Source organism: Oncorhynchus kisutch, linkage group LG12, assembly GCF_002021735.2.
Source record: "Oncorhynchus kisutch isolate 150728-3 linkage group LG12, Okis_V2, whole genome shotgun sequence".
Classification (NCBI taxonomy): domain Eukaryota; kingdom Metazoa; phylum Chordata; class Actinopteri; order Salmoniformes; family Salmonidae; genus Oncorhynchus; species Oncorhynchus kisutch.
In genome coordinates this window covers 50,331,515-50,445,023 of record NC_034185.2, presented here as the reverse complement: position 1 = coordinate 50,445,023, position 113,509 = coordinate 50,331,515, and the positions used below count along the sequence as shown (strand labels likewise).

Sequence of the window (113,509 nt, the reverse complement as noted above, 5' to 3'; positions counted from 1 at the left end):
GAGAGGCAGCGATTTCGGGCAAGGGAGCAGAATCTGGACTATACAACTTGGGAAGAGATTGACAGGTGGGCGGTCGACCCAGGGAGAGTGCTGGAGCCCGCCTGGGATTCGATGAAGCAGTGCGAGGAAGGTTACAGGAGAATGGAGTTGGAGAAACGAGCACGGCGGCGCGGTAGGAAGCCCGAGAGTCGGCCCCTAAAATTTCTTGGGGGGAGGCACACAGGAAGTATGGTGAAGCCAGGTAGGAGACCTGCGCCAACTTCCTGTGCTTACCAGAGAGCGAGAGAGACCAGGCAGGCACCGTGTTATGCTGTGGAGCGCACGGTGCCTCCAGTGCGGGTGCATAGCCCGGTGCGGTACATTCCAGTTCCTCGGATCTGCCGGGCTATCGAGCCAGGTAAGGTTGGGCAGGCTCGGTGCTCAAGAGCTCCAGTGCGCCTGCACGGTCCGGTCTATCCAGTGCCACCTACACGCACCAGCCCTCCGGTGGCAGCCCCCCGCACCAGGCTTCCTATGCGTGTCCAGAGCCCAGTACTCCCTGTTCCTCCTCCCCGCACTCGCCCTGAGGTGCGTGTCCTCGGCCCAGTACCACCAGCGCCGGCACCACGCACCAGGCCTACAGTGCGCCTCGTCTGTCCAGAGCCGCTAGAGTCTCCCGTCTGTCCAGAGCCGCTAGAGTCTCCCGTCTGTCCAGAGCCGCTAGAGTCTCCCGTCTGTCCAGAGCCGCTAGAGTCTCCCGTCTGTCCAGAGCCGCTAGAGTCTCCCGTCTGTCCAGAGCCGCTAGAGTCTCCCGTCTGTCCAGAGCCGCTAGAGTCTCCCGTCTGTCCAGAGCCGCTAGAGTCTCCCGTCTGTCCAGAGCCGCTAGAGTCTCCCGTCTGTCCAGAGCCGCTAGAGTCTCCCGTCTCCAGTCAGCCAGGATCCGCCAGAGCCGCCAGTCAGCCAGGATCCGCCAGAGCCGCCAGTCAGCCAGGATCCGCCAGTCAGCCAGGATCCGCCAGAGCCGCCATTCAGCCAGGATCTGTCAGAGCCGTCAACCTGCCTGAGCTACCTCTTAGTCCTGAGCTACCCCTCAGTCCTGAGCTACCCCTCGGTCCTGAGCTACCCCTCGGTCCTGAGCTTCCTCAGTAATGAGGCACCCCTAAGTCCAGGTGGGCCCTTTGTTAGGGTTACTAGGCCAAGGTCGGCGGCGAGGGTCGCCACTCAAAGGACACTAAAAAAAGCGGACTAAGACTATGGTGGAGTGGGGTCCACATCCCGCGCCAGAGCCGCCACCGTGGACAGACGCCCACCCAAACCCTCCCCTTTGGGTTTAGGTGTGCGGCCGGGAGTCTGCACCTTGGGGTTGTGTTCAGTTTAGTTGTCTAGGTAAGTCTATGGTTGCCTAGATTGGTTCTCGATTAGAGAACAGAGTTCAGTGCGTCAAATCGGAGGGCATGCTGTCTGGTCCTCTGGCAGTCTCTATGGGGGTGCCACAGGGTTCAATTCTCGGGCCGACTCTTTTCTCTGTGTATATCAATGATGTTGCTCTTGCTGCGGGCGATTCCCTGATCCCCCTCTACACAGACGACACCATTCTATATACCTTCGGCCCGTCTTTGGACACTGTGCTATCTAACCTCCAAACAAGCTTCAATGCCATACAACACTCCTTCCGTGGCCTCCAACTGCTCTTAAACGCTAGTAAAACCAAATGCATGCTTTTCAACCGGTCGCTGCCTGCACCCGCATGCCCGACTAGCATCACCACCCTGGATGGTTCCGACCTAGAATATGTGGACGTCTATAAGTACCTAGGTGTCTGGCTAGACTGCAAACTCTCCTTCCAGACTCATATCAAACATCTCCAATCGAAAATCAAATCAAGAGTCGGCTTTCTATTCCGCAACAAAGCCTCCTTCACTCACGCCGCCAAGCTTACCCTAGTAAAACTGACTATCCTACCGATCCTCGACTTCGGCGATGTCATCTACAAAATGGCTTCCAACACTCTACTCAGCAAACTGGATGCAGTCTATCACAGTGCCATCCGTTTCGTCACTAAAGCACCTTATACCACCCACCACTGCGACTTGTATGCTCTAGTCGGCTGGCCCTCGCTACATATTCGTCGCCAGACCCACTGGCTCCAGGTCATCTACAAGTCCATGCTAGGTAAAGCTCCGCCTTATCTCAGCTCACTGGTCACGATGGCAACACCCATCCGTAGCACGCGCTCCAGCAGGTGTATCTCACTGATCATCCCTAAAGCCAACACCTCATTTGGCCGCCTTTCGTTCCAGTACTCTGCTGCCTGTGACTGGAACGAATTGCAAAAATCGCTGAAGTTGGAGACTTTTATCTCCCTCACCAACTTCAAACATCAGCTATCTGAGCGGCTAACCAATCGCTGCAGCTGTACATAGTCTATTGGTAAATAGCCCACCCTTTCTCACCTACCTCATCCCCATACTGTTTTTATTTATTTACTTTTCTGCTCTTTTGCACACCAATATCTCTACCTGTACATGACCATCTGATCATTCATCACTCCAGTGTTAATCTGCAAAATTGTAATTATTTGCCTACCTCCTCATGCCTTTTGCACACATTGTATATAGACTCCCCCTTTGGTTTCTACTGTGTTATTGACTTGTTAATTGTTTACTCCATGTGTAACTCTTTGTTGTCTGCTCACACTGCTATGCTTTATCTTGGCCAGGTCGCAGTTGCAAATGAGAACTTGTTCTCAACTAGCCTACCTGGTTAAATAAAGGTGAAATAAAAATAAATAAATAAAAAGAAGCAGGTGTTTATTGTTGTCTCTGATTGGGAACCATATTTAGGCAGCCATATTCTTTGGGTATTTTGTTTTATTTATTTATTTATTTTTATTTTACCTTTATTTAACCAGGTAGGCAAGTTGAGAACAAGTTCTCATTTACAATTGCGACCTGGCCAAGATAAAGCAAAGCAGTTCGACAGATAAAACGACACAGAGTTACACATGGAGTAAAAACAAACATACAGTCAATAATGCAGTATAAACAAGTCTATATACAATGTGAGCAAATGAGGTGAGAAGGGAGGTAAAGGCAAAAAAAGGCCATGATGGCAAAGTAAATACAATATAGCAAGTAAAATACTGGAATGGTAGTTTTGCAATGGAAGAATGTGCAAAGTAGAAATAAAAAAATAATGGGGTGCAAAGGAGCAAAATAAATAAATAAATAAAAATTAAATACAGTTGGGAAAGAGGTAGTTGTTTGGGCTAAATTATAGGTGGGCTATGTACAGGTGCAGTAATCTGTGAGCTGCTCTGACAGTTGGTGCTTAAAGCTAGTGAGGGAGATAAGTGTTTCCAGTTTCAGAGATTTTTGTAGTTCGTTCCAGTCATTGGCAGCAGAGAACTGGAAGGAGAGGCGGCCAAAGAAAGAATTGGTCTTGGGGGTGACTAGAGAGATATACCTGCTGGAGCGTGTGCTACAGGTGGGAGATGCTATGGTGACCAGCGAGCTGAGATAAGGGGGGACTTTACCTAGCAGGGTCTTGTAGATGACATGGAGCCAGTGGGTTTGGCGACGAGTATGAAGCGAGGGCCAGCCAACGAGAGCGTACAGGTCGCAATGGTGGGTAGTATATGGGGCTTTGGTGATAAAACGGATTGCACTGTGATAGACTGCATCCAATTTGTTGAGTAGGGTATTGGAGGCTATTTTGTAAATGACATCGCCAAAGTCGAGGATTGGTAGGATGGTCAGTTTTACAAGGGTATGTTTGGCAGCATGAGTGAAGGATGCTTTGTTGCGAAATAGGAAGCCAATTCTAGATTTAACTTTGGATTGGAGATGTTTGATATGGGTCTGGAAGGAGAGTTTACAGTCTAACCAGACACCTAAGTATTTGTAGTTGTCCACGTATTCTAAGTCAGAGCCGTCCAGAGTAGTGATGTTGGACAGGCGGGTAGGTGCAGGTAGCGATCGGTTGAAGAGCATGCATTTAGTTTTACTTGTATTTAAGAGCAATTGGAGGCCACGGAAGGAGAGTTGTATGGCATTGAAGCTTGCCTGGAGGGTTGTTAACACAGTGTCCAAAGAAGGGCCGGAAGTATACAGAATGGTGTCGTCTGCGTAGAGGTGGATCAGGGACTCACCAGCAGCAAGAGCGACCTCATTGATGTATACAGAGAAGAGAGTCGGTCCAAGAATTGAACCCTGTGGCACCCCCATAGAGACTGCCAGAGGTCCGGACAGCAGACCCTCCGACTTGACACACTGAACTCTATCAGAGAAGTAGTTGGTGAACCAGGCGAGGCAATCATTTGAGAAACCAAGGCTGTCGAGTCTGCCGATGAGGATATGGTGATTGACAGAGTCGAAAGCCTTGGCCAGATCAATGAATACGGCTGCACAGTAATGTTTCTTATCGATGGCGGTTAAGATATCGTTTAGGACCTTGAGCGTGGCTGAGGTGCACCCATGACCAGCTCTGAAACCAGATTGCATAGCAGAGAAGGTATGGTGAGATTCGAAATGGTCGGTAATCTGTTTGTTGACTTGGCTTTCGAAGACCTTAGAAAGGCACGGTAGGATAGATATAGGTCTGTAGCAGTTTGGGTCAAGAGTGTCCCCCCCTTTGAAGAGGGGGATGACCGCAGCTGCTTTCCAATCTTTGGGAATCTCAGACGACACGAAAGAGAGGTTGAACAGGCTAGTAATAGGGGTGGCAACAATTTCGGCAGATAATTTTAGAAAGAAAGGGTCCAGATTGTCTAGCCCGGCTGATTTGTAGGGGTCCAGATTTTGCAGCTCTTTCAGAACATCAGCTGAATGGATTTGGGAGAAGGAGAAATGGGGAAGGCTTGGGCGAGTTGCTGTTGGGGGTGCAGTGCTGTTGTCCGGGGTAGGAGTAGCCAGGTGGAAAGCATGGCCAGCCGTAGAAAAATGCTTATTGAAATTCTCAATTATGGTGGATTTATCAGTGGTGACAGTGTTTCCTATCTTCAGTGCAGTGGGCAGCTGGGAGGAGGTGTTCTTATTCTCCATGGACTTTACAGTGTCCCAGAACTTTTTTGAGTTAGTGTTGCAGGAAGCAAATTTCTGCTTGAAAAAGCTAGCCTTGGCTTTTCTAACTGCCTGTGTATAATGATTTCTAGCTTCCCTGAACAGCTGCATATCACGGGGGCTGTTCGATGCTAATGCAGAACGCCATAGGATGTTTTTGTGTTGGTTAAGGGCAGTCAGGTCTGGGGAGAACCAAGGGCTATATCTGTTCCTGGTTCTAAATTTCTTGAATGGGGCATGTTTATTTAAGATGGTTAGGAAGGCATTTTAAAAAAATATCCAGGCATCCTCTACTGACGGGATGAGATCAATATCCTTCCAGGATACCCCGGCCAGGTCGATTAGAAAGGCCTGCTCGCAGAAGTGTTTCAGGGAGCGTTTTACAGTGATGAGTGGAGGTCGTTTGACCGCTGACCCATTACGGATGCAGGCAATGAGGCAGTGATCGCTGAGATCTTGGTTGAAGACAGCAGAGGTGTATTTAGAGGGGAAGTTGGTTAGGATGATATCTATGAGGGTGCCCGTGTTTAAGGTTTTGGGGAGGTACCTGGTAGGTTCATTGATTATTTGTGTGAGATTGAGGGCATCAAGTTTAGATTGTAGGATGGCTGGGGTGTTAAGCATGTTCCAGTTTAGGTCGCCTAGCAGCACGAACTCTGAAGATAGATGGGGGGCAATCAGTTCACATATGGTGTCCAGAGCACAGCTGGGGGCAGAGGGTGGTCTATAGCAGGCGGCAACGGTGAGAGACTTGTTTTTAGAGAGGTGGATTTTTAAAAGTAGAAGTTCAAATTGTTTGGGTACAGACCTGGATAGTAGGACAGAACTCTGCAGGCTATCTTTGCAGTAGATTGCAACACCGCCCCCTTTGGCAGTTCTATCTTGTCTGAAAATGTTGTAGTTTGGAATTAAAATGTCTGAGTTTTTGGTGGTCTTCCTAAGCCAGGATTCAGACACAGCTAGAACATCCGGGTTGGCAGAGTGTGCTAAAGCAGTGAATAGAACAAACTTAGGGAGGAGGCTTCTAATGTTAACATGCATGAAACCAAGGCTATTACGGTTACAGAAGTCGTCAAAAGAGAGCGCCTGGGGAATAGGAGTGGAGCTAGGCACTGCAGGGCCTGGATTCACCTCTACATCGCCAGAGGAACATAGGAGGAGTAGAATAAGGGTACGGCTAAAAGCTATGAGAATTGGTCGTCTAGAACGTCTGGAACATAGAGTAAAAGGAGGTTTCTGGGGGCGATAAAATAGCATCAAGGTATAATGTACAGACAAATGTATGGTAGGATGTGAATACAGTGGGGGTAAACCTAGGTATTGAGTGATGAAGAGAGAGATATTGTCTCTAGAAACATCGTTGAAACCAGGAGATGTCATTGCATGTGTGGGTGGTGGAACTAATAGGTTGGATAAGGTATAGTGAGCAGGACTAGAGGCTCTACAGTGAAATAAGCCAATAAACACTAACCAGAACAGAAATGGACAAGACATATTGACATTAAGGATAGGCATGCTTAGTCGAGTGATCAAAAGGGTCCGGTGAGTGGAGAGGTTGGTTGGTGATTTAGACAGCTAGCCAGGGCATCGGTAGCAAGCTAGCATAGGATGGAGGTCTGTTAGCCACCCCTTACGTTCCGTCAGTAGATTAGTGGGGTTCCGTGTGGTAGAGGGGATTAATCCAAATCACACAACAACAACAAAAATAAAAACAATAGATATAGTTATAGAGGCCCAAGAAGAAAAGATAATAATAATAATTTAAAAAATAATTAAAAAAAAAAAAAAAAAAAAAAAAATAATAATAATAAAAAAATTGTCCGATTGTCTATTCAGATAGCAGCCGGTAAGACAGCTAACGGTTAGCAGGCCGCAGATGGGCGTTCAGGTAACGTCGCGACGGAGGAGCCGGCCGAATAACTCCTTCGGGTAGATAACGTCGGCAGTCCAGTTGTGAAGGCCCGGTGGGGCTCCGCGAAGGCAGTAAAACGGGTCCGGATAGGTGACTGCAGCCCAGGTGTGATTGATGGAACTCAGGAGTGATTGACGGAGCTTGCTAGCTCCGGAATAATTGATGTTTGCTCCGGAATCGACGAAGGCCGATGGTCACACGGATAGCAGCTAGCTAGCTGTGAGATCCGGGTATGAATGTCCAGGGACATGGAGAGAAAAATTGGTCCGGTATGTTCCGTTCCGAGCCGCGCTGCGCCGTACAGAACTGGCGATAGATTTTCGAGCTAAAGGATAGCTGATGACCACAAACCGTGGCTAGCTGAATACTAACGATTTGCCAGTAAAGGAGCTAACTAGCTTCTGAACTAGCTTCTGGATTAGCTTCTGGCTAGTTTCAGGCTAGCTTCTTGGAGTTTCTGGCTAGCTTCTTGGAGGATTACAGATCTGAGGTAAATAATACTTTTTTATAAATATACATTGGTGAGGCGGGTTGCAGGAGAGTGTTTTGAAGATGAGTTGATGGAAAATAAAAATAAAATGTATGTGAAAAAGTTGTAAATATATATATATACAGGACACGACAAGACGAGGACAAAAGACGTCTGAACTGCTATGCCACCTTGGAGAGGATGATTGTGGGTGATTGTTATCTGTCTTTGTGTTTTATGCACCAGTTAGGACTGTTATGGTTTTCACGTTTATTGTTTTGTAGTTTGTTCATGTTTTCTTATTAAAGAACCATGAACTACAACCACACTGCGTTTTGGTGCACCTCTCCTTCCCAGGAAGAAAGCCATGACACAATGTCAGGTATAGGCATGTTCCAGAAAAACTTTCCTCTCGGTGTAAGTTGGTTTTGTGAATGAAGAATTTGTCTTATATATTTATTACAACAAGATTTCTCAAGTAAGCCCACACCTTCCAATCTGAGTTCTGGATAAACTTTGTGATCATTCCCAAAATTAAGATGACTTTTCATACGTGTAGTTAGACCACTGGGAAAGGCTTTTATCACAGAAATAAACTCTCTGAAAGGTATTGGAAACTCTTTTTAATGTTATAAATTGTTTATATGTGAAAATATTACCCTTGTTGTCGAAAATATCAAGGACAAAGTCAACATTCCTCTCATGCCAGCTGGGGTAGAACAATGACTTACTCCTTACAGTTATGTCTCAATTATTCCACAAAAGAGCTTTATGAGGGGAAAAATTGTGCAGGAAACATATTTTCCAGGCCAGTAAAGCTTGTTGGTGAAACCTAGCCAATTTAGCAGGTAATCTTTCAGGAATATAATTACATTTCAGTAAAAATTGAAGACCTCCCAATTTATTAAACACATTATTTGGAATGAAATACCATATTGAATCAGTATCGAGCAAACATTTTTTCAACCAGTTTATCTTGAAAGTGTTATTTATGTCAACAAAGTCCAACACTTCTAGACCGCCTTCAGCTCTTTGGTTAGAAAGGACATTCTTTTAGTTTGAGGCTTATTTTTCCAGCTGAAGTCAAGAAAGGTCTTATTGATCTCTTTACAAGTAGCTGGATTTACACATAACAATAATGAGGGATACACAAAACGAGACAGTCCCTCTGCCTTGGACAGAAGTACTCTCCCAAGTATAGAAAGATCTCTTTGTAGCCAATTATTAAATATATTTTTAGTTCTCTTAATTTTAGGAGAGAAATTCAAATGTTGTCTGACTAAGTGTTTAAAAAAATATTTTTTTTAACACAGTCCTTTACACAAATATTTTCAATTTCTTTATCATCAGAGTCAAATAAACATAAAATGTCACATTCAGAAACATTCAGTTTTAATCCTGATGCAATAGAAAATGCAGTTATAGCATTTAAGGGCATGTGCGACCTGGAAGTATCATCAGCCAGTTGGGAAATGTTGATTTCTTTGTTAAAAATGGTTAAGCCATACAAATTTGCATCATTCAGAATATCTAGAGATAGAAGTTCCACAACCAAAATGAATAAAAATTGCGAAATTGGCATCCCAATGAATAAAAATGGCATCCCTGTCGTACACCTCTGTTGATACTAAATCTTTTGGAAGTATTAAGGTTTAGTAGCATAGAACTATTTATATATTTGTAAAACATGCAAATTACTTTAATAAAATGTTCACCAAATCCAAAAAGTTTAAGAGACCTAAAGAGAAATTCATGTTCAATTGTGTCAAAGGCTTTACAGAAGTCCAGAAATAGGACTACCACATCTGAGTCAATTGCATCTGAATAATCTATAAGGTTCCAGACTAAACGAATGTTAGAGCTTATGTGACGGCCCTTCATAAATTCTGTTTGAGTCTCATTTATAATGGTATCTATTCCTTTCTTTAATATTTTGGCATAAAGCAGAGCAATCAATTTGTAATCAGTATTTAATAAAGTAATTGGTCTCCAATTGTCAATGAGAGAAGGGTCTTTATCAGGCTTCGGAATCAGTGAAATAAGACCCTGTTTCATAGTGGAGACCATTTCCCCTTTTTTAATGCAATCTTGAAACATATTGAAAATCGGGTCTTCTAGTAATTCCCAAAACTGTCTATAGAATTCAACTGACAGGCCATCAGGGCCAGGTGATTTCCCTTTTTTCATTGAATTCAGAGCCTCTCTAATTTTGCCAATTGACACAGGTGAATCGCAAACTGAGTGGAAATCATCCTCAATTACAGGGACACAATTCTGAATGTGGCAAATGTAACTTTCACAACCATCTTCCTGAAATTGAGAGTTGTAAAGGTTTTCATAAAAGGAATTGACAAATGATGATATTGTAATGGGATCTTTGCATAAAACATTGTTAATTTTGAGTGCAGTTATAGATTTTCTTTTGTAGTTTCTCTTTTCAAGTGCAATAAAGTAACTAGTGTTTTTTTTCCCCCTCTTCAATCCATTTGGCTCTTGACCTTACAAAGGCGCCCTTTGCCAGATCCGTGTAAGTCTGTTCTAATTCTAGATGTAAAGACCTGAACACAGACTCCTCTTCTTCAGATTGACAGTTTTCTAAAGAAAGATAATCTTTCTCTATTGTTCTTTAATTGCATCAGCTCTTTGGCGCGTTTAATGGCTACCACTGACTTTATGTTTGAAAAATTCCCATCGACTTCCATGACCCAAGTCTTTTCTAGCAAAAATCTTTATCTAATGATTTGATGTTTTCAATGAGATCAGTATCTTTAAGAAGTGTATTGTTTAATTTCCAATATCCTCGAGTACCTTTTGATTTTTCAGTATCTTGTAAATTCAGGGAAATCAAGTGATGATCAGAAAAGGGAGCCAACTGATGATCTACATCTATAATAAATTGTAAAAAACAAGGGGAAATTAGGAATAAATCTATTCTAGATTTACGTGACATAGTTTTGTTGGTCCAGGTATAACCCTTAGCATCCGGATTGAAATAATGCCAGGCATCCTCAACACAGAGATCCTTGCATAATGTAATGATAATGTTACTATTTTGAAGGTTTTGACTCGTTCTAGGAGGAAAACAATCAGCAGATGCATCAGGTGGTTCATTAAAATCCCCTGAAATAATTAGAAAAGCCTCAGAGTATTTGTTGTTTAAATCCTGTACTTTCCTGGTAAATTGGGTAAAAAAGGTCTTATTAGGAGCATGTGAGTTATGTCCGTATACATTACAGATGATGAAAATAGCATTGTCAAGTTTAACAGTTACTATGACCCATCTGCCGTCTTGTGAAGATGTGGATTCTAGAATGTCACCTTTAAACTTGTGAATAAGTGTCAACACACCAGCAGAATGATTTGATCCATTACTGAAATAGGCCATATCTCCCAATTGTGCTTTCCAAAAATGTCAAATCACTTTCACCCGAATGAGTTTCCTGAAGAAGGACAAAATCTGCATTAATGCGTTTACAGTATAAAAATAAAGCTTTCCTTTTTGTAGGATTTCTCAAACACCTAGCATTCAGACTAATGATATTGAGTGAATTGAAAACGAACTCCTGCATTAAAAAAGAAAGAACACAAATTAGATAACAAGTATTAATGTGAACAATAAAACAAACAGTGAACCTTGACAGGATTACTCGATGGAAAACTATGCTCAGATGAGGTAGCGGTGGTTAACAGAATAACAAATCTATTTGCTTCCTTTTCTATGGCAAGTGTTCATCAGTTGTAGTTCGAACGGTACATGCATAATTGGCAGTACATTAACTGTACTCGTGGTAGTACTCACAGTTCCAATTTGCTTAATGTCAACAGAGTTAACCAGTAATCATTCTTCCTTCGATAAACACGCGTGGGCCCTTGAACCACGCCTTCTTTCCTTCTTTTCGCGCCTTCTGTATAAGCGGCCACAGTTTCTGCGGAGTTTCTTCTCGTCCAGACACTTGTTCCCCTTGGCCATTTTCCATATGATGTCCCTGTAATGGCGCATAGTTAAGCGGTTAAGCGCAAGATGATATTGCGAGGGGGTCCATCAGATCTTCGTTTCCCAAGTCGATGTACCACATCAATCACGTCTCTTAGTCTTTGATGCATGGTGCCACTTTTCCCAGGATATTAATGACTACTTCTCTAATATCCTCTCCCTCTACCTCTTTTACATCTTGGATTTTCAGATTCCACCTACGAGAGTACCTTTGAAGTTCAGCGACATTCTCACACAGCTCATTATTTTTGGATTGCATTGCTCGTTATCTTTTCCTTGTTCTCGCTCACAATTTTGTGTAGTTGATTGACAGTTTCTGACAGATTATCTATCTTCTTTGATGTTTCTTCTGTAGCCCGCTCTATGATGGACACTTTGGAGAGCGTGGCGTCTTGTTTATTAAACAGGGACTGGATTGCAGAGAAAAGTTCCGACATGGAAATGTCTTCTTTTACTTTTTTCACCGGTGGATTTTTACTTGGGGTCTGAGGTAAAGAGTTTGCAAGGATTTCATCCTGGTCAGTTTTGTTCTTTCTCTTGCTTGAGATCGCGGCTTCTTGTGTATCCATGCTGCTCTGGTCCTCGTTGTGGCTAGCTAGCATGTCAGCCGTCTTCTGTGAGACTTGGATATTTCGTCTACTTTTGTCTTTCTGTCGTGTTCTTCCCATTCAACTTGACAAAAACTAACTCTAAACTTATCCCATGTCCATAAAAAAGTTACAGTTAGTTTCTTTCAATATTAATAGCCAATATTTGACAGGTAACCACCTAACCCTCAATATTGCTTTGAAGAGCGGAAAACACTCCCTCTCACAGCGACGCCATCTTGGAGTCCCCTTCTGGAAAGTACCTATTGGCTGTCCTAAAAGTCGCTAAATGACGGCATCGCCTAATTTACATAATGTGCGTGTAATTGTGATGGACGCTGTAGGAGAGAGAAATAATGTTGTGGGAGAGACAAAAAAGTGAGTAAAAAACACCCTAAATATGTTTAGAACTACAAATGAACTTTCTTCTGTCGTTCTTGTTTTTTTAATGTCACAATTCCAACCCTCCACCTTTATCCGGGCTTGGGACTGGCAAAAGCGACCCAAAAGAGACACTCTGACGGAGTTACTTAGTTCTGAATTTATTTATTTATTTTTGTTTTTGTTTTTTGTTTATTAGTTTAGTTTTCTTCATTTGGTTTGGGTTTTAAACGTATAGTCCACCAAGTTACAATAAAACATGAACATTTTTAACCATAACATTTTTTACATTGTTAATGTAGATTGTATACAAAAAAATCTAAATGGATCAAAAAGAGAGAATAGAAAAAACTGTCAATGGCAATGTGAGAAAATGATGGTAACTAGTCTGGCCCTAATTCAGGTTAATAGTTTAAACAAAAATGTAAGCCAGGGTGGGATCAGCCAGCGGCGGCTTCCCGCATGCGCGATTCATTTGCAGTCTGGACGCAGAGGGGTGAACATCTCCCTACTGCAGCTGGGAGGGACTACTGCGCAAGGACTGTGAGTGCTTTGGGAAGGGTGGGACAGGGGTGGCATCCGCTGCTCATTGAGAAGAGTAAGAAAGATACTTTCACGTCAGAGTCTTCAAAAGTCTCCAATAACACCAGAAAGAGTAGCTAGATTTGTCGCTAGTAGCGTTTTTGAAAATGTGTCGCCAGAGGGGAATGAATACTCACTAAATTAAGCGACAAAGACGCTTAGTTGGCAACACTAGTTGCCAAGGGTCGAAACTTTCCGGATATTTTCCATGGAAATTTAAGCCCGGCTTAAATTCCTCAAAAAAGTAGGATACACAATTTAATTTTATTTATTTAACCTTTATTTAACCAGGTAGGCAAGTTGAGAACAAGTTCTCATTTACAAATGCGACCTGGCCAAGATAAAGCAAAGCAGTTCGACACATACAACGACACAGAGTTACACATGGAGTAAAACAAACATACAGTCAATAATACAGTATAAACAAGTATATATACGATGTGAGCAAATGAGGTGAGATAAGGGAGGTAAAGGCAAAAAAAGGCCATGGTGGCAAAGTAAATACAATATCGTAATTAAAACACTGGACCAGAGATATATACCTGCTGGAGCGCGTGTTACAGGTGGGTGATGCTATGGTGACCAGCGAGCTGAGGTAAGGGGGGACTTTACCTAGCAGGGTCTTGTAGATGACTTGGAGCCAGTGGGTTTGGCGACGAGTATGAAGCGAGGGCCAGCCAACGAGAGCGTACAGGTCGCAATGGTGGGTAGTATATGGGGCTTTGGTGACAAAACGGATTGCACTGTGATAGACTGCATCCAATTAGTTGAGTAGGGTATTGGAGGCTATTTTGTAAATGACATCGCTGAAGTCGAGGATTGGTAGGATGGTCGTGTTTTACAAGGGTATGTTTGGCAGCATGAGTGAAGGATGCTTTGTTGCGAAATAGGAAGCCGATTCTAGATTTAACTTTGGATTGGAGATGTTTGATGTGGGTCTGGAAGGAGAGTTCACAGTCTAACCAGACACCTAGGTATTTGTAGTTGTCCACGTATTCTAAGTCAGAGCCGTCCAGAGTAGTGATGTTGGACAGGCGGGCAGGTGCAGGCAGCGATCGGTTGAAGAACATGCATTTAGTTTTACTTGTATTGAACAGCAATTGGAGGCCACGGAAGGAGAGTTGTATGGCATTGAAGCTTGCCTGGAGGGTTGTTAACACAGTGTCCAAAGAAGGGCCAGAAGTATACAGAATGGAGTCATCTGCGTAGAGGTGGATCAGAGACTCGCCAGCAGCAAGAGCGACATCATTGATGCATACAGAGAAGAGAGTCGGTCCAAGAATTGAACCCTGTGGCACCCCCATAGAGACTGCCAGAGGTCCGGACAGTAGACCCTCCGATTTGACACACTGAACTCTATCAGAGAAGTAATTGGTGAACCAGGCGAGGCAATCCTTTGAGAAACCAAAGCTGTCGAGTCTGCCGATGAGGATGTGGTGATTGACAGAGTCGAAAGCCTTGGCCAGATCAATGAAATCGGCTGCACAGTAATGTTTCTTATCGATGGCGGTTAAGATATCGTTTAGGACCTTGAGCGTGGCTGAGGTGCACCCATGACCAGCTCTGAAACCAGATTGCATAGCAGAGAAGGTATGGTGAGATTCAAAATGGTCGGTAATCTGTTTGTTGACTTGGCTTTCGAAGACCTTAGAAATAAGGCAATTCTAGGTCTTGTGGCATATTTTGGTTATACCAAATTCAATGGAATTGCAACCCTCTGCATGCATAGTGCACTCTTCCATCACATGTACAGCTGATTCTCAAGATCTTGCACACTAATGAGATGCAATTGAGCCCACTCTACTACACTGCCTGAGCCAAGGACTACATACTTTCTGGTAAATTTAGATTACAATACTGGGTGGGTTGAATATATTTCATATGACATACATTATGTTTTTGTTAACTAACTTGTTAACAATTTATGCTACTTAGTTTTTGCTACCATGTGGGGTTTAGCTTGCTTAAGCGTGCTAACTGAGGAGTGTTAATTCAACTGTTTCCATACATGCTTCATTTTAAAACATGTATCTTACAAAAGAGTAGTTTAATCTAAATGCTTAACTATTTATCTGTACAAGGAATTTTATTTGTTGTTCCGGAGTTCCAAATTGAGCAGAAGCTGCTGAAAAAATGAGCTCCTACAAATATAAAAATGTACATGGTTTTTAGAGTGAAGTACATTGGAATAAAGCAACAAAAAAAACTGCAATACTGAATTGGAGACAAAACAAGCAACAAACAAAGAAGATAGGCTTTTGAAAAAGTAACTTTTTCATAAAATTGTACAGTTATCTTAGCTAGCAGAATTGTTTAGCAGTTGCTAGGGACTCTCCTGGAAGAAGCTAGCTAGCTAACAAAGAATAACAAAAAATATCTAGTTAATAACAGAAGAAAAGAAAGACAAAATAAGGACAGAAGAAAAAGGACATCAAAGTGAAACAGTCCTCTAAAGACACAAGAGACAATAATACAAGAAACAACACTTCTATTGTGTTTATATTCTATTTCTATAGCTTCTTCAAGGTTTCCAAGATGGCGTAGCAGTCAGATGTCCTTTGTCCTCGTCTTGTCCCGTGTGTATGTGTTTTATGTCTTTGTCTTTTTCTTTGCATATATTTTTTTATATTTTTTCTAGAAACTCAACTTCAAAACAAACACTCTCCTGCAACCCGCCTCACAAAATGTGGTGCGTATCTGTTTTTTTCCCCAAAAGTATTATTCACCTCGTATCCGAAATCCACAACAGAACCTAGCCAGAAGTTAGCCAGCTCACTAGCTAACGTTAGTATTCAGCTAACAACGGCTACCGGTCATCAGCTATCCTTTAGCTAGGAAAGCTATCGCCAGTTTTGTACAACGCGACTCCAAAGCATACCGGACCTATTTTCTCTCCATATAAGCTCTGGACATTTACACCTGGATCTTACAGCTAACTAGCTGCTATCCGAGTGACTGTTGGCTAACCTTGATTCCGGAGCAAACACCAATTATCCCGGAGCTAGCCAGCTGAAGAGTTCCATCAGCCACTCCTGGGCTACAATCACCTATCCGGACCCTTCATGACTGGAATACCGACGTTATCTGCCCGAGGGAGTTATTCAATTGGCCCCTCCATCGGGATGTAACCTGAACGCCCATCTGCTAACTGCGGCCCGCTAATTGTTAGCAGCCGATATGCTCAAGACAGCCATCTGAACAGGTTTATTGAACAATCTTCTTGGGCCACTATAACTATAACTATTTTGACAATTGGATTGGTCCCCTCTACCACACGGAACCCACTAATCTACTGACGGAAATGCATGAGGTGGCTAAAAACAGACCTCCATCTTCTGCTAGCTTGCTACCCATGGCTCGGCTAGCTGTCTGAATCACCGTGACCCCAACCAACCTCACTACTCACTGGACCCTTATGATCACTCGGCTAAGCATGCCTCTCCTTAATGTCAATATGCCTTGTCCATTGCTGTTCTGGTTAGTGTTTATTGGCTTATTTCACTGTAGAGCCTCTAGCCCTGCTCATTATACCTTATCCAGCCTTTCAGTTCCACCACCCACATTTGCGATGACATCACCTGGTTTCAATTATGTTTCTAGAGACAATATCTCTTTCATCATCACTCAATGCCTAGGTTTACCTCCACTGTATTCACATCCGATCATACCTTTGTCTGTACACTATACCTTAAATCTATTTTATCACCCCCAGAAACCTGCTCCTTTTACTCTCTGTTCCGGACGTCCTAGACCTCCAATTCTCATGGATTTTAGCCGTACCCTTATCCTACTCCTCTGTTCCTCTGGCGATGTAGAGGTGAATCCAGGCCCTGCAGTGCCTAGCTCCACTCCTATTCCCAGGCGCTCTCTTTTGATGACTTCTGTAACCGTAAAAGCCTTGGTTTCATGCATGTTAACATTAGAAGCCACCTCCCTAAGTTTGTTTTATTCACTGCTTTAGCACACTCTGCCAACCCGGATGTCTTAGCCATGTCTGAATCCTGGCTTAGGAAGACCATCAATAACTCTGAAATCTCCAACCCTAACTACAACATTTTCAGACAAGATAGAACGGCCAAAAGGGGCGGTGTTGCAATCTACTGCAGAGATCTGTCCTACTATCCAGGTCTGTACCCAAACAATTTGAACTTTTATTTTTTTTAATCCACCTCTCTAAAAACAAGTCTCTCACCGTTGCCACCTGCTATAGACCACCCTCTGCCCCCAGCTGTGCTCTGGATACCATATGTGAACTGATTGCTCCCTATCTATCTTCAGAGCGTGTGCTGCTAGGTGACCTAAACTGTGACATGCTTAACACCCCGGCCATTTTACAATCTAAGCTTGATGCCCTCAATCTCACACAAATTATCAATGAACCTACCAGGTACAACCCCAAAGCCGTAAACACGGGCACCCTCATAGATATCATCCTAATCAACTTGCCCTCTAAATACACCTCTGCTGTTTTCAACCAAGATCTCAGCGATCACTGCCTCATTGCCTGCAAACTACCTCCACTCATCACTATGAAACGCTACCTGAAACACTTCAGTGAGCAGGCCTTTCTAATCGACCTGGCCTGGCTATCCCGGAAGGATATCGACCTCATCCCGTCAGTAGAGGATGCCTGGTTATTTTTTTAAATGCCTTCCTCACCATCTTAAATAAGCATGCCCCATTCAAGAAATTTAGAACCAGGAACAGATATAGCCCTTGGTTCTCTCCAGACCTGACTGCCCTTAACCAACACAAAAACTTCCTGTGGCGTTTAGCATCGAGCAGCCCCCGTGAAATGCAACTTTTTAGGGAAGTTAGAAACCAATATACACAGGCAGTTAGAAAAGCCAAGGCTAGCTTTTTCAAGCAGAAATTTGCTTCCTGCAACACAAACTCAAAAAAGTTATGGGACATTGTAAAGTCCATGGAGAATAAGAGCACCTCCTCCCAGCTGCCCACTGCACTGAGGATAGGAAACTCTGTCACCACCGATAAATCCACTATAATTGAGAATTTCAATAAGCATTTTTCTACAGCTGGCCATGCTTTCCACCTGGCCACCCCTACCCCTGGTCAACATCACTGCACCCCCCACAGCAACTCGCCCAAGTCTTCACAATTTCTCCTTCTCCCAAATCCAGTCAGCTGATGTTCTGGAAGAGCTGCAAAATCTGGACCGCCACAAATCAGCCGGACTAGACAATCTGGACCCTTTCTTTCTAACATTTTCTGCCGAAGTTGTTGCAACCCCTATTAGTAGCCTGTTCAACCTCTATTTCGTGTCGTCTGAGATTCCCAAAGATTGGAAAGCAGCTGCGATCATCCCCCTCTTCAAAGGGGGGACACTCTTGACCCAAACTGCTACAGACCTATATCTCTCCTACCCTGCCTTTCTAAGGTCTTTGAAAGCAAAGTTAAGAAACAGATCACCGACCATTTCGAATCCCACCGTACCTTCTCCGCTATGCAATCTGGTTTCAGAGCTGGTAATGGGAGCTCCTCAGCCACACTCAAGGTTCGAAACGATATCTTAACCGCCATCGATAAGAAACAATACTGTGCAGCTGTATTCATTGACCTGGCCAAGGCTTTCGACTCTATCAATCATCACATCCTCATTGGCAGACTCGACAGCCTTGGTTTCTCAAATGATTGCCTCGCCTGGTTCATCAACTACTTCTGAAATAGAGTTCAATGTGTCAAATCTGAGGGCCTGCTGTCCGGACCTCTGGCAGTTTCTATGGGGATGCCACAGGGTTAAATTCTCGGGCCGACTCTTTTCTCTGCATACATCAATGATGTCGCTCTTGCTGCTGGTGATTCTCTGATCCACCTCTATGCAGATGACACCATTCTGTATGTGTCTGGTTAGAGGTTATCGCCTGTTCAGAACTGTTCTCTCAGATACAGCTTCTGTCCCTAACTAAACAACTTATCTCAGGTGTCCCATAGGTTATCACCTGTTTCAGAACTGTTCTCTCAGACACAGATTCTGTTCCTAACTACTCTTGAGTACCCTTCCGGAAGTTACCCCAGCACTCCCAACACTCAGAAGGTGAGCTACTGTCCTTAATACATATAACAATTAACACACATTGACATACAACATGTCACTACTTCCTACGCCGTTTTAAATCAGTTTTTGCTCTCCTGCGCCTGACTTCTCTCCCGCCAGTACGCATGCCCTACATAATTCAGGACCAAACTTATGGAGTCAGCAGGAGCAGGTACCCTGGGTATAGGGGTGGAGGAGCACGTCCGGGTGCACGCAGCAATGCTCCACCATCTTGGCACCACCATGGACCGCGTTGTCCAGACAATGGACCACTGGGAGAGACAGGGAGTTCTCTCAGCTCCTCCACCAGCACAACCGGGGTCTCCACTATGCGCCCCTCCTTCTCCTGGACCCAGTGGGATTCGTGTCTCCCTTCCACAGGAATACGATGGGATGGCTGCGAACTGCCAGGGGTTCCTCTTGCAGCTGGACTTATACCTGGCAACCGTCCACCCGGCTCCTTCGGGCTGTGAGAGGATGTCCGCCCTCGTCTCATGCCTCACCGGAAAAGCCCTGGAGTGGACCAAAGCCGTGTGGAGAGAAGGACATGCGGCGTTGGACCAGTTTGAGGAGTTCACCCGCTGCTTCCGGGCAGTCGTCGACCACCCGCCCGAAGGTAGAGCGGCGGGTGAACGCCTCTTCCATCTGAGCAAGAGTTTGCCCTGGAGTTTCGGACACTGCTGGCGCAGCGGCACGGGATGGAAGAACAGGGCCTTGATTAACCATTATCGCTGCAGTCTGCGCGAGGACGTCTGTCGGGCGATAGCCTGCAGAGGACACCACACTCATGTTCGACCAGCTGGTGGACCTGTCCATCCGGCTGGATAACCTGCTGGCTACCCGCGGACGTTCAGATCGGGGTCTGTTGGTTCCATCCCCCTGCACCCCCTCTCCGATACCCATGGAGCTGGTAGGGGCGGTGCGCAGGGGAGACCAGAGGGGGTTCCAGCTCGTGCACCATCTGTGGCCGCAGAGGTCACACTGCCGGTCGGTGCCGGGTTGGTTCCTCTGGTTATCCAGGCAGCAGCCAGTGCGCTCTGGCATCACCCCAGGTGAGCCGGCACCATTCTCACCCAGAGCCCTCTGTTGCACATGTTTGTGTATGTCACTTTTCCTGAGTTTTCCCCGCATTCCCAGCATAAGGTGCTCGTCGATCCTGGCGAGGCTGGGAATTTTATAGATAGATAGATCGTTCGCCCATTTTTTAGGGATCCCCATTGTTCCTGTGGCTGTGCCCTTCCCCGTTCACTCCTTAGATTGTTGACCATTAGGGTCAGGGTTGATTAGGGAGACCACCGCTCCTCTGGGATGGTGACGCAGGAGAGAATTAGTCTCTTCCTTATTGACTCTCCTGCATTTCCCGTGGTGCTAGGCCTAATCTGGTTAGCTTGTCATGACCCCACTGTTTCTTGGCCACAGAGGGCTCTCACGGGGTGATCGTAAGGCGACTCAATTACCACCACATTGACAGGTGGAGACCGAGGCTATGGAATCATATGTCTCCGAATCCCTGCGTCAGGGGTACATTCCTCAAGGTTATTTTTTGTGAAGAAGAAGGAGGGAGGTCTGCACCGTGTATTGACTATTGGGGTCTGAACCAGATCACGGTGAGGTATAGTTACACGCTACAGCTCATAGCCACAGCGATTGAGTCAATGCATGGGGTGCGCTTCTTCACCAAACCAGATCTCAGGAGCGCATTCATCTTCTGCACGTCTATCTCTCAATTGTAATTATTTCGCCACTATGGCCTATTTATTGCCTTACCTTCCTAATCTTACTTAATTTGCACACACTGTATATAGACTTTTCTATTGTGTTATTGACTGTATGCTTGTTTATTCCATGTGTAATTCTGTGTTGTTGTTTGTGTCACACTGCTTTGCTTTATCATGTCCAGGTCGCAGTTGTAAATGAGAACTTGTTCTCAACTGGCCTATCTGGTTAAATAAAGGTGAAAAAATATATATATATATTGATATATAATAAAATGCTGCTCTGACTTAATAATACTATCAACAAGGCAGGTCCTACAAGCCCAAGTTCTGTCACACCTGGACTACTGTTCAGTCGTGTGGTGTCAGGTGTCACAAAGAGGGACTTTGTAATTTTCCTATCGGCTCAGAACAGGGCAGCACGGCTGGCCCTTAAAAGTACGCAGGGAGCTAACATTAATGATATGCATGTGCATCTCTCATGGCTCAAAGTGGAAGAGAGATTGACTTCATCACCACTTGTTTTTGTAAGAAGTGTTGACAAGCTGACTGTACCAAGCTGTCTGTTTGAACTACTGGCACACAGCTCTGACACCCATGCATCACATGCCACCAGAGGTCTCTTCACAGTCCCCAAGTCCAGAACAGACTATGGGAGGCGCACAGTACTACATAGAGCCATGACTACATGGAACTCTATTCCACATCAGGTAACTGAAGCAAGCAGTGGAATCAGATTTAGGAAAAAATATAAAAATACACTTCATGTGACAGCAATGACTGTGAAGAGACACACACACACATACAAACACACATAACATACACACATGTACACTTGGATTGTGTGTTGTAGTGGCCGGAGGGCAGACAATGTACTGTGAAATCTGTTGTAAAAAGCATGGTGGTGGTAGTGTGATGGTTTGGGGATGCTTTGCTGCCTCAGGACCTGGACGACTTGCCTTTAATAGAAGGAACCATGAATTCTGCTCTGTATCAGAGAATTCTACAGGAGAATGTCAGGCCATCCGTCTGTGAGCTGAAGTTGAAGTGAAGCTGGGTCATGCCGCAAGACAATGATAGAAAGCACACAATCAAGTCAACACCCAATCATGTTTTGGAATGGCCTAGTCGAAGTCTCGACCTAATCCCGACCTAATGTTGTGCCAGAACTTGAAATGAGCGGTTCATGCTTGAAAACCCACACACGTCGCTGAGTTAAAGCAGTTCTGCATGCAAGAGTGGGCCAAAATTCCTCCACATTGAAGTGAGAGACTGATCAACAACTACAGGAAGCATTTGGTTGCAGTCATTGCAGCTAAAATTGGCACAACCAGTTTTTGAACGTAAGGGGGTGATTACTTTTTCACACGGTGGCATTAAATAAAATATGTATACATGTTTTGTTATTTGTTCACTCATGGTCCCGTTACATAATATTAGGTTTTGGTTGAAGATCTAATAATATTCAGTGTAAAAAATATGCAAAAATGCAGAAAATCAAACGTGGGGAAAATACATCTTGTTGTCAACATGACAAGCCTAACATACAGTAGACCTACTGCAAGTGCCTTGGGCTACATGTTCAGAACATGTTATAAACAAACTAATAACATGAATACCATTTTTCTTACCAAAACCACATGAGGGTCAGGGGAACCATTGTAATGGAATGCTAATCATAGGTCATCACCGTTATAAATTACACTGTCAATACCGACATAGGATGATTTAGGTGCACAGCCAGGGTTTTATGCATTAGTGCACACCATAGCAAACTGTTTTGCAAAGGAAACGAAAACAAGTGTTTCTTATCGGACAAATTCAGGTGATCCCTTCAGGTCAGTTTTCTTCCATTTGGTGCCTAATATATACGGCCCAGTTATGGGTTGTTGGCCTATAGTGACCTGACATGCTTGTTTTTTAAGCACTACCTCACTGCTTTAGCACATGGCCACAGTCACGTGTTCTAATGTGAATTCTTTAAGAGATGGCTGGCTTTAGAGGGTGTGAACAATGCTAAATGGGCATAAACAACAATAGGAAATTTAATACTGTTAATGGTTTGCCTAATGGGGCAACTTGGTGAGATAATGTTCAGAGAATCTATTTTGTCAATTTGGTGAACGTATTCCTTTTCTAACTACATGTTTCCCAATGATTAATACAGAGCAAGTGTGACATTCACTCCTTCCCCATGTTTCCTCCAACTACAGTGTATTATATGCCATTTTGAAGCTCTGTCTGTACTTTTATCAAATATAAAAAACACAATTTCAAATGTGTAAAAGAGAATCTGGGTCACAAATGTCAATTTTGGGATTCTCTGAAAGCTATTCTAATTTCAGAGAAGTAGATACGTTCAGTATATTATTTTCGGAGAACATTATTATTTATTTTTTACCTTTTTTTTTAACCTTTTATTTAACTAGGCAAGTTTAGTTAAGAACAAATTCTTATTTTCAATGATGGCCTAGGAACAGTGGGTTAACTGCCTGTTCAGGGGCAGAACGACAGATTTGTACCTTGTCAGCTCGGGGATTTGAACTTGCAACCATTCGGTTACTAGTCCAACGCTCTAACCACTAGTACTGCGTTAATAATGACAGTTAGAAGCTAATTATGTTAATAATGGAGGTAGTTGTCAGGTTCATTTTTTCATGTGATGAAGTGAAAAGTGACATTGTGTATTTCTCACAAGGGGCTGATAGACATCCTCTTTTCCCTCCTGTTATTGTGTGCGTGCGTGTTCATGCGTACTTGCTTGCCTATGTTAGTGGCTGTGTGTGTCTTTCTTTGTCTCTGGTTGTACCGTCAATGCCCCCTCCACTCAAGCTATACTGCCTTTCCAGCCCACTGCCTCAACTCCCTTTCCATCATTAGGAACTGAGGTAGGGGGGGGGGCGGGGGGATATTTTGGGGTGATTCTCTTTTGTCCTTTCTCGTGGGTCCACATCTGTGGAGGCTGGTGGGAGGAGCTATAGGAGGACGGGCTCATTGTAATGGCTGGAATAGAATAAATGGAATGGTATCAAACAGATCAAACATATAGAAACCACGTTTGACTCCATTCCATTTATGCCATTCCAGCAATTACAATGAGCTCGTCCTCCTATAGCTCCTCCCACCAGCCTCCACTGTTCCACATACTCCATTGGGGTGTGTGTGTGTGTGTCTGTGTGGTGTATGTGTGTACGAGCACATGCACGTGTTTACAAGCATACTGTACGTATGAGTTACTTAAAAAAAAAAACAGCAAAGCAAAGGATTTCTGTGGCATCACCTCTCGGACCGAATCGAGCAATCTCATTGTTCAGTGCCTAGACATCCATCTCAAAATATACAGGGACGGACCTATAAATAACCCTCGCTCAAAGCCACATCCACACATCCACACATACAGACCACCTCTGTCTCACAGAATACACCTCTCTCTCTGGCCCTGCCGGGCTCTCCAGTCACTGTGGTAAACCTACCAAAACAAGAACACCAACGAAATACCTCTGCACAGTGAGTGAGTGAGTGAGTGAGTGAGAGAGTGAGAGTGAGAGAGACCCTTTACTCATTACTTTGTTGAAGCACCTTTGGCAGCGATTACAGCATCAAGTCTTCTTGGGTATGATGCTACAAGCCTGGCACATCTGTATTTGGGGTCTTTGCCTCGATCCTGACAAGTCTCCCATTCCCTGCTGCTGAAAAACATTCCCACAGCATGATGCTACATCACCATGCTTCACTGTGGAGATGGTGCCAAGTTTCCTCCAGATGTGACGCTTGGCATTCAGGTCAAAGAGTTCAATTTTGGTTTCAAAAAGTGTCATATTATGTCTATATATGTTGTTGTAATATTGAGCAAATAGTTAAAGTACAAAAGGGAAAATATATTAACAAATACAGGTTTTATTTACAATGGTGTTTGTTCTTCACTGGTTGCCCTTTTCTTGTGGCAACAGGTCACAAATCTTGCTGCTGTGATTGCACACTGTGGTATTTCACCCAATAGATATTAGAGTTTTGTGGGTCTGTGTAATCTTTGGGAAATATGTGTCTCTAATATGTTTATACATTTTGCAGTGGGTTAGGAAGTGCAGCTAAGTTTCCACCTAATTTTGTGGGCAGTGTGCACATAGCCTGTCTCCTCTTGAGAGCCAAGTCTGCCTTCGGTGGCTTTTCTCAATAGCAAGGCTATGCTCACTGAGACGGTACATATTATTTTAATATATATTTTCTTTATACCCCTCATTCCTCCCCAATTTCGTGGTATCCAATTGATAGGTACAGTCTTGTCTCATCACTTCAACTCCCGTACGGACTCGGGAGAGGCGAAGGTCGAGAGCCGTGCGTCCTCCGAAACACAACCCAACCAAGCCACACTGCTTCTTGACACAATGCCCACTTAACCCGGAAGCCAGCCGCACCAATGTGTCGGAGGAAACACCGGCGACGGTGTCAGTGTGCACTGCATCCGTGCGGGCCGGCGGTCAAATTAAGGTAAGGTTATCTTCCAAGAGAATTCTCTTCGATTATAGTCACAGCCATGTATATCCCCCCCAAGCAGACCCCTTGTCGGCCCTGAAAGAACTTCACTAAACTCTATGTAAACCATACATCCTGATGCTGTATTTATTGTAGCTGGGGATTTTAACAAAGCTAACCTGAGAACAATACTTCCTAAATTCTATCAGTATATCGAATATGCGACACGAGCTGGTAGCATTCTGGATCAGTTCTACTTTCCGCGATGCATACAAAGCCCTCCCCCGCCCTGCCTTCAGCAAGTATGACCATGACTCCATTTTGTTGCTCCCAACCTATAGATAGAAACTAAAACAGGAAACTCCCATGCTCAGGTCAATACAATGCTGGTCTTAGCAATCTGATTCTACCCTACAATATTGCTTCGATCACGTGGACTGGGATATGTTCCGGATAGCCTCAGACAACAACATTGATATATACTCTGACTCGGTGAGCGAGTTTATTAACAAGTGCATCGGAGATGTCATACCCTCTGTGACTATTAAAACCTTCCCTAACCAGAAACTGTAGATTGATGGCAGCATTCGCGCAAAACTGAATGCCCGAACCACCGCTTTTAATCATGGGAATGCGACCGGAAACATGACCGAATACAAACAGTGCAGCTATTTCCTCCGCAAGGCAATCAAACAAGCAAAGTGTCAGTATAGAGACAAAGTAGAGTCGCAATTCAACGGCTCAAACACGAGATGTATGTGGCAGGGTCTACAGTCAATCACAGATTACAAAAAGAAAACCAGCCCCATCGCAGACATCGACGTCTTGCTCCCAGACAAATGAAACAACTTCTTTGCTCGCTTTGAGGACAATACAGTGCCACTGACACCGCCTGCTACTAAAGCCTGTGGGCTCTCCTTCTCCGTGGCCAACGTGAGTAAAACATTTAAATGTCTTAACCCTCGCAAGGCTGCCTGCCCAGATGACATCCCTAGCCGCGTCCTCAGAGCATGTGCAGACCAGCTGGCTGGTATGTTAATGGGCATATTCGACCAATCCCTATCACAGTCTGTTGTCCCTGCATGCTTCAAGATGGCACCCATTGTTCCTGTTCCCAAGAAAGCTAAGGTAATTTAACTAAATGACTATCACCCCATTGAACTCATCATGAAGTGCTTTGAGAGACTAGTCAAGGATCACATCACCTCCACCCTACCTGACACCCTAGACCCACTCCAATTTGCTTACCACCCCAATAGGTCCACTGACGATGCAATCGCCATCACACTGCACACTGCCCTATCCCATCTGGACAAGAGGAATACCTATTTAAGAATGCTGTTCATTGACTACAGCTCAGCATTTAACACCATAGTACCCACCAAACTCATCATTAAGATCAAGACCCTGGGTTTTGACCCCGCCCTGTGCAACTGGGTCCTGGACTTTCTGACGGGCTGCCCCCAGGTGGTGACGGTAGGAAACAACATCTGCACACCGCTGATCCTCAACACTGGGTACTCACAAGGGTGCGTTCTCAGCCCTCTCCTGTACTTCCTGTTCACCCATGACTGCGTGGCCATGCACGCTTCCAACTCAATCATCAAGTTTGCAGACGACACTGCAGTGGTAGGCCTGATTACCAACAACGATGAGACGGCCTACAGGGAGGAGGTGAGGGCCCTCGGGGTGTGGTGTCAGGAAAATAACCTCTCACTCAACAAAAACAAAACCAAGAAGATGATTGTAGACTTCAGGAAACAGCAGAGGGAACCCCCCCAATCCACATCGATGGGACAGTAGTCACAGACAAACTGAAATGGTCAACCCACACAGACATCGTGGTGAAGGAGGTCCAATAGCGCCTCTTAAACCTCAGGAGGCTGAAGAAATTTGGCTTGTCATCTAAAACACTCACAAACTTTTACAGATGCACAATCGAGAGCATCCTGTCAGGCTGTATCAGCGCCTGGTACGGCAATTGCACCGCTCTCAACCGCAAGGCTCTCCAGAGGGTGGTGCGGGTCTGCACAACGCATCACCGGGGGCAAACTACCTGCCCTCCAGGACACCTACAGCACCCGATGTCACAGGAAGGCCAAAAAGATCATCAAGGACAACAACCACCCGAGCCACTGCCTGTTCACCCCGCTATCATCCAGAAGGTGAGGTCAGTACAGGTGCATCAAAGCTGGGACCGAGAGACTGAAAAACAGCTTCTATCTCAAGGCCATCAGACTGTTAAACAGCCATCACTAACATAGAGAGGCTGCTGCCATCATACTGACTCAAATCTCTGGCCACTTAAATAAATGAACTTAATAAAGGTATCACTGGTCACTTTAAATAATGCCACTTCAATAATGTTAACATGTACAGTTGAAGTCGGAAGTTTTCATACACCTTAGCCAAATACATTTAAACTCAGTTTTTCACAATTCCTGACATTTATACCTCGTAAATATTCCCTGTCTTAGGTCAGTTAGGATCACCACTTTATTTTGAGAATGTGAAATGAGAGAATGATTTATTTCAATTTTATTTTTTTTCTTCACATTCATGGTGGGTCAGAAGTTTAAGTATATGGTAGCATTGCCTTTGAATTGTTTGACTTGGGTCAAACATTTCGGGCAGCCTTCCACAAGCTTCCCACAATAAGTTGGGTGAATTATGGCCCATTCCTCCTGACAGAGCTGGTGTAACTGAGTCAGGTGTGTAGGCCTCCATGCTCGCACACGCTTTTTCAGTTCTGCCCACAAATTTTATATAGGATTGAGATCAGGGCTTTGTGATTGCCACGCCAATACCTTTACTTTGTTGTCCTTAAGCCATTTTGCCACAACTTTGGAATATGCTTTGGGTCATTGTCCATTTGGATGACCCATTTGTGACCCAGCTTTAACTTCCTGACCGATGCCTTGAGATGTTGCTTCAATATATCCACATAATTTTCCACCCTCGTGATGCCATCTATTTTGTGAAGTGCACCAGTCCCTCTTGCAGCAAAGCACACCACAACATGATGCTACCACCCCTGTGCTTCACGGTTGTGATAGTGTTCTTCGGCTTGCAAGCCACCCCCTATTTCCTCCGAACATAACGATGGTCATTATGGCCAAAAAGTTATATTTTTGTTTCATCAGACCAGATGACATTTCTCCAAAAAGTACGATCTTTGTCCCCATGTGCAGTTGCAAACCGTAGTCTGGCTTTTTTATGGCGGTTTTGGAGCAGTGGCTTCTTCCTTGCTGAGCTACAAAGGATGAACCAGACTTGTGGATGTCTTCAGTCTTGGTGTTGATTTCTTTTGATTTTCCCATGATGTCAAGCAAAGAGGCACTGAGTTTGAAGGTAGGCCTTGAAATACATCCTCAGGTACACCTCCAATTGAATCAAATGATGTCAGAAGCTTCTAAAGACATGACATAATTTTCTGGAATTTTCCAAGCTGTTTAAAGGCACAGTCAGCTTAGTGTATGTAAACTTCTGACCCACTGGAATTGTGATACAGTGAAATAATCTGTCTGTAAACAATTGTTGGAAAATTACTTTTGTCATGCACAAAGTAGATGTCCTATCCGACTTACCAAACTACAGTTTGTTAATAAGATATTTGTGGAGTTGTTGAAAAACTAGTTTTAATAACTCCAATCCTAAGTGTAGGTATCACTAGTCACTTTAAATAATTCTTCTTTAATAATGTTTACATGTCTCAGCCTCCAGTATTTATACGTCAGTAGTTTATGTGTCGGGGGCCTAGGGTCAGTTTGTTTTATCTGGAGGACTTCTCCTGTCCTATTCGGTGTCCTGTGTGAATCTAAGTGTGCGTTCTCTAATTCTCTCCTTCTCTCTTTCTTTCTCTCTCTCGGAGGACCTGAGCCCTAGGACCATGCCCCAGGACTACCTGACATGATGACTCCTTGCTGTCCCCAGTCCACCTGGCCGTGCTGCTGCTCCAGTTTCAACTGTTCTGCCTTCTTATTATTCGAACATGCTGGTCATTTATGAACATTTGAACATCTTGGCCATGTTCTGTTATGATCTCCACCCGGCACAGCCAGAAGAGGACTGGCCACCCCACATAGCCTGGTTCCTCTCTAGGTTTCTTCCTAGGTTTTGGTCTTTCTAGGGTGTTTTTCCTAGCCACCGTGCTTCTACACCTGCATTGCTTGCTGTTTGGGGTTTTAGGCTGGGTTTCTGTACAGCACTTTGAGATATCAGCTGATGTACGAAGGGCTATATAAATACATTTGATTTGATTTTGACATATCCTACATTACTCATCTCATATGTATATACTGTATTCTACACCATCTACTGCATCTTGCCTATGCTGCGCGCCATCGCTCAACCATATATTTACATTTACATAATCTTATTCATCCCTTTACATTTGTGTGTATAAGGTAGTTGTTGTGAATATGTTATATTACTTGTTAGATATGTAACGGTTCTCTTGTGGTGAAGGAGAGTCAGACCAAAATGCAGCATGATGATGATTCATGTTATTTTAATGAAGGAAAAACTATACATGAAGAAACTACAAAATAATGAAATGTGAAAACCGAAACAGCCCTATCTGGTGCAAACACAAAGACAGGAACAATCACCCACAAAACACTCAAAGAATATGGCTGCCTAAATATGGTTCCCAATCAGAGACAACGATAAACACCTGCCTCTGATTGAGAACCACTCCAGACAGCCATAGACTTTGCTAGATACCCCCACTAAGCCACACACCCAATACCTAACAAAAACCCCAAGACAAAACACACCACAATAAACCCATGTCACACCCCGGCCTGACCAAATAAATAAAGACAAACACAATATACTTCGACCAGGGCGTGACAAGATATTACTGCATAGTTGGAAAACGAGAACCACAAGCATTTCGCTACACTCGCATTAACATCTTCTAACCATGTATATGTGACAAATAAAATTGTATTTTATTTTATTTGAGTCTCAGTGGCCAGGTATTCTGTCACTGCATACTCTCTGTTTAGGACCAAATAGCATTCTAGTTTGCTAGTTTTTTTGTGTAAATTCTCACCAATGTGTCAAGTAATTATCTTTTTGTTTTCTCATGATTTGTTTGGGTCTAATTGTGTTGCTGTCTTTCTACTCACTCTCTGTTTCTTACACACACACACACAATCTGCCCCCCCCCCTCTCTCTTGCTCCCATTCATTCAGAAGTGTGTGCTCTGTTCTGAGGTCAATGCTCTGTTCATTGCCTGCATGCCCTTTCGTCAGTCTTCCCCCTTCACCGTCTCTGCTCATGTCAGTGCCTTTGTATTTTATTCAAACCATTGATTTATTATCGACTGACAATGCAGCAGAACCATGTGTATGATTCTGTTCATTGCAGATGCTTTGTGAGACTCAGTTCCACTGTGACTAGGGTTCTTGTTTGGACTAAAGCATTTGGATGCGTTGGTATTCCCACTCCGACTCTATTGTCTGAAATAGTTTGGGGGTGTTTGGGGGTGTTTGGGTTTGGTTGGCCAATATCAGACCCAAAGTGGATGATAGAAATCTCAACAGATCACAGCACCGTGTCAAAGGGTCTCGGAGCTCAGAATCTCTCTTTTTCTTTCTCTCTCTCTCCCTGTCTCTCTCTCTCCCCTCTCTCATTCTCTCCCCTCCCTACATCTCTCTCGCCTGCTCTCTCTTTCTCCCACCCTCTATCTCTCCTCCCTCTCGCAATTCAATTCAAGGGGCTTCATTGGCATGGGAAACACACTTACATTGCGAAAGCAAGTGAAATGGATAAACAAAAGTGAAATAAACAAACAGTCAACAGTAAATATCCCTCTCTTCCTCTCTCTCTCCCTCTCTTGTTCTCTCTGTCTGTAGTGTATCATGAGATCAAGGAGTGAAAAATAGAGGTAGGGTTGAAGAGAATCAAAGGACCATGAATGTAATAAGAAACCGTAGGTGCTGGCTTAAGGCCCCTAGTAACCACTACAGGATGTCTGGTCAGAACAAGGATGAGGATGACTGGGTTAGGGGGAGTTTAATGGAAGAAGATGTCCACATGCACACACCTGAGAACTGACATGAACTATGTGGTGGTTTGGATGCACGCACAATAAAACATCAGACGTAGAGGGATTCAGTCTCGAGGAGGAAAAGTTCAGCAGGAGGGACAACTTTTTGAAGTGTTCATTATGATGGGGGAAAGTTTCGGACCACACAGCGTGCTGGGGTCATAGACTAACTGAAACTGAAGTCCTGGGAATCAAAGCCACTGATAGGCTGAAGGAGATGTGGTGATAAGTGTTTGGCATGACCTTGACCAATAAGACACTAACAAAAGTTGGAGACTAAGCTGCCCAACTAGAACTAACCAGAAGTAATGGCTAGAATCAGCTGACTGAAGCTGGCCATTTTCACAAGCAGTCAAACCTCTGTCCGCCTTAATGAGTGTGGGACGAAGCCACATCAAAGACATGCAATGAATTACATTGGTCGCATGAGACGTGTGTGTGTGTGTGCGGATGTGTGTTTGTGTGTGTATGTATATGTCTGTACGTGTGCATGCGAACATAAACATGTGTGTGTGCGCGTGTGGCTGGACAGGATGAGAGCCGACCCCAAAGTAATCATGATGTTATGATTGGAGTAACCTTTGTCCTCTCTTCAACTTAACTCAAGTCTATTCCTGGTTCACTAACAATTTAGTTTGGATACTATTTTTTACTACCACTTATGGACACATTCCAACCTTATGACAGATAGTAATGGGTCTAAGAGTACTTCATATTGGCTTTCAGGGCAATATGTTAACATTTTATGACAAGCTAAAAGCATGGTGGACATACAAAGTAGCCTCATATAGTCGCCTTGCTGGGTCAGACACAGTGTTTGCATCGCAAAACAGCACGCTATTCCCTTTTGTGCACTTTAGGGCTCTGGTCAAAATGAGTGCACTATATAGGGAATAGGGTGCCATTTGGAACAGAACTTGTCCTGTCCAACTGAATTACTTGAGTAGTACCCGACCAATCAATCAAATTGCATCTATATAGCCCTTTGAACAAGGTGTCAAGATGAAGCTGCTGCTATCGTGAAGAGGTGGTTTTTGCAAAACAGATGTCATCTTAATGAGACTAGCCTGTAACCTCGTACAACCGCCCAGAAGTCTTACGAGTTTACTTACTGTTTTGCTACATTACATCTGGCCGGGAGTGGAGGATGTGAGCTTGATGCCTTCACTGTTTTGTCGGATGACGAACGCGAATCGCCACTGTTGACAGACACTATATGGCTTCAGTTCAGTTGGCATTTCTTTGCTCGAGCCAAGGTAGTAAGCAGGCGTTAGCTGAAATACTTTTGCAGCCAGGTCACCGCGATACAGGTCAGTATTTAACGTCCATCCACGTCCAAGGACCAAAGTTTGCAAGTTCGAATCCAGTGATGGAAAGTTGTTTTTGAGATTTTTGTTCAAGCCTATATCCCAAACCTTAACCCTTACCTTAACCATTCAGAGCTAATGCCTAACCTTAAGATGTTGGGGTTGATGCCTAAACTTAACCTATAACCTAAAACATTCTAAGTTAACGCCTGAACTTAACCGTAAAACACGTCAACATTTGACTTCAAAAGTTGTTTGTGAAACATGGATGAATGTCTAATTGTCAGACCTAGTTGGTTTATGGCCTGGTACTCAATGTGCCTTCCTCTGCAACGACAGCAAGTGCTTGTTTTACTTCTGCAAAATGCAGCACTGTGGCTTCTGTTTTCTGACTGGTTGAAGATGTTCCAATCGCTTTAAAATGTGTTTTTCTGCAACTCCACTCGGGCAAAAAAAGGCTTCAATGGTAACACACACACACACAGAGAGAGAGAGAGAGAAGGATAATGTGGAGAGGGAGAGCTGAAGAGGGAAAGAGAGTGAATAAAAGAAAGAGAGAAGGGGAGAGAGAATTAAAGAGAGAGAGAACATAGCACACACAGACCTTTTTAATGCACTGCCTTCATCACAGCAGACCTATTAGTGGGATGTCTCCACATTAATGTTGCATTCACATGGCAGATGAGGTTTGGGTGGCAACCCCTTAACAGCGTGTGTGTATGTGTGTGTGTGTGTGTGTGTGTGTGTAAGGGTAGGTGGAGTGTAAAGTACCTGCCACACGCTGATATGTGTGTGTGTCTCTGTGTGTGCGCGCTTGTATGTGCGTGTGTGGGAATTTGTGCAGAAGGAAGCGATTACAATTGTACTTATAGGTCGCAGGGGCGCAGTTTCCTTTGGGAAAATAAATTCAATTTACCATGTGTTGGTTTTTCAAGTCAGGTCCACCACATTTCCCCAGCTCAGCTACAAGCAGTCTCCTCAACCTGTCTCTATAAGTCTGCATATTCCCATATAGTGCACTACTTTTGACCAGATCCCAATGAGCCCTGATCCTGACTAGTGCATAGGGTGCCATTTGAGACACAATTAATGTTTCTATGTTAGAGTTTGTAGTTTATCTTGATATTCTGTAGATACTAATCATGTGGATTACTCTTTACAACGCCTGCTGTTGGGACACAGATATGAGAGAGAGAGAGATTTACATGACATCTGTACATCTGTCTAAATCTTTCTGTCTCTCCATAATATTAGTAAATAATGTTATGTTATTTGAATTAACAGTGTTTTCTCTATCATAGTAATTGGAATAATTCCAATAATTGATATGAAGGATAATCATCATGATGATCTTAATAATAGCAAAAGTCGAGTCAACATCCTTATGTTGATATTTTATTTTTAAAAAAGGTGCATGTTATCAGTTTCTTTATTTGTGAATTAATCAACGTGGGAAAGGATTAAAAAAAAAAAAGAACGGTTCCTCAACAAAAAAAGTATCAGTGAACGCTTGAATAAATGAACGACGAAGTCGCTGGAAGCGAAGCAATAATTGCGAGGAGAGCTCGCAAACATGCTTCGAAGGACACTTGGAAACGAGTGCCGCCGCGTGCCGTCCACTGTTTTTCCCTCTTTCCGCCGCTGAGAGGCATCACTAGGCTACCACTTACCCGTCATCCAACCACGACGGGCCCACTGTAATCACATCATGTTAACATGGGAAGGTCTGAAGTTGCCTCTGAATGTCACATACCAACAATGTGATGGGGACACATATAGCCATATAAATGTAGACGCTGACACACGAGCATTGTGACTAGAAGGTTAAACAGAAGGTTGTCTTCGGGATCTTATAACGCGCAATATGGAGAGGAGGAAAGCCACGGGAGAATACCACGGCATCCCTGTGTCCAAAATGTAGACTGCATATTATGGGACGGGCGGCACGTTTATTTCGCTAATTGGGAAAGTTACAAAATATACAATGATTATAAATGGGTCTTATCTGAACAGGTCGTCGCTGGACCCGTACGAGGAAGTGTTGAACCGCCCTCCGTGGGTTACTACAACTTTGGGGTGCTTCCTGATATTCACTATCGTGGTTGATATTTTGGGCAACCTTTTGGTGATATTCTCTGTCTACCGGAATAAGAAGCTAAGGAATGCAGGTGAGTAATGTATACTATTGTGCACGAGGTCGGAGTAGCCAAAGTATTGTATTGTGTTTATAAACAAGTTTCAAATTGTTGTATTTGACCCGACATTGTTTTGATACATTTGAGTCCGAAATATGACAACAATAAAGGACAGGCGTTTGGGTAAAGCTATATACGCTGTTCGCGCGCACATGTAGAAATTAACAAAACAAGTAGGCTTATTTGTGCAGAATTTGTGATATACCTACTACCTACATCGATGAAAAGCAATAAAATGCACGGGTCTATCCCAATTAATTTAGTTTGAGCTTAAAGCTACGGTGAAAGTAATGATCCGGTGGCATTTGGAGGTAGCTACCCGCGCGTTAAAGAGGATGCCGTGCCAATGTTGGTAGCCTGATCGTATGCCCTATGATATTATACCCCAGGCAATAACAATAGCAAGAGAGGGTCAATGAAAAATAGACTCGCGGAGATGGATTGACACGCGCCGCCCGCAACTACTCAAGAGAAACTATAGGATGGACAGCAGTGTATTTCAGCAGACATGTGCGCCACAGGCTCCACATGCTTAGTTTGAGTTTGCATTTCACATCCTATCAATCATGTAACTAAACTGGGATGTCTGAATGAGAAAATCTTCAACTATCCGTTTTATTTTTCAATGGAAAAATTGGATTAAGTGACAGAAGATGCGTCACGTGCGCACTTGGGTTTTATCAATTGGGATCGGAGTGGAGCTGCTGTGTCCTGCCTATTATCACCAGATGGCAGATTGGATATAGAATGTGTTTGATATTATAATGTAGGATAATGTCGTATGTAGGATAATGTTGTATGTTGTATGTATATTTTAAATGCATTATAGTATTGTACTGTGGCGTGGTTGTTTAACTTATGTTTGGATATTTCATGTCTTAATGATTCTATTCCAAAGTACAGTACTGCTGTAACCTGCTGTGATAAGACTACGACTTTCTTGAGTGAGAACGCAATAATATACACATCATAAAAATATAAACATATCTTCAGTAATAAAATTGTGATTTGATAGGCTACAGATAACATGTGCGCCAGATAGAAGTTAAGCTGTTGAGAAAATACACATTTAGTCCTACATTATTACTGACTGGTGAGTTCTCCAAATACCAAATGGACATGCTTTGGGATCTGGTGCCGCTCTGGACATTCAATGACAGATTGGAATTTTAGACGAATCCACATTGTACACAGATTTGAGGGTTTGTAGTTTACTGGAATGTGAATCTAGATAAATGACTCTTTTTTTTTTACCCCCCAAATTACTTTTTTTTCCTTTGACGTTTCATGATATTAGTTGCGTTTGATTGACACAGCCTAGACCTAATGTCAAACGCAGAGCATCTTTTAAGTGATTTAAGAAAAATATATTTGTGCCAGTCATATTAAGACCCTCCCCCTAATGTGAAGAGTATTATTATTATTAAGACTTCCTGTAATTCCTTGTCCCACCCCCCTCTCCATCCTGATTTATCATTATAATCACTTCCGTTTGATATAAACATACACAGAATTGCACAATCGCTTTGTCCTGGATGTGAGTTTATACAGCAAATAGAATTGATGATCAGGTGCAGAAAAAAATCACATATTTTTAATTTGGTATGACATGTTTGATCACATTTTATGGTGCCCAGTCTGTGGCCAAAAAAACGATACTTATTTAGGGAGCACATCTTTGAGGACGGGAGGGATGATACATTTAAGTGCACAGAGTTCAATTGATTTAGCAAGTGCAGTCTCTCTGGGTGCATCTCAATAGTCTGACGTGGCTCCCTCTCCTCCTTCTGCGTCAATAATGGCTGCATCTCAACAGTCTAAAGTGGCGCCCACTCCTTGTCCCATGTGCTTCATTTGCACTGATCTGAAAGTCCTAATGGTAGTCCCGAATTATTAAACTGCTTCACCTGTCCCGTCCAGTCCTTTCACATCAGTGTAGATGAAGGAAAGGAGACAAGTCGAGGAAGCTACTTTAGACTGTTGAGAGGAAGCCGTTGTTGTCAACTTCACAGTAGCTGGTGTCCTATTTTTTCCTTGTACATACTCACCCTAAAGTTATTCTTTGGTTTGTCAGTTATCTCCTTGCATTGTCATTATAGTTGCAAATCCTTGCTACGCCACTGCTGAAAACGAACTATAAATTAAGTATCTAAGATGTGCCAAATCAATTGTTTCCAGCTCAGGGCTCCAGCTAGGTATTTTGGCTCCCGAGTGGTGCAGCGGTCTAAGGCACTGCTTCTCAGTGCAAGAGACATCACTACAGACCCTGGTTCAAATCCAGGCTGAGTCACATCCGGCTGTGATTGGGACTCCCCTAGGGAGTGGCGCACAATTGTCCCAGGTTTGGCTGCGGTAGGCTGTCATTGTAAATAAGAGTTTGTTCTTAATAGTTCAATAAATAAAAAAATGTGGTTTGTGAGCTAAGAGGCTAACTTGCTAGATCAAGCTTATTGGTTACAGCAGAGACAATGAATCCCCTGCTGGATCAAGATCCCTGCTGCATAAATGCCTTTTCATTTATTTTCTTTTATTTTTATGTTTGGAAAGAAATAGCGGCCCTTGTCTGCGCTGCTGACAATACCGTATACCCCGGTATGGTACAGGAACGGTATGAAATACCGCCCAACCCTAGTTAGAATATCTGCTTTGAATGAAACCATTTAGACTGACATGAATATCCATTCAGTCGTTTGTCAGCTTTCTACACAACAATAATTGGCTCTGTATAATGTCATTAGTAATGGATCTATGTGACCGGCTTCAATTGAGCCACGTGAAAAAATGTGTTATCTCTCTAACTCTGTTTCCACAACAGCGTTTGGCGAATACTAACATCCCTTAAGGAGGCCAGCCACCCAGTTTCCCTGTATCCTTAGTTTTATGCCTTTCAGGAGCGTTTGCAATTTCCCTGCCCTGTTCCCAAAGATGGTGCATGTCCAACTCAAAGCCCTCACAATTTTCTTTCTATTCAAGCCTCCCAAAAAAAGGAAAAAAACGCTACATTGGTAAATCGTATGCCTCATGATTATTTTCAAGGTCTATTGGCATGGAGTTGTCTCACCAGGCTACATAATGTTTGACATGGTTGTTATTTATGGGATGGAATGGAATGCATGTGCCGGTTCGTTTTGTCAATGTAAACACGGATTATGACTTGACTCCTCGAGCAGTCTGCGAGCTATGGATAAACCGCAGACAACCAAAGTCTGTTTGTTGATGCTGACCAAAATGGGGTTTTGTGGTATGGGAAAACTCAGGCATGGGAATAAACTGAAATAACAGAATGGGTTTGAATTCCATGCAAGTTTCCATTAACATGCATCCCAAATGGCACCCTCTCTATGCAGTGCACTACTTTTGACCAGGGCCCATAAGGAGAATAGCGAGCCATTTGGGACACTGATCATGCCTATTTTCTCCTCAGCGGATATTTAAGTATTTTGTAAAGTTCAGACAAAGTGCAAAGTCCCATAGCGTTGCTAAAACAGATTGGTCCAATCGTGGAGTAAGGCTCATTTTGGGCATCCGGGGAACGTGGAAGCCACCACCACCTCTGCCCATGTGGCCTGCCCCTTTGCCAGCGAACGGAATGTCTGTCCCGCAGAAGAGTGTGTGTGTGTGTGATTGACTGCACATTGAACTTTAATCTGAAGCACTCTCTCTCTCAACCCAGCGATGTTGCATTGCTTTCCATCCTTTCAGAAGCAGAATGTTGTTTGTGTGCTAAAGTTTTGAATACACGCTACATGCATGCTTGTGTGTGTGTGTGTGTGTGTGTGTGTGTGTGTGTGTGTGTGTGTGTGTGTGTGTGTGTGTGTGTGTGTGTGTGTGTGTGTGTGTGTGTGTGTGTGTTTGAGGTACACCAGGCACAACAACAGTGTTTACTTGTCGTGTTGTGTATGATTTAGGGCAGGTCATTCCATTTCAATTCATCATTCAACTTGTGCCAGACAATAAATCTTGGCAACAGAGAACTTGAAGACATGACATACCTGTACAGCGCATTGGGAGAGTATTTAGACCCCTTAACTTTATCCACATTTTCTTACATTACAGCCTTATTCTAAAATGGACGAAAAAAAGTTTTCCGCGTCAATCTACACACAATTGATTTTCTTTTTTTCTACTGTGTTATTGACTTGTTTATTGTTTACTCCATGTGTTGTCTGTTCACACTGCTATGCTTTATCTTGGCCAGGTCGCAGTTGTAAATGAGAACGTGTTCTCAACTAGCCTACCTGGTTAAATAAAGGTGAAATAAATAAAAAATATTTTTTTATAATGAATACGGTATGCGGAAATTGTTTTTTTTAGAATTTTTGGCAAATGTATTAATGAATAAATAACAGAAATACCTTATTTGCATAAGTATACTATTTACTATTAAACACAGGTGCATCCTGTTTCAATTGATCATTCTTGAGATTAAAAACAACAACATTATTTAACAAAGCAAGTCAGTTAAGAACAAATTCTTATTTACAATACCTGCCTAGGAACAGTGGGTTAACTGCCTTGTTCAGGGGCAGAACGACAGCTGTTTGTCAGGGATGCGAACTAGCAACCTTTCAGTTACGGGCCCAACACTCTAACCACTAGGATACCTGCCACCCCATGTGTCTACTTATAGCACATAGCCAAGACAATGCAGGAGTGGCTTCAGGACCGGTCTCTGAAAGTCCTTGAGTGGCCCAGCCAGAGCCCGGACTTGAACCAAATCGAACATCCCTGGAGAGACCTGAAAATAGGTGTGGAGCGATGCTCCCCATCCAACCTGACAGAGCGTAAGAGGATCTGCAGAGAAGAATTAGAGAAACTTCCCAAATACAGATGTGCCAAACTTGTAGCGTCATACCCTAGAAGACTTATGGATGTAATCTCTGCCAGAGGTGCTTCAACAAAGTAATGAGTAAAGGGTCTGAATACTTATGTAAATGTGATATTTCTGTTTTTTTTAAAGAATTTCGGTAAAATTTCCCAAAACTGTTTTGCTTTGTCATTGTGGGGTATTAAAGTACCAGTCAAAGGTTTGGACACACCTACTCATTCCTTGGTTTTTCTTAATTTGGACTATTTTCTACATTGTAGAATAATAGTGAGGACATCAGAACTATGAAATAACACATATGGAATCATGTAGTAACCAAAACAAATCAACATATATTTTATATTTGAGATTCTTCAAAGTAACCACCCTTTGCCTTGATGACAGCTTTGCACACTCTTGGCATTCTCTCAACCAGATTCAGGAGGTAGTCACCTGGAATGCATTTAAATTAACAGGTATTCCTTGTTAAAAGTTCATTTGTGGAATTTCATTTATTCTTAATGCATTTGAGCCAATCAGTTGTGTTGTGAAAAGGTAGGGGTGGTGTACAGAAGATAGCCCTATTTGGTAAAAAACCAAGTCCATAATATGGCAGCTCAAAAAAGCAAATAGAAAAGACAGTCCATCGTTACTTTAAGACATGAAGGTCAGTCAACCCGGAAAATTTCAAGAACTTTGGAAATTGCTTCAAGTGCAGTCACAAAAAGCATCAAGCGCTATGATGAAACGGGCTCTCATGAGGACCGCCACAGGAAAGGAAGACCCAGAGTTACTTCTGCTGCAGAAGATAAGTTCATTAGAGTTACCAGCCTCAGAAATTGCAGCCCAAATAAATGCTTCACAGAGTTCAAACATAAGCAATGGACATTAGACCGGTGGAAGTCTGTTGAGTCCAAATTTGAGCTGTTTGGTTCCAACCGCCGTGTCTTTGTGAGATGCAGAGTAGTTGAAAGGATAATCTCCGCATGTGTGGTTCCCACCGTGAAGTATGGAAGAGGAGGTGTGATGGTGTGGGCATGCTTTGCTGGGGACAGTGTCTGTGATTTATTTAGAATTCAAGGCACACTTATCCAGCATGGCTACCACAGCATTCTGCGGAGATACGCCATCCCATCTAATTTGCACTCAGTGGGACTATCATTCGTTTTTCAACAGGACAATGGCCGAACACAACTCCAGGGTGTGTAAGGGCTATTTGACCAAGAAGGAGAGTGATGGAGTTCTGGGTTAGATTACCTGTCCTCCACAATCATCCAACCTCAACCCAATTGAGATGGTTTTGGATGAGTTGTACCGCATAATGAAGGAAAAGCAGCCAACAAGTGCTCAGCATATGTGCGTACTCCTTCAAGACTGTTGGAAAAGTATTCCAGGTGAAGCTGGTTGATAGAATGCAAAGATGTCATCAAGGCAACAAATACAAAATATATGTTGATATGTTTAACACTTTTTTGGTTACTCCAATTCCACATGTGTTATTTCATCGTTTTGATGTCTTCACTATTATTCTACAATGTAGAAAATAGTAAAAATAAAGAAAAACCCTTGAATGAGTAGGTGTGTCCAAACCTTCGACTGGTACTGTATGTGTAGATTGATGAGGAAGAAAAAACGATGTCACCCATTTTATAATAAGGCTGTAACGTAACAAAATGTGGATGAAGCCAAAGGGTCTGAATACTTCCCGAATGCACTGTATGTCTATACTACAGAGTCTGATTATAGAGTCTGGTGTAAAAGCTATATATGGTCTACAAGCCATTCGTATACTGTCAAATTAATGTCTTTTCATGTATACACATTGCAAGATTCAATGATGTTTAGGTAAACTTCAGATTCAAACTTCAAGTTCCAAAGTTTGTTTTCGTTTCATTAAATGTTATTTTGGATCATCATAGAATCCAAACCCCACTGCCACTCCAGAGTCTGTTATTGTAGCTCCAAGCGTAATACATGATTTCTAAGCATATAATACGGCATTAAGTGCTTTGCGTATGTCCCCATTTATGACAAGCGTTTACGGCCCCTAAATATCCCACTGGCTTTGTTGCTAAACCTCTTTAACGGAAATTGGTACACAGCACGGTGACGTCAAATTAGAGAGCTCAGTGAAAAAACAAAAGACAAATCTTATTTTTGGAGGGAAATTGATATTTTTAATTGCAGTGATTTCCCCCAGCGTCCTGTTTGAATTTCATCTAGAGGGGAAGACATTTTAAATCCCAATTGAACTCTGGGTCAAACTAGATTGAGGTTTGTATTTTTGAGACCATTCTGTTGTACTAGACACACCGAACCAACAGCAACTCTAAAGTATAAAACAGTGTTTAAAATATTTAGATTCGATTAGATAGTACTTTATTGTGTGTTTACACAGAAATGTGTATTAGGTACAAAATTTGCACTGCGTTCAAAGAGATTCCACAGCAAAACAGAGACATGATATAGTCATAACATCAGACATACAAATTCATGAATTTATTCATATATGACACAGGTCTAGTATTCACTAAGCTGTCAATGGACAGCCTAGAATGTTTGAGTGACAGGGAAATACATGGGGTGTTGTGAACAGAGCTGTTCGTTCACCTCTCTGACAATCTGCTGCCCAATATCTGTCATTGGAGTGTACCAGTGTCACGCCCTGGCCATAGAGAGGCTTTTATTCTCTATTTTGGTTAGGCCAGGGTGTGACTAGGGTGGGCATTCTAGTTTCTTTATTTCTCTGTTTTCTGTTTCTATGTTTTGGCCGGGTATGGTTCTCAATCAGGGACAGCTGTCTATCGTTGTCTCTGATTGGAAATCATACTTAGAGAGCCTGTTTTTCCACCTTAGTTGTGGGTAGTTGTCTTTGTTAGTGGCCCATATAGCGCTAGGAAGCTGCACGTTAGTTTTTGGTGTTGTTTTGTCTTGTTTTGTTGATGACATTCTTAATAAAGGAAAATGTATGCTCACCACGCTGCACCTTGGTCCGGTCATTTCTCTGACGACGTTCGTGACAACCAGACAGAAGAAGAGTCACATTTTAGACCTGTCTTGTAAAGTTCAAGGTTTTTTTTGCTGGATGCACGTGGCAAACAAAGTATTGCCAGAATGTAGTGTATTGTATTTACATCACAAGGATTGGAATGAGTACATGTTGGCACCAGGTCAATTTGTTCGATCTAGTTGCAGCAGTCAACTTCTGTTGCGTAGTCAAAACAATATCAAAGTGAGGCCTCCCGGGTGGCGCAGTAGTTTAGGGCGCTGTACTGCAGCGCCAGCTGTGCCACCAGAGACCCTGGGTTCGCACCCAGGCTCTGTCATAACCGCCTGTGACCGGGAGGTCTGTGGGACGACGCACAATAGCGTCGTCCGGGTTAGGGAGGGCTTGGCCGGTAGGGATATCCTTGTCTCATTGTGCACCAGGGACTCCTGTGTTGCGGGCCAGGCGCAGTGCACGCTAACCAAGGTTGCCATGTGCACAGTGTTTCCTCTGACACATTGATGCGGCTGGCTTCCGGGTTGGATGTGCGCTGTGTTAAGAAGCAGTTTGTCTCTGATTGGAAATCATACTTAGACAGCCTGTTTTTCCACCTTAGTTGTGGGTAGTTGTCTTTGTTAGTGGCCTGTATAGCCCTAGGAAGCTGCACGTTAGTTGGGTTGTGTATCGGAGGACGCATGACTTTCAACCTTCGTCTCTCCCAAGCCAGTATGGGAGTTGTAGTGATGAGACAAGATAGTAGCTACTAAAATAATTGGATACCACGAAATTGGGGAGAAAAGTGGGTAAAAAAAAAACCCATCAAAGTGAGCTGTCATGCTGTTCCATAAAGACGTCAACACCACCTGTTTTTGAGAGACACGCTCAATAGGCTTGGGCAGTATAGGGTATACCGGGGTATTTTGAAATAACAACTGTATGATTCTCAATACCGTAAAAAAAATAATAATAATGGGATGCGCCAAATAAATTATCTCCAGCTCATGGTTTGGTAACTTGCTAGATCAGTGAGACTTGCAAGCTGATCAAGAAACTTGATCAGCTTTCAAGATCAAGTCTCTTGGTTACAGCAGAGACAATCAATCCCCTCCTGAATCAACATCCCTGCTGTTAAAAATAGCATTGTGCGCCCCCCCCCCCACCCACACAAAAAAAAGTTTACTCCGGTATGGTACAGTAATTGTATGGTATGAACATTTTTATTTTACCTTTATTTAACTAGACAAGTCAGTTAAGAACAAATTCTTATTTTCAATGACGGCCTAGTAACAGTGGGTTAACAGCCTTGTTCAGGGGCAGAACGACAGCTTTTTACCTTGTCAGCTCAGTGATTCGATCTAGCAACATTTCAGTTACTAGACCATCGCTCTAACCACTAGACTACCTGGCGCCCCATTACAGGCCCATGCTACAGGCCCATGCGGTGTAGACTCCTTGCTTGGATAACAAATGGTGCAAAAATGTTTTTGATATTGGCTGTTGCATCTAATGCAAATCCCAAAAGCTCTCAAACAAAGCAGCAACAGTTCCACTCTTTGAAACAGTGTAAAGTTTGCATCCGTGAAGTGGGATGAGATGTCTGTGTCCTTCTTCCCCATCCAGGTTGCAACACATCCGGGCCGTGATTGGGAGTCCCATAGGCTGGCTCACAATTGGCCCAGTGTCGTCCAGGTTTGGCCGGTGTAGGCCGTCATTTTAAATAAGTATTTGTTCTTAACTGTCTTGCCTAGTTATATAAAGGTTCAATTATAAAAATCCAGTGGGCTGGTAGTATCATTAGCCCCCAGAGTTTTCACATCGGAAAGTGCGACTGGCGCTACTTTGAGACCGGCCGGGACCCCATTTTGACTTGGCCCGGTAGGCTCCTTCTGTAAGATCAGTGCAGCTATAGGTGATTTGAATGTGGGTTTAGTGCCACACACCAGGTGTCCACTGCCACCGTGTGTGAAATTGAACAGCGGCTGGCTGATATGTTTATTAAGTATTTGAAATCCGCCACCACTGTGAACGCCGCTGCATTTGACACATTGTTACTCTCTGACACTGTGCCGGCTCGCTTTTTCCTCCGGGTGCAGCGGAGAAGCTAGTCATTACCTACCTCCTTGAAACCCCTGTTCACATTTCTACAGAGACATTGACACGGTGGCCGTATCGACTCTATTGTGTACATGACGCATCACTCAATGAATACCAGTAATCTGCTTTCTCATTCTTCTCTGTAGACATTGTCCCTATCTTCTTTAGTTGCATAGCTTTCTAAGTTGGATATGTGTAACCTTGGTTGATATGCTCAAACCTTTCATGATGTCTTGTCAGTTGGAATTTCTACAAAACCATCCGCCGAGAACCAGTCTGTTACCACAGAGTTTGCCTCGCTACACTACACAAAGCACAGCTTGCCTAACAAGGGAATTGGTACCGTTCCCTCAGCATAAGAACATGTTTAAAACAGCACCGCAATGCTTCAAAACGCTAACCAGAAAGTCACATTGCGATCGACATCTTTGTCAACTCTTACCAGTGAACCTTGGCCAAAAAAGCTGCATGCTCCTGTTGATGTCCGTTGCCGCGGCGACTGACAACACTAGGAGTCAAGCAGTGGTGGGGGGATAGGGCATGTTGTCAGGAGCAAGGAGGATGGTGGGTAAACTCAGGTGAGGGCCGCGGATATGTGGGGGCAGCCTTCGCTGCGTGTATGTGTGCTGGTGGCTTCCCTGTGTGTGTGTGTGTGTGTATGTGTGTGTGTGTGTGTGTGTGTGTGTGTGTTGGCAGCTTCCTATTGTATGCGTGTGTGTCTATGTTGGTGGCTTCGCTAATGTGTGTCTGTGTTGGTGGCTTTGCTGTGTGTGTGTGTGTGTGTGTGTGTGTGTGTGTGTTTGTGTGTCCGAGCTGCATAAATTAATAATTTGTTTGGAAGAAGTGGATTAGAGAGCGAGGCCTGGCTAAGCAACGTTCTCCTTAGTTCTCGTCATAACCCACTTAACATCGTCCGTAAATCAGTCTCAACATCACCTCCAGTCAACTAGGGCAATGAAAAAGGGAAAGTCGTCAACACCTCTTCAAGTAGGCTTGCCTGTGTGTGTGTGTGTGTGTGTGTGTGTGTGTGTGTGTGTGTGTGTTTGTTATTTTATTAGGATCCCCATTAGCTGTTGCGAAAGCAGCAGCTACTCTTCCTGGGGTCCGCACGAAACATGACATAATACCGAACATTAATAGACAAGAACATCTGTCTGTGTGTGTGATGTGTGTCTATCAAGACACCCTGGAGCAGTGAGCAAACTTAATGAAAGGTTTGGATTGTGTTGTGTGGTTCAAATCGAATCAAATTGTATTCGTCACGTGCGCCCAATACAACAGGTGTAGACCTTACAGTGAAATGCTTACTTACAGGCTTTAACCAATAGTGCGGAGAAAAACAAGGGTGTGTGTGTGTGTGTGTGTGTGTGTGTGTGTGTGTGTGTGTAGATAAGTAAAGAAATAAAACAACAGTAAAAATACATTTGAAAATAACAGTAGCGAGGCTATATACAGACACCTGTTAGTCAGGATTATTGAGGTAGCATGTACATGTAGGTATGGTTAAAGTGACTATGCATACATGATGAACAGAGAGTAGCAGTAGCGTAAAAAGAGGGGTTGGCGGGTGGTGGGACACAATGCAGATAGCCCGGTTAGCCAATGTGCTGGAGCACTGGTTGGTCGGCCCAATTGAGGTAGTATGTACATGAATGTATAGTTAAAGTGACTATGCATATAAGATAAACAGAGAGTAGCAGCAGCATAAAAGAGGGGTTGGGGGGGCACACAATGCAAATAGTCTGAGTAACCATTGGTTACCTGTTCAGGAGTCTTATGGCTTGGGGGTAAAATCTGTTGAGAAGCCTTTTCATCCTAGACTTGGCACTCCAGTACCGCTTGCCATGTGGTAGTAGAGAGAACAGTCTATGACTGGGGTGGCTGGGGTCCTTGACAATTTTCAGGGCCTTCCTCTGACACCGCCTGGTGTAGAGGTCCTGGATGGCAGGCAGCTTTGCCCCAGTGATGTACTGGGCCGTACGCACTACCCTCTGAAGTGCCTTGCGGTCGGAGGCCGAGCAATTGCCGTACCAGGCAGTGATGCAACCGGTCAGGATGCTCTCGGCTCAGTTATAATTCTGTTATCATCACTCCTTTGGGGATTGACGGAGGGGGGAGAGAGAGAGGTAGAGCGAGACTAATAGAAAGGGAGGGATACAGAGACATTTCATCTTGTTTGGCTTGTTTTTCTGTTTATGGTGTGTCAATATTTTGTGGATTCCATTTTTCCGAACAGTTTTGTCCTGTTTGTTGGACTGGGTCTTCATGCGCCCTTGTGTGTGTGGTGTGACCGTCTCTCTGTTTTTTGGAAGTAAAAGATCCACATCTTTGAACTACCCTGCTCTCTGCGCCTGACTCCTCCACTCACTACTTCTAGAAGCCGTTACAGGAGTCCCTAGGGCGGCACAATTGGTCCTGTGTCAGGGCTTGGCCTGGGTAGGCCTTCATTAGGGCGGCAGGGTAGCCTAGTGGTTAGAGCATTGGACTAGTAACCGAAAGGTTGCAAGTTCGAATCCCTGAGCTGACAAGGTTCAAATCTGTTGTTTTGCCCCTGACAGTTAACCCAATGTTCCTAGGCCGTCATTGAAAATAAGAATTTGACTGACTTAACTGACTTGCCTAGTAAAAAAAAATTGTAAATAAGAATTTGTTCTTAACTGACTTGCCTAGTTAAATAAATGAAATATATACAGTTGAAGTTTGCATATACCTTAGCCAAATACATTTAAACTCAGTTTTTTACAATCCCTGACTTTTAATCCTAGTAAAAATTCCCTGTCTTAGGTCAGTGAGGATCACCAGTTTATTTTAAGAATATAAAATGTCAGAATAATAGTAGAGAGTGATTTATTTCAGCTTTTATTTATTTCATCACATTCCCATTGGTCAGAAGTTTACACACACTCAATTAGTATTTGGTAGCATTGCCTTTAAATTGTTTAACTTGGGTCAAACATTCTGGGTAGCCTTCCACACGCTTCCCACAAAATAAGTTGGGTGAATTTTGGCCCATTCCTCCTGACAGAGCTGGTGTAACTGAGTCAGGTTTGTAGTCCTCCTTGCTGTCACACGTTTTTTCAGTTCTGCCCACAAATGTTATATTGGATTGAGGTCAGGGCTTTGTGATGGCCACTCCAATACCTTGACTTTGTTGTCCTTAAACCATTTTGCCACAACTTTGGAAGTATGCTTGGCATCATTGTCCATTTGGAAGATCCATTTGCGATCAAGCTTTAACTTCCTGACTGATGTCTTGAGATGTTGCTTCAATATATCCACATAATTTTCCATCCTAATGATGCCATCTATTTTGTGAAGTGCACCAGTCCCTCTTGCAGCAATGCACCCTTGCAACATGATGCTGTCACCCCCTTGCTTCACGGTTGGGATGGTGTTCTTCGGCTTGCAAGCCTCCCCCTTTTTCCCTCCAAATATAACAATGGTCATTATAGCCTAACAGTTCGATTTTTGTTTCTTCAGACGAGGACATTTCTCAAAAAAGTACGATTTTTGTCCCCATGTGCAGTTGCAAACCGTAATCTGGCTTTTTTATGGCGGTTTTGGAGCAGTGGCTTCTTCCTTGCTGAGCACCCTTTCAGGTTATGTCGATATAGGACTCGTTTCATTGTGGATATACAGTGGGGAGAACAAGTATTTGATACACTGCCGATTTTGCAGGTTTTCCTACTTATAAAGCACGTAGAGGTCTGTAATTTTTATCATAGGTACACTTCAACTGTGAGAGACAAAATCTAAAACAAAAATCCAGAAAATCACATTGTATGATTTTTAAGTAATTAATTAGCATTTTATTGCATGACATAAGTATTTGATACATCAGAAAAACAGAACTTAATATTTGGTACAGAAACCTTTGTTTGCAATTACAGAGATCATACGTTTTCTGGATTTTTGTTGTAGATTCCGTCTCTCAAAGTTGAAGTTTACCTATAATAAAAATTACAGACCGCTACATGCTTTGTAAGTAGGAAAACCTGCAAAATCGGCAGTGTATCAAATACTTGTTCTCCCCACTGTAGATACTTTTGTACCTGTTTCCTCCAGCATCTTCACAAGGTCCTTTGCTGTTGTTCTGGGATTGATTAGCGCTTTTTGCACCAAAGTACGTTCATCTCTAGGAGAGAGAACATGTCTCCTTCCTGAGCGGTATGACGGCTGCGTGGTCCCATGGTGCTTATACTTGCGTACTATTATTTGTACAGATGGACGCGGTACCTTCAGGCATTTGGAAATGGCTCCCAAGGATGAACAAGACATTTTGTTTTCTGAGGTCTTGGCTGATTTCTTTTGATTTCCCCACGATTTCAAGCAAAGAGGCACTGAGTGTGAAGGTAGACCTTGAAATACATCCACAGGTACACCTCCAATTGACTCAAATTATGTAAACTAGCCTAACAGAAGCCATGACATAATTTTCTGGAATGTTCCAAACTGTTTAAAGGCACAGTCAACTTAGTGTGTGTTAACTTCTGACCCACTGGAATTGTGATACAGTGAATTATAAGTGAAATAATCTGTCTGTAAACAATTGTTGGAAAAATGACTTGTGTCATGCACAAGTAGATGTCCTGACCAACTTTCGAAAACTATAGTTTGCTAACAAGAATTTTGTGGAGTGGTTGAAAAACAAGTTTTAATTACTCCAAACTAAGTGTATGTAAACTTCCGACTTCAACTGTGTATATACAGTATATCACAAAAGTGAGTACACCCCTCACATTTTTGTAAATATTTGAGTATATCTTTTCATGTGACAACACTGAAGAAATGACACTTTGCTACAATGTAAAGTAGTAAGTGTACAGCTTGTATAACAGTGTAAATTTGCTGTCCCCTCAAAATAACTCAGCCATTAATGTCTAAACCGCTGGCAACAAAAGTGAGTACACCCCTAAGTAAAAATGTCCAAATTGGGCCCAATTAGCATTTTTCCCTCCCCGGTGTCATGTGTCTCGTTAGTGTTACATGGTCTCAGGTGTGAATGGGGAGCAGGTGTGTTAAATTTGGTGTCATCGCTCTCACACTCCCTCATACTGACTGGTCACTGGAAGTTCAACATGGCATCTCATGGCAAAGAACTCTCTGAGGATCTGAAAAAAATTATTGTTGCTCTACATAAAGATGGCCTGGGCTATAAGAAGATTGCCAAGACCCTGAAACTGAGCTGCAGCATGGTGGCCAAGACCATACAGCGGTTTAACTGGACAGGTTCCACTCAGAACAGACCTCGCCATGGTCGACCAAAAATGTTGAGTGCACGTGCTCAGCGTCATATCCAGAGGTTGTCTTTGGGAAATAGACGTATGAGTGCTGCCAGCATTGCTGCAGAGGTTGAAGGGGTGGGGGGGGTCAGCCTGTCAGTGCTCAGACCAGACGCCGTACACTGCATCAAATTGGTCTGCATGGCTGTCGTCCCAGAAGGAAGCCTCTTCTAAAGATGATGCACAAGAAAGCCCGCAAACAGTTTGCTGAAGACGAGCAGACTAAGGACATGGATTACTGGAACCATGTCCTGTGGTCTGATGAGACCAAGATAAACTTATTTGGTTCAGATGGTGTTAAGCGTGTGGCGGCAACCAGGTGAGGAGTACAAAGACAAGTGTGTCTTGCCTACAGTCAAGCATGGTGGTGGGAGTGTCATGGTCTGGGGCTGCATGAGTGCTGCCGGCACTGGGGAGCTACAGTTCATTGAGGGAACCATGAATGCCAACATGTACTGTGACATACTGAAGCCGAGCATGATCCCCTCCCTTCGGAGACTGGGCCGCAGGACAGTATTCCAACATGATAACGACCGCAAAAAACACTTCCAAGATGACCACTGCCTTGCTAAAAAAGCTGAGGGCAAAGGTGATGGACTGGCTAAGCATGTCTCCAGACCTAAACCCTATTGAGCATCTGTGGGGCATCCTCAAACGGAAGGTGGAGGAGTGCAAGGTCTCTACCAGCTCCGTGATGTCGTCATGGAGGAGTGGAAGAGGACTCCAGTGGCAACCTGTGAAGCTCTGGTGAACTCCATGCCCAAGAGTGTTAAGGCAGTGCTGGAAAATGATGGTGGCCACACAAAATATTGACACTTTGGGTCCAATTTGGACATTTTCACTTAGGGGTGTACTCACTTTTGTTGCCAGCGGTTTAGACATTAATGGTTGTGTGTTGAGTTATTTTGAGGGGACATCAAATTTACACTGTTATACAAGCTCACTACTTTACATTGTAGCAAAGTGTCATTTCTTCAGTGTTGTCACATGAAAATATATACTCAAATATTTACAAAAATGTGAGGGGTGTACTCACTTTTGTGATATACTGTGTATATACAGTGCCTTGCGAAAGTATTCGGCCCCCTTGAACTTTGCGACCTTTTGCCACATTTCAGGCTTCAAACATAAAGATATAAAACTGCATTTTTTTTGTGAAGAATCAACAACAAGTGGGACACAATCATGAAGTGGAACGACATTTATTGGATATTTTAAACTTTTTTTAACAAATCAAAAACTGAAAAATTGGGCGTGCAAAATTATTCAGCCCCTTTACTTTCAGTGCAGCAAACTCTCTCCAGAAGTTCAGTGAGGATCTCTGAATGATCCAATGTTGACCTAAATGACTAATGATGATAAATACAATCCACCTGTGTGTAATCAAGTCTCCGTATAAATGCACCTGCACTGTGATAGTCTCAGAGGTCCGTTAAAAGCGCAGAGAGCATCATGAAGAACAAGGAACACACCAGGCAGGTCCGAGATACTGTTGTGAAGAAGTTTAACGCCGGATTTGGATACAAAAAGATTTCCCAAGCTTTAAACATCCCAAGGAGCACTGTGCAAGCAATAATATTGAAATGGAAGGAGTATCAGACCACTGCAAATCTACCAAGACCTGGCCGTCCCTCTAAACTTTCAGCTCATACAAGGAGAAGACTGATCAGAGATGCAGTCAAGAGGCCCATGATCACTCTGGATGAACTGCAGAGATCTACAGCTGAGGTGGACTCTGTCCATAGGACAACAATCAGTCGTATATTGCACAAATCTGTCCTTTATGGAAGAGTGGCAAGAAGAAAGCCATTTTTTTAAGATATCCATAAAAAGTGTCGTTTAAAGTTTGCCACAAGCCACCTGGGAGACACACCAAACATGTGGAAGAAGGTGCTCTGGTCAGATGAAACCAAAATTGAACTTTTTGGCAACAATGCAAAACGTTATGTTTGGCGTAAAAGCAACACAGCTCATCACCCTGAACACACCATCCCCACTGTCAAACATGGTGGTGGAAGCATCATGGTTTGGGCCTGCTATTCTTCAGCAGGGACAGGGAAGATGGTTAAAATTGATGGGAAGATGGATGGAGCCAAATACAGGACCATTCTGGAAGAAAACCTGATGGAGTCTGCAAAAGACCTGAGACTGGGACGGAGATTTGTCTTCCAACAAGACAATGATCCAAAACATAAAGCAAAATCTACAACGGAATGGTTCAAAAATAAACATATCCAGGTGTTAGAATGGCCAAGTCAAAGTCCAGACCTGAATCCAATTGAGAATCTGTGGAAAGAACTGAAAACTGCTGTTCACAAATGCTCTCCATCCAACCTCACTGAGCTCGAGCTGTTTTGCAAGGAGGAATGGGAAAAAATGTCAAATCTCTCGATGTGCAAAACTGATAGAGACATACCCCAAGCGACTTACAGTTGTAATCGCAGCAAAAGGTGGCGCTACAAAGTATTAACTTAAGGGGGCTGAATAATTTTGCACACCCAATTTTTCAGTTTTTGATTTGTTAAAAAAGTTTGAAATATCCAATAAATGTCGTTCCACTTCATGATTGTGTCCCACTTGTTGTTGATTCTTCACAAAAAAATACAGTTTTATATATTTATGTTTGAAGCCTGAAATGTGGCAAAAGGTCGCAAAGTTCAAGGGGGCCGAATACTTTCGCAAGGCACTGTATATATATATATGTCTCTCTGTCTTCAATACTCTCACAAGTACCCTATAGCCCCTGAGCTGTCCTCTTCTTTATCCCTAACCTTTTCATTTTCTTTATCCCCCACCACTTCCTTCCTCTTCATTATCCCTGACCTCTTCCTTCCTCTTCTTTATCCACATCCACTTCCTTCCTCTTCATTATCCCTGACATCTTCCTTCCTCTTCTTTATCCACCACCACTTCCTTCCTCGTCATTATTCCCCACCACTTCCTTCCTCTTCTTTATCCCTGACCTCTTCCTTCCTCTTCTTTATCACCCACCACTTCCTTCCTCTTCATTATCCCTGACCTCTCCTTCCCTCTTCTTTATCCCCCACCACTTCCTTCCTCTTCATTATCCCTGACCTCTTCCTTCCTCTTCTTTATCCACATCCACTTCCTTCCTCTTCATTATCCCTGACATCTTCCTTCCTCTTCTTTATCCACCACCACTTCCTTCCTCGTCATTATTCCCCACCACTTCCTTCCTCTTCTTTATCCCTGACCTCTTCCTTCCTCTTCTTTATCACCCACCACTTCCTTCCTCTTCATTATCCCTGACCTCTCCTTCCCTCTTCTTTATCACCCACCACTTCCTTCCTCTTCATTATCCCTGACCTCTTCCTTCCTCTTCTTTATCCCCCACCACTTCCTTCCTCTCCATTATCCCTGACCTCTTCCTTCCTCTTCTTTATCACCCACCACTTCCTTCCTCTTCATTATCCCTGACCTCTCCTTCCCTCTTCTTTATCACCCACCACTTCCTTCCTCTTCATTATCCCTGACCTCTTCCTTCCTCTTCTTTATCCCCCACCACTTCCTTCCTCTCCATTATCCCTGACCTCTTCCTTCCTCTTCTTTATCACCCACCTCTTCCTTCCTCTTCTTTAACCCCCACCTCTTCCTTCCTCTTCTTTCTCCTGCTTTTCCTCCCTCTTTCAGGGGCTGTATTTAATCATTTACAATATAATACAGTGTAAACCTCCTTTCTGCTTGAAGTGCACTGGGGATGACGCAATTTGGCGGGCTCAGTATAACCTAATGCTCGTCCGAGGGGAACCGTGCACAACTTATGCATATGGTAGTGTATGCCGGGTTAGAGTATAAGAGATGTTTTGAACACACGCACCCACACTTGCGCCATTGCGCAAAATGGTATGCAGCATCAGCTGACAATGTAACGTTCAGGTTCTGCTACCATTTATGTCAAGCCTTCTACACATACGATTTGATACAGACGAATGTTAAATTCAACGTATGCACCACACTGAACGCACTACAACTGCCTCTGACACGCAATGTTGCAAGGCAAACGCAGCGTTCCGTTGGAAATGAATGTACTTCTGGTGTGTCTCCCCTCTGATGCGCCTGTCTGTTTTCCCAGAAGAGCTTGGGCATGATCCACTTATGTTTGATCCCACTCTCTCCCCCTTCCCATCAGACTAAGCCAAATATGAGTGGGCTACCTTACAGGCAAAAGGGGTTGCAATGATGTCATTCTAACATCTTTTGTGACATCATGGGCAGGTTTCATATGCTGATTCTGGAGACCAGAAGACCAGATTACAACCAGGTAAAGATTAATTTATCTGTCAACTCTTACGACCAGGTAACCGATTCACAACCAGAAAATGTCATACATCACGTGACACATTTGGAATTCTGGTTAAACTCAGGAATCTGAAAAAAAGGAGATATTACTACATTAACTTTGGAACTAGTGAACCGATGTATCTTTTCACCAGCGCCCATAGGGACTATATAGGGAATAGGGTGCCATTTTGGGACAAACCCATAGTCGATGATAGACACACAGGCACTTGATGATAGACATATAGGCACTTCTTTAATATCCACTGTGAACACTTTGTCCCCTTCAAGCTTTATGTGAACGCTGACCAGCATTTCCTTGTGATTATTACTGTAGATTAGCAGGGTCACCCTGTATCCTCACTATGGCCAGTTACACTTATTATAATCAGAAGTAAGAGAGAGAGAGGTAGAAAGTTGGAGAGAGTAAGGTAAAGAGAGAGATAAGGAAAGGTAGAGAGAGAGAGGATGAAGAGAGGTTGAAAAAGACAGAGAAAGAAGGAGAGAGAAACAGACAGTGAGAGAGGGATGGAAGGAAGGAAAACAGCCGGAAGCAGAAACCGGCAAAGGATGACAGGACGTGATGAAACATTACTGTTGTCTTTGTGTGCAGGAGGAAAAGAGCAAGAGAGGAATACAAGACAGGCCAAAATATGAAACAAAAAAAACAAAAGAAAAATCGTGTCCAAATGCGCCTCTTTATTTTGGGCAAAAGATTTGTTGAAAATGATAAAGTATCACGATGCTCAAAGTGTAATTACAGAGACAAAACTTTTATCAAATGGGTTTTTGTGCTCAGCAGATTAGAAAGAAAGCCAATTCCACCCCAAGGCAAGATGCGTTCCATGTGATAAAACAATTAAACGTTTGTTTTTTTCTTCTAGGGGTAGGATCAATTACTGTATCTGGGTTTTCAGCAGCGGTTGGAATCCAAATGATTTTCCAATGATTTTGTTCTGAAAATAAACATTATTTTGCTAGAGCCACGCTCCTATAACTTGAGCCATAGAGGACCAGCGAAAACCACGTAGCTGTGAACTGCCAAGATAAGCCAATTAGCTTACCCGTCCTCGTCACACGATATGCCAATATCACCCTATACGTTTTCAATAGCCACTCCATTGAACTGACCAAGCGCTAATGGCTTGTATTGTTGTGGCACACCCTGCATCCCAAATGGCACCCTATTCCCTACGTAGTGCACTACTTTTCCACCAGGGCCCATAGTAGTTGCACTGTGTAGGGCATAGGGTGACATTTGGGATGCAGAGCATTGTGTCAACGACCGCAATTGCACTTCACAGTACTGTATGTGCCACTGTGGTGACAGGGCCATCCATGCGTCAGAGGACATTAGTGACAGCTTCTCCCGTAGGGCAGTATACATTCCCTTGTATGGATGGATCTTGGGGACAAGTAAGCACCCCCCTCTGACTTCTCCTCCATTGTCATTGTCACATAGTGAGGAACTTTAGAACAGCTAGTGGCTCCTAGTAACAGCCTATTTTTACAGTAAATGCATTAATGAAGCCTTAATTAATGCATACATTTATTTGTATTTGTTTTCTTTAACCTTTATTTAACTAGGCAAGTCAGTTAAGAATAAATTATTATTTACAATGACGGCCTACCGGGGAACAGTGGGTTAACTGCCTTGTTCAGGGGCAAAACGACAGATTTTTACCTTGTCAGCTCAGGGATTCGATCCAGCAACCTTTCAGTTACTGGCGCAATGCTCTTTCCACTAGGCTACCTCATTAATGAATTGTGCTACATATAGAAAGTGTGTAATAGGAGCAGATTGCGTTGCCAAACTGACAGATTGTGTTACCTCCAGTATGTGTACTGTATGTCACAAACTGCACATCTCTTGTATAATTTTATATATATATATATATATATATTTTTAGAATTTACAATTGCCGTGCAAGCTCAGTCAGTCCATCAGAGGATGGAATACTAACTTTCCATTTGCTAACGCTAACGTTTAAGGGGGTGCAAATGGTTTTCCTTCCAAGCAGTATGTTTTCTTTTAACAGGCCATAAACAAACTCTTTGAAATGCTTCTCTACATGAATTCATCAATTTCATAGACTTTCTAATCCGTTACAATCTCTCTCCTCATGCCTGGCTGCTCAGCCCTTGTCCAAGCCAGTTAGTCTGAGAGCCTCCACTGTCAGGGCCATTTGGGCACAGTCCAATAGGAAATAGGATAATCTCGCCCATAAACTACCCTCACATCCGAAACTCGGCCGAGCCGTATTTTCTCAGAGGCCTTGAGCCCGTCAGGAGGCACCTTTTGGATGTGTTATGAATCCAAAGGAGTGACTTCCGTGTTAATGCGGTGGTGAAGACAGCCTCAGATTTGTCCATGATTGATATCACCTGTGGTATTTTAGGGCAAAATATAACATTGATAAGCAGGACTGCTGAGAGGTTTTGACGCATTTTGGCAGTTGGAAGGTGGGTGCATGGCTGCTGTGTGTGCGTTTGTCAGAGACTACTCTCTCCCCGGTGGAGCGGACGAGGTTCACAGATATTTTCCCTCCGTCAGAAACCACACTTTTGCTGTGGTTACCTAGTGGGTTACCCCACTTTTCATTCTGCTGCTCGTAGAGTGAAAGAGAGGAAGAGTTGGCTGGACCTCCAATTTGTTTTCAGCACTTTTATTTCCAAACCTCGTTTTCTCATGGCTCTCTCGTCCCACTGCAGCAGACATATGGTGAGTACTATGTTTGATATATCGGATTGCAATAAAATCACAGGATTGAATCGCAAAACATATAGAATCGTGAGAATCGCAATACGTATGCCACATGCTACAAATAGAACAGGTGACCTTACAGTAAAATGCTTACTTGCAAGCCCTTAACCAACAATGCTGTTTTAAGGAAATACCCCCCAAAACGTAAGAGATAAAAATAACAAATAATTAAAGAGCAGCAGTAAAATAACAATAGCGGGGATGGGAGCAGCAACATTATGTACAAGATAACTTACAAACAATGCGAAAAAAGTAACAAAAAAGCACAGTTGGTTAAAAGCCAATAAAACAGCAGCCATCCTCTCTGGCGCCATTGGCACCGAAGTATCGAGATAATATCGTACCGTGAGGGTCCTGGCAATTCCCTGCCTTAGTTTACAATATATTTAAGCATTACATTGTCATATGCTGTCAACAGTTTCTAATTCCCTGTCCAAACTGTCATAACAATATTAATTTATCCAGTATTGTTAGGGCAGAAGGTGTGGGAATAGAGTGAAATCATTTTGACTTGTAATAATGTGCTTTTTTTTTGTATAGAATCCCAGTCATTTTACATTGTTGAGTTCTCAAAGTGAGTTTAGAGTTCTACTCCTGGTTATTAAAAATCAAAATCAATACAAATCATATTTTATTTGTCACAAGCGCTGAATAAAAGAGGTGTAGACCTAACAGTGAAATTTACTTACAAGCCTTTAACCAACAATGCAGTTTTAAAAAAATGCCAAAAAAAATAAGAATAAGAAATAAAAGTAACAAATAATTAACCTGACAAAGATGTTGGTTCCCAATTGGGGATCAGCCCTCCCACCGTCAGCTGGAACGGTGGCGCACGGAATGCAAAAATATTCTTAGAAATATTTAACCTCCACACATTAACAAGTCCAATAGCTCAAATGAAAGATAAACAACTTGTTTATCTAGCCAGCAAGTCAGATTTCTAAAATGTTTTACGGCGAAAACATAGCACATATTTATGTCAAACCACCACCGAAGACACACCGAAGACACAGCTAATTTCCATAGCCAAATTGAACAAAATATGCAATCACCAAACGCAGGATTAAAAGAAAAATAATTTCACTAACGTTTTGAAATCTTCATCAGATGACAGTAATATAACATGTTACACAGTACATTTATGTTTTTTTCAATAATATGCTATAAATATCCATAAATCTCTGTTTACAATGACGCCATGTTAAAAAAATGCTACTCAAATGTCCGGAGAAATGCCGATGGCTTCTGCAGATGCCGTCAGCTAACATGGAATACACAACATAAACTTTGACTAAATATACATGTTCTACATATATATAGAAAGATACACTTCTTCTAAATGCAATCGCTGTGTTACATAAATTTTTAACGTTACAGATTTCATTCACTAGGCTATAATCTGAGTCGGCACTCAGGAATTAGCATTTTGGCTCCTCTATCTCGGAGTCCACAGAAACCGAAATCTAACACAGAAATATTCCCTTAACCTTTGCTGTTCTTCCATCAGAAGACCTGGAAGGGTTTATACTTACCAAAAACAGCTTTAGTTTTGAAGTCTGTGTCTTTCGGTTATTTCGGTTGAAATGCAGCCAAAAAGTAAAGTGGGTGCGCACCAAAACGTCGAAATTACATATTATATGTCGACTAAACTTGTCAAACTATGTTCAGAACACAGCGTTAGCATGTTATATAGCTTCACAGCAATTCTCAGGACGAACAGAAACACACGCATCGTTTAATCAATCTTGGAAGAAAGACACCACCGGAGCAGAACGCGCATGAGAGTAACCTGCTTTCTCGCGTGACCGAAAGGTTTCGCCCGCCAAAAGTCTCGTGAGCGCGCGATTCACACAATGAGAAGCCCCATTGAAAGCGGACATCGCGCTGAAGGCATAGAAACTGTTCCCAGGACTGTAGGTGCTTGGGAAGGGTGGGGGCGATGACGTCAAAGTTGGGCCAACTTTTATGATGACAAGAGAGAGTTTGGGAGAATGAGTGCCCTGAGAGTTCTGCTTTACTTACAGACATAATTTAAACGGTTTTAGAAGCTTTAGAGTGTTTTCTATTCAATAATAATTTTTAATTGCATATATTAGCAATTTTTGACAGATTTTTTTTCTGTTTACTATGGGCACGCAATCACCCCAAAGGGGGCAGCAATCAGCCCTATCCCCAAGAGCAGCAATAAATAACAATAGCGAGGCTATATACAGGGGGTACCGGTGCAGAGTCAATGTGCGGGGGCACAGGTTAGTCGAGGTAATTGAGGTAATATGTACATGTAGGTAGAGTTATTAAAGCGACTATGCATAGATAATAGCAGCAGCATAAATTTGATAAGACGTTCAGGAGACTTATGGCTTGGGGGGTAGAAGCTGTTTAGACTTGGCGCTCCGGTACCTAGACTTGGCTCCCTGGTACCGCTTGCCATGCGGTAGCAGAGAGAACAGTCTATGACTTGGGTGGCTGGAGTCTTTGACAGTTTTTAGGGCCTTCCTCTGCCTGGTATAGAGGACCTGGATGGCAGTGATGTACTGGGCCTTACGCACTACCCTCTGTAGTTGCCATACCAGGTAGTGATGCAACCAGTCAGGATGCTCTCAATGGTGCGGCAGTAGAACCTTTTGAGGATTTCAGGACCCATGCCAAATCTTTTCAGTCTCCTTAGGGGGAATAGGTTTTATTGTGCCTTCTCCACGACTGTCTTGGTGTGCTTGGACCATGTTAGTTTATTGGTGATGTGGACACCAAGGAACTTGAATCCCTCAATCTGCTAGACTGCAACCCCATCGATGAGAATGGGGGTGTGCGCGTTCCTCCTTATTCTGTAGCCCACGATCATCTCCTTTGTCTTGATCACGTTGAGGAAGAGGTTGTTATCCTGGCAATCTACGGCCAGGTCTCTGACCCCTTCCCTATAGGCTGTGTCATCGCTGTCGGTGATCAGGCCTACCACTGTTGTGTCATCGGCAAACTTAATGATGGTTTTGGAGTCGTGACTGGCCGTGCAGTCATTAGTGAACATTGAGTCCACTAGGGGACCCCTGATGGGCCCACATGTTGAGGATCAGTGTGATGGATGTGTTGTTACCTACCCTTACCACCTGGGGGCGGCCCGTCAGGAAGTCCCGGATCCAGTTGCATGGGGGAGGTGTTTAGTCCCAGGGTCCTTAGCTTATTGATGAGCTTTGAGGTGTTGGCGTTGAACGCTATGGTGTTGAACGCTGAGCTGTAGTCAATGAGTAGTATTCTCACATACAGTGCCTTGCAAAAGTATTCACACCCTTGGCATTTTTGCCATTTTGTTGCATTACAACCTGTAATTTAAATTGATCTTTATTTGGATTTTATGTAATGTACATACACATTATAGTCCAAATTGGTGAAATTAAATTTAAAAAATAACTTGTTTAAAAAAATCTAAAGAATTCAACATGGAAAAGTGGTGCATGCATATATATTCACCCCCTTTACTATGAAGCCCCTTCATGGTGCAACCAATTACCTCCAGAAGTCACATAATTAGATAGATTGCAAACAGGTGGACTTTATTTAAGTGTCACATGACATGTCACATGATCTCGGTATATATAAATACACCTGTTCTGAAAGGCCCCAGAGTCTGCAACACCAATAAGCAAGTAGCACCATCAAGCAAAAGGCACCATGAAGACCAAGGAGCTCTCCAAACAGGTCAGGGACAAAGTTGTGGAGAAGTACAGATCAGAGTTGGGTTATTAAAAAAGATCAGAAAATGTGACTATCAATTTTTGACTATCAAGGAAAATGCTATGTCTGGCGCAAACCCAACACCTCTTATCACCCCAAGACAGCATCCCCACAGTGAAGCATGGTGGTGGAATCATCATGCTGTGGGTATGTTTTTCATCGGCAGGGACTAGGAAACTGGTCAGAATTGAAGGAATGATGGCACTAAATACAGGGAAATTCTTGAGGGAAACCTGTTTCAGTCTTCAAGAGATTTGAGGTTCACCTTCCAGCAGGACATTGACCCTAAGCATACTGCTAAAGCAACACTCACGTGGTTTAAGGGAAACATTTAAATGTCTTTGAATGGCCTAGTCAAAGCACAGACCTCAATCCAATTGAGAATCTGTGGTATGACTTAAAGATTGCTGTACACGAGCAGAACCCATCAAATTTGAAGGAGCTGGAGCAGTTTGGCCTTGAAGAATGGGCAAAAATCCCAGTGACTAGATGTGCCAAGCTTATAGAGACATGCCCCAAGAGACTTGCAGCTGTAGTTGCTGCAAAAGGTGGCTCTGCTAAAGTATTGACTTTGGGGGGTGAATAGTTATGCACGCTCAAGTTCTCTTTTTTTGTCTTATTTCTTGCTTATTTCAGAAGAAAAAATATTTTGCATCTTCAAAGTGGTAGGCATGTTGTGTAAATCAAATGATACGAACGATACGGTTGTAGTCAAAATAGGAATAATGCCAAGGGAGGTGAATACTTTTCCAAGCCACTGTAGGTGTTCCTTTTGCCCAGGTGTGAAAGTGCAGTGTGGAGTGCAATAGAGATAGCATCATCTGTGGATATGTTGGTGCGGTATGCAAATTGGAGTGGGTCTAGGGTTTCTGGGTTAATGGTGTTGATGTGAACCATGATCAGCCTTTCAAAGCACTTCATGGCTACAGATGTGAGTGCTACAGATCGTAGTCATTTAGGCAGGTTACCTTAGTGTTCTTGGGCACAGAGACTATGGTGGTCTACTTGAAACATGTTGGTATTACAGACTCAGACAATGAGAGATTGACACTTGCCAGTTGCTCAGCACATGCTCGGAGTACACGTCCTGATAATTTGTCTGCCCCTACGGTCTTGTGAATGACCTGTTGACCTGTTTAAAGGTCTTACTCACATCGGCTGCGGAGAGCATGATCACACAGTCATCCGGAACAGCTGATGCTCTCATGCATGTTTCAGTGTTACTTGCCTCGAAGCGAGCATAGAAGTTATTTAGCTCGTCTGGTAGGCTCATGCCACTACTCTTTTCAGTCTTTTAGGTCATTTGAAGCAACAGGTAGTCAGCAGGTTGTCACCGTCAAAAACACCGTCCATGGAGATCAATTCTGAGGCGAAATAGTACTAGAACTGCACGCTTCCTCCTTCCTTCATGACCTACACGAGGTAAAATAGAGCCAAGCATAGCAACGGACACTTTGGTTCATTACCTAAGTTCTAGCAACAGCCCTAGAACTCACCGAATCCCATTGGGAAGCAGGGGGTGGACACTTTTTGGCAGGGGGACACTATTTGTCATGACAGGCCCTCCCTGTGCAACTGGGTGTTGGACATCCTGGCAGGCCGACCCCAAGTGGTGAAGGCAGGCAACAACGCCTCCGCCATATTGATCCTCAACACGGGGGCCCCACAGGGGTGCATGCTCAGTCCCCTCCTGTAGCCCCTGTTCACCCATGACTGTGTGGCCACGCAAATCGTCTCCAACTCAATCCTCAAGTTTGCTGACGACACAACAGTGGTAGGCCTGATTACCAACAACTATGAGACAGCCTACAGGTGAAAGCCCAACACATCAACGGGGGCACACTGAGTGCCCTCCAAGACATCTATAGCCCCCGATGTCACATGAAGGCCAAGAAGATCATCAAGGACCTCATCACCTTCACAACACTACCATCTAGAAGGCAGAGACAGTACAGGTGCATCAAAACCGAGAGACTGATAAACAGCTTCTATCTCCAGGCCTTCAGACTGTTAAACAGTCACCAATAGCCTGCCTTTGCCCAGTACAGTGCCCTGAACCTTATTCATTGTTAATAGCCGGCTGCCACCCGATACCTCTACCCTGCACTTTAGAGACTGAAGCCCTATGTACTTGAATAATGTTTAATAATGTTTACATACTGTTTTACCCATTTTAGATGTATATATTGTATTCTAGTCATGGCTCATCCTATATAACGGCTGATGTACACAGCTTTTGTATCTATATACTGTCCATAATGTCTATAGACACCAGTTTAATAATATCATATATTGTACATTCTGGACTCTGACATGTCTTAATTTATTTATTTTCACTTTTTGGATTATGTGAATATTAGTGTTGCTATGGTATTATTGCTGCACTGTTGGAGCTAGAAACACAAGCATTTAGTTTCACCTGTGATAACAACTGCAAATCTGTGTACGCGACCAATAAACGTTGATTTGTTTTGATTTGACATATATATTCCGTGTTCTGGGTCTCAGTGTTCTGAGATGTAAATTCCCATCGCACACTTGTGGCATGAGTTGGAGTGTTAATCTCAATGTCCTGTCTAAATTCCAACCCTGGCCCTCAGCTTCCAATGGGCTCTTTCAACGTCTCTACTCTCTTTTCCTGTTGTATTTGTAAATGAGAATGTGCTCTTCATTAACCTAGTAGCTGACTGATTCTACTGATACTCTTTACTTCAGTCCTGGGCACAGATTCATAAAACACTTCTTACACAAAAACGTAATAAGAAGCTTCTTAAGAAAAATAGGAAGCAGTTCATAAGTTAGTTCATAAGTGCAATTCCTCAACAATATCATAAGATTTAATGATTTTCTCAAGAACTTCTCAAATATCTTCTTACAAATCTTAAGATGTTTGTTGCTAGCTATCTAGCTAGCAATAGCAATCGTATTAGCATATTTCCTACTGAGATTACAGTTTTAAAACATGTTATTGGGTTTAAATAATCAATACTGAAACTTTCAGATGAAGTTTGTGAATTAATTAAACATGTTCAATTGCTTTCAATTGCTTTTTCTCTCACTGGCCTGAGTTTAAGACAAGGGTTTAGCTATCTGGGAATTATGAATATTTCCAATAACTTTATTTTCAATAATCACATTTTTTCTTAACTTTTTGCTTACAGGAGAAACATAAGAAAAAGCGCAAGAAAATTTCCAATGACCTTTTTGAGGAATAGCAACTTTGCTTATCTTTCTTCTTAAGTCTATAGTTAAGGAAAAAATTCCAGTTAAGAAGACATTTCTTCTTCACCTCTCTGGCGCAGGTGTTCCGCTAGCGACCCACCTCGACAACATCCGGTGAAATTGCAGAGCGCCAAATTCAAAATACAGAAATACTCATAATAAACATTCATAAAGGACACAAGTGTTATACATCGGCTTAAAGATTAACTTCTTGTTAATCCAGCCGCTGTGTCAGATTTCAAAAAGGCTTTACGGCGAAAACATACCATGCGATTATCTGAGGACAGCGCCCCGCTTACAAAAGCATACAAACATTTTACAACCAAGTAAAGGAATGACATAAATCAGAAATAGCGATAAAATTAATCACTTACCTTTGATGATCTTCATATGGTTGCAGTCACAAGGGTCCCTGTTACACAATAAATGTTTGTTTTGTTCGATAAAGTCCCTCTTTATTTCCCAGTAACTCTGTTTTGTTGCCGTGTTTTGTTCAGTAATCCACTGGCTCAATAGCGGTCACAACATGCAGACGAATACATCCTAATAGTACCGCTAAAGCGGTAACATGTCTAACGATGTTTATAATTAACCCTCAGGTTGTCTATTGTCTAAATAATCAATAATATTTCAACTGGACAATAGCATTTTCAAGAGAAAGGAAAAAGAACGAAGGGAGCACAATCAGTCATGAGCGCAAACTAGCTCTGGTTCATTCTACAGTCCACGTAGAAAATGGTCTCATTCTTCCTAATTTTTCAGAAAACAAGCCTGAAACAATGTCTAAAGACTGTTGACATCTATTGGAATCCATATGAGCTGCAATCTGGGTCCTAACCCAATACATACTGTATAGGCATTCAATTGAAAACTACACACATCAAAAATATCCCACTTCCTGGATGGATTTTCCTCAGGTTTTTGCCTGCCATATCAGTTCTGTTTTATTCACAGACATTATTCTAACAGTTTTGGAAACTTTAGAGTGTTTTTTATCCAAATCCAATTATATGCATATCCTACCTTCTGGGCCTGAGTAACAGGCAGTTGGGCACGCTTCTCATCCAGATGTCGAAATACTGCCCCCAAGCCATAACAAGAAGGTTTTGTGAATCTAGGCCCTGGAACTGTCTAGGGCCTGGACCTCTATACCAGAGTGTGTAGTTGATTACTTGCATCAGGTGTATTAGTACAGTCCTAAAACGCGTACACTGTGGATCCCCCCAAGACCTTGATTGAAAAGCCCTGCTCATTACTCTAGAATCTGGAGGCACCTTTTGACTTCACACCATGCCATGTGAAGATTCAAAGGGGGTGGCGCTCCATTAGTACAGGATGTTTGTGTATTCAGCCCAGGCTCAGTTGAGCTGTATTTATAGACTGATAATGACTAATCATAATTTATCTGGTTTAGCTCTCTCTGCACACTCCCAAACTGCAACACCAGTCTCTCCTGGTGGTCCCTTACGAAAAAGCACTATAGGATTACTATAAAAGAGTATTATACAAATATCACTAAAAAACACAATATTATTGTGGTAAATTTGGACATACTATAGAATAACTATAGTAATCTTATAGTAAAAATATAGCAATAACAATATCAATATTGTAATGATCCTATAAGATTACTATAGAAAATATCACAGAAAAACATTTTCTAAATTCTATAGTATTTTATTGTAATTCGGACATACTAGAGAATAACTATAAAATACTTATTTTCCACCATAATTTGCAAATAAATTCATTAAAAATCCTACAATGTGATTTTCTGGATTTTCTTTCTCATTTTGTCTGTCATAGTTTAAATGAAATATCATGAAAATTACAGGCCTCTCTCATCTTTTTAAGTGGAAGAACTTGCACAATTGGTGGCTGACTAAATACTTTTTCCCCCCACTGTATTTCATCCTTCTACATGTTATTGTACAGTATTTATAGTAAAAAAATGACTAAGCAACTTACTGCAGCCACTTTGGTTGGGCACAGCTGTTTCTTTGCCTCCTGGTCCCAGAATGCATTAAAATGTTTTCCTGTCAACGAAGAGACAGCCGTCATCTCTCTGGGAAACAGAACTGTCATGAGCTCAGAAATGCACATTGATGGTTCTTTGCTCAGTCGAGTGATAATGTTTGCCTGGAGTTTAACACCCTCTGCCAGTTCCACCTGTAAGACTTCAATAAACAACAACTTTAATAAAAGACACAACATTAAGCCAGTTACACATGATCTTGGGCCTTTAGAAGCTGTGGTCAAAATTTGCTCTTCGTACAGTACTGTAATAGTTATCAACAATGTATTCAAACTGTCCTTTGTGATGGACTGAAACTTAGTTTTTTGCATGATATTAGAATATTAAAAAAATATATATGTGTCTGAAATCTATACAGTATTTTAATATTAGGATTTGCTCTGACTTCTAGTTTGTGTTCACCTGTTCTAAAAAAAACGTGCCTTCTTAGCGCAATCATCCCCAGTATGTCTTTAATAGGGGTGTGCAGAGTATTTGGACAAAATCAGTATTGTTACTAATATGAGCACTTTCAATAGCATTGCATTGGAAGTCAATCTGAGCTCCAAATTTTTTTTCTCCTCAGGTTTTCGCCTGCTATACTCACAGACATTATTGTAACAGTTTTAGAAACGTCAGAGTGTTTTCTATCCAATCCTACCAATTATATGCATATCCTAGCTTCTGGGCCTGAGTAACAGGCAGTTTTCTTTGGGCACGTCAGACAGGCGGTAATTCAGGAAACTAGCCTTACTCGTGGAGAGGTTAAAAGTACTTTTTCGATGAACCACCCCTTTAAGTAAGTAAATGTATTTGAATTATAAAACCATTTCCTTTCTACCATGACTCAAGTTGTTTGCTTGCTGTCATCAACCTAACAACAATCTATAACACACCATTCGAAAATGTTTTTCCTCTCTCACCATTGTGAGATTTGGGGATAGTTCTCAGACCACCAGCCATGTCTGGGAACACAACCACCTCCTTCCAACTTCTAATAATCTTTCCTACTCTCATTCTCTACTGCTCATATTTTGGTCGTCATGCTTAAACCAAACACACAGACACCCTTTGAAGTTGTGTGTCTCATTCTATCCCTTTTTAGGTTTTTTCACCTCCTGGAGAAAACCTGGCAACTCTGAAAATATTGAACATAATGTGCTATCATTACACTTGCATGCAATATGCATTCAACTAATAGAGTGGTAGACACTTTACAACTGCACCTACTCACAGATACACCTACAAATTAACCTAATCACTGTATCTATGGGTATATACACAACTAAACCTGGACTTGCATGCAGGGTGAGAATATTCTGTGGGAGCATCCAGAAAGAGGAAAGCTTACCTTCAATGAGAGAGATTGTCTGAGTGATGCACGCAGTGGTTATCTGCATTTGCATTCCTTGTTTTGACACTAAGGTGAGGTCCTCCTCACGCTCTGTGTCACTTTGAGGTCTGGCCTGGAAGGACAAAGATTATTTGTACAACTTACACATTTAGACATGAATAGGGGACATATTTTTTTTTAAAGACAACATCCACCAATTGACAATATTTGTGATGTTTTTTAGTCTCAATGGTTGGAGGTTTCAGACATAATTATTAACCACAGAACTATTTTTTTTTGTATTTGGTTGTGTTGAGGAGAAATCCGATTTTTATGCACAAAGTGTTATGCTAATATTAGTGATTAGTACATTAAGTAGGTGGGACAGGGTTACATTCACCTTTAATGCATCAACTTAAATTGCACAACTAATGCTACAAAGTGTTAGAAACTTACTTGACGTGATACACTGGCCGTTAGTTCCGCCTGATGCTTTTTCAGACTCGGCCCTCTTCTTTTTCTGTGATACACTCTGCTAGAGTAACATAGCTACAGTCAGGAAATTACAGGTTTTGCACAAAGATATAGCTCGTCAATTTTACAACTAAGCATACCTTTCGTGTAGTATTTTCCGCTTCTTCCACATAATGCCGGTTCTTTCTTTCCCACCCTCATTCCTCTCCCTTTCTTCTCTTGCACATTCTGACCTGGTCCTTTTTTGGACATTTCTGCGAGTCTCTTGCGATCATCTAGAAAGTAAAAATTAACATTATTAGCTAGGCGATAGCTAGGAGCGACTCACATCACTCACCATGATGCGTATCCCCCCTCAACCCATAATATCATAAGCTGTGTTTGCAATTTAGCTTACTAGCTAGCTATATATTTTATTTTACCTTTCTTTTACCAGGCAAGTCAGTTAAGAACAAATTCTTATTTACAACAATGGCCAGGCAATCAGCCCAGTTAGTATGTGTTAGCTAGCATTCGCGCTAACCAGAAGCTAGTTAGCTGTTGGATCGGCCTGCCGAACAGCTAACTAGCCAGTGGTTAGCATACTTCCTACAAATACTAGTGAACTTAAGTGATATAACTAGCTACTTAGCTAGCTAACGTTAGCTACATCAGTTGTTATTGTTATAGCCAATGTCTTGGCTGTATTACTTTTGTATAACTAAGTTTAACGATTGATGACATAAAACATATATTGTTAGCTAGCTACGTTATACTGTGTCATTAGCTGGATAGCTAGCTAGATAGCTTACCATCCAGAGCCATGACATAGGCGGCATATCTCTTCCCTGTGTGCTGCCAATTAACAATACATTCTTTCAAATTGTCGCACGTCCCATCAAACTCTTCAATATTTTCCACTGGAACCATTTCTGATGTCCCTTCTTCAAAAAAATCCACAAGTGCATACATGTTTGGTGATATTTTGCTTGTGCTGCAAAGTGTAAACTGAGAGTAAACCGTTATTTTCTTTGCTCGTGCCTAGTTTAATAACTTTCACCCATGTGCACGATTTAGTTACGTAGAGCTTGGCACCTTTTATGCTTTGCCGCAAAGTTTTTTTTTTATTGCTAACTACGCCATCAGTTTCATTAGCAGTTGACATGATGCAAACAGTGTTCATCAATTAGCTAATTTGCTTACCCTTGTAAGAAATGGCTCCAGTCCAAGTGATAAGGGGACCATATAAAAAATGGATGCGTGATGGAAACTTCCCTTTTCCTCGACAGACCAGATCAAGCAGAAATATTAAGGTATTGTTGTTGTTAAATTGCCTTATCTAGGTGTGAGCTCTAGAAAACTAGATTTATTTTTGTATGTAGCTACAACCATAATACTGCTTGGGGTGTTCAATTGCCTATGCTATGCTGTTACTGGTATGTATACACTAGCTGTATATCTGCTAGCTAGATACAGTAGCTAGTTAACCTGCTACCTAGATGGTACATTGTCAGTGTTTGTATTCAGTATCTAGTTTCTAGCTAGCTACTTACAAACCTCAATCAACATGGCTCTGATTATTTAGAGCTTAATGAGGATTTAGTCGTGTGTCAGGTACACACACACACACACACACACACACACACACACACACACACACACACACACACACACACACACACACACACACACACACACACACACACACACAGAGACATTCAGTTTTTTAGCCTCACCCTTGTGAAGTCAGAGTCATGTAATTCTAGCTAATATTTTCATTAGATATTGTTCTGTGTTGGTTTTCTCTGTTCATTTTTTAGGGCCCCCTGAAACACCCCAATCAACCTGGCTCTGATCATTTAGACTATGATGATGCCCCTGAGATGGTAAGTGTCAGGTGCACAAACACACACACATGCACACACACACATATTTGTTTTTCTATCCTTGTGGGGACTTGAGACCTAAACTTGAACCAAAAATTCATGTTCCCTAGTCCTAAACGTAACCCTAACCCTCATCTTAACCCTAACCTTAACCATAACATTTAGGTTATTGAGGTTAAGGTTAAGGCAAAAATTCACCTGGCCCTAATGCCTAACCCCAAACTTAACCCGCACTGCCTAAACCTTATAGTAACCCCAATTCTAATACTATGCACAATTGTACGTTCTTCCCTAAATTGAACCCCCGAGCCAAAAATTGCAATTCCCCTCAAATGTCTCCACGATGTCCAAATTTGTCCGGTTTTTGTATACATGTGGGGACATCAGGTACTCACATGGACACATAAATGTGGTACACACACAGACATTCAGTTTCTTAGCCTCACCCTTGTGAAGTCAGTGTTATGTATTCTAGCAAATATTTCAGTTAGATAATGTTCTGTGTTGGTTTTCTCCATGTATTCCTAATTTAGGACCCCCTGACACACCCCAATCAACCTGGCTCTGATCATTTAGACTATGATGATGCCCCTGAGATGGTTAGTGTCAGGTGCACAAACACACACAACTCTCAGGCCTTGGCAATCTGTTCTACCTTTACAGATTTATTATACGTTTCCTTCTGGCTTAAACAAATGTCTAAATATACCTTGCATCTAACTCTTTTCAGAACAAGGAAATGATTTACCCTGGGGCATCAGTAACAAAGGGGCAATGTCTTATGGCAAAAATCCTCTTTGTTCTGCATCATCACCTGACTGGAACTGCACTGATAGACCTACTTGCCTTGCTGAATTTGCTTGTCCCCAATTTGGTTCCAACATCTAAATATCTCTTCAAAAGAATGTTGGGTAACCCAGCCCTGACAGCTGTCTCTCATTTATTTTGTGTTGAATGCCAGAATTACTTAGGAAAGCAATGTGGAACGTCCTTCATCAGAGAAACAAAATGTTTATTTGGGCCAATACCTTTGAGGGACCTTCTGCGAGATACACTGGAGAACCATGGAATAGATATTTTGAGGAAAACAGTGAAGGAAGAAGAATGTGAAATTGAGGATGTCATGGATGGAAAGATGTACCAGGCATTACTGAAAGAGAAGAGGCTATCTGCTGATGATTTAACATGAACCTGGAACTGTGATGGAGTATCCGGTTTTAACTCCTCAAATGACTCAGTTTGGCCCCTTCCATTTACCATAAATGAACTGCCTTACATACATCGGAAAGAAAATATGATGATTGCAGGACGTTGGTTTGGCCCAGAAAACCCCAGAATGGGTAACCTTTTAAAACCTTTTATTGATGAATGTTATGATTCATTACGTTGGAGAGAGAACAGTGCGATTCTGAAGAGGACAAAGGTCTTCTCCTTGATTTGTTCCTCGGATACAATTGCCAGGCCAATCCTTCGTTACCGTAAGCAATTCAATCGCGGAATATGGTTGTGACTGGTGCTTGCACCCCGTAAAGTTGTCCCCAAAGGCAGAGGATATGTAAGATCCTGTCCTTACAGTCAACAACTGCAAATTGAAAGATCACACAATCAATTTAAGGGTAATGCATTTCATGCTGCTCGCACTGACATTCTGTAAAATGGTGTAAAGGGGTTGTCAAAATGGTGTAAAGGGGTTGTCAACACTGTTTTTTGTTCAACATTGTGTTTGGTTTTGTGCCTGACTACGTGCATTCTGTTCTCCTCTGCATAACTCTGTTCTTTTTCTCTTCTTTTCTTTAGACTGAATTGCATTTGTCAAACAAACTGCTTATGTCAAACTATTCCCATTGTTGTGGTTCAACCATATTGTCACGTTCTGACCATAGTTATTTTGTGTTGTCTTTGTTTTAGTGTTGGTCAGGACGTGAGGACGTGGGCATTCCATGTTGTATGTCTAGTTTTCCCGTTTCTATGTTTGGCCTGATGTGGTTCTCAATCAGAGGCAGGTGTTAGTCATTGTCTCTGATTGGGAACCATATTTAGGTAGCCTGTTTTGTGTTGGGTTTTTGTGGGTGGTTGTCTTCTGTCTTCGTGTGTCTGCACCAGACAGAACTGTTTAGGTTTTTCACATTTGTTGTTTTGTATTCATTGAGTGTTCAGTTTATGTTTTTAAATAAACAACCATGGACACTTACCATGCTGCACATTGGTCCTCTGATCCTTCTCGCTTCTCCCCCTCAGACGAAGAGGAGGAGGAAAACCCTTACACATATGTCATTCAAGCTGACAGTTTGTTCATCAACCGCATTCTAGGCATCTCATCCCCAAAAAATGTATGTGAAAGTTGAGAGGTCGAGACAAAAAAACAACCTTTTTCTCTTTGGAAGACATCAAGTGTAAATGTATTAATGTGGATGGCTTGTTTGTCCCTCTGTCAAACACTTATGAGAGAGATTAGTTATGAGTGTTTTTTTTAGAGAGCTGGTTGATGTTTTTGTGCTGATTGATAATGAGAGCTGGATTCTCATTTGCAATGGTGACCTGGCCAAGAAAAGCATCAACATGTTAGGGACGTGCAGCTTCCAGTTAAATGCATGCATTTAGTTTCACTGGGATTGAGCAATAGTTGGAGATCACAGAATGTGTGTTGTATGTCAATGAATCTGTGTGATTCTAATCGTATGTCTCATTGATAACTTATCAGCGACATACATCAGTGATGCAAGGGCCATCGCTTATATATAATTGTATTGTACATGTGGTTAACATGTTCAGTGGAATAGATGTTTTTTTTTAAACTAAAACTAAATTAACATTAATATTACTGGTCTGTTTTCACTAAGATGCAACATGTGTTTGATGGATTTAATTTATTGAAAGTATCCATCCCAAAAATGCACCCTACTTTAAAAGTAACCTGGCTATAATAACCATGTTGGCATATAAAATAAATATTGGTTGGCTTTCTTTTTTTGCTTGCAGAAAATGTTATTTTCTTGGATATTATTCAAATAGAATACTATTAAAAACACGCTTTCAATAACTTCAGGGGAATACTAACTAAAATAATACAGGAACGCTGTTTAAATTCCTAAGAATATTATAGAGATAGTGTATAATATTTGTACTATTGAAAACATATGGGATATTTTGAGGTTATTGTAGGTAAAAAAAATACATACTATAGAGACTCCTGTAATCATTCTATTTTCAATATTTTCATAGCAAAATAATATATCATAGCATACTATAAGCTAACTATAGGGTATTATAAAAAAACGTACAGTTTCTTATAGGAATCTTATAGGAACGCTATAGTGCTTTTTCGTAAGGGGTGTGTGTGTGTGTTTGTGCACGTTTGCGAGCGCCTGCTAGAACGCATGTGTGTGTGAGTAGTTAACTCGTCACATGGGATGATGTCACTGAAAACAAAAGGGAATATTGAATGCTCCCCAATGATCAATCGCCTCTCCCAAAAACGTTTTCAACATACATCTGTAAAATGATAGTCTAGAAACTAAAGCGTTGGTTGTCTTCCTCTCAGGCTTCCATGTCTTCTCCCTGGACCTCCTCAATGTCCACCTCTTGAACATCAGACTCTATAAGGCCTCATCTTCACTGTCACTTTCCAACCTTATTGAGGATGGCTCGTTGTCAGGCTCAAAAATCCAGAAATTTGCCCGGATGGCCACCAATTTTTCAATCCTTGTATTGGTCAGCCTGTTGTATGATCCACAAAGTCCCTTCCACCAGGTGGCTGATGATATACAGTGCCTTGTAAGACTATTCATCCCCCTTGGCGTTTTTCCTATTTTGTTGCATTACAACCTGTAATACCTTCTTAGGGATAGGAGTCCCATCCCGCTAAACATTTATGTACATACAGTGCCTTGCAAAAGTATTCGGCCCCCTTGAACTTTGCGGCCTTTTGCCACATTTCAGGCTTCAAACATAAAGATATAAAACTGTATTTTTTTGTGAAGAATCAACAACAAGTGGGACACAATCATGAAGTGGAACGACATTTATTGGATATTTCAAACTTTTTTAACAAATCAAAAACTGAAAAATTGGGCGTGCAAAATTACTCAGCCCCCTTAAGTTAATACTTTGTAGCGCCACCTTTTGCTGCGATTACAGCTGTAAGTCGCTTGGGGTATGACTCTATCAGTTTTGCACATCGAGAGACTGACATTTTTTCCCATTCCTCCTTGCAAAACAGCTCGAGCTCAGTGAGGTTGGATGGAGAGCATTTGTGAACAGCAGTTTTCAGTTCTTTCCACAGATTCTCAATTGGATTCAGGTCTGGACTTTGACTTGGCCATTCTAACACCTGGATATGTTTATTTTTGAACCATTCCATTGTAGATTTTGCTTTATGTTTTGGATCATTGTCTTGTTGGAAGACAAATCTCCGTCCCAGTCTCAAACTGATAGAGTCATACCCCAAGCGACTTACAGCTGTAATCGCAGCAAAAGGTGGCGCTACAAAGTATTAACTTAAGGGGGCTGAGTAATTTTGCACGCCCAATTTTTCAGTTTTTGATTTGTTAAAAAAGTTTGAAATATCCAATAAATGTCGTTCCACTTCATGATTGTGTCCCACTTGTTGTTGATTCTTCACAAAAAAATACAGTTTTATATCTTTATGTTTGAAGCCTGAAATGTGGCAAAAGGTCGCAAAGTTCAAGGGGGCCGAATACTTTCGCAAGGCACTGTATAAGTGTCTTATATTGGCTGAAAGCTTAAATTCTTGTTAATGCCCCACATCAAAATATTTTTCCACCGGCACAGGTTTCATACAGTCACAAATAACAATTTAATATTGACTTACTTTTTGAAAATGTTCCTGTGATTTGTCATCCAAAGGGTCCCAGCTATAACATGTAGTGTCATTTTGTTGGATAAAATCCTTCTTTATATCCCTAAAAGTCAGTTTAGTTGGCGCCATCGATTTGAGTAATCCACTCGTTCAACATGTAGAGAAAGTAATTCGAAAATATACCCCTAAACTCTGTTTCAACAAGTAAAAATACATTTCTATTTACTCCTCAGATACCCTAAAATGTAATCAAACTATATTATTTCTTACGCAAAGAAGTATGTTCAATAGGAAACCGATTTTAGCAGGTGCTTCATGGCGCGTGCAAACACACATTTCCAAGACTGTGTCCTTCTGCTAAACCTGATATTTCTTATTTGATTTTGAAGTTACAAGCCTGAAACCTTGAACATAGACTGCTGACACCCTGTGGAAGCCATAGGAGTTGCATTGCGGGAGCTAATTTTCAATATGACCTTACTCTTGCATTTCTAAGAGAATGGTCTCTCCAAAAAAAGAAAATTCTGGTTCATTTTTCTTTGGATTTTCTCCTACCATATCTATCGTGTTATATTCTCATACATTATTTTATTATTTCTACAAACTTCAAAGTGTTTTCTTTCCAATGGTACCAGTTACATGCATATCCTGGCTTCAGGGCCTGAGTTACAGGCAGTTTACTTTGGGCACGAGAAAAAAGGGTCCCAGCCCTATGGATTTTTATTTGGATTTTATGTAATGGACATACACAAAATAGTCCAAATTGGTGAAGTGAAATTAAAAATATAACTTGTTTAAAAAAAATAAAAATAAAAATTAAACAGAAAAGTGGTATATGCATGTCTGTTCACCCCCTTTGCTATGAAGCCCCTAAACAAGATCTGGTGCAACCAATTACCTTCAAAATGTGAGTAGTTTTCTGTTTCTTTGTATTATTTCTTGCTTGTCTCACAAGAAAACATTTTTTACATCTTCAAAGTGGTAGGCATGTTGTGTAAATCAAATGCTACAAATCCTCCAGGTTATAAGGCAACAAAATAGGAAAAATGCCAAGGGGGGGTGAATACTTTCGCATGCCACTGTATGTTGGCACGAGTGCCATATTGCATCTCCATCCCAAAGCCTTTGCTTGGAAGTCTACTTCGCCAGACCGCCAAGAACCGTGCCCTCTTCCAGGCCAAGGTGGCGAGACACGGTAGTGATGACACCATCGGCCTTGTTGATCTCTGCACCCGACAGGATGCTCTCGCCAACATACTTGGGGTCCAACGTGTACGCTGCGGCGTGTATGGGCTTCAGGCAGAAGTCTTGAAGTTTCCGACCCTTTGCAACCGTATGTGTGTGAGAGAGAGCGTGTGTGTGTGTACGCTCATGCTCATATGTGTTTGTGTAGATGTGCATAGCCTGTAGTTGTTTATGTGGACTCCAGTCGGAGCAGCTAGGGTGGACCAGGTAGGGAAGGAAAATCAGAGGGCTGCAAAGCGAGCTGCTGTTTCTCTGGAATATTCTGCCCAATCCTGTTTGTTAAGATTCTGCCTGCTGGTATGTATCTAATCATCACCCAAGAGTTGTCAGTGTTTTCAAACGTTGAACTCTCTAAGGCCTGAAGACTTGCGCTATACAGTGCCTTGCAAAAGTATTCGCCCCCCTTGAACTTTGCGACCTTTTGCCACATTTCAGGCTTCAAACATAAAGATATAAAACGGTATTTTTTTGTGAAGAATCAACAACAAGTGGGACACAATCATGAAGTGGAACGACATTTATTGGATATTTCAAACTTTTTTAACAAATCAAAAACTGAAAAATTGGGCGTGCAAAATTATTCAGCAATAATTTTGCTGGTGGTGCAAAGACACTTTTTTTTGTCACCAGAATTACAACCCTAACAACCCTAGAGTGTGTAAGTGCAGTTGTGTTACTATCTGTGTGTGTTGCTATGATTTAATCTGTTTTGGTGTGTGTTTATGTGTGGGTGTGTGAGAGAGAGAGAGAGAGAGAGATGCACATAAAGGGAAAGAGAGAGTTAGTGTGTGTGTGAGAGGGAAAGTGTTTGTGTGTGTTCTGTCAACCCCAATGTGTGGCTTATTTATTTTGTGTATTTTTGGGGTCACTCGCCGAGCTGTCAGAAAAGTAATTACAGGAGTGTCTGAGCTGTCTGGGATGGAGGGAGAGAGTGGTGGGAGGCAGGCGAACGGATGGGATCTACTCACTGTCGTGGAAAATAGGATTCATTTTAATGATGAATTGAAGATAGTGGGTTTTTTAATATAGGGATTAATAAATGTGACGAAATGCTCAGAATTCCGGATAAGGTATTGGCACGACTTTGATGGTGAACACGTTGCATAAACAGAAAATTGGTGGGCTGGGTGACAGCTTATGCATTGACAGGTCCCTTACTAACCAGGGTGGTGTTCAGTCGGGTACACCGTACCAAAACGTTTTGAAATGAGAAAAAAAAAATTGTTTTTTCCGATTGGACAGGTTCAAGTAGTACCTCCCCATTTCGAAACATTTCAAAATGTTGTTTTACCTACTGAACATGACCCAGAAGGCTTGGCTGCTTGTCATCCTATAGGGCCACATTATTCACGTGGGAGGGATAAACGACATGGTTTATCTTTTCATCAAGGGGGGTTGGTTTCATTAGAAAAGACACACGACAGCAAAGTCATAGAATGTCATTGGAAAATGGGAAGATATGAGATTGACATATTATGCAACGCATTCCCATTCAAAGTTTAAGGAGATTAAATTTGAGGTCTTTTAAGTCAGCCGGGGCTAGGTCATCTGCTTAATAAATGGGTGATAAGACTAACAACCGTCACGCCAGCCAATCGGAATTTAGAGGCTCAGCAGGCAGATGTTAAACCATTGGCTAGGCACCGGTTGGCCAACATATTTTCATCAAAACACTGAACTGTCACTTACGGTAGCAATGGATAAACCACACTCCGGGGTGAAGTTTACCCTAGGTACAGATCTGGGATCAGCTTCCCCTCCCCCAATCCTAACCTTAACCAATAGTGAGGTTTAATGAGGCAAAAAAGATCAGCATCCAGGGGCAAATTCAACCTACACTGATAAACAACATATTTATTTCTTAAAGGAATATTAATTGTGTATGTTTTACCAGATGTGTATTGGTACTTTGTAGGTAGTAGTATTCAGCTACTGTAGGCCACAAACTAAACACGGTAATTTTTTCAAATGGTCCTTTCATACTCACAGTATGTCGAGGTGTTTCCATTTGGGAGGAATACAATTAAGAGGTAGGAATAATGTGAGATATTGCAGCCCGGTAAATATATTTTCTTATAGAAGGCTTCATGGTTTCCATACTAATGAGTTTGGCCAATGTAACAAGCTCATATTCATTTAGTTCAGATTTAAAGGGCACAACATTTAAACGTTTAACCCATCATTCTTTGGAAAATGACCCACTATCTAGTCCATCTTAATATTCTATTGTAATTATGGGGATATTCAGTACCATGCAAACAAGTGAACACTCACCCTACTGTAATGCACCCAGTCTTCCTTTCCAAAGATAATCATCCTTTAAAAAAAATGTACGTTAATCATACTGTATATACCGTTGTAATTAATAACTTAATCAAGAAAAAAACAACCACACCCTTCCCCTCAATCTCCCGCCATTTTTCAAACAGCCAGCATAGTGCTATGCTACCAAAAAGTCTTTGTCTACCTATAGGTAGCATTTTTAATGGGTCGACCTGTTTATCATTTTAAAGACCGCGAGTAGCTCATCATTAAATGGTGTCTTTATGAGGACTTCAAAAGCCAAAAGGCATAATGCATTCAATCCATAGAGATAAATAGAGATCACTACTTGGAAATAACAAATGTTTGCATGGACATTGCCAATGAGGACTTTCAAAGTAGGCGACTGGGTGGGACTCCTCATGGTTTAAGGAAGGATCACATAATTCTATCGCGATCATCAGGAGGGATCAGCCAATTAAATAGACTCAAGAAGCAACATTCCATAACTTCAGGTGGCAGTAAATCGCCAACCTTGGCTTTATACCTGTTCAAACAACACACTCCAGGTGGCGGTATTCACCCTTTTAGTTTGTTTACCAACTAATAGAAGAGGTAGAAGAAGATTTACTACTTCAAAATGGAGATGGCCCATAGAGATAGATAGAGGACTCATTTTTGTACCTGAGCCATTATAGCGCCATGGAGGCCATCTCCTTTTTAACATTGGACCAGAGCTAGCTAGCTAGCTAACAAGCTTGTGAAATGCAGAGTGGCACCTGAATTCAAATAAAAACACTTCTTACCCTTTTGTAGCTAATACATCCAAAGTGAAACGTGATAAGTGAATCCATTCTTCTCAAATAAAAAAATGTCTCCTTAATTTCTGAATCATGCTTTTAACATATGTAGGCTACAGTAGCCTGTGCTTTGGAGGGTCAGGAGTAGGTAGCCTACACACGCACGCAGACACACTGGAATAGATTTTCAGCTGGCAGGCAGACACTGGAATAAGTTTCTGAGTGACAAGAGTGTCCGTTTTTTTGTGAGACTGGAAAAAAATGCCCAGAACATAAAATAACGTTATTAACTGGCTCCCATGCTTTTAAAATAACTGAACTGTTCCAGAACATTATAGATCACTTTCGTTCCTGGTTCTGATTCTGTTCCTCGAAAAATTTAATTTTCAGATTTTCGGTTCTGTTTCCTGATCCGGTTACAACCCCTGCTGATAACTGCAAAATGGAGCCCAAACCCTTCATAATTGGTTTCCTATATGCAGGATACCCACTGGGAACAGACGTCAGTTCAACATCTAGTTTTGATTTACATTTGGTTGAGTTGTCAACTAATGTGAATTCAAAGTGAAATCAGCAAAACATTTCACCGTTGCATTGGATTTAAAAAAATAGAAAATTCTCTTACATTGATGACTTTTGAGAAAATCCAATCATTTTTCCACGTTGATTCAACTTCATCGGTAAATTTTTGGGGTTGAAATGACGTGAAAACAACGTTTATTCAACCAGTTTAAATGAGAAGGTAGAAAAAAGGAGGGGGAAACCTCCTCTCTGTATATCATGACGCTATGAGTTTTCTCTCCAGTTTTCTTAATTAGCGTTCGCATTCCAACACCTAATGGGATTCGACTGCACTATATGGTTTGTTAGCCTGTTAGCCACTTAGTATTCCTTGAGGAAAATCATTGAGAATAGCCCTGGAATCACTTCCAACTAAGACCTCTCTCACGCTCGTATAGGACACAGAGAGTATATATGCAGACACTTCGACCGTGTCCTGTAGTCCTTGTGTCCTGGCAGAACTTTCAGTCTGTTTCCCCCCTATCTGGGTCACTTCATCAGTTCCCTACTGTGGTGCACAGGCTTGTCTCTCCAAATCAAAACTCAGAACAAATTCACCTGGGGGTCTAATTGGAGGTGGAGGGAAGATGATAATCCCCACACATGCCCTCCCCAAATTTGTGGCACTGTGTGTTTGCTATGGACACTTGGAATCCTGCTGCTAGGCCATCCCTGGCTTGTATCCTTATGCCCCAAAGCTCAAAATCAAAAGGCCCCTTTCGAAAATAATGGAGTTCGCCCCTGGGACTTGTCCAAAGCACCCCGGCAGGCTCCAACAACCCTTTGATACTCCTGAAGTGGTGGTCATCATTACAGTGGACCTCTGGTGGGACACTGAATTCGCTTTGAACCTCAGATATTTAACGGCACAGAAAAAGGTTTGATGGATTTATTTGCAAACCCGCTCAGTATGGATCCGGAAATGGACAGCCTGGCGCTTTGACATCCTTTTCTCTAGCGCACAGTCCAGAACAGTGCAACACAGTGCCAGTGTAGGGTCCTAGTTTTGCATTCAGTGCCCAGGAAGTGGATCAGGGACAGCAGCTGTCATGCATTGGGGGCTTTCTGTCTGTCCAAGTGGTTCTGTGAATATATTTTTCTCTTTCTACAATATCTGATGGTGGATCTCTGGTGAGCAGCTGAGGTAAGGTGCAGTGGTGCCCGGGGCTACAACAAGCCGTAACCCACATGGTTTACCCCCCTCAGGGCCTTAAGTACAGTAGCCTGTACACAACAGGCCAGGGCCCCATGTGAAGAAAGTAGTGCTGAGCGATTAAACAAAATGTTGTTTTTTCTTCATTTACATTTGTTTATTTTTTATTTTTACCCACTTTCGTGGTATCCAATTGTTAATAGTTACTCTCTTGTCTTATCGCTACAACTCCCGTACGGGCTCGGGAGAGACAAAGGTCAAGAGTCATGCATCCTCCGAAACACAACCCAACCAAGCCGCACTGCTTCTTAACACAGCACGCATCCAACCAGGAAGCCAGCCGCACCAATGTGTCGGAGGAAACACCGTACACCTATCGAACTGGTTAGCGTGCACTGCGCCTGGCCCGCCACAGGAGTCACTAGTGCGCGATAAGACAAGGATATTCCCTACCGGCCAAACCCTCCCTTACCCAGATGACGCTGGGGCCAATTGTGCGTCGAGCCTGGGCTCGAAATCAGAGTCTCTGATGGCACCACTGCGCCACCCAGGAGGCCTATTCTTTGTTTGTTTTTTACAACTAATTGACCGACATCGGTTCAATGATTTGAATTCCATTTGCTTTCTTTTCTGTAAGCTTATTAATGTGCACAGTTTTTCTAGAGATAAATCAGACCAGCCTGAACTGTGTGATGTAGTAGGGAGTTGTAGTTTCCAACAGGCAAATATTCTACAACGTTTAGCACATAAAACGTGGTATTTAACTACAATGATCATAATCCATTGCACATCTACTTGTCCGGTCTGAGGGGATATAGAGAGCAGCTGTTGCTTCGCGAGGTACCAATACCTGAAAATAAATGATCCAGTCATAAAAGTATGTCTTATTTACTTTGAAGAACTGCAAAATAGTAATTTTGTCAGACAATATACTGTATGCAGTCGCTCTATAGACATTCATTGACTTGGAATGAAAAATGAAGTAAAATAAAACAAATGTCATAAACACAACAACTGAAATATATTTTTTAAGTAAAGTAATGTGAATAAATTATGGTTAAGAAGTGATCAGCAGACATGAACAGTCACTACCATCATGGGACTTTAATTCATTATTGTATTCTGTGTTGTTACAGTATTCAACCCAAATAATCAAAACTGAAAACCGCGATTGTTTTTTTGAATAATCAAACAGAGACTTAACCCGACCTCGAAAAGCACTAATTGCTCAGAACTAGAAGCAAGATGAGTGTTTGGGAAAATTACGCAGATAATGTGTTATTGTGTAGCAGTGACTCTACATGCTAACAGCTAGCTAGCCTAAAACACAGCTTTTCAGATCCTCGTGTTGGACCGAATCGTAGTTTCTTGGTCATAATGACACATTGAAGATGTTATCTTTTTTTTTTTTTTTTTACCTGCAGGTTTGTGCCACATCTAGAACGGTGATGCAAACAGCCTTTGTCACTCAGTTGAGGCATGAACAAATATGATACGATACCTTAACTAGCGCCTCGTTCACAGGTTTGATGTTTTCCGTCAATGTTTTTGGTGGAGAAGTGGCAACTAACATTGGAGACGGGCGAAACTTCACAAATGAAGGATGGCGTAATCGGATTGACAACATGACAGCGAACAACTCCGCCTTGGGGGGTTCTGTCTGGCTCCACGACCACCGTGGCTGGTCCTGTCATCTCTCTTCATGCCACCAGCTGTGTGGGCCGTGTTGACATCCCATTGTGACAACACCCATGGTGTTTTGTCATCGCGGCTTCCTCAGCTTCCCGAGGAGAGACTGTGAGTGCACCGGACAGGTAAATGCAAAGCGCATGGTCCTCAAAGCTGCAAATTGACTAGCAGCCCGGAAAATTGAGAATGAGAGCGTGAACTTTGGGAGGATGACCAACTTTGGTGGATTTGTTTTGTGGCATGTTCCCTGAGTAGGTGGGATGTACGATTCATGTCTATCTGAGTACTGTTAAACCACAGCGCTATCACACCCTAGGATTCGTCTTATTGTGCCGTACACTAAGATAAATAAATAGGGAATTGGAAGAACTTGACATTTGTTTTCCGTTTCCATGAATATAACAGTGAAAGTCCTTTCCTGAGGTCTTCAAGAGCCCACGCAAGTAGTTTGTCGCAGATCGAAAAATGTCAATGTGCACAGAACTAAAAACTCACCCTTGTCTGAAGAGTTCTGTCTGAATACAGACACAGGGAAGCACTCTGACCTGACAGTCTGTCTGCAAGGCCAAAACCTGCACTGAGAGAAAAAGAGACAGAGTCCCAGAAGATGAAACAAGTTAAAAGCACTTTCCGAAATGTCAAGAGTTAGGTAAGTGCCTTGAAATACCTGTGGTAATGTGAATCTCTTCGGTCTGCATTTGGGTTCTTTCTTCTCTTCTCTGGCACTGGTCCGCCTCGTATGATCGCTTTCACTCCTGTGATTTATTAACTAGTGACAATGACAGTTCACGAGGGGCAGCTTACTGCAGAATCAGCTTTCACTTATACTGCTTCGAACTCTAGGTTTTGTTTTGTCTAGTTTGTCTTTTGTGGTCGTCTTCTGTATTCCGTTGTTGCTTTGCATTGTCTCAGCTTTTGCTTTATTATGTCTGCTGGTGTGAATTGGTCGAATGCCAGATGTTTACATATTACATTTAGGATAACATATTGCTTTTATATTAGAGGTCGACCGATTAATCAGTATGGCCGACTAGTTAGTGCCGATTTCATAACAATCGGTATCTGCATTTTTGGACACCGATTATGGCCGATTACATTGCACTCCACGAGGAGACTGCGTGGCAGGCTGACTACCTGTTACGTGAGTGCAGCAAGGAGCCAAGGTAAGGTGCTAGCTAGCATTAAAATTATCTTATAAAAAACAATCAATCTTAAAATAATCACTAGTTAACTACACATGGTAGCTTGTCCTATGTTGCATATAATCGATGCGGTGCCTGTTAATTTATCATCAAATCACAGCCTACTTCGCCAAACGAGTGATGATTTAACGAGCGCATTCGCGGAAAAAAAGCACTGTCATTGCACCAATGTGTACCTGACCATAAACATCAATGCCTTTCTTAAAATCAGTACACAATTATATATTTTTAAACCTGCATATTTAGTAAATATTGCCTACTAACATGAATTTCTTTTAACTAGGGAAATTGTGTCACTTCTCTTGCGTTCCGTGCAAGCAGTCAGGGTATATGCAGCAGATTGGGCTGCCTGGCTCGTTGCGAACTGTGTGTTTCATTTCTTCCTAACAAAGACCGTAATTATTTTGCCAGAATTGTACATAAATATGACATAACATTGAAGGTTGTGCAATGTAACTGCAATATTATGGAACGGTTCCGTATTTCACTGAAAGAATAAACGTTTTGTTTTCGAAATTATAGTTTCTGGATTTGACCATATCAATGACCTAAGGCTCATATTTCTGTGTGTTCTTATATTATAATTAAGTCTATGATTTGATAGAGCAGTCTGACTGAGCGGTGGTAGGAGCAGCAGGTTTGTAAGCATTCATTCAAACAGCACTTTCCTGCATTTGCCAGCAGCTCTTCGCTGTGCTTCAAGCATTCCGCTGTTTATGACTTCAAGCCTATCAACTCCCGAGATTAGGCTGGAAATACTATAGTACCTATAAGAACATCCAATAGTCAAAGGTATGGTATATGAAATACAAATGGCATAGAGAGAAATAGTCCTATAATTCCTATAATAACTACAACCTAAAACGTCTTACCTGTGAATATTGAAGACTCATGTTCAAAGGAACCACCAGCTTTCATATGTTCTCATGTTCTGAGCAAGGAACTTAAACATTAGCTTTTTTGCATGGCAAATATTGCACTTTTACTTTCTTCTCCAACACTTTGTTTTTGCATTATTTGAACCAAATTGAACATGTTTAATTATTTATTTGAGACTAAATTGATTTTAGTGATGTATTGCACCAGCCCTCATTCATATTAAGTTAAAATAAAAGTGTTCATTCAGTATTGTTGTAATAGTCATTATTACAAATATATATATAAAAATCGGCCAATTAAACGGTACCGTCTTTTTTTTGGTCCTCCAATAATCGGTATTGGTATCGGCATTAAACAATCATAATCGGTCGTTTCCTCTAGTGGATGGTATTGAAGGCATCTCCCTACTAGATGGTAATACGTGCTCACGTTGCCTCTAGTGGATAGTATTGAAGGCATCTCCCTACTAGATGGTAATACGTGCTCACGTTGCCTCTAGTGGATGGTATTGAAGGCATCTCCCTACTAGATGGTAATACGTGCTCACGTTGCCTCTAGTGGATGGTATTGAAGGCATCTCCCTACTAGATGGTAATACCTGCTCACGTTGCCTCTAGTGGATGGTATTGAAGGCATCTCCCTACTAGATGGTAATACGTGCTCACGTTGCCTCTAGTGGATGGTATTGAAGGCATCTCCCTACTAGATGGTAATACCTGCTCACGTTGCCTCTAGTGGATGGTATTGAAGGCATCTCCCTACTAGATGGTAATACGTGCTCACGTTGCCTCTAGTGGATGGTATTGAAGGCATCTCCCTACTAGATGGTAATACGTGCTCACGTTGCCTCTAGTGGATGGTATTGAAGGCATCTCCCTACTAGATGGTAATAAGTGCTCACGATGCCTCTAGTGGATGGTATTGAAGGCATCTCCCTACTAGATGGTAATACGTGCTCACGTTGCCTCTAGTGGATGGTATTGAAGGCATCTCCCTACTAGATGGTAATACGTGCTCACGTTGCCTCTAGTGAATGGTATTGAAGGCATCTCCCTACTAGATGGTAATACGTGCTCACGTTGCCTCTAGTGAATGGTATTGAATGCAGCTCCTGACATCCTGGGGACCTGAATAGAATATTGAAGTAATACAGTGCCTTGCGAAAGTATTCGGCCCCCTTGAACTTTGCGACCTTTTGCCACATTTCAGGCTTCAAACATAAAGATATAAAACTGTATTTTTTTGTGAAGAATCAACAACAAGTGGGACGACATTGGATATTTCAAACTTTTTTAACAAATCAAAAACTGAAAATTGGGCGTGCAAAATTATTCAGCCCCTTTACTTTCAGTGCAGCAAACTCTCTCCAGAAGTTCAGTGAGGATCTCTGAATGATCCAATGATGATAAATACAATCCACCTGTGTGTAATCAAGTCTCCGTATAAATGCACCTGCACTGTGATAGTCTCAGAGGTCCGTTAAAAGCGCAGAGAGCATCATGAAGAACAAGGAACACACCAGGCAGGTCCGAGATACTGTTGTGAAGAAGTTTAAAGCCGGATTTGGATACAAAAATATTTCCCAAGCTTTAAACATCCCAAGGAGCACTGTGCAAGCGATAATATTGAAATGGAAGGAGTATCAGACCATTGCAAATCTACCAAGACCTGGCCGCCCCTCTAAACTTTCAGCTCATACAAGGAGAAGACTGATCAGAGATGCAGCCAAGAGGCCCATGATCACTCTGGATGAACTGCAGAGATCTACAGCTGAGGTGGGAGACTCTGTCCATAGGACAACAATCAGTCGTATATTGCACAAATCTGGCCTTCATGGAAGAGTGGCAAGAAGAAAGCCATTTCTTAAAGATATCCATAAAAAGTGTTGTTTAAAGTTTGCCACAAGCCACCTGGGAGACACACCAAACATGTGGAAGAAGGTGCTCTGGTCAGATGAAACCAAAATTGAACTTTTTGGCAACAATGCAAAACGTTATGTTTGGCGTAAAAGCAACACAGCTCATCACCCTGAACACACCATCCCCACTGTCAAACATGGTGGTGGCAGCATCATGGTTTGGGCCTGCTATTCTTCAGCAGGGACAGGGAAGATGGTTAAAATTGATGGGAAGATGGATGGAGCCAAATACAGGACCATTCTGGAAGAAAACCTGATGGAGTCTGCAAAAGACCTGAGACTGGGACGGAGATTTGTCTTCCAACAAGACAATGATCCAAAACATAAAGCAAAATCTACAATGGAATGGTTCAAAAATAAACATATCCAGGTGTTAGAATGGCCAAGTCAAAGTCCAGACCTGAATCCAATCGAGAATCTGTGGAAAGAACTGAAAACTGCTGTTCACAAATGCTCTCCATCCAACCTCACTGAGCTCGAGCTGTTTTGCAAGGAGGAATGGGAAAAAATGTCAGTCTCTCGATGTGCAAAACTGATAGAGACATACCCCAAGCGACTTACAGCTGTAATCGCAGCAAAAGGTGGTGCTACAAAGTATTAACTTAAGGGGGCTGAATAATTTTGCACGCCCAATTTTTCAGTTTTTGATTTGTTAAAAAAGTTTGAAATATCCAATAAATGTCGTTCCACTTCATGATTGTGTCCCACTTGTTGTTGATTCTTCACAAAAAAATACAGTTTTATATCTTTATGTTTGAAGCCTGAAATGTGGCAAAAGGTCGCAAAGTTCAAGGGGGCCGAATACTTTCGCAAGGCACTGTATCTGGTGTGATCTCGCTGATACTCTACACTGCTTGCATTAACATATTGTTTCAGCATGCTTTCCAAATGCTGTCCATTTTCCTTTCTAAGCCGTTTGTTTTATGGTACGCTCTTGAAATAGCCTTAGTAGAGAGGAGAGAACAGATTAACTCTGGAGAGGCATGCCTCATCATCCACGCCTGTCACCAGCCCTCATTCACAAACACTATATCTGCAAATCCAATAATGTCACGAGGGACATCGCTCATGTTTCTCTCCTATCTCGCCCCCTCTCTCTCTCTCTCTCTTTCTCCCTGTCCATCTCTCGCGCTCTCTCGCTCGCTCTCTCTCTCCCTGTCCCTTTTGCTCTCTCTCCCTGTCCCTTTTGCTCTCTCTCTCTCTTCCTCTGTCTCTCTCCCTCTCTTATATGAAGGACCCGGATTACAGTGAGTGCCATAGAGAGATGACACACTAATTCTTTTTTGTTTTTGCGTCCACTTTTGTCTCAGTACAGTAGCTCCATCTCACCGTTATGTGTTTGACTCTGATCTGTCACATTGGTGCTGTGAGGGAGTTGGAGCCATCGTAATCCAATTTGATCATTGTTGTGCTGGTGGCAGCGGTGGGATATTTTGGGTGAATTCCAACTAGCCCTTGTTAAATGCCCGCCATGCCCAATCTGTGACACATGCCAATTCTGTAACACCATCATTGACTTAAATAAGCCAGTGTTTCCACATTGCCTTTGTGAAAGAAACACTTGAATTATTAACCATTCTATCGATGCCTAAGTACAGAAGGTGAACGTTACATGTGAAGTTACAATTCATGAATGTCAGATATGCATTCTCCAACGTCTTTTTCTATGGGCACAAGCCCTGTTCATGACACAAACAGTTCACACCCCTCTTGTTTTGCATATTCAATGCTTATTTCCTGAAATGGTATACATGCTCGCTGCAAACATGTACATTTTGAAATAGCGTGGAGGATTTATGTGCTGTTTTAAAGCTAATTCCCTACAATGAATGTCTTATGTGATTTTGTCTGATATCTGAGTGACTCAAACTTTACAACAAAATCAAAACACTAGATGACATGGGATAAATAAATAGATAGCTCTCTCTACAATGACCTCTGATGCACTACCCAATTTTGAAATTGCACCTTTTACTATTACAACATTCAAGAGTACTGTAAGTTGAAAGTTCCTTTTTCATTTGGTCATCTCCCCTAGTTTGGGAACCACTGGCATACATTATCATAGATTACTTTATAACAGCTATCTAGCCTATGCATAATAATCTGCCAGGGGCAATAGAGTTAGGGCCCTTGGGACCTTCTCCCACTTTCTGACACTTCGACCTTGGTGCCTCGCTGACCCTCAAGTTGTGGAGTTTACACTTTGACCCTAGGCGTTGAAATTCACACCTCATTAGCGGAGCATAACCGTGAGGCTACAGTTGGCCGGCGCCGACGTGCTTGGACTCACTCTGACTCGCTCTACCTGCTGTCCTTCAAAAAGGGCACGCCGCTCGAGGTATTCAAGTTATCTTATCCATGCTGCTCCATTGAAAAAAATGTATCTCCACTGCCTGCCACAGAAAAAGACCAGAGGTTATTCCCTAATGCCTAAATCCTTATCGAAGTCGGTGGCAAGTGAATAAAAAATTAAAACTTGGAAGAGCTGGGCTGTATCTCCCCTTAAGCCAAATTAATACTTTGAGTGGTGTGTCAATCAGCGGGTCTAGCCTCCACGGTGACAAGAGCCGATAGAAGCCAGGCCTCAGGGCACTTGAATGCCAGCCGAGCTGGCTGCAGGGCTCTGTCTCACAACCTTGTCAAGGTCTAGGCTCTGTATGAACACTCCAAGCAGCTCAAATAGTCTAAACCCTGGCCCCAGCTTTGCTTTAGCGAGTCTCACGTTTAGGGGTAGTGACATCTTGGTCTTAGAGGTCTTAAAGGCAAACTCCTCAACCCTTGCTGTCTCCACCCTTAAGCTCTCACGCCATAGCTTCAAATCAAATCAAATCAAATGTATTTATATAGCCCTTCGTACATCAGCTGATATCTCAAAGTGCTGTACAGAAACCCAGCCTAAAACCCCAAACAGCAAGCAATGCAGGTGTCTGCATTGAGCTTGAGAAACATCTCTTTGTTTTAGCCGCCAGACCTTCTGTCAAGTCTCCTCGTCCAGCTACAATAGCAGGTGCACAACGCAGGTGCACATAATCCTCTTACAGAGGGCTCCTGGATGACAGATCCAGGAGGACAAAGCTTCATTTATTGCAGGAAAGGTCTTCGGCCATGAAAGAATTTCTGGTATGCTACGAGGGAGAGGGGAGACAGAAAGAGAGGGAAGGAACCGGGCAGACCTGGGTTTTGTTGTGCTTGCGTGTCTGTGCCACCGGCGTCCCGGAGAGAGTGACACATTTCCCAGAAGCGTCTGGCGACTGATCTGTGTGATAGATCGTGGCTGGAAGTCAAGGAGTGATGGGTGTGGAAAGACGATACTTCAACGCTACTGCAATATTGCTGAGTCGTTGTAGCGATGTTGTCGAAGCGTAGTACTTGCTGCCTTTATGTTTAGCTCACGTCTGACACAACAGGAACTCCTCACTAACAGGACCAGGTTTATGACACACATACAGTACTGTAGGCACTGTAGGTGAAAGCTGTTAACTGCCTGATTGAGTAAATTCAATCTTTGCCTTTACGCATACAATTTCACTCTTCAGAAGATCTGTCGGGCAAACGCAGGGAAAAACACTGACTTTGCATAATTAAAGCAAACTTGGAACTAACTAGCGTGTGTTTTCGTGTGCGAGCCTGAGCGTGGTCCTTTCAGAATATAATGAGAGATTTGTTCTCATCCTCCTTCTCTGTGTGAAGTGGCATGTCATGCACTCACTTCACTTGCTGGTGAGTCAATGACCAAAAGCCCCCTCTTTTGCCTCACCTGTGGAATGTTTTTGCATAATGAATAAAGATTATAAAAAAATAAACAAATGATGTTTCTATGTCAAACGGTTTTTGTTATATTTCAATCTTCTGTGATGTATATGAAGTGTAATGTTGGGATGCAAACTCAAAATTGAAAACATTTCAACTGTATATCTGCCATGGTATGGGTGCCTTCTTTTTTGTTGTTGTTGCCCATAACCATGTGTGTGAGGCGTATACTTGTGTTTCAAAGTAGATTTGTTTAAGACTACCAAGAAACAGTCTAAAAACCAACTTCTCATTTAGAAAACACCCTATGTGGCATCAATATGAATCAGAAACATTTATTCTACTGTGTCGTGACATGACTATCGATTAATGTGATGACGGTTATTTTATCAAATCAATTAACTATGTTTAATTATTATGTGAATAAATTAATCATGTAACACCAACTCATTATCAATCTTGGGGCACCATGGAAAAAGTTTGTTTAATGAGTTACCGTTTCACGAATTAACTCGATAATATATTGTTTTATATCGTTATCATACCATCATCCATTAATAATTATTACCTCGTATCAGTCTCATTCTGAACGTCGTTGACTTCAAATCTGCACGAACCCTAGTCTAAGTTATGATTATTCAGGGGACAGCTGGAACCGATTTACACACCCGGCATGTTTTGGTCTAATGTAAATGTTGTTAGCGGTCATTTTATGCACTTGCCTTGGAGGGAGGATACTTCACGTTGCCACAATGTCTGTGCTCACGTGGGCGTAGTTACTGACTTGACAAATGTTTCTTAGGAAAAACAATTATCTCATTTAGAAGGCTAAAATAACATTTCATCTTCTCACAAATAGTCTCATATTTAATCATATAAAGTCCACAAGATTGAGATGTAAATCTGATAACTGGGATGTACGTATACATTGGTAGAGTTACTGTTATTTACCGTCCTTAATGATATCACAAAACAACAACTGATTTGACATGATTATTGTTTGGAGTCCCACCAGCCATTTCCCACACTATTTATGATATAAATATTGTTTCAATGTCCAACCTTCTGTTGTTAAAGTACTGCAAAGTATCTCTCTGTTTTAGTACCCATACTGCAAAGGGCCAGAGAGAGAAAGTTTGCGACTGGTCGTTAAAGTCATCAACCAGCCCAATTTCCACCCCTTCCTCTCTGGTGGGAGAGGGGGGGGGGGGTGCACTCTTTGATCCTCACCCAGAAGGGAAAGTCATGACAACTGTCAAAACTGACTACCAAGTGTAAATAGGATCATTTTGGTTATAAAGTCAGTCTTGTCCAAAATGTATTTTCGTGAGACTTGTGGTAGTCATGACTGCATCACAATGTAAATGAAGGTTGGGTTGGTTTCAATCCTGTCCACATGCCCAGAGCTGGCAGCACACAAGTAATTATGAATTCAGAGTGCAGATGCACGCCGGGGATGGAAGACGAAGCGAGACACCACACTTGCCGATTATTTTGTAAAATGTTATGGTTAAATGAAAGTTAATAAATGAAGTTGACCAGACCCAGCTGCTATTACACTGGTGTCTATGGGAGACACACCCAATTAAGCAGACTGGAACGTAATAAAATTTTTTCAATAGCTAACGGCCTGAGTGAACTATCTTCATTTATCCACCATCTTTGCTGCATGCGACCCAATCGTAATGTCTGTGGTAAATTTGGGTTGACTTTGGATATCCGTATGGGGCTAGTTAGGGACCATCAGTAAATTACACAATGTACATGGGAGAATATGCTAAACTTTCAATAGCTCCAAATGTCAATGACTTTAAAACCTAAAAACAACTATAAATTGTAGAAATTCATATACAAATAAACTAAAAGGTGTGCAACATGAAAATATTGTCTCATTTACATTGTGTAATTGATTGATGGTCCTTAACTAAGAAACAAACAAAGAAAGATACACACTGACATTGACACACTGACATACACACACTGACATACACACTTACACAAGCATATGCAGATTCAAAGGCATTGTTTTTCTCTCACCATAAGCACCTAGTTGTCAAAGTAGTAGCCTTGAAGCAGTTTGCTGTGTTGTGAGGTATGCAAAATGGTATATGTAAATAAATTAGTCAAGCCTTTCTGGCTGAAAGAATGGAAACACAATTACCTGTCCGTCCATTCAGCCGCTTATTCAGTGACATTAACATAGTGTTTGTCTTGATGACTTTGATTGTGCTCATTGTGATAGGATAGAATAGTTTCTCATTTCCATGATCTTTGTTCTCTCTCTCTTGCTCTAGGAAACATCTTTGTGGTGAGCCTGGCCGTGGCCGACCTGGTGGTGGCCATCTACCCCTACCCTCTGGTCCTCACCTCCATCTTCCACAAAGGCTGGAACCTGGGCTATGTCCACTGCCAGATCAGCGGTTTTCTCATGGGCGTCAGCGTCATCGGCTCCATCTTCAACATCACCGGCATTGCCATCAACCGCTACTGTTATATATGTCACAGCCTTAAGTACGACAAGCTGTACAGCGACAAGAACTCAGTGTGTTACGTCCTACTCATCTGGGCGTTGACCATTGTGGCCATCGTGCCGAATCTCTTCGTGGGTTCGTTGCAGTATGACCCCAGGGTGTATTCATGTACGTTCGAGCAGTCTGCGAGTTCGGCGTACACCATTGCCGTGGTCTTCTTCCACTTCATCCTACCGATCATGATCGTCACTTACTGCTACCTGAGGATCTGGATCCTGGTCATTCAGGTTAGGCGACGTGTCAAACCGGACAATAGACCGAAACTGACGCCACACGATGTGAGGAACTTCGTGACTATGTTCGTGGTGTTTGTGCTGTTCGCCGTGTGCTGGGCGCCGCTCAACTTCATTGGGCTGGCAGTGGCCATCAACCCAGAGGTGGTGGTGCCTCTCATCCCCGAGTGGCTCTTCGTGGCGAGCTACTTCATGGCCTACTTCAACAGCTGCCTTAATGCCATCGTATATGGGGTGCTCAACCAGAACTTCCGGCGCGAGTACAAGCGCATTGTGGTGTCGGTCTGCACGGCGCGAATCTTCTTTCACGGCAGCTCCAACGACGCGGCCGAGCGGCTCAAGAGCAAGCCGTCGCCGCTCATCACCAACAACAACCAGGTCAAGTTGGAGTTGGTGTGAGAGGACCAGCTGGTCCCAGTGAGCTCCCTACCCCTCCCCCATGGTGCGAACCCATCGATGTCTATACATCTGTAAGGTGGAAGGAAGCAATATGGCGGAAGCTCAAGCTGCCCCATTTCGCTTCTTGTACCTATCCAGTACACTGCAGATCTACAAACATTGGAGGAGTTAAGGAGCCCAGGGGAAGGGGTAGGGAGCGATTTGGGACCGGGTGATACTAACACACACGCATGAACAAAGGGGGAGGGAGGCTTAAGGGAACCAACGTGACATAAAATAGCAAGATTAGTAATCCAAGTGAACGGAGAACAATTACCAAATACAAAAACAAAACTTTCTGAACCGTCCGTGATTTGTGCTATCTTCACCTCTATACAGTCAAAGCGAAACGGGGAAAATGTATCTTTTGTCTTTTGCAAAAAGCACTTTTGTTCGTTTTTTTGGTACTTAATTAAAAAAGTGATAATGTACTTTTGTTTTCATGTTTACAGTGATGATAACAGTGACTCTATGTATGACATATTATATGTTTTTATTTTATATGAAGTATATGTTATATAGATGTACGAGAATATATATCAGGTTCATTTCACCAACATCAATAATCTGATTAAATAAAATGCCTAGGGTTGCAAAATTCCTGGAACTTCTCAAAAATTAACAGGTTTTTCAGAAATCCCAGTTGGAATATTCCCAGAATCAGGAGGGAATAAGCAGCATTCAAGATGAATAGAAAATCTTCATTTTGCAAACCTACAAATGACAAATATATCATACCGTGAAAGCCAGAAAAATTCTGCAATGTCTGGTCACAAACATGACCAAAAGCGCTTGTTAAAGATTTGACCGATGTTAATGATCAGTTTTGTTGGGTTGTGACACTGTTACACTCCTTCCTTTAGAGGAGGAAGCAATATGTTTGGATTGCTGCTGTTTCACGATGCCCTGCAAAACTGTTCCCATCATTCGGTGGAATATGTTTGTAAGTATGGGATTTCTTTCTTTCTCACTCACTTCGTCTCTCTCTCTCTCTCTCTCTCTCTCTCTCTGAGCTCCTTGTATGCATGGATCTGAAGAATCTTTAATATGCTAAATAAAGGATCAGATGCAGATGTGTGCAACTATTTCAGTACAGCACAACAACACACAATCACACACATATTGCAGTCCGGTTTGTTCAAATCCAATGTAATCTTTTTGTTGTTGTTGATATTTTCTTGGAAAATTCATGCATGTTATATCGATACATAATGAAGTATACTTAGTAAAGACATTTGGGTAAAATGGATTACCTTGCTATTAGCCAGTAGATTTTCACAGCTCAGCAGCTTCCTTAGGACTTATTTGAAGAAAGCGTTTGTCCAACGGCACTCGCTAAGACAAATACACTTTCAAACCCACTGATTACACTTTAATTGCCATTCGAAAACAAACCAATCTGTCTCAGGCTGGGGCCGTATCGATGTGCAACGTTAATTGATGTCCCCCAACTTGGCTGAGGTCCTGGCTCCACAACCCTATTCTTTGGCCCAGAAACCAGAGATCGACATTGATGGCGGTGCTACAAATCTGCCCAGGTAATATGTGATTCGACCTGGCCCATGCTAAGGCTCAATCACTAACAGTAGCTGTAAACCAACTAAATATATATCCTAGCTGGAATTGTAAAACTTATTATGGTGAAATGGACTATATCAGTTTGGATTCCAGGCTACTAGAAACCAGTACTGAAAGAAGACTGTATTCGTTATCTCTCATGGCAAAAGTACATTCGTTTAACACTGCTAATGATACAGTTTGATAGCTTTCAGGTATTCTAGCTCTAACAAACCAGATTTTCCATCAAACATTTGAACATACTTCCTTGGAACGGGACTCTAGAACAACTAGCTGGAAACAGTGTTTGATTTGGGATGAAAGAAGTGCAGGAGCTGTCTTCTTCAAATGCGGTCTATTCGACTAGGTCACCAATTCACAAATGCTTTAAAGCTATAGAAACCTCTGATTATTCACAGTTAAGGGTTCATACACATTTTTCACAACATCTCCATTACTTTTAACCACATTTCCATGACTTATTATAGCCTTCATTAAAAAGTAAAGCATTATTGACACTGGAAAGCTGCTGTCTGATCCCATGTAGGTCTACCATCTCCTGCCATTGTTCCCTTGATCAAGGCACGTAAAACCCTCCACAAAGTAGAACTGCACTGTTAGTCACATGCTGTCAATATGTGGTCAACCCTCCATCTGGAGAGCTCGCTTTTGGCTTTTGATCCAGTCCTGAAACACCCGAGGCTGCTAGCAAGGTCATGTTGAGCAGCTGATGTTTAGGCTACAATTCGGTTAGACCAGTGCTGGAACAAAAGCCTGTAGACCCAGTAGCTATCCTGGAGGATGGTTGCCACCCTTGATATAAAATATTGCAACATTGCAATCAACTCCTTTTGTCTTTCTAAAATAATCCCCTCATTCAATGAATCAGAGATCAAATGGACAAGGCAGATTACTTTAAAAGCGAGGTATCTAGATAGACATGTTTAAATATCAGTCTCAAATATTTGTGTTTGAGTGGAGATCTATGCACAGCAAGGTATTTGTCAATTAGGCTATTCTCAGAATATTTTTGGACGTTGTCGCAATTACATGGCTGCTGTTTAATAGAGTGGAATCCCAGCGTTCCAACGGACCCCGATTTATTAAGGCTGTCTACAGTGCCGGTGGAAAAGAAACAACGACATGAATGTTTAGTTAGCGATTGTTAACTAGAGCGAGAGCTACTGCAAGTTATGTTTTGAATTGGCTATCTAGTTAGTCTGTTGTCTGTCATTATGTTATACCTGCCGCTAAAATGTTGAGCTCTCTCTCCTGGGGCAACGGGCCATTCGCACCAGCACACACAGACACACACTGAAGGGTCATTATGTTAATAGAATGACGTGTCAATTTGTTGTGATTGATCATCTTTAAAAGTGTGCCTTCATGAATTACATTAACAAAAACGATTAAACACATTTTCTATGACTTTTCATGACCTTACACACCCTCGTTGGCAACTTGGAACAGCGCACCATGTGCATTCAGGATGGTGCATTTTCAGTCTGTGCAATCTCGAACATCCTGCTGTCACGCACAGATTTATAGACGAGTAGCAAATAAACTTGAATAAAGCGGATTCGTGAAATCAAAGCCCACTTTCAGTATTCAATGCAGATCCCATCCTCATTCCGCTTTGATCAATCTTTTCTGCATGTCAATCTGGGCCGGCTATGGGCTACTTTGTTTCATAGTGAGCAGTATTGCCTTTGTATAAAGACCAATGTCATAGGCGGCTCGATTGTGTGCGACGCTGCTCACCCCCCTTGTCCTTGTTGTTGCCTGACGTGTGTGGCCAGCGGTGGTTCGTGGGCCACAGACAAAAGCAGCATAAACCGCCACAATTGCACTGGTTGCAAAAGGCTGAACTGAGCATTTGACATCCACTTGACGGACTCTGACCATCCAACACCATCCTCCACCCACTGAACCAACCAACTCCGAAAGAGCCAGGTCATCGTTCTCCCTAACTCTTCCCCACTTCCCTGTACAATCCCCCTGCTAATCCTGTGAGCTGTGTGTTGTAGGGAATTAATGAGCAGGACAGAGACTGGAGCAAATATACAAATCCCAGGAATATATGCCCTCCTCAAACAGATTTATACAGTGATCTGGTCCCCCAAGGGGACTTTTATAACCTCCCCTTGGCCCCAGGATCTACAACACACACACACACACACGCACACACACACACACACACACACACACACACACACACACACACACACACACACACACACACAGAAATGCACACACAGAGGTCTGGGAGGTGATGAGGGGGAAAACACAGTGTTACATGTTTTCCTCCCTCTGTGTTTGTGTGTTTGTGTGTGTGTTGTAGATCCTAGTGCCAAAGGAGGTTATAAAAGTCTGCAGGAACGGACCAGATTACTGTATAATTCTGTTTGAGCAGGGCGTAAATCCCTGGGATTTTTATATTTGCTCCAGTCTCTGTCCTGCCTATTTTTTTCACTGAGCGTCTGTCCTCCTCGGGAGGCCAGGGAGAAGGGGGTGAAGTGAACCGTAGGTGACTGACCATGGTGACTTGATTGTGGGATGACTGCTGGGAGGCTTGGCCCTGGCTCTGGATCAAATATTCCCCTGGCTGGTGTTCATCAGGCACAGAATGGAAGAAAGCAGACTGAAATAGGAAGGGACTAGCTGGTCTAATAGGAAATGCTCATCTTCATTTTCCAATGCAAAATGTGTTTAAAATTTTCTGTTGCGTGCCCTAATGAACATGGCCCTGGTCGGATCTGGGTGGGTGGAGTGTCCATCAGGGTGAAACGAGACAAAATAAATGTGTGATGATCTCACCACCAACCTGGGCCTCATTTCCCAGTGTTTCAAAGATAACCCTGAAGGAGCTGCAAAGCTCCACAGCAGAGATTGAAGTATCTGTCGACAGGACCACTTTAAGCTGTAAACTCCACAGAGTTGGGCTTTACGGAAGAGTGGCCAAAAAAAAAACATTGCTTAAAGAAAAAATGTTAGCAAACACATTTGGTGTACGCAAAAGGCATGTGGGGACTCCCCAAACATACAAAATTGAACTTTTTGGCCATCAAGGAAAACCTGGGTCAAACCCAACACCTCTCATCACCTCGAGAACACCATCCCCACAGTGAAGCATGGTGGTGGCAGCATCATGCTGTTGGCATGTTTTTCATCGGCAGGGACTGGGAAACTGGTCAGAATTGAAGGAATGATGGATGGCTCTAAATTCAGGGAAGCTCTTGAAGGATACCTGTTTCAGTTTTCCAGAGATTTGAGACTGGGGCGAAGTTTCACCTTCCAGCAGGACAATGACCCTAAGCATATTGCTAAAATTACACTTGAGTGCTTTAAGGGGAAACACCTAAATGTCTTGGAATGGCCTAGTCAAAGCCCAGACCTCAATCCAATTGAGAATCTGTGGTATGAATTGCTGTACACCAGCGGAACCCATCCAACTTGTAGGAGCTGGAGCAGTTTTGCCTTGAAGAATGGGCAAAAATCCCAGTGGCTAGACATGCCAAGCTTATAGAGATATTTTGCATCTTCAAAGTTGTCGGCATGTTGTGTAAATCAAATGATACAAACCACCACAAAATCTATTTTAATTCCAGGTTGTAAGGCAACAAAAAATGAAAAATATATTTTTGATACTAAAAAGTCTACATTCCATACATTTTCTCAACTGGTCCTGGGGACCTTCAGACGAGTCTTGTGGGGCCACTGACATGTACGTGTTTGTGAGAATCTCAACTTTCCACAGAGGGGTCATATTTTTGTGTGGCCCAAACCTTTCAGATGCTGCAGACAGAAGTTGGCAAATCGGCTGTACCAACTTCAGACGAGTCTCCTTACATATTTGGAGGGTGTAGAGCAAAACGGAGAACACCATCGTGTTCATGAGAGTCTCATCTTTCCACAGAGGGTCTGAACCGCTGGGACGCTACAGATCATTTTGTGAGAAGTCAGATTTTTGGGAGTTCTCATGGTCTGACAAACACCGCTCTAGCGGTGTCACCTTTCACCGCAGATGCGGAAGTACGACATAGGCGGATGCGGTGGATTGAGACACATCCAATGCAAAAAATGCAGATATAGTCTACACATTAATAATTGACATTCACATGTTGGATTCACATATCCATTTCCACAAAATATCAAAGTTTGGACTAAATCAAAGGACTAAATAGACATTATCCTGACCAACTTGCCCTCCAAATACACCTCTGCTGTTTTAAATTAGGATCTCAGCGATCCCTGTGTCATTGCCTGTATCTGCTATGGGTCCTCGGTTAATCGACCATCCCTCATCACTGTCAAACGCTCCCTAAAACACTTCTGCTAGCTAGCCTTTCTAATCGATCTGGCCCGGGTATCCTGGAAGGATATTGACCTCATCCCTTCAGTCGGGGATGCCTGGTCGTTCTTTAAAAGTAATATTCTCACCATCTTAGATAAGCATATCCCATAAAAAAATGCAGAACTAAGAACAAATATAGCCCTTGGTTCACTCCAGACCTGACTGCCATTGACCAGCACAAAACATCCTGTGGCGGACTGCAATAGCATCGAATAGTCCCCGCGATATGCAACTGATCAGGGAAGTCAGGAACCAATACACTCAGTCAGTCAAGAAAGCAAAGGCTAGCTTTTTCAATCAGAAATTTGCATCCTGTAGCTCTAACTCCAAGAAGTTTTGGGACACTGTAAAGTCCACGGAGAACAAGAGCACCTCCTCCCAGCTGCCCACTGCACTGAGGCTAGGTAACACGGACACCACCGATAAATCCATGATAATCGAAAATTTCAACAAGCATTTCTCTATGGCTGGCCATGCCTCCTGGCTACTCCAACCCCGGCCAACAGCTACTCACTTGAGCCTCCCCAGATTCTCCTTCACCCAAATCCAGAAAGCAGATGTTCTGAAAGAGCTGCAAAACCTGGACCCGTGCAAATCAGCTGGTCTAGACAATCTGGAGCCTCTCTTTCTAAAAACCCTCCGCCGCCATTGTTGCAACCCCTATTACCATTCCATTCAACCTCTCTTTCGTATCGTTCGAGATCCCTAATGATTGGAAAGCTGCCGCGGTCATCCCCCTCTTCAAATGGGGTGACACTCTAGACCCAAACTGCTATAGACCTATATCTATCCTGCCCTTCTAAAGTCTTCGAAAGCCAAGTTAATAAACAGATCCCTGACCATTTTGAATCCCACCGTATCTTCTCCGCTGTGCAATCCGGTTTCCGAGCAGGTCACGAGTGCACCTCAGCCACGCTCAAAGTACTAAACGATATCATAACCGCCATCGATAAAAGACAGAACTGTGCAGCCGTCTTCATCATGGGGCGGCAGGGTAGCCTAGTGGTTAGAGCGTTGGACTAGTAACCGGAAGGTTGCAAGTTCAAACCCCCGAACTGACAAGGTAAAAATCTGTCGTTCTACCCCTGAACAGGCAGTTAACCCACTGTTCCTAGGCCGTCATTGAAAATAAGAATTTGTTCTTAACTGACTTGCCTAGTTAAATAAAGGTAAAAAAATATATATAGAAGAAAAAAAAATCATTGACCTGGCCAAGAATTTCGACTCTGTCAATCACTGTATTCTTAACGGCAGACTCAATAGCCTTTGTTTCTCTAATGACTCGCCTGGTTCACCAACTACTTTGCATACAGAGTTCAGTGTGTCAAATCAAAGAGCCTGTTGTCCGGGACCTCTGGCGGTCTCTATGGGGGTACCACAGGGTTCAATTCTCGGGCCGATACTTTTCTCTATATATATCAATGATGTCGCTCTTGCTGCGGGTGATTCCCTGATCCACCTCTACGCAGACAACACCATTCTGTATACTTCTGGCCCTTCCTTGGACACTGTGTAAACCAACCTCCAAACGAGCTTCAATGCCATACAACAGTCCTTCTGTGGCCTCCAACTGCTCTTAAACGCTAGTAAAAACCAAATGCATGCTTTTCAACCGTTCGCTGCCCGCACTCGCCCGTCCAACTAGCATCACCACCCTGGACGGTTCTGACCTCGAATATGTGGACAACTATAAATACCTAGGTGTCTGGCTAGACTGTAAACTCTCCTTCCAGACTCATTTTAAACATCTCCAATCCAAAATCAAATCTAGAATCGGCTTTCTATTTAGCAACAAAGCCCCCTTCACTCATGCCGCCAAACTTACCCTAGTAGAACTGACTATCCTACCGATCCTCAACTTCGGCCATGTCATCTACAAAATAGCTTCCAATACTCTGCTCAGCAAATTGGATGCAGTTTATCACGGTGCCTTCCGTTTTGTTCCCAAATCACCTTATACCACCCACCACTGCGACCTGTATGCTCTAGTCGGCTGGCCCTCACTACATATCCGTCGCCAGACCCACTGGCTCTAGGTCATCTATAAGTCTATGCTAGGTAAAGCTCCGCCTTATCTCAGTTCACTGGTCTCGATAACAACACCCACCCGTAGCACCCGTTCCAGCAGGTATATCTCTCTGATCATCCCCAAAGCCAACACCTCATTTGGCCACCTTTCCTTCCAGTTCTCTGCTGCCAGTGACTGGAACGAATTGCAAAAATCGCTGAAGCTGGAGACTTATATTTCCCTCACCAACTTTAAACATCAGCTATCTGAGCAGCAAACCGATCGCTGCAGCTGTACATAGTCCATCTGTAAATAGCCCACCCAATCTTCCTACCTCCTCCCCATACTGTTTTTATTTACTTTTCTGCTCTTTTGCACACCAGTATCTCTACTTGCACATCAGCATCTGCTCATTTATCACTCCAGTGTTATCTGCTAAATTGACATTCTTCGCTACTACACCTTTTTATTGCCTACCTCCTCATGCCTTTTACACACACTGTATATAGACTTTCTTTTTTTCTACTGTGTCATTGACTTGTTTATGTGTAACTCTGTGTTGTTGTCTGTGTCACACTGCTTTGCTTTATCTTGGCCAGGTCGCAGTTGTAAATGAGAACTTGTTCTCAACTAGCTTACCTGGTGAAATAAAGGTGAAATAAAAATTTTACATTTAAAAATAATCTATTCAAACATTAAATAGACTTTAAATAAAGTTTGATTTGATTTTGATATTTGGTTGAAATATTTTGTTGAGATGGAGACGTGAATCCAACATATCAATTATTAATTAGTAGACAAACTGGAATTAAATTCAATATCACTTTTGAAATACAATAAATAGCCTATCAATTTGTCGCCAAGTTAACAAATTATATGTTGGATTCACACGCGGTTAGCCTTTACGACTGGGACTGCAGTGTTCCATTTTTTTTCAGTGACACGATATGGATTACAATGATCAATCTCCAATTGAACTAAAAAGAAAAGTTTAAGAATGGGATTAAGCCAGTGTCTCAGACCATCCAAGCATTAGATACATCTCCTTTAAATCTTGATATCTGGTTGCATTGCATTTTATTACTTTTGTAAAACAATAAATAGCTATCTTACAAAATAATTGAACATTCAACCTTAAAATGAGTAACACATCCATGGGAAAGAAAGTTTTGGTGACTTCTAACGTAAACTAATGTAATCATATAAAGCGTGCATGTTCAAGATAGCATGCATGGGTTGTCGCAGGTCTGTGGAGATCTTCCCAATTGCTGTGATAATCTACCTTTGGCTGTCTTTTTGAGTGGGTGAATATAGGTTGTGGCTGGGCTGAGTCGTAATCTCGTTGATCGACGTCTCAACCAAATATTACCCAATTATCCATGTTGAAATGATCATTTGGTCGGTGGGGTGTTCCTTTCTCTCTTTAGAGCTCTTTCATAATGTCTTTCCACGATTCCTCCCATCCTATCTCCTCACCTCTTTCCCTCACCCCTCTGACCTTCTTTAAGGGGTTTTATGAAGGATGTGTGGAGAGAGGATGCGAGAAATCATGAGAAAATGTATTGAGAAAGATCCTCCCTGTCGACCCCATATTTTATGATGACACACTTCTATTCCCGTCTTCTGAATGGACCATGTCAACTCGGGGTGTTGCCCAACCAATCAGGGCAATGAGGACAGATAGGGCCCCACATAGTGCATCCATGAAGAAGGGTAGAGACAGAATGAGACAAGAAGAGAGGGAGCGAGTGTTAAGTTTTTCTTCCTCCTCCTCTGAAGAGGAGGTGTAAGCAGGGATCGGACCAAAATGCAGCGTGGTTATCTTCATACATCTTTAATAAAGACGATACAATACAAATAAACATAAAAACCTAAACAGCCTTATCTGGTGCAAACAAACACAGAGACAGGAACAATCACCCACGAAACACTCAAATAATATGGCTGCCTAAATATGGTTCCCAATCAGAGACAACGATAAACACCTGCCTCTGATTGAGAACCACTCTAGGCAACCATAGACTTACATAGACAACTCTACTATACCACAATCCCATAACCTACAAAAACCCCAAGACAAAACACACCACATAAATAACCCATGTCACACCCTGGCCTGACCAAAATAATAAAGAAAACACAAAATACTAAGACCAGGGCGTGACAGAGAGAGAGAGATGGGTTCAACATTGAATGACAAGGACGTTCCTTTTTCACCAGTTGTCTCTAAAACCCCATTCAGCCATTGACACGTTCTCATAAAACACTTGGAATAGTCCGGCTTCCAAAATACACAATTAGAAATAATTGGTCAAACAAACCAGCAAAAGCTACAGTACATGGATGAACAACTTATTTATTATACATATTATTTATTATCAGTGAATGTTTTCCCCTTACTCCTTCCCTAACCCTCGGTTAGAATCATATGAGTGAGTATGTGTGTGTGTGTGACAACGTTCCTCTCCTCATAATGTTTCACCTAAGCCCTGCTGAGCTACTGGACATGAGTGTGTCTGCCAGCATAATATTATGCTACTCGCTACATGCTACATCCAGCCAGCCAGAGAGCACTGACAGTTGAGATAATGTGGTCGCAATGCAGAGGATGTCCAGGACACACACACACACGCACACACACACACACACACACACACACACACACACACACACACACACACACACACACACACACATCCCAAGCATCCCATAACCACCCATCAGCGGGCCAGACCAAATAGCCAGACAACTCATTCTGAATTGAATTCCTTTGCTCTATCGATTGCTACATATATTCAGTCTGACACTGCCATCCTAGAAGTTGTTTGTGTGAATTTGTACAAAACAAATTCATCAGCATTTGGATGGTCTCTAAAAAAATGGAACCAGTTTCAAGGTTTATACCATCATCATGTATGCCAGCTCTGGCCCAACCTATTGGTTTCTGGGACCAATCAGAACAGTCAGAATGTGTTAATTTTCTAGAAATTGTCTTGAGGGAGGAAAATCGTGGAGAAGAAATTTAATTTGGCCGGAGCGATGTTGCTGGATAGCCAGGCAAGAAGCCCATGATTTGGAAAAGGTGTTCTGTCCATTTAGGAGGAGACCAACAACCATCAAATATTGTTCATTCACTCACGTCCGAAGATCAAGGTCCTATTCATTTGTGCATGGCCATATTCATGAACGCAACAGAATAGTTTTTGCAACGTTCAGGTCCCACTGGACACAAAATGGGTGAATAAACATTGAAAAGTGATTTGAAAGAGTCATAAAGGAACCTCAGCAATTGTTGTCTTCTTCTCCACCCAACCTCTGGTCTAAATCCAATGACATGGTTACATTTGAATTTGATTTCATTTTGAATGAATTTTAGTTAATGAAATGTAAATCATTGAGCTGACCTCCGTGCCCAGGCGGGTCTCTCATATTGGGAATTTTTCATTTGCGTAAGAAGGCATAAACAAGTATTTCATTTCGTTTTTTAAATTTGATTTATTGGGATCTCCATTAGCCGACGCCAATGGAGACAGCTAGTCTTACTGGGGTCCGACACACAGTGAATTATTACATTTTATTTACATATCATTTACATACATTTAAAAACATTAACATGTAGTGTGTGTGTGTGTGAGTGTGCATCTATCAGTCACTCATACATGTCAGTGTACATGTATACACACAACAAGTAGGTCACATGGAGGAGAGGCATTGTGCCGTGAGGTGTTAGTATATTTGTTTTTTAAAACCAGGTTTGCTGTTCACTTGCGCTATATAAGATGGGAGTTCCATGCACTCATGTCTCTGTATAATACTCTATGTTTCCTTGATTTTGTTCTGGACCTGGGGACTGTGAAAAGACCTGGAGACTGTGAATTAGCCATCTGTTTACAATTAAGAGCAAGAGATATGGCTCTGTTCTGGGTCCGCTGCATCTTAACTAGGTCTTTCTTTGCAACACTTGACCATATGACTGGACAATAATCAAGATAAGATACAAGTAGAGCCTGCAGGACTTGCTTTGTGGAGTGTGGTGTTAAAAAAGCCGAGCATCTCTTTATTACGGGCAGACCTCTCCCCACCTTTACAACCATTGAATCTATATGTTTTGACCATGACAGTTTACAATCTAAGGTAACACCAAGTAACTTAGTCTCCTCAACTTGTTCAACAGCCACACCATTCATTACCAGATTCAGCTGAGGTCTAGACTTTAGGGAACGATTTGTACCAAATACAATGCTCTTAGTTTTAGAGATGTTCAGGTCCAGTTATTTATTGGCCACCCATTCCAAAACAGACTGCAACTCTTTGTTAAAGGTTTCAGTGACTTCATTAGCTCTGGTTGCTGATGCGTATATGGTTGAATCATCAGCAAGAGCTGGCAGCAAGGTTATAGATCTGCTGCTAGGCTAACTGCTACACTAAGCAGGCTCCTCAGACCCGGCCTTGGTCGTCAGGATCCCTGGACAGATAGTAGAGGTCCCAGAAGGTGACGCCAACCGAGACACGGGATCCAAACTCAATAGACTTTCAAAACGTTCCAAAACAACAAACTTTCTAAAACACAAAAAGAAAACGAGCTCTCCCTCGTTCTGCCTTCAACAGGAAGTGACGTGGACGCTCATCCAAAGTGATCGGGAAGCTCATCCAACACTCTGGAAAATCGAATCAGGGGGGGGGCTGGGTGATGCTGGATGATGCTCTATCCTGCATATAGATTAGGATTAATCCTGGGCTCAGCTAAGTGCCACATTAATCATGGGGTGAGTCCCAAATGGCAGCAACCTATATCGTGCACTATCTTTGACCAGAGCCGTACAAATGTAGGTTCTTAATTTGAGGCCGTTTGCTGCAACAGGAAAATAATCCTGCAGCAACAGGAAATGTGAATTATTATGTGGATTATGATTAAATATACTTTTTTTTGTAGGGGATGTTTTTTTTTTAGTTAGGGCAAATCAAGTCTGACATTTTAGCTTTAGAAGCCTTTTAAACCTTGCATACACCACAAGTTTGATTTTCCTGAGCAACAAAAGAGTGATCAAATAAATATCCTACATCTATATGGGCCCTGGTTATAAGTACGTAGTGCACTACGTGTGCCATTCGGGACATTCGGGAGTCCATAGAAGATGTGTGCAGTGCCCTCTGCGATGTGTGTCTTGTGTTAAATGTATGTCTTTTCAGGAACAGAGAAGGGATCTTGGTTGTGTGATATACACAGATTATACCACTCATTAGGAACACCTTCCTAATATTGAGTTGCACCCCCCCCCCCCCTTTTGCCCTCAGAACAGCCTCAATTAATCGGGGCATGGACTCCACAAGGTGTCGAAAGTGTTCCACAGGGATGCTGGCCCATGTTGACTCCAATGCTTCCCACAGTTGTGTCAAGTTGCCTGGACCATTCTTGATACATAGGAAACTGATGAGCGATAAACACCCGGCAGCGTTGCAGTTCTTGACACAAACCGTTGTGCCTGGCACCTACTACCATACCCCGTTCAAAGGAGCTTAAATATTTTGTATACACACAACCCTGTGTACTTCACGCACACACACACACATGCATGCACACACATGCACACAAACACACTTCACAAAGTACAGGGAGGGGGTGGCCACAACGTCAGCTAAAAGCCGAGAGGGGATACAGGAGTGTGATGCTAAACGATGTTACAAGAGCTATTTCCCCCGGGGAAACAGAGTCCATCAACCTCCAACATTCACCATGCTGTGGAAGGTGAACCACGCTAAAATACCCCCATCACCAAGAAGAGAAATGACATATAAATATGTCACATGACACAAGTGTGTGTTCTGGCCACCTTTGATATTGACCTTAATGACAGCAATGTCCAGGGATAAGCTGGGGTTAAGTTTCCTCTAGGTACAGATCTAAGATCAGCTTTCCCTCTTCCAATCCTAACCATTAGTGGGGGAAATGCAAAACTAGCAAGATCAGTGTCTATGGGCCACTTCACCCTACTCCCCAGTGATAGCCCATTCATTTACAGATTAAACAAAACCTGGCAGTGCAAGTCTTACGATTTCTCTTGTGACAGTTTGGAGACAAAGCCGGTGGCAAATTATTATTAAATATATTTGAATGTCTCATTATGTTGCATTGTACATTGTTTGGGCGTCAGCAATCCGGTGAGTATGGTGAGTGACCTCTTTGCTTACTCCAGCCCTTCTGAGCCCCCTCCCACTCTCTCTCTCCCTCTCTCCCTCCACTCTTTCTCCCTCGACTTTCTCCCTTTGTCTCTCTCTCCCTTTCTCTCTCTCTCTCTCCACTAAGAAGTGAGATTTTAATCAACATCATGTATCACCATTTCATTCACTTGGTGTTGAAAAGGTAGGTGTTATGTTCCAATACAATTGCCTATAATTTTTACTTGCTTCTCTGGACTGGTTGGAGCATCTAGTCACTCCAACCGATGTTACTTCAAGTTATTGTACAACGAGGTAAGTTGGAACAGGTGATGGCCAAACAAATTTATTCAAATGTCAATATAATGTTATGACAATATAATAACATAACTAGAAAAAACATGAATAAGTGGACACATTAACCTAAAGTCAATGTATTGCCCCCCACAGAAATCAATTTAGGACAATAAAAAAACTCATAAAAATCCGTTTGCTTTAAACTAGAGATATCTGGTGCATCTCAACCCACCAACGTCACACTTCCACATTATAACAGACCCTCTTATCCAGAGCGACTTACAGTTGTGAGTGCATACATTTTCATACTGGTCCCCTTTGGGAATCAAACACACAACCCTGGCGTTGCAAGCACCATGTTCTACCAACTGAGCCACGCAGGACCATCTGTGGTGAAAGGTGACAGCGCTAGAGTGGCGTGTGTCAGACCATCAGTCATCCTGAAAATCGGTCTTCTCACAAAATCGTCTGTAGCCTATGGATGGTTTGGCCCCTCTATGGAATGAAAAGATACTTTGAACCATGAACCCCACAAGCGGTGTGGGACGTGTCTTAGGTCGGTACAGCTGATCTGCCCACTTCTGTCTGTAGGGTCCGAACAGCTTGGCCTCCACACTAATAACCCGTCTGTGGAAAGGCGAGACTCTCACGAACACTTACATGTCAATTGTTTTGCTTGAGTACGGCCCCAGGCCTCACCAAGACTCGCCTGTAGGTCACCCGGTACCAGTTGAACGGAAGTGCAGTATATTATGGAGACTGTTTAGAGCCAAAAAAATAAGGGGACAGACACTTTAGAACAAACTTCCTTTAGATTTTTGGGGGACTATCTGTTGTTCCGTGTAGTGAGTCTGTTATTCAATGCGTTTGTATGGGCTAGTAGAATTAGGGCCGAATATAATGCTTCATCAAACAATTTTGTATTATATTTTTGGGATATTTCAAGGGGTCTTAAAATTCTAAATCAAATAGAAAAATTATCCTTGGTATGACCTTATTAAAACAATTCCATACAGCTTAGTAGAACCCCCCCCCCCCCTCAATTTAAACTGTAATGGGTTAACCATTCATATACATTTTCATCTCTATCACTGTTAGCCCAATACCTCTTTAGAAGAATTGAATTTGAGTGGTTATGTTCTTTTCTGTCTCTATTGTCCAGCCGTATATTTCCAGTGTCATACGAGGACATTGGTCAGCGCGTGCAGAGCTGGGTGCTTGAATCCATTGTCTGTGTAAAGGCCTAAACCTGCAGTCTAAACCAGCCTCTCTGCATTATCCATTCTGGTAATATTTTTGGCTATTTTCGTCGGGCAGACTTGTGCGTCACAAGCCCCGGAACAGTAATGTAATTTTTGAGATCCAAATCAATATATGTGTTGGCATTCAAAAGTCTCTCACAGCCACCTCCTCTTCCTCCACTCTCTGCTCTCCCATCTCTCCATCCCTCCTTTCTTTTTTTTCAAAATAGCATCTCAGTAGGGGGAAGGAATCAACTGACGCCATTTGTAATTCATACCAATGTCAACGGTACCTGATACGTTTTTCGTAGACTTCTCCCGCCCCCCCCCCTCCTGATGATATCTGTGACCCAGTTACAGAGTGGGATGAGTGCCTAAAAGAGCCACGCAAGTGGCTGTGAATGGGGTTTGAAAGTGATCTGCCTGCCCCGTCCTTGCTTACACTGCCTGGGTCATGTTCATTAGTGCACTCAACGAGTAACATTTTACAACATTTCACAATGAAAGTGAATGTACAGGTGGGCCCTCCATGTTTCAGACCATTTTTTTTCGCCTAGTGCCCAATGAACACAGCCCAGGACTTGGCCATGTCAGACACACACCTGAACATCCCACAAGTAAAGACTACTGTGTCATGGTTGACTTAGATCAAAATCTTTGGAAAATGTATTTCTACCAACCACCGTTAAAGTTCTGGAACTTTCTTTCCACATAGAGGCAGAATAATGAATCCTGACCGTGGATCAAAATGAGTTCAAAAACAATTACCACCCAATCTTCTATGACTAATACAGTCGGTTTGATAATTAACTAGTTAAACCAACTCAAGTGATTAAACATAGTGTTTAATTAAACATGTCTTCTTTTAAAAGTGCCGCTAGAAGTGGCACCGAACGGCAATGAGCTTTGATTTACATCAAATGAACGACGAGTTATTTTCATCCCACCGCAAACCCCAATCTGGCGGCCATTTTGACCTTCATCATAGCAGCAGATGAAGGAACATGAAGCACAAAAACACAGAAGCAGAATAAGGGGCTCCTGCTATTGCTATTCATCCACCAACATTACCTTTGAGAGCTTAGGATCAAACACCCCCCCCCTTCCCCCCCCCCATCCACGCCACTGGAGATTAGAAGTAATTAGTAGTATTACTGCCATCATTAAGCAGTGGCTCCTTATCTAAGCTGGCTTAGATGTATTCACCTAGGCGTAAGTAGTGTGAGAGGAAAAGGGAGGAAGGAATAAGGTGATTTGTATAGACCTGGGGAATTTCGCAATGGAAGCGTTTCTCCCCACTCCATCTGGGCCGAATGTGTCACTCCTTAGCCGCCATGAAAAAGAGGGCAGGAGGAGATGTCGCTATAAACCACTCACACTTGTAACAGGAGAAACATGGACTTCAGGAATCAGTTGATATAAATCACGAGTGAGGATGGATCATCTGGAAACACTCCAGATTTTGGAAGAGAGTGTCTGCCGCTGATGACTCACCCAACAATCATCCTCTGGAGAGCCATAGAGTTTGTAACACACACTACCATCAAAGCATAAAATGACAATGTAATAAAACACAAGTACTTAAATAAATTAATTTATGAAATTATGAAAATAACAACGACTCAGCCGCGAAGTGGTAGAACCCTCAAGAATCACAGAATGGGACCGCTGAGTGCTGAAGTGCGTAGCACATAAAAATCGTCTGTCCTCGGTTACAACACTCACCACTGAGTTCAAAATTGCCTCTGGAAGCAATGTCAGCACAAGGACAGTTCGTCGGGAGCTTGATGAATTTGTTTGCATGGCCGAGAAGCTGCACACAAGCCTAAGATCACCATGCGCAATACCAAGTGTCAGCTGGAGTGGTGTAAAGCTCGCCACCATTGGATTCTGGAGCAGTGGAAACGCGATCTCTGGAGTGATGAATCACGCTTCACCATCTGGCAGTCTGAAGGATGAATATGGGTTTGGCGGATGCCAGGAGATCGCTACCTGTCCCAATGCTTAGTGCCAACTGCAAAGCTTGGTGGAAGAGGAATAATGGTCTGGGACTTGACTGGCCTGCACACAGCCCTGCCCTCAACCCCATTGAACACCTTTGGTATGAATTGGGACGCAGACTGATCTTGAATCAGTAGCCAGGCCTAATCATGCCCAACCTCACTAATCCTCTTGTGACTGAATTGAAGCAAATCCCCACAGCAATGTTCAATCAACCAGTGGAAAGCCTTCCCAGAAGAGTGGAGGCTGTTATAGAAGCAAATGGGGGACCAACTCCATATTACTGCCTGTGATTTTGGAATGAGATGTTCGGAGAGCAGTGTCCACATACTTTTGGTCATGTAGTTTTTGTAGTCAGCAAGGACCACGTTAAAATCAAATAACATTTTATCGGTCACATACACATATTTAACAGATGTTAATTCAGGTGTAGCGAAATGCTTGTGTTCCTAGCTCCAACAGTGCAGTGGTATCTAAAAAAACAATTCACAACAATACACACATATCTAAAAGTAAAAGAATAAAATTAAGAAATAAATAAATATTAGTTTGAACAATGTCGGCATTGACTAAAATACAGTAGAATAGAATACAGAATATACACTACCGTTCAAAAGTTTGGGGTCACTTAGAAATGTCCTTGTTTTATAAAGAAAATCACATTCAAAAGTTGGGGGTCATTTAAAAATTTCCTTGTTTTTGAAAGAAAATCACATTTTTTGTCCATTTAAATAACATCAAATTGATTAGAAATATATTGTAGACATTGTTAATGTTGTAAATGACTATTGTTTGGAAATGACTGAATTTGAATGGATTATCTACATAGGCGTACAGAGGCCCATTATCAGCAACCATCACTCCTGTGTTCCAATGGCACTTTGTGTTAGCTAATCCAAGTTTATCATTTTAAAAGTATAATTGATCATTAGAAAACCCTTTTGCAATTATGTTAGCATAGCTGAAAACTGTTGTTCTGATTAAAGAAGCAATAAAACTGGCCTTCTTTAGACTAGTTGAGTATCTGGAGCATCAGCATTTGTGGGACCGATTACAGGCTCAAAATGGCCAGAAACTTTCCTCTGAAACTCACCAGTCTATTCTAGTTCTGAGAAATTAGGGCTATTCCATGCGAGAAACTGAAGATCTCGTACAATGCTGTGTACTACTCCCTTCACAGAACAGCGCAAACTGGCGCTAACCAGAATAGAAAGAGGAGTGGGAGGCCCCGGTGCATAACTGAGCAAGAGGACAAGTACATTAGAGTGTGTAGTTTGAGAAACAGATGCCTCACAAGTCCTCAACTGGCAGCTTCATGAAATAGTACCAGCAAAACATCAGTCTCAACGTCAACAGTGAGGAGGCAACTCCGGGATGCTGGCCTTCTTATTACCTTTGTGGCCTTCCTGTGACCATTGCAACACACGTTTCGAAAAGTACCCGAGTTCAATGAAGCTTACCACTGGGCACAGACATCAGTTTAACGTATAGTTTTGATTTAAATTAGTTTGAGTTGTCAACTTATGTGAGTTCAGATTGAAATCAACAAAAAAAAACACCATGTCATTGGATTTAGGTTAAAATTCCCTACCGTTGATGTAACATTTATTTAACTAGGCAAGTCAGTTAAGAACAAATTCTTATTTACAATGACAGCCTACCCCGGCCAAACCCAGACGACCCTGGGCCAATTGTGCGCTGCCCTATCGGACTCCCAACCACAGCCGGATGTGATGCAGCCTGGATTCAAACCAGGTACTGCAGTGACGCGTCTTGTATTGAGATGCAGTTAGACCAGAAGTCCTTCTGCAAATCCAATCAGTTTGACACGTTGATTCAACGTCATCACATTACACATTTTGTTGTTGAAATGACGTCGAAACAACGTTGATTCAACGAGTTCTTGTCCGATCGGTTCGGAAGTCATTGATCACATGATAATTGAAATTTGATTCAAGCATCGATCATTTTGCATCAGACAGCGTTGAAATTTTGACGCAAAAGCCCCGGAGAGTCGGTGTCGTGCATCGCATTACAACGAATTAGGCTCCAGGCCCACAGTCTGAGGAGAACATTGTTTGCACACTGCTTTGGTTGAAAATAGACATTGAATAGTTCAAAGCCATCTGTTTTCATTTGGCCTTTTGGATTTATGTTGGATTATGGACTTTATAACGGAGTTGCGTTGGTATGACCTATTTATCTTTTTTAGGGGCTATTTCCTTGGATTTGGACTTTAACTTCCCTTCAGGACACAATCTGAGGTTCTGGTAGGACTAACATGTTAAGTTCTATTATTAAATCATTCTTTGTGTTACTTATGTTGAATCCTTATGGTTTTCCTATCAATACTCTTATTGCAATACTATTATTGTACTCACCAAGTTCCCCAATGCCTTATTTCTGGCAAGTCTGTGTTTTATCCAACTTTGTTACAAGTTTCATTCAACACATACTTTTCTAGCTGTCCTGGTTTTGGGGAAAAATCTCTTTGTTCCAATCTCCCGATTCCACTACTGGCCATACTACCTATACCAGTAATCTTGCTGTATCAATGTGGTTTGGAGGGAAAACGCAGGTGGGTCTTGAATAACTATAACTAGTTGAATTGTTTCTGCACTTTTCATCCACTTGAATAATGTGAGAAATGGTCCTTACCCATAACCTTGGTAGATTAGAACTCAATCAGTTGTGCCAGAAGCTTTCCCAGCTAGCACATGAGAACCATATGGTTTTGAACTGGGAAACACCCTCAGACATGGAGTTAATTAGAAAG

At 42.5% G+C, this 113,509-nt stretch overlaps 1 protein-coding gene and 1 long non-coding RNA gene across 2 annotated transcripts; both read left to right on the top strand.

Annotated features, from left to right (window-relative positions):
- The first annotated feature begins 34,229 nt into the window (after positions 1–34,229).
- LOC109901128 (melatonin receptor type 1A-A) lies at positions 34,230–94,273 on the top strand. The gene is made up of 2 exons (XM_020497169.2): positions 34,230–34,740; positions 92,212–94,273. The coding sequence occupies exons 1-2, from the start codon at positions 34,557–34,559 to the stop codon at positions 93,078–93,080; spliced, it is 1,053 nt and encodes a 350-aa protein (XP_020352758.1). The 5' UTR covers positions 34,230–34,556; the 3' UTR covers positions 93,081–94,273.
- LOC109901129 (uncharacterized) lies at positions 69,468–71,590 on the top strand. The gene is made up of 3 exons (XR_002256681.2): positions 69,468–69,636; positions 70,170–70,235; positions 70,367–71,590. It is a non-coding gene; the product is annotated as an uncharacterized LOC109901129 (long non-coding RNA).
- Positions 94,274–113,509: the final 19,236 nt, after the last annotated feature.

Coding starts and splice junctions, on each gene's coding strand:
- LOC109901128 (XM_020497169.2), top strand. CDS start 34,557: ATGATTATAAATGGGTCTTATCTGAACAGGTCGTCGCTGGACCCGTAC. Junction 34,741..92,211: donor TAAGAAGCTAAGGAATGCAG/GTGAGTAATGTA, acceptor CTCTTGCTCTAG/GAAACATCTTTGTGGTGAGC.